At 44.0% G+C, this 144,179-nt stretch overlaps 1 long non-coding RNA gene across 1 annotated transcript; it reads right to left on the reverse strand.

Moving 5' to 3' along the window:
• Nucleotides 1-97,017: 97,017 nt before the first annotated feature.
• Nucleotides 97,018-98,100, reverse strand: LOC148315993 (uncharacterized). Its single transcript, XR_015840448.1, has 2 exons — nt 97,913-98,100; nt 97,018-97,379 (listed from the first exon to the last, which is right to left on the reverse strand). It is a non-coding gene; the product is annotated as an uncharacterized LOC148315993 (long non-coding RNA).
• Between the last annotated feature and the right edge of the window lie 46,079 nt (nt 98,101-144,179).

The raw sequence follows: 144,179 nt of genomic DNA on the forward strand, positions 1-144,179 counted from the left end.
AACTAACGTATAAAATATTGATAAATTTGCTCTGCCTGATGTGTGTGTAAAGTTTCACGAGTTGTCGTTCATATTTAGAACCTCATAATCAGCGTTGTTTTATTGCCGAACAGTGCAATGCCACTCCCACAACTTTTCACGAAAAAGGATGAATTTCGTATTGTGACATCCTCATGGCCGAAACAGTCATCCGAGCATATATGAGGGCGACCTTGTTGAGTTGCACGGAGAAAAACATCCAAGAAAATAACTTGTATTAGCTTTTACCAGTTGGTGGCGCTACTACTACGATGAAAAATAAGTTGGTAGATGTCTTCAGGGCTGAGGTATCCTCAAATGTGTACAACTTCGAGAAGATAGGATCATCTGAGTCATGTTGCCGGAGCTTTTGTTGCCACAAAGTACAATCGGATTTTTCAGCACCGTAATAGCCACGCCTTTTGCCAAAACGTCACAAAATTCGGCAGAGAGTAAGATCATTGTCTTGAGTCTTTTCTGACTAATTTTCAGTCGGATTCGTCAAAAGGGCACCGTGCAGTACGTGAAAATTAAAATAAAAACAAATTTTTGATTCCACTTGGCGGCGCTGTGTGTATAACAATATAATAACATTAAGATGTCTTCAGGTCGGGACGTTTTATTTACAGGTGAAGGTTTGGATTTTTAGGAGCATGTGCAGGGGCGTTATTAAGCATTCATTTATTTGTATTAGGTTCATTTTGTCTTCTTATTATTGATATTTCACTGATTCATTAAAAGCAGACAATTATGTTTTAGGTTAATTTTTTACCTGACATGTTTCGGCGAGTCTTTCGCCTTCTTCAGAGTGTCGCATGATGGTGTCTTGAGACCCGTCTTTATCAGCTGATGTTCCATGAGGGTGTGACTTACCTGTCAAAAAAATGAAAAATCAGAGCAGTAAAAGAACAAGCACAACATGAACATTACAAATCAGCAATCACTGACCACTGCAAAAGGGAAAACCACATCATGGACCGGGAGAAGGGCAGGGTCATCCGCACCGAAGAGAACAAACAACAGCGCTGGATCAGAGAGGCCATTGAGATCTGCAAGCGAGGCATAAAAACCATGAACAGAGACAAGGGAGCCTTCATCCTCTCTACCACCTGGAGCAGCATCTTGGCGGAGTGAACGGACAGCGGGGGGCGTGACTTGCCTTCATTCTTGTGACAGGTAAGTCACGCCCTCATGGAACATCAGCTGATAAAGACGGGCCACAAGACACCATCATGTGACACTCTGAAGAAGGCGAAAGACTTTCGTATTGTGACATCCTCAAGGCCTAAACACTCATCCGATCAAAAATAAGTTGGCAGCCGTCTTCAGGGCCTGAATATCCTCAAATGTGAAAAATTTCGAGAAGATGGATCATCTGAATCATTTTGCAGGAACTTTTGTTGCCACGGAGATTAATCAGACTCTGCGGCACCGTAATAGCCACGCCCTTCGAAGGAAAGTCACAAAAATAGGGATAGAGTAAGATCAATGTCTTGAGTCTTTTCTAGCCAATTTTCAATCGGATTCGTTAAAAGGGCACCGTGCAGTACGTCAAAATGTAAAAAATGATATTGATTGGCGCAAGGTGTATAACTGAATATAAACATATAGATGTCTTCAGGTACCGACTCTTTATGTACATGTGAAGTTTTGGATTTTTAGCAGCATGTGCAGGAGAGTTATTAAGCATTTTGTCCATTGCGGCGAAGGAAATCTTAAGTGAAAACTTCGAAGCCCCGCCCCCGTTCATATAGTATTTCGGAAACAAAAAATTTTAGCCCCAGTGTTTGTCCCAGGTCTTAAGATGCTACAGACAGAATTTTAAGGCAATCAGATGAAGCCTTTAGGATCAGGGTGCAAAAGAATGACCCCTGTAAACATGCAAAAAAGGGCAAAAGTCGGACTTTCAAAAATTCATAACTCACTTCCTGTTCATATTAGACGTTAAAATATCAAATTTTTCGCCATGCCCGATGAGACTGCCAAGTTTGGTGAATTTTTGTGCATGTTTCGGGGGTCAAAAATGCGATCGAACAATCGGAAAAATAATAATAATAATAATTTCTACAAAAACAATAGGGACTTCGCAGCGGTCGCTGCTCAGGCCCTAATAATAATAATAATAATAAAAGTAATAATATTTTCTACAAAAACAATAGGGACCTCGCAGCCGTCGCAGCTCGGGCCCTAATAACAATTTCTAGAAAAACAATAGGGACCTCGCAGCGGTCACTGCTCGGGCCCTAATAATAATAATAATAATAATTTCCACAAAAACAATGGGGACCTCGTAGCGGTCGCTGCTCGGGCCCTAATAATAATTTCTACAAAAACAATAGGGACCTCTCCGCGGTCGCTGCTCGGGCCCCAATAATAATTTCTACACAAAGTCCATTGTGGTGACCCGCCCCCTTTTAAGTAAATTCAAAATGGCCGACTTCCTGTAAAACCTAGCTCATTGCTCCAAGAGACTTTTTTGTAGGTCTTGGTCTTATACATACAGTGAACCCTCGCTACTTGGCGGTTCACCTTTCGCGGGTTCAGTGTTTCGCGGGTCTAAAAAATATTCGGGGGCATTGTAGTTTCGCCGAGCGGCACGACGGGGTGCTGGAGCGGTTAGACGGCCGGCGTGCGCCGAAGAAGAGCGTGGGCGAAGAGGAGAGTGGACGAAGAAGAGCACGTTCCCCCGGACACGATGGGTGGCGACGTTTCGCGCGGTTCGGACAGTACCAGAGCTCCGGCCGGCGTGCGAGGCAGTTAAGCCGTAGAGGAGCACCTTCCCCGGGCACGGGCGGTGCCAAGCGGCCCCTAAGTTTAACCGAATGGAAGCTCCGGAGGAGGAGGGCATGCTCGCGTCACAGTAAGCCGAAGAGGAGCACCTTCCCCGGGCACGGGCGGTTCCAAGCGGCCCCTAAGTTTAACCGAATGGAAGCTCCGGAGGAGGAGGGCATGCTCGCGTCACAGTAAGCCGAAGAGGAGCACCTTCCCCGGGCACGGGCGGTTCCAAGCGGCCCCTAAGTTTAACCGAATGGAAGCTCCGGAGGAGGAGGGCATGCTCGCGTCACAGTAAGCCGAAGAGGAGCACCTTCCCCGGGCACGGGCGGTGCCAAGCGGCCCCTAAGTTTAACCGAATGGAAGCTCCGGGGGAGGAGGGCGGGTGTGTGTCACAGTTAAGCCGAATTGGAGCACCTCTTCCGCCCGGGCACGAGCGGAGCGCGAAGCTGTCAGTTATGAATGTATAAAAGAATAAATAAATAAATAAATAAAGAATGCCACCTTTCATTTCACAGGGCACACCGGACGGCGTACCAGCAGGTAAAAGTCGGAGTAATTAAATAAATACAAAAAGAATGGCTGGGGAATAAAAAAATAATACGTTTTAATAATAATTTGTTTTTTTTGTTATAACATGAATTTCACTCTCTCTCTCCCCGTATATATATATATATATATATATATATATATATATATTTATTATATATATTGTATATTTTTTTAAGCATTTTTGAAGGTGCGCCGCTACTTCGCGGATTTTCAGTTTTCGCGGGTGGTCTCTGTCCCCATTAACCGCGATAACCGAGGATTCACTGTACTCCATAAAATTTACAAAAAGCGAGGTGAAACACTCAACCAGGGCTGCTTTTTTTAACATTTCTCGAGGGCCATGGCGAGCCATTTCAAAAAAGCTGCACAACTAACGTATAAAATATTGATAAATTTGCTCGGCCTGATGTGTGTGTAAAGTTTCACGAGTTGTCGTTCATATTTAGAACCTCATAATCAGCGTTGTTTTATTGCCGAACAGTGCAATGCCACTCCCACAACTTTACAAGAAAAAGGACGAATTTCGTATTGTGACATCCTCATGGCCGAAACAGTCATCCGAGCATATATGAGGGCGACCTTGTTGAGTTGCACGGAGAAAAACATCCAAGAAAATAACTTGTATTAGCTTTTACCAGTTGGTGGCGCTACTACTACGATGAAAAATAAGTTGGTAGATGTCTTCAGGGCTGAAGTATCCTCAAATGTGTACAACTTCGAGAAGATAGGATCATCTGAGTCATGTTGCCGGAGCTTTTATTGCCACAGAGTACAATCTGACTTTTCAGCACCGTAATAGCCACGCCTTTTGCCAAAACGTCACAAAATTCGGCAGAGAGTAAGATCATTGTCTTGAGTCTTTTCTGACTAATTTTCAGTCGGATTCGTCAAAAGGGCACCGTGCATAATGTGAAAATTTAAATAAAAACAAATTTTTGATTCCACTTGGCGGCGCTGTGTGTATAACAAAATAATAACATTAAGATGTCTTCAGGTCGGGACGTTTTATTTACAGGTGAAGGTTTGGATTTTTAGGAGCATGTGCAGGGGTGTTATTAAGCATTCGTTTATTTGTATTAGGTACATTTTGTCTTCTTATTATTGATATTTGACTGATTCATTAAAAGCAGACAATTATGTTTTAGGTTAATTTTTTACCTGACATGTTTCGGCGAGTCTTTCGCCTTCTTCAGAGTGTCGCATGATGGTGTCTTGAGACCCGTCTTTATCAGCTGATGTTCCATGAGGGTGTGACTTACCTGTCAAAAAAATGAAAAATCAGAGCAGTAAAAGAACAAGCACAACATGAACATTACAAATCAGCAATCACTGACCACTGCAAAAGGGAAAACCACATCATGGACCGGGAGAAGGGCAGGGTCATCCGCACCGAAGAGAACAAACAACAGCGCTGGATCAGAGAGGCCATTGAGATCTGCAAGCGAGGCATAAAAACCATGAACAGAGACAAGGGAGCCTTCATCCTCTCTACCACCTGGAGCAGCATCTTGGCGGAGTGAACGGACAGCGGGGGGCGTGACTTGCCTTCATTCTTGTGAATGGTAAGTCACGCCCTCATGGAACATCAGCTGATAAAGACGGGCCACAAGACACCATCATGTGACACTCTGAAGAAGGCGAAAGACTTTCGTATTGTGACATCCTCAAGGCTTAAACACTCATCCGAGCAAATATAAGGTAGATTTTGTTAACCTGCCCGGAGAAAAACATCAACGAAAATAATTTGTATTTGTTTTAACCAGTTGGTGGCGCTACCACTGCGATCAAAAATAAGTTGGCAGCCGTCTTCAGGGCCTGAATATCCTCAAATGTGAAAAATTTCAAGAAGATGGATCATCTGAATCATTTTGCAGGAACTTTTGTTGCCACGGAGAATAATCAGACTCTGCGGCACCGTAATAGCCACGCCCTTCGAAGGAAAGTCACAAAAATAGGGATAGAGTAAGATCAATGTCTTGAGTCTTTTCTAGCCAATTTTCAATCGGATTCGTTAAAAGGGCACCGTGCAGTACGTCAAAATGTAAAAAATGATATTGATTGGCGCAAGGTGTATAACTGAATATAAACATATAGATGTTTTCAGGTACCGACTCTTTATGTACATGTGAAGTTTTGGATTTTTAGCAGCATGTGCAAGAGAGTTATTAAGCATTTTGTCCATTGCGGCGAAGGAAATCTTAAGTGAAAACTTCGAAGCCCCGCCCCCGTCATATAGTATTTCGGAAACAAAAAATTTTAGCCCCAGTGTTTGTCCCAGGTCTTAAGATGCTACAGACAGAATTTTAAGGCAATCAGATGAAGCCTTTAGGATCAGGGTGCAAAAGAATGACCCCTGTAAACATGCAAAAAAGGGCAAAAGTCGGACTTTCAAAAATTCATAACTCACTTCCTATTCATATTAGACATTAAAATATCAAATTTTTCGCCATGCCCGATGAGACTGCCAAGTTTGGTGAATTTTTGTGCATGTTTCGGGGGTCAAAAATGCAATCGAACAATCGGGAAAATAATAATAATAATAATTTCTACAAAAACAATAGGGACTTCGCAGCGGTCGCTGCTCAGGCCCTAATAATAATAATAATAATAAGAGAAGATAAGATAAGATGTCCTTTATTAGTCCCACAATGGGGAAATTTGAAAGTAATAATATTTTCTACAAAAACAATAGGGACCTCGCAGCCGTCGCAGCTCGGGCCCTAATAACAATTTCTAGAAAAACAATAGGGACCTCGCAGCGGTCACTGCTCGGGCCCTAATAATAATAATAATAATAATTTCCACAAAAACAATGGGGACCTCGCCGCGGTCGCTGCTCGGGCCCCAATAATAATTTCTACACAAAGTCCATTGTGGTGACCCGCCCCCTTTTAAGAAATTCAAAATGGCCGACTTCCTGTAAAACCTAGCTCATTGCTCCAAGAGACTTTTTTGTAGGTCTTGGTCTTATACATACAGTGAACCCTCGCTACTTCGCGGTTCACCTTTCGCGGGTTCAGTGCTTCGCGGGTATAAAAAATATTCGGGGGCATTGTAGTTTCGCCGAGCGGCACGACGGGGCGCTGGAGCGGTTAGACGGCCGGCGTGCGCCGAAGAAGAGCGTGGGCGAAGAGGAGAGTGGACGAAGAAGAGCACGTTCCCCCGGACACGATCGGTGGCGACGTTTCGCGCGGTTCGGACCGTACCAGAGCTCCGGCCGGCGTGCGTGGCAGTTAAGCCGTAGAGGAGCACCTTCCCCGGGCACGGGCGGTGCCAAGCGGCCCCTAAGTTTAACCGAATGGAAGCTCCGGAGGAGGAGGGCATGCTCGCGTCACAGTAAGCCGAAGAGGAGCACCTTCCCCGGGCACGGGCGGTTCCAAGCGGCCCCTAAGTTTAACCGAATGGAAGCTCCGGAGGAGGAGGGCATGCTCGCGACACAGTAAGCCGAAGAGGAGCACCTTCCCCGGGCACGGGCGGTGCCAAGCGGCCCCTAAGTTTAACCGAATGGAAGCTCCGGGGGAGGAGGGTGGGCGTGTGTCACAGTTAAGCCGAATTGGAGCACCTCTTCCGCCCGGGCACGAGCGGAGCGCGAAGCTGTCAGTTATGAATGAATAAATGAATAAATAAATAAATAAATAAAGAATGGCACCTTTCATTTCACAGGGCACACCAGACGGCGTACCAGCAGGTAAAAGTCTGAGTAATTAAATAAATACAAAAAGAATGGCTGGGGAATAAAAAAAATAATACGTTTTAATAATAATTTGTTTTTTTTGTTATAACATGAATTTCACTCTCTCTCTCCCCGTATATATATATATATATATATATATATATATATATATATATATTGTATTTTTTTTTTAAGCATTTTTGAAGGTACGCCGCTACTTTGCGGATTTTCAGTTTTCGCGGGTGGTCTCGGTCCCTATTAACCGCGATAACCGAGGGTTCACTGTACTCCATAAAATTTACAAAAAGCGAGGTGAAACACTCAACCAGGGCTGCTCTGCATGTTGTGCTGGGCCACCTGGAACAACAGCGGAGCTATGCAAGGATGCTCTTTGTGGACTACAGCTCGGCATTCAACACGATCATCCCAGACATCCTCGTCGCCAAACTGGACACTCTCGGCCTCCCTGCCCTCACACGCATCTGGATTAAGGACTTTCTGACCAACAGACCCCAGACTGTGTTGCTCGGCCCCTACACGTCCTCCACCCTCATGCTGAGCACCGGTTCCCCCCAAGGATGCGTGCTGAGCCCTCTCCTGTACGCCCTCTACACCTACGACTGCAGCCCGGCCCACGGCAACAACACCATCGTCAAGTTTGCTGACGACACGACAGTGGTCGGTCTGATCTCGGAAGGTGACGAGACAGCCTACAGAGAGGAGGTAGGGAGACTGACAACTTGGTGAAAGGAGAACAGACTGCACCTTAACTCTGCTAAAACAAAGGAGATTGTCGTCGACTTCAGGAGGAACAAGACGCTGCCGCCCCCCCTCTGCATCGAAGGCGTGTGTGTGGAGAGGGTCCACACGTTCAAGTTCCTGGGAGTACAGATCTCCGATGACCTTTCTTGGAGTCACAACACCACAGCAGTGGTAAAGAAGGTCCGCCAACGTCTGCACTTCCTGAGAGTCCTCAGGAAATTCAACCTGGACAGGAAGCTGCTGCTGGCCTTCTACCACTCGTCCATCGAGAGCCTGCTGACGTACTGTGTCTCCACCTGGTACAGCGGCTGCACTGAGGCGGACAGAGTGAGGCTCCAGAGGACAGTCAAAACAGCGCAAAGGATTATTGGCTGCCCTCTCCCCTCGCTGTCGGACATCTACACCGCCCGGTGCCTCAGAAGGGCTCTCAACATCGTCAAAGACAATACCCACCCAAACTCACACCTGTTCGACCTGTTGCCCTCTGGCAGGCGCTACAGATGCATCAAATCAAGGACCAATAGACTGAGAAACAGTTTCTTTCCGAGAGCCATCTCCATACTGAACTCTCACACACACACGAGACCACCCTAACCTTGCAAAACAGCATTGTGATGTGTTTCTATATGCCCTATTTAGTACTGAATTCCATTGCACTGTCTTATTTATTTATCTAATTTATATATTGTCTGTATTATTGTTGTATTGCACTGGAGAGGGGAGCCCTCTAATCTCGTTGCACACTTGAGTACAATGACAATAAAGGGATTTCTATTTCTATTCTATTCTTTTTTTAACTTTTCTCGAGGGCCATGGCGAGCCATTTAAAAAAAGCTGCACAACTAACGTATAAAATATTGATAAATTTGCTCTGCCTGATGTGTGTGTAAAGTTTCACGAGTTGTCGTTAATATTTAGAACCTCATAATCAGCGTTGTTTTATTGCCGAACAGTGCAATGCCACTCCCACAACTTTTCACGAAAAAGGATGAATTTCGTATTGTGACATCCTCATGGCCGAAACAGTCATCCGAGCATATATGAGGGCGACCTTGTTGAGTTGCACGGAGAAAAACATCCAAGAAAATAACTTGTATTAGCTTTTACCAGTTGGTGGCGCTACTACTACGATGAAAAATAAGTTGGTAGATGTCTTCAGGGCTGAAGTATCCTCAAATGTGTACAACTTCGAGAAGATAGGATCATCTGAGTCATGTTGCCGGAGCTTTTGTTGCCACAAAGTACAATCGGATTTTTCAGCACCGTAATAGCCACGCCTTTTGCCAAAACGTCACAAAATTCGGCAGAGAGTAAGATCATTGTCTTGAGTCTTTTCTGACTAATTTTCAGTCGGATTCGTCAAAAGGGCACCGTGCAGTACGTGAAAATTAAAATAAAAACAAATTTTTGATTCCACTTGGCGGCGCTGTGTGTATAACAAAATAATAACATTAAGATGTCTTCAGGTCGGGACGTTTTATTTACAGGTGAAGGTTTGGATTTTTAGGAGCATGTGCAGGGGCGTTATTAAGCATTCATTTATTTGTATTAGGTTCATTTTGTCTTCTTATTATTGATATTTGACTGATTCATTAAAAGCAGACAATTATGTTTTAGGTTAATTTTTTACCTGACATGTTTCGGCGAGTCTTTCGCCTTCTTCAGAGTGTCGCATGATGGTGTCTTGAGACCCGTCTTTATCAGCTGATGTTCCATGAGGGTGTGACTTACCTGTCAAAAAAATGAAAAATCAGAGCAGTAAAAGAACAAGCACAACATGAACATTACAAATCAGCAATCACTGACCACTGCAAAAGGGAAAACCACATCATGGACCGGGAGAAGGGCAGGGTCATCCGCACCGAAGAGAACAAACAACAGCGCTGGATCAGAGAGGCCATTGAGATCTGCAAGCGAGGCATAAAAACCATGAACAGAGACAAGGGAGCCTTCATCCTCTCTACCACCTGGAGCAGCATCTTGGCGGAGTGAACGGACAGCGGGGGCGTGACTTGCCTTCATTCTTGTGACAGGTAAGTCACGCCCTCATGGAACATCAGCTGATAAAGACGGGCCACAAGACACCATCATGTGACACTCTGAAGAAGGCGAAAGACTTTCGTATTGTGACATCCTCAAGGCCTAAACACTCATCCGAGCAAATATAAGGTAGATTTTGTGAACCTGCCCGGAGAAAAACATCAACGAAAATAATTTGTATTTGTTTTAACCAGTTGGTGGCGCTACCACTGCGATCAAAAATAAGTTGGCAGCCGTCTTCAGGGCCTGAATATCCTCAAATGTGAAAAATTTCGAGAAGATGGATCATCTGAATCATTTTGCAGGAACTTTTGTTGCCACGGAGAATAATCAGACTCTGCGGCACCGCAATAGCCACGCCCTTCGAAGGAAAGTCACAAAAATAGGGATAGCGTAAGATCAATGTCTTGAGTCTTTTCTAGCCAATTTTCAATCGGATTCGTTAAAAGGGCACCGTGCAGTACGTCAAAATGTAAAAAATGATATTGATTGGCGCAAGGTGTATAACAGAATATAAACATATAGATGTCTTCAGGTACCGACTCTTTATGTACATGTGAAGTTTTGGATTTTTAGCAGCATGTGCATGAGAGTTATTAAGCATTTTGTCCATTGCGGCGAAGGAAATCTTAAGTGAAAACTTTGAAGCCCCGCCCCCGTCATATAGTATTTCGGAAACAAAAGATTTTAGCCCCAGTGTTTGTCCCAGGTCTTAAGATGCTACAGACAGAATTTTAAGGCAATCAGATGAAGCCTTTAGGATCAGGGTGCAAAAGAATGACCCCTGTAAACATGCAAAAAAGGGCAAAAGTCGGACTTTCAAAAATTCACAACTCACTTCCTGTTCATATTAGACGTTAAAATATCAAATTTTTCACCATGCCCGATGAGACTGCCAAGTTTGGTGAGTTTTTGTGCATGTTTCGAGGGTCAAAAATGCGATCGAACAATCGGAAAAATAATAATAATAATAATTTCAACAAAAACAATAGCGACTTCGCAGCGGTCGCTGCTCAGGCCCTAATAATAATAATAATAATAATAAAAAAAGTAATAATATTTTCTACAAAAACAATAGGGACCTCGCAGCCGTCGCAGCTCGGGCCCTAATAACAATTTTCTAGAAAAACGATAGGGACCTCGCAGCGGTCACTGCTCGGGCCCTAATAATAATAATAATAATAATAATTTCCACAAAAACAATGGGGACCTCGTAGCGGTCGCTGCTCGGGCCCTAATAATAATTTCTACATAAACAATAGGGACCTCGCCGCGGTCGCTGCTCGGGCCCCAATAATAATTTCTACACAAAGTCCATTGTGGTGACCCGCCCCCTTTTAAGTAAATTCAAAATGGCCGACTTCCTGTAAAACCTAGCTTATTGCTCCAAGAGACTTTTTTGTAGGTCTTGGTCTTATACATACAGTGAACCCTCGCTACTTCGCGGTTCACCTTTCGCGGGTTCAGTGCTTCGCGGGTATAAAAAATATTCGGGGGCATTGTAGTTTCGCCGAGCGGCACGACGGGCGCTGGAGCGGTTAGACGGCCGGCGTGCGCCGAAGAAGAGCGTGGGCGAAGAGGAGAGTGGACGAAGAAGAGGACGTTCCCCCGGACACGATCGGTGGCGACGTTTCGCGCGGTTCGGACCGTACCAGGGCTCCGGCCGGCGTGCGTGGCAGTTAAGCCGTAGAGGAGCACCGTCCCCGGGCACGGGCGGTGCCAAGCGGCCCCTAAGTTTAACCGAATGGAAGCTCTGGAGGAGGAGGGCATGCTCGCGTCACAGTAAGCCGAAGAGGAGCACCTTCCCCGGGCACGGGCGGTTCCAAGCGGCCCCTAAGTTTAACCAAATGGAAGCTCCGGAGGAGGAGGGCATGCTCGCGTCACAGTAAGCCGAAGAGGAGCACCTTCGCCGGGCACGGGCGGTTCCAAGCGGCCCCTAAGTTTAACCGAATGGAAGCTCCGGAGGAGGCGGGCATGCTCGCGTCACAGTAAGCCGAAGAGGAGCACCTTCCCCGGGCACGGGCGGTGCCAAGCGGCCCCTAAGTTTAACCGAATGGAAGCTCCGGGGGAGGAGGGCGGGCGTGTGTCACAGTTCAGCCGAATTGGAACACCTCTTCCGCCCGGGCACGAACGGAGCGCGAAGCTGTCAGTTATGAATGAATAAATGAATAAATAAATAAATAAATAAAGAATGCCACCTTTCATTTCACAGGGAACACCGGACGGCGTACCAGCAGGTAAAAGTCGGAGTAATTGTCACGATCGTGCCTTTGTGTTGCAGCCGAGTGGGCGTGGTCGACGGCGCGTTGCTCGGCAACGCGGCCACGAGCGGACGCGTTCGCGAGACGGCCCAGCTGCAACCCATCATGCCTTGATTACGGACTATTTAAGCCTCCGACACGCAAACCTGCTTGCTCTCGCCTTGTGCCTTGCTACAGTCTTTGCCAACTTTGCTCCGTGTATTTGTCGTGTATGTTGTTACCTTGTTTATTTCTACAGCTACGTTTCGGCTCGCTTTGTGTTTTTTCGATGATTGGATTTAACCTTACCCTTTGGAGGAAGGACATTCTTGTTTTCGGTTTTCTTGCATTGCAAGCTCCTTTTGTTACTCGTTTTGCTTTTCCTGGGGGAAGATTGTTCCCCCAGCGTTTCCCGTTCACGTCTCCCGACGTCTGTAAGTATAGACCCTCTATTATTATTGATAGCAACCCTCCTTGCCTATCGCCTGCCAATTGTTTTTTGCCGGCCACAATAAATATTGTTCCTACCGTATTTTCCCTTGTCTGCGCTTTAAGGATCCACCCACACCGCTTCCCAGCCCCGGCTGGGGAGCGATCCTCACAGAATAATCCGACCATGGATTCTGCAGACAAGGAGAAAATTTTTCATGCCTTGACCAGCCAAGGACGCCTAGTGGGCCAACAGGCGACCGAGCTCGCGACCCTGCGCGTCGCGGTCGGCCAACTGGTCCAGCAACTCATGAGCCTAGGGGCCCGACTGAGTACCCCAGTTCACCCTGCCTCGCCGGTTCCCAACCCGCCCCCAGGTTACCCGGTTAAGGAGCCTAACCTGGCTCATCCCGACCGCTACGGCGGAGAGCCTGGCCTTTGCGGCCCATTTATTCATCATTGTAGGCTGATTTTTGACCAGCAGCCCCGAACCTATGCGCTAGACAGCTCAAAAGTAGCATTTATGATGAGCCTCCTGACTGGTCAAGCGAGTGCATGGGCCATGGCCGTGAGCAACACGCGTCCCGAGATCAGCTCCTCGTTCCCCGCCTTTCTGAACGAGTTCCAGCGAGTGTTCCACCACCCGATCCGCGGGAAGGAGGCCGGAGCGGAATTACTGGACTGTATCCAGGGGGCACGGTCAGTTGCCGAGTACTCGATCACCTTCCGCACCCGAGCAGCGGAGAGTGGATTCGACGACTGCGCCCTGAGGTCCGTTTTCCGGAGGGGTCTGAACCCGGCCCTCAAGGACGAGCTGGCAGCCCGCGACGACGCCGAGACGCTGGAGGAGCTGATCACCCTGGCGATTCGTCTGGACAACCGCCTTCGAGAGCGTCGTCGAGAGCGAGGGGTGGAGCAGCGCCACGCCGAGCCGCCACGATTCCGGTTACCCGAACCTGCGCCCGCCGACGAGCCCATGCAGATGGGGGCCAGCCGCCTGGCGTCGCGGGAGCACCCTCGAGAGCAGGCGAGGGAGCAGCGCCGCTCGACCCATCCTCACACTCGGTCTCCCGGGTGGCCGCCCGTCGACGAGCCCAGGGGGGCGCCTCCGCGCCGTCCGGACCTACGAGAGAGGCAGCGCCGGCGCAGCACAGGGGCGTGCTTCTACTGCGGTCAACAGGGACACAGAGTAGCAGAGTGCGCGGAGATGGCCGACCGCCTAGAGTCATCCCCTCGTCGCCCCGCTCACTGCGAGTCCGCGGGGCGCACCTCCGCGGCTCCAGGTCCCCGGCAAGAACAGCCCGCCAGCGCGGCGGAGGGACAGGACAGTGCCGGGACCACCCTGAGACTTGAGATGGACGGAGAAATCACAGGGCTTAACGGGAGTGTTAAAGTTTGCGCGCTGATTGACTCCGGGGCCGATGACTGCTTTATAGACGCGGGTTTAGTGGCCCAACTCGGTTGTGAGGTCACCGAGCTCCACAAATCGGAGAAACTTTATGACCTCGATGGTCGCGTGCTGGCCGACATCCGACGGCTAACCGAACCTCTTACGCTGAAGTTGTCAGGCAACCACATCGAAAGGCGTTCGTTTTTTGTCATGCCCGCCAGGTCCGCCCCAGTCGTATTGGGAATCCCATGGCTAACCGCACACAACCCGGTCATCGACTGGAGCCGGCTCTCCCTCCAGAATTGGAGCCCTTTTTGCTACGCGCACTGCCTACGGTCAGCCGGAGAGGGCGTGCGGCCCCGGGCGGCCCCCGAGGTAGAAATCGAGCTTGAAAACGTGCCTAGCGTTTACCACGACCTCTGCGCCGTTTTTAGCAAAGAAAAAGCCAAATCACTTCCGCCGCACCGCCCATACGACTGCGCGATCGACCTAGTGCCCGACCCCGTCCTGCCGTCGGTACGGTTGTACAAGGTCTCGCAACCCGAGCAGGCGGCGATGAAGGATTACATAACGGAATCCCTCGCGGCGGGATTGATACGACCATCCACGTCTCCGGTAGGAGCCGGGCTCTTCTTTGTAGAAAAGAAAGATAAATCCCTCCGCCCCTGCGTCGATTACAAGGAACTAAACGCGATCACTGTTAAAAATCGCTACCCACTGCCCCTCCTGGACTCGGCCTTCGCTCCTCTGCAATCCGCGACAGTCTTTTCAAAATTAGACCTCCGCAGCGCGTACCACCTGGTCCGCATTAGAGAAGGGGATGAGTGGAAGACCGCGTTTAAAACCCCACTGGGACATTTTGAGTACCTGGTCATGCCCTTTGGGTTATCAAATGCACCCGCGGTGTTCCAAGCTCTCATTAATGACGTCCTCAGGGATATGCTCAATGTTTGTTGTTTTGTCTACCTGGACGATATCCTTATTTTCTCTCGGTCCCTAAAAGAACACCACCTCCACGTGCGATCCATTTTACAACGACTCCTAGAAAACAAATTATACGTTAAGGCAGAAAAATGTGAATTCCACAAAACCTCGGTTTCGTTCCTAGGATTCATAGTAGAAAACGGGCAATTAAAGGCCGACCCGGCCAAGACGCGCGCCGTCGTGGAGTGGCCGGTGCCCACTACACGCAAACAGCTGCAGAGATTCCTAGGGTTCGCGAATTTCTATCGCCGCTTCATCAAAGACTATAGCCGCCGGGCGCTGCCGCTCACTCGCCTCACCTCGACGAAGATTCGTTTCGCCTGGGACAGGGAAGCCGAGGGGGCGTTCGCGGATTTAAAAAAGGCATTCACAAACCCTCCCGTATTGCACCACCCTAACACCGATCTTCCTTTTGTTGTAGAGGTGGACGCCTCTGATTCGGGAGTGGGGGCCGTCCTGTCGCAGCGGTCCCCGGTCGACCAACGTCTGCACCCCTGCGCCTTTTTCTCTCGCTGCCTCTCCCCAGCGGAGGCCAACTACGATGTGGGCAACCGAGAACTCCTGGCCGTGATCCTGGCCCTGCAGGAATGGCGGCACTGGCTGGAGGGCACCCAGGAGCCATTCATCATTTTTACGGACCACAAGAACCTGTCATACATCCGCCACATGAAAAGACTGAACCCCCGGCTGGCGCGGTGGGCCTTGATCCTCAGCCGCTTCAATTATACCATGACTTACCGGCCGGGGGCACGCAACACCAAACCCGACGCACTGTCACGCATCCACGACGCCTGGGAAGACGAAGAGGGGCCGGCGAGCGTGGTGCCCAGTCATCGCTTGGTGGGGGGCCTGCAATGGGAGATCGAGCGGCGAATCCAAGAAGCCCAGGAGGAAAGTGGGGCGCCAACGGAGTGTCCTCCCGGGCGCCTGTTCGTGCCGACTCGAGACCGGGCGGAGGTGATCCAGTGGGGCCATGCCTCCAAGTTGGCCTGCCACCCGGGCATACGCCGCACCCTGGGCCTGATCGCCCAACGCTTTTGGTGGCCGTCGCTCAAAAGAGACGTGACGGCGTACATACAAGCCTGTCCACAATGCGCTGCCAGCAAGGCATCGCACCAGCCCCCGGCGGGCCTACTGCACCCGCTTCCCGTTCCGGCGCGCCCCTGGTCCAACATTTCACTGGACTTTGTCACTGGCCTGCCCGTTTCCCGCGGGCAAACGGTCGTCTTGACCATAGTGGACCGCTTCTCCAAGGCCGCCCATTTCGTTGCGCTACCCAAGCTCCCGACAGCCCTCGAAACAGCCAACCTGCTGGTCCAACACGTGGTTCGACTCCATGGCATCCCGGACGACTTGGTGTCCGACCGAGGCCCGCAGTTCGTCTCCCAGGTATGGAAGAAATTCTGCCAGTGCCTCGGGGCTACATCCAGTCTCTCCTCAGGCTACCACCCGCAGACCAACGGGCAATCGGAGCGCGCCAATCAGGACCTTGAGTCCGCGCTCCGCTGCGTCTGCATGGACCAGCCGGCCACCTGGGTCGATCATCTGCCATGGATCGAGTACGCTCACAATACTCTGATCTCCTCAGCCACAGGTCAATCACCATTCCAGACCGCCTACGGGTACCAACCTCCGCTGTTTCCGTCCCAACCCGGTTCTGAAGAGGTACCCTCGGTCCAGCAGCACCTAAAGCGAGCCCACCGGGCATGGAAAGAGGCTCGGGCCGCCCTGTCACGCACCACGCAGCGGAACCGGCGCATCGCTGACCGTCGCCGCCGTCCAGCCCCGGGCTACAAGATCGGCGACAAGGTATGGCTGTCCACACGAGACCTTAATCTGGCTGGATCATCCCGCAAGCTAGGGCCACGTTACGTGGGCCCGTTCGAAGTCGCAGCCATCATCAACCCGGTCTCGGTCCGCCTCAAATTACCCCCCACCATGAAGATACACCCCGTGTTCCACGTGTCTTTCATCAAGCCGGCCCCTACCTGCCCGCTGGTGCCGCCCGCCGCCCCGCCACCGCCTCCTAGGATCATTGACGGCGACCCAGTCTACACGGTAAAGGAGATCTTGGACTCCAGGCGCAGGGGAAGGGGGACTCAGTACCTGGTCGACTGGGAGGGCTATGGCCCAGAAGAACGGCAATGGATCCCTCGCTCCTGGATCATGTGTCCATCTCTACTACGAGATTACCACAACGCCCACCCAACGAAACCAGGTAGTACGCCAAGGGGCGTCCGTTAAGGGGGGGGTACTGTCACGATCGTGCCTTTGTGTTGCAGCCGAGTGGGCGTGGTCGACGGCGCGTTGCTCGGCAACGCGGCCACGAGCGGACGCGTTCGCGAGACGGCCCAGCTGCAACCCATCATGCCTTGATTACGGACTATTTAAGCCTCCGACACGCAAACCTGCGTGTCGGATTATTGACCTACTTGCTCTCGCCTTGTGCCTTGCTACAGTCTTTGCCAACTTTGCTCCGTGTATTTGTCGTGTATGTTGTTACCTTGTTTATTTCTACAGCTACGTTTCGGCTCGCTTTGTGTTTTTTCGATGATTGGATTTAACCTTACCCTTTGGAGGAAGGACATTCTTGTTTTCGGTTTTCTTGCATTGCAAGCTCCTTTTGTTACTCGTTTTGCTTTTCCTGGGGGAAGATTGTTCCCCCAGCGTTTTCCGTTCACGTCTCCCGACGTCTGTAAGTATAGACCCTCTATTATTATTGATAGCAACCCTCCTTGCCTATCGCCTGCCAATTGTTTTTTGCCGGCCACAATAAATATTGTTCCTACCAAATTTTCCCTTGTCTGCGCTTTAAGGATCCACCCACACCGCTTCCCAGCCCCGGCTGGGGAGCGATCCTCACAGTAATTAAATAAATACAAAAAGAATGGCTGGGGAATAAAAAAATAATACGTTTTAATAATAATTTGTTTTTTTTGTTATAACATGAATTTCACTCTCTCTCTCTCTCTCTCTCCCCGTATATATATATATACATATATATATATATATATGTACATATATATACATATATATATATATATATATACATATATATATATATATATATATATATATATATTTATTATATATATTGTATTTTCTTTTAAGCATTTTTGAAGGTGCGCCGCTACTTCGCGGATTTTCAGTTTCCGCGGGTGGTCTCGGTCCCCATTAACCGCGATAACCGAGGGTTCACTGTACTCCATAAAATTTACAAAAAGCGAGGTGAAACACTCAACCAGGGCTGCTTTTTTGAACATTTCTCGAGGGCCATGGCGAGCCATTTCAAAAAAGCTGCACAACTAACGTATAAAATTGCTCTGCCTGATGTGTGTGTCAAGTTTCACGAGTTGTCGTTCATATTTAGAACCTCATAATCAGCGTTGTTTTATTGCCAAAAAGTGCAATGCCACTCCCACAACTTTTCACGAAAAAGGATGAATTTCGTATTGTGACATCCTCATGGCCGAAACAGTCCTCCGAGCATATATGAGGGCGACCTTGTTGAGTTGCACGGAGAAAAACATCCAAGAAAATAACTTGTATTAGCTTTTACCAGTTGGTGGCGCTACTACTACGATGAAAAATAAGTTGGTAGATGTCTTCAGGGCTGAAGTATCCTCAAATGTGTACAACTTCGAGAAGATAGGATCATCTGAGTCATGTTGCCGGAGCTTTTGTTGCCACAAAGTACAATCGGACTTTTCAGCACCGTAATTGCCACGCCTTTTGCCAAAACGTCACAAAACTCGGCAGAGAGTAAGATCATTGTCTTGAGTCTTTTCTGACTAATTTTCAGTCGGATTCGTCAAAAGGGCACCGTGCAGTACGTGAAAATTAAAATAAAAACAAATTTTTGATTCCACTTGGCGGCGCTGTGTGTATAACAAAATAATAACATTAAGATGTCTTCAGGTCGGGACATTTTATTTACAGGTGAATGTTTGGATTTTTAGGAGCATGTGCAGGGGAGTTATTAAGCATTCATTTATTTGTATTAGGTTCATTTTGTCTTCTTATTATTGATATTTGACAGATTCATTAAAAGCAGACAATTATGTTTTCGGTAAAATTTTTTACCTGACATGTTTCGGCGAGTCTTTCGCCTTCTTCAGAGTGTCGCATGATGGTGTCTTGAGACCCGTCTTTATCAGCTGATGTTCCATGAGGGTGTGACTTACCTGTCAAAAAAATGAAAAATCAGAGCAGTAAAAGAACAAGCACAACATGAATATTACAAATCAGCAATCACTGACCACTGCAAAAGGGAAAACCACATCATGGACCGGGAGAAGGGCAGGGTCATCGGCACCGAAGAGAACAAACAACAGCGCTGGATCAGAGAGGCCATTGAGATCTGCAAGCGAGGCATAAAAACCATGAACAGAGACAAGGGAGCCTTCATCCTCTCTACCACCTGGAGCAGCATCTTGGCGGAGTTAACGGACAGCGGGGGGCGTGACTTGCCTTCATTCTTGTGACAGGTAAGTCACGCCCTCATGGAACATCAGCTGATAAAGACGGGTCACAAGACACCATCATGTGACACTCTGAAGAAGGCGAAAGACTTTCGTATTGTGACATCCTCAAGGCCTAAACACTCATCCGAGCAAATATAAGGTAGATTTTGTTAACCTGCCCGGAGAAAAACATCAACGAAAATAATTTGTATTTGTTTTAACCAGTTGGTGGCGCTACCACTGCGATCAAAAATAAGTTGGCAGCCGTCTTCAGGGCCTGAATATCTTCAAATGTGAAAAATTTCGAGAAGATGGATCATCTGAATCATTTTGCAGGAACTTTTGTTGCCACGGAGAATAATCAGACTCTGCGGCACCGTAATAGCCACGCCCTTCGAAGGAAAGTCACAAAAATAGGGATAGAGTAAGATCAATGTCTTGAGTCTTTTCTAGCCAATTTTCAATCGGATTCGTTAAAAGGGCACCGTGCAGTACGTCAAAATGTAAAAAATGATATTGATTGGCGCAAGGTGTATAACTGAATATAAACATATAGATGTCTTCAGGTACCGACTCTTTATGTACATGTGAAGTTTTGGATTTTTAGCAGCATGTGCAAGAGAGTTATTAAGCATTTTGTCCATTGCGGCGAAGGAAATCTTAAGTGAAAACTTCGAAGCCCCGCCCCCGTCATATAGTATTTCGGAAACAAAAAATTTTAGCCCCAGTGTTTGTCCCAGGTCTTAAGATGCTACAGACAGAATTTTAAGGCAATCAGATGAAGCCTTTAGGATCAGGGTGCAAAAGAATGACCCCTGTAAACATGCAAAAAAGGGCAAAATTCGGACTTTCAAAAATTCATAACTCACTTCCTGTTCATATTAGACGTTAAAATATCAAATTTTTCGCCATGCCCGATGAGACTGCCAAGTTTGGTGAATTTTTGTGCATGTTTCGGGGGTCAAAAATGCAATCGAACAATCGGAAAAATAATAATAATAATAATTTCTACAAAAACAATAGGGACTTCGCAGCGGTCGCTGCTCAGGCCCTAATAATAATAATAATAATAATAATAATAAAAGTAATAATATTTTCTACAAAAACAGTAGGGACCTCGCAGCCGTCGCAGCTTGGGCCCTAATAACAATTTCTAGAAAAACAATAGGGACCTCGCAGCGGTCACTGCTCGGGCCCTAATAATAATAATAATAAAAATAATAATAATTTCCACAAAAACAATGGGGACCTCGTAGCGGTCGCTGCTCGGGCCCTAATAATAATTTCTACATAAACAATAGGGACCTCGCCGCGGTCGCTGCTCGGGCCCCAATAATAATTTCTACACAAAGTCCATTGTGGTGACCCGCCCCTTTTAAGTAAATTCAAAATGGCCGACTTCCTGTAAAACCTAGCTCATTGCTCCAAGAGACTTTTTTGTAGGTCTTGGTCTTATACATACAGTGAACCCTCGCTACTTCGCGGTTCACCTTTCGCGGGTTCAGTGCTTCGCGGGTATAAAAAATATTCGGGGGCATTGTAGTTTCGCCGAGCGGCACGACGGGCGCTGGAGCGGTTAGACGGCCGGCGTGCGCCGAAGAAGAGCGTGGGCGAAGAGGAGAGTGGACGAAGAAGAGCACGTTCCCCCGGACACGATCGGTGGCGACGTTTCGCGCGGTTCGGACCGTACCAGAGCTCCGGCCGGCGTGCGTGGCAGTTAAGCCGTAGAGGAGCACCTTCCCCGGGCACGGGCGGTGCCAAGCGGCCCCTAAGTTTAACCGAATGGAAGCTCCGGAGGAGGAGGGCATGCTCGCGTCACAGTAAGCCAAAGAGGAGCACCTTCCCCGGGCACGGGCGGTTCCAAGCGGCCCCTAAGTTTAACCGAATGGAAGCTCCGGAGGAGGCGGGCATGCTCGCGTCACAGTAAGCCGAAGAGGAGCACCTTCCCCGGGCACGGGCGGTGCCAAGCGGCCCCTAAGTTTAACCGAATGGAAGCTCCGGGGCAGGAGGGCGGGCGTGTGTCACAGTAAAGCCGAATTGGAACACCTCTTCCGCCCGGGCACGAACGGAGCGCGAAGCTGTCAGTTATGAATGAATAAATGAATAAATAAATAAATAAATAAAGAATGCCACCTTTCATTTCACAGGGCACACCGGACGGCGTACCAGCAGGTAAAAGTCGGAGTAATTAAATAAATACAAAAAGAATGGCTGGGGAATAAAAAAATAATACGTTTTAATAATAATTTGGTTTTTTTGTTATAACATGAATTTCACTCTCTCTCTCTGTCTATATATACACATATATATATATATATATATATATATATATATATATATATATATTTATTATATATATTGTATTTTTTTTTAAGCATTTTTGAAGGTGCGCCGCTACTTCGCGGATTTTCAGTTTTCGCGGGTGGTTTCTGTCCCCATTAACCGCGATAACCGAGGGTTCACTGTACTCCATAAAATTTACAAAAAGCAAGGTGAAACACTCAACCAGGGCTGCTTTTTTTAACATTTCTCGAGGGCCATGGCGAGCCATTTCAAAAAAGCTGCACAACTAACGTATAAAATATTGATAAATTTGCTCTGCCTGATGTGTGTGTAAAGTTTCACGAGTTGTCGTTCATATTTAGAACCTCATAATCAGCGTTGTTTTATTGCCGAACAGTGCAATGCCACTCCCACAACTTTTCACGAAAAAGGATGAATTTCGTATTGTGACATCCTCATGGCCGAAACAGTCCTCCGAGCATATATGAGGGCGACCTTGTTGAGTTGCACGGAGAAAAACATCCAAGAAAATAACTTGTATTAGCTTTTACCAGTTGGTGGCGCTACTACTACGATGAAAAATAAGTTGGTAGATGTCTTCAGGGCTGAAGTATCCTCAAATGTGTACAACTTCGAGAAGATAGGATCATCTGAGTCATGTTGCCGGAGCTTTTGTTGCCACAGAGTACAATCTGACTTTTCAGCACCGTAATAGCCACGCCTTTTGCCAAAACGTCACAAAATTCGGCAGAGAGTAAGATCATTGTCTTGAGTCTTTTCTGACTAATTTTCAGTCGGATTCGTCAAAAGGGCACCGTGCAGTATGTGAAAATTAAAATAAAAACACATTTTTGATTCCACTTGGCGGCGCTGTGTGTATAACAAAATAATAACATTAAGATGTCTTCAGGTCGGGACGTTTTATTTACAGGTGAAGGTTTGGATTTTTAGGAGCATGTGCAGGGGCGTTATTAAGCATTCATTTATTTGTATTAGGTTCATTTTGTCTTCTTATTATTGATATTTGACAGATTCATTAAAAGCAGACAATTATGTTTTAGGTTAATTTTTTACCTGACATGTTTCGGCGAGTCTTTCGCCTTCTTCAGAGTGTCGCATGATGGTGTCTTGAGACCCGTCTTTATCAGCTGATGTTCCATGAGGGTGTGACTTACCTGTCAAAAAAATTAAAAATCAGAGCAGTAAAAGAACAAGCACAACATGAACATTACAAATCAGCAATCACTGACCACTGCAAAAGGGAAAACCACATCATGGACCGGGAGAAGGGCAGGGTCATCCGCACCGAAGAGAACAAACAACAGCGCTGGATCAGAGAGGCCATTGAGATCTGCAAGCGAGGCATAAAAACCATGAACAGAGACAAGGGAGCCTTCATCCTCTCTACCACCTGGAGCAGCATCTTGGCGGAGTGAACGGACAGCGGGGGGCGTGACTTGCCTTCATTCTTGTGACAGGTAAGTCACGCCCTCATGGAACATCAGCTGATAAAGACGGGCCACAAGACACCATCATGTGACACTCTGAAGAAGGCGAAAGACTTTCGTATTGTGACATCCTCAAGGCCTAAACACTCATCCGATCAAAAATAAGTTGGCAGCCGTCTTCAGGGCCTGAATATCCTCAAATGTGAAAAATTTCGAGAAGATGGATCATCTGAATCATTTTGCAGGAACTTTTGTTGCCACGGAGATTAATCAGACTCTGCGGCACCGTAATAGCCACGCCCTTCGAAGGAAAGTCACAAAAATAGGGATAGAGTAAGATCAATGTCTTGAGTCTTTTCTAGCCAATTTTCAATCGGATTCGTTAAAAGGGCACCGTGCAGTACGTCAAAATGTAAAAAATGATATTGATTGGCGCAAGGTGTATAACTGAATATAAACATATAGATGTCTTCAGGTACCGACTCTTTATGTACATGTGAAGTTTTGGATTTTTAGCAGCATGTGCAGGAGAGTTATTAAGCATTTTGTCCATTGCGGCGAAGGAAATCTTAAGTGAAAACTTCGAAGCCCCGCCGCCGTTCATATAGTATTTCGGAAACAAAAAATTTTAGCCCCAGTGTTTGTCCCAGGTCTTAAGATGCTACAGACAGAATTTTAAGGCAATCAGATGAAGCCTTTAGGATCAGGGTGCAAAAGAATGACCCCTGTAAACATGCAAAAAAGGGCAAAAGTCGGACTTTCAAAAATTCATAACTCACTTCCTGTTCATATTAGACGTTAAAATATCAAATTTTTCGCCATGCCCGATGAGACTGCCAAGTTTGGTGAATTTTTGTGCATGTTTCGGGGGTCAAAAATGCGATCGAACAATCGGAAAAATAATAATAATAATAATTTCTACAAAAACAATAGGGACTTCGCAGCGGTCGCTGCTCAGGCCCTAATAATAATAATAATAATAAAAGTAATAATATTTTCTACAAAAACAATAGGGACCTCGCAGCCGTCGCAGCTCGGGCCCTAATAACAATTTCTAGAAAAACAATAGGGACCTCGCAGCGGTCACTGCTCGGGCCCTAATAATAATAATAATAATAATTTCCACAAAAACAATGGGGACCTCGTAGCGGTCGCTGCTCGGGCCCTAATAATAATTTCTACAAAAACAATAGGGACCTCTCCGCGGTCGCTGCTCGGGCCCCAATAATAATTTCTACACAAAGTCCATTGTGGTGACCCGCCCCCTTTTAAGTAAATTCAAAATGGCCGACTTCCTGTAAAACCTAGCTCATTGCTCCAAGAGACTTTTTTGTAGGTCTTGGTCTTATACATACAGTGAACCCTCGCTACTTGGCGGTTCACCTTTCGCGGGTTCAGTGTTTCGCGGGTCTAAAAAATATTCGGGGGCATTGTAGTTTCGCCGAGCGGCACGACGGGGTGCTGGAGCGGTTAGACGGCCGGCGTGCGCCGAAGAAGAGCGTGGGCGAAGAGGAGAGTGGACGAAGAAGAGCACGTTCCCCCGGACACGATGGGTGGCGACGTTTCGCGCGGTTCGGACAGTACCAGAGCTCCGGCCGGCGTGCGTGGCAGTTAAGCCGTAGAGGAGCACCTTCCCCGGGCACGGGCGGTGCCAAGCGGCCCCTAAGTTTAACCGAATGGAAGCTCCGGAGGAGGAGGGCATGCTCGCGTCACAGTAAGCCGAAGAGGAGCACCTTCCCCGGGCACGGGCGGTTCCAAGCGGCCCCTAAGTTTAACCGAATGGAAGCTCCGGAGGAGGAGGGCATGCTCGCGTCACAGTAAGCCGAAGAGGAGCACCTTCCCCGGGCACGGGCGGTTCCAAGCGGCCCCTAAGTTTAACCGAATGGAAGCTCCGGAGGAGGAGGGCATGCTCGCGTCACAGTAAGCCGAAGAGGAGCACCTTCCCCGGGCACGGGCGGTGCCAAGCGGCCCCTAAGTTTAACCGAATGGAAGCTCCGGGGGAGGAGGGCGGGTGTGTGTCACAGTTAAGCCGAATTGGAGCACCTCTTCCGCCCGGGCACGAGCGGAGCGCGAAGCTGTCAGTTATGAATGTATAAAAGAATAAATAAATAAATACATAAAGAATGCCACCTTTCATTTCACAGGGCACACCGGACGGCGTACCAGCAGGTAAAAGTCGGAGTAATTAAATAAATACAAAAAGAATGGCTGGGGAATAAAAAAATAATACGTTTTAATAATAATTTGTTTTTTTTGTTATAACATGAATTTCACTCTCTCTCTCCCCGTATATATATATATATATATATATATATATATATATATTTATTATATATATTGTATATTTTTTTAAGCATTTTTGAAGGTGCGCCGCTACTTCGCGGATTTTCAGTTTTCGCGGGTGGTCTCTGTCCCCATTAACCGCGATAACCGAGGATTCACTGTACTCCATAAAATTTACAAAAAGCGAGGTGAAACACTCAACCAGGGCTGCTTTTTTTAACATTTCTCGAGGGCCATGGCGAGCCATTTCAAAAAAGCTGCACAACTAACGTATAAAATATTGATAAATTTGCTCGGCCTGATGTGTGTGTAAAGTTTCACGAGTTGTCGTTCATATTTAGAACCTCATAATCAGCGTTGTTTTATTGCCGAACAGTGCAATGCCACTCCCACAACTTTACAAGAAAAAGGACGAATTTCGTATTGTGACATCCTCATGGCCGAAACAGTCATCCGAGCATATATGAGGGCGACCTTGTTGAGTTGCACGGAGAAAAACATCCAAGAAAATAACTTGTATTAGCTTTTACCAGTTGGTGGCGCTACTACTACGATAAAAAATAAGTTGGTAGATGTCTTCAGGGCTGAAGTATCCTCAAATGTGTACAACTTCGAGAAGATAGGATCATCTGAGTCATGTTGCCGGAGCTTTTATTGCCACAGAGTACAATCTGACTTTTCAGCACCGTAATAGCCACGCCTTTTGCCAAAACGTCACAAAATTCGGCAGAGAGTAAGATCATTGTCTTGAGTCTTTTCTGACTAATTTTCAGTCGGATTCGTCAAAAGGGCACCGTGCATAATGTGAAAATTTAAATAAAAACAAATTTTTGATTCCACTTGGCGGCGCTGTGTGTATAACAAAATAATAACATTAAGATGTCTTCAGGTCGGGACGTTTTATTTACAGGTGAAGGTTTGGATTTTTAGGAGCATGTGCAGGGGAGTTATTAAGCATTCGTTTATTTGTATTAGGTTCATTTTGTCTTCTTATTATTGATATTTGACTGATTCATTAAAAGCAGACAATTATGTTTTAGGTTAATTTTTTACCTGACATGTTTCGGCGAGTCTTTCGCCTTCTTCAGAGTGTCGCATGATGGTGTCTTGAGACCCGTCTTTATCAGCTGATGTTCCATGAGGGTGTGACTTACCTGTCAAAAAAATGAAAAATCAGAGCAGTAAAAGAACAAGCACAACATGAACATTACAAATCAGCAATCACTGACCACTGCAAAAGGGAAAACCACATCATGGACCGGGAGAAGGGCAGGGTCATCCGCACCGAAGAGAACAAACAACAGCGCTGGATCAGAGAGGCCATTGAGATCTGCAAGCGAGGCATAAAAACCATGAACAGAGACAAGGGAGCCTTCATCCTCTCTACCACCTGGAGCAGCATCTTGGCGGAGTGAACGGACAGCGGGGGGCGTGACTTGCCTTCATTCTTGTGACAGGTAAGTCACGCCCTCATGGAACATCAGCTGATAAAGACGGGCCACAAGACACCATCATGTGACACTCTGAAGAAGGCGAAAGACTTTCGTATTGTGACATCCTCAAGGCCTAAACACTCATCCGATCAAAAATAAGTTGGCAGCCGTCTTCAGGGCCTGAATATCCTCAAATGTGAAAAATTTCGAGAAGATGGATCATCTGAATCATTTTGCAGGAACTTTTGTTGCCACGGAGATTAATCAGACTCTGCGGCACCGTAATAGCCACGCCCTTCGAAGGAAAGTCACAAAAATAGGGATAGAGTAAGATCAATGTCTTGAGTCTTTTCTAGCCAATTTTCAATCGGATTCGTTAAAAGGGCACCGTGCAGTACGTCAAAATGTAAAAAATGATATTGATTGGCGCAAGGTGTATAACTGAATATAAACATATAGATGTCTTCAGGTACCGACTCTTTATGTACATGTGAAGTTTTGGATTTTTAGCAGCATGTGCAGGAGAGTTATTAAGCATTTTGTCCATTGCGGCGAAGGAAATCTTAAGTGAAAACTTCGAAGCCCCGCCCCCGTTCATATAGTATTTCGGAAACAAAAAATTTTAGCCCCAGTGTTTGTCCCAGGTCTTAAGATGCTACAGACAGAATTTTAAGGCAATCAGATGAAGCCTTTAGGATCAGGGTGCAAAAGAATGACCCCTGTAAACATGCAAAAAAGGGCAAAAGTCGGACTTTCAAAAATTCATAACTCACTTCCTGTTCATATTAGACGTTAAAATATCAAATTTTTCGCCATGCCCGATGAGACTGCCAAGTTTGGTGAATTTTTGTGCATGTTTCGGGGGTCAAAAATGCGATCGAACAATCGGAAAAATAATAATAATAATAATTTCTACAAAAACAATAGGGACTTCGCAGCGGTCGCTGCTCAGGCCCTAATAATAATAATAATAATAAAAGTAATAATATTTTCTACAAAAACAATAGGGACCTCGCAGCCGTCGCAGCTCGGGCCCTAATAACAATTTCTAGAAAAACAATAGGGACCTCGCAGCGGTCACTGCTCGGGCCCTAATAATAATAATAATAATAATTTCCACAAAAACAATGGGGACCTCGTAGCGGTCGCTGCTCGGGCCCTAATAATAATTTCTACAAAAACAATAGGGACCTCTCCGCGGTCGCTGCTCGGGCCCCAATAATAATTTCTACACAAAGTCCATTGTGGTGACCCGCCCCCTTTTAAGTAAATTCAAAATGGCCGACTTCCTGTAAAACCTAGCTCATTGCTCCAAGAGACTTTTTTGTAGGTCTTGGTCTTATACATACAGTGAACCCTCGCTACTTGGCGGTTCACCTTTCGCGGGTTCAGTGTTTCGCGGGTCTAAAAAATATTCGGGGGCATTGTAGTTTCGCCGAGCGGCACGACGGGGTGCTGGAGCGGTTAGACGGCCGGCGTGCGCCGAAGAAGAGCGTGGGCGAAGAGGAGAGTGGACGAAGAAGAGCACGTTCCCCCGGACACGATGGGTGGCGACGTTTCGCGCGGTTCGGACAGTACCAGAGCTCCGGCCGGCGTGCGTGGCAGTTAAGCCGTAGAGGAGCACCTTCCCCGGGCACGGGCGGTGCCAAGCGGCCCCTAAGTTTAACCGAATGGAAGCTCCGGAGGAGGAGGGCATGCTCGCGTCACAGTAAGCCGAAGAGGAGCACCTTCCCCGGGCACGGGCGGTTCCAAGCGGCCCCTAAGTTTAACCGAATGGAAGCTCCGGAGGAGGAGGGCATGCTCGCGTCACAGTAAGCCGAAGAGGAGCACCTTCCCCGGGCACGGGCGGTTCCAAGCGGCCCCTAAGTTTAACCGAATGGAAGCTCCGGAGGAGGAGGGCATGCTCGCGTCACAGTAAGCCGAAGAGGAGCACCTTCCCCGGGCACGGGCGGTGCCAAGCGGCCCCTAAGTTTAACCGAATGGAAGCTCCGGGGGAGGAGGGCGGGCGTGTGTCACAGTAAAGCCGAATTGGAGCACCTCTTCCGCCCGGGCACGAGCGGAGCGCGAAGCTGTCAGTTATGAATGTATAAAAGAATAAATAAATAAATACATAAAGAATGCCACCTTTCATTTCACAGGGCACACCGGACGGCGTACCAGCAGGTAAAAGTCGGAGTAATTAAATAAATACAAAAAGAATGGCTGGGGAATAAAAAAATAATACGTTTTAATAATAATTTGTTTTTTTTGTTATAACATGAATTTCACTCTCTCTCTCCCCGTATATATATATATATATATATATATATATATATATTTATTATATATATTGTATATTTTTTTTAAGCATTTTTGAAGGTGCGCCGCTACTTCGCGGATTTTCAGTTTTCGCGGGTGGTCTCTGTCCCCATTAACCGCGATAACCGAGGATTCACTGTACTCCATAAAATTTACAAAAAGCGAGGTGAAACACTCAACCAGGGCTGCTTTTTTTAACATTTCTCGAGGGCCATGGCGAGCCATTTCAAAAAAGCTGCACAACTAACGTATAAAATATTGATAAATTTGCTCGGCCTGATGTGTGTGTAAAGTTTCACGAGTTGTCGTTCATATTTAGAACCTCATAATCAGCGTTGTTTTATTGCCGAACAGTGCAATGCCACTCCCACAACTTTACAAGAAAAAGGACGAATTTCGTATTGTGACATCCTCATGGCCGAAACAGTCATCCGAGCATATATGAGGGCGACCTTGTTGAGTTGCACGGAGAAAAACATCCAAGAAAATAACTTGTATTAGCTTTTACCAGTTGGTGGCGCTACTACTACGATAAAAAATAAGTTGGTAGATGTCTTCAGGGCTGAAGTATCCTCAAATGTGTACAACTTCGAGAAGATAGGATCATCTGAGTCATGTTGCCGGAGCTTTTATTGCCACAGAGTACAATCTGACTTTTCAGCACCGTAATAGCCACGCCTTTTGCCAAAACGTCACAAAATTCGGCAGAGAGTAAGATCATTGTCTTGAGTCTTTTCTGACTAATTTTCAGTCGGATTCGTCAAAAGGGCACCGTGCATAATGTGAAAATTTAAATAAAAACAAATTTTTGATTCCACTTGGCGGCGCTGTGTGTATAACAAAATAATAACATTAAGATGTCTTCAGGTCGGGACGTTTTATTTACAGGTGAAGGTTTGGATTTTTAGGAGCATGTGCAGGGGAGTTATTAAGCATTCGTTTATTTGTATTAGGTTCATTTTGTCTTCTTATTATTGATATTTGACTGATTCATTAAAAGCAGACAATTATGTTTTAGGTTAATTTTTTACCTGACATGTTTCGGCGAGTCTTTTGCCTTCTTCAGAGTGTCGCATGATGGTGTCTTGAGACCCGTCTTTATCAGCTGATGTTCCATGAGGGTGTGACTTACCTGTCAAAAAAATGAAAAATCAGAGCAGTAAAAGAACAAGCACAACATGAACATTACAAATCAGCAATCACTGACCACTGCAAAAGGGAAAACCACATCATGGACCGGGAGAAGGGCAGGGTCATCCGCACCGAAGAGAACAAACAACAGCGCTGGATCAGAGAGGCCATTGAGATCTGCAAGCGAGGCATAAAAACCATGAACAGAGACAAGGGAGCCTTCATCCTCTCTACCACCTGGAGCAGCATCTTGGCGGAGTGAACGGACAGCGGGGGGCGTGACTTGCCTTCATTCTTGTGAATGGTAAGTCACGCCCTCATGGAACATCAGCTGATAAAGACGGGCCACAAGACACCATCATGTGACACTCTGAAGAAGACGAAAGACTTTCGTATTGTGACATCCTCAAGGCTTAAACACTCATCCGAGCAAATTTAAGGTAGATTTTGTGAACCTGCCCGGAGAAAAACATCAACGAAAATAATTTGTATTTGTTTTAACCAGTTGGTGGCGCTACCACTGCGATCAAAAATAAGTTGGCAGCCGTCTTCAGGGCCTGAATATCCTCAAATGTGAAAAATTTCAAGAAGATGGATCATCTGAATCATTTTGCAGGAACTTTTGTTGCCACGGAGAATAATCAGACTCTGCGGCACCGTAATAGCCACGCCCTTCGAAGGAAAGTCACAAAAATAGGGATAGAGTAAGATCAATGTCTTGAGTCTTTTCTAGCCAATTTTCAATCGGATTCGTTAAAAGGGCACCGTGCAGTACGTCAAAATGTAAAAAATGATATTGATTGGCGCAAGGTGTATAACTGAATATAAACATATAGATGTTTTCAGGTACCGACTCTTTATGTACATGTGAAGTTTTGGATTTTTAGCAGCATGTGCAAGAGAGTTATTAAGCATTTTGTCCATTGCGGCGAAGGAAATCTTAAGTGAAAACTTCGAAGCCCCGCCCCCGTCATATAGTATTTCGGAAACAAAAAATTTTAGCCCCAGTGTTTGTCCCAGGTCTTAAGATGCTACAGACAGAATTTTAAGGCAATCAGATGAAGCCTTTAGGATCAGGGTGCAAAAGAATGACCCCAGTAAACATGCAAAAAAGGGCAAAAGTCGGACTTTCAAAAATTCATAACTCACTTCCTATTCATATTAGACATTAAAATATCAAATTTTTCGCCATGCCCGATGAGACTGCCAAGTTTGGTGAATTTTTGTGCATGTTTCGGGGGTCAAAAATGCAATCGAACAATCGGAAAAATAATAATAATAATAATTTCTACAAAAACAATAGGGACTTCGCAGCGGTCGCTGCTCAGGCCCTAATAATAATAATAATAATAAGAGAAGATAAGATAAGATGTCCTTTATTAGTCCCACAATGGGGAAATTTGAAAGTAATAATATTTTCTACAAAAACAATAGGGACCTCGCAGCCGTCGCAGCTCGGGCCCTAATAACAATTTCTAGAAAAACAATAGGGACCTCGCAGCGGTCACTGCTCGGGCCCTAATAATAATAATAATAATAATTTCCACAAAAACAATGGGGACCTCGTAGCGGTCGCTGCTCGGGCCCTAATAATAATTTCTACATAAACAATAGGGACCTCGCCGCGGTCGCTGCTCGGGCCCCAATAATAATTTCTACACAAAGTCCATTGTGGTGACCCGCCCCCTTTTAATAAATTCAAAATGGCCGACTTCCTGTAAAACCTAGCTCATTGCTCCAAGAGACTTTTTTGTAGGTCTTGGTCTTATACATACAGTGAACCCTCGCTACTTCGCGGTTCACCTTTCGCGGGTTCAGTGCTTCGCGGGTATAAAAAATATTCGGGGGCATTGTAGTTTCGCCGAGCGGCACGACGGGGCGCTGGAGCGGTTAGACGGCCGGCGTGCGCCGAAGAAGAGCGTGGGCGAAGAGGAGAGTGGACGAAGAAGAGCACGTTCCCCCGGACACGATCGGTGGCGACGTTTCGCGCGGTTCGGACCGTACCAGAGCTCCGGCCGGCGTGCGTGGCAGTTAAGCCGTAGAGGAGCACCTTCCCCGGGCACGGGCGGTGCCAAGCGGCCCCTAAGTTTAACCGAATGGAAGCTCCGGAGGAGGAGGGCATGCTCGCGTCACAGTAAGCCGAAGAGGAGCACCTTCCCCGGGCACGGGCGGTTCCAAGCGGCCCCTAAGTTTAACCGAATGGAAGCTCCGGAGGAGGAGGGCATGCTCGCGACACAGTAAGCCGAAGAGGAGCACCTTCCCCGGGCACGGGCGGTGCCAAGCGACCCCTAAGTTTAACCGAATGGAAGCTCCGGGGGAGGAGGGTGGGCGTGTGTCACAGTTAAGCCGAATTGGAGCACCTCTTCCGCCCGGGCACGAGCGGAGCGCGAAGCTGTCAGTTATGAATGAATAAATGAATAAATAAATAAATAAATAAAGAATGGCACCTTTCATTTCACAGGGCACACCAGACGGCGTACCAGCAGGTAAAAGTCTGAGTAATTAAATAAATACAAAAAGAATGGCTGGGGAATAAAAAAATAATACGTTTTAATAATAATTTGTTTTTTTTGTTATAACATGAATTTCACTATCTCTCTCCCCGTATATATATATATATATATATATATATATATATATATATATATTGTATTTTTTTTTTAAGCATTTTTGAAGGTGCGCCGCTACTTCGCGGATTTTCAGTTTTCGCGGGTGGTCTCGGTCCCCATTAACCGCGATAACCGAGGGTTCACTGTACTCCATAAAATTTACAAAAAGCGAGGTGAAACACTCAACCAGGGCTGCTCTGCATGTTGTGCTGGGCCACCTGGAACAACAGCGGAGCTATGCAAGGATGCTCTTTGTGGACTACAGCTCGGCATTCAACACGATCATCCCAGACATCCTCGTCGCCAAACTGGACACTCTCGGCCTCCCTGCCCTCACACGCATCTGGATTAAGGACTTTCTGACCAACAGACCCCAGACTGTGTTGCTAGGCCCCTACACGTCCTCCACCCTCATGCTGAGCACCGGTTCCCCCCAAGGATGCGTGCTGAGCCCTCTCCTGTACGCCCTCTACACCTACGACTGCAGCCCGGCCCACGGCAACAACACCATCGTCAAGTTTGCTGACGACACGACAGTGGTCGGTCTGATCTCGGAAGGTGACGAGACAGCCTACAGAGAGGAGGTAGGGAGACTGACAACTTGGTGCAAGGAGAACAGACTGCACCTTAACTCTGCTAAAACAAAGGAGATTGTCGTCGACTTCAGGAGGAACAAGACGCTGCCGCCCCCCCTCTGCATCGAAGGCGTGTGTGTGGAGAGGGTCCACACGTTCAAGTTCCTGGGAGTACAGATCTCCGATGACCTTTCTTGGAGTCACAACACCACAGCAGTGGTAAAGAAGGTCCGCCAACGTCTGCACTTCCTGAGAGTCCTCAGGAAATTCAACCTGGACAGGAAGCTGCTGCTGGCCTTCTACCACTCGTCCATCGAGAGCCTGCTGACGTACTGTGTCTCCACCTGGTACAGCGGCTGCACTGAGGCGGACAGAGTGAGGCTCCAGAGGACAGTCAAAACAGCGCAAAGGATTATTGGCTGCCCTCTCCCCTCGCTGTCGGACATCTACACCGCCCGGTGCCTCAGAAGGGCTCTCAACATCGTCAAAGACAATACCCACCCAAACTCACACCTGTTCGACCTGTTGCCCTCTGTCAGGCGCAACAGATGCATCAAATCAAGGACCAATAGACTGAGAAACAGTTTCTTTCCGAGAGCCATCTCCATACTGAACTCTCACACACACACGAGACCACCCTAACCTTGCAAAACAGCATTGTGATGTGTTTCTATATGCCCTATTTAGTACTGAATTCCATTGCACTGTCTTATTTATTTATCTAATTTATATATTGTCTGTATTATTGTTGTATTGCACTGGAGAGGGGAGCCCTCTAATCTCGTTGCACACTTGAGTACAATGACAATAAAGGGATTTCTATTTCTATTCTATTCTTTTTTTAACTTTTCTCGAGGGCCATGGCGAGCCATTTCAAAAAAGCTGCACAACTAACGTATAAAATATTGATAAATTTGCTCTGCCTGATGTGTGTGTAAAGTTTCACGAGTTGTCGTTCATATTTAGAACCTCATAATCAGCGTTGTTTTATTGCCGAACAGTGCAATGCCACTCCCACAACTTTTCACGAAAAAGGATGAATTTCGTATTGTGACATCCTCATGGCCGAAACAGTCATCCGAGCATATATGACCTTGTTGAGTTGCACGGAGAAAAACATCCAAGAAAATAACTTGTATTAGCTTTTACCAGTTGGTGGCGCTACTACTACGATGAAAAATAAGTTGGTAGATGTCTTCAGGGCTGAGGTATCCTCAAATGTGTACAACTTCGAGAAGATAGGATCATCTGAGTCATGTTGCCGGAGCTTTTGTTGCCACAAAGTACAATCGGATTTTTCAGCACCGTAATAGCCACGCCTTTTGCCAAAACGTCACAAAATTCGGCAGAGAGTAAGATCATTGTCTTGAGTCTTTTCTGACTAATTTTCAGTCGGATTCGTCAAAAGGGCACCGTGCAGTATGTGAAAATTAAAATAAAAACAAATTTTTGATTCCACTTGGCGGCGCTGTGTGTATAACAAAATAATAACATTAAGATGTCTTCAGGTCGGGACGTTTTATTTACAGGTGAAGGTTTGGATTTTTAGGAGCATGTGCAGGGGCGTTATTAAGCATTCATTTATTTGTATTAGGTTCATTTTGTCTTCTTATTATTGATATTTGACTGATTCATTAAAAGCAGACAATTATGTTTTAGGTTAATTTTTTACCTGACATGTTTCGGCGAGTCTTTCGCCTTCTTCAGAGTGTCGCATGATGGTGTCTTGAGACCCGTCTTTATCAGCTGATGTTCCATGAGGGTGTGACTTACCTGTCAAAAAAATGAAAAATCAGAGCAGTAAAAGAACAAGCACAACATGAACATTACAAATCAGCAATCACTGACCACTGCAAAAGGGAAAACCACATCATGGACCGGGAGAAGGGCAGGGTCATCCGCACCGAAGAGAACAAACAACAGCGCTGGATCAGAGAGGCCATTGAGATCTGCAAGCGAGGCATAAAAACCATGAACAGAGACAAGGGAGCCTTCATCCTCTCTACCACCTGGAGCAGCATCTTGGCGGAGTGAACGGACAGCGGGGGGCGTGACTTGCCTTCATTCTTGTGACAGGTAAGTCACGCCCTCATGGAACATCAGCTGATAAAGACGGGCCACAAGACACCATCATGTGACACTCTGAAGAAGGCGAAAGACTTTCGTATTGTGACATCCTCAAGGCCTAAACACTCATCCGATCAAAAATAAGTTGGCAGCCGTCTTCAGGGCCTGAATATCCTCAAATGTGAAAAATTTCGAGAAGATGGATCATCTGAATCATTTTGCAGGAACTTTTGTTGCCACGGAGATTAATCAGACTCTGCGGCACCGTAATAGCCACGCCCTTCGAAGGAAAGTCACAAAAATAGGGATAGAGTAAGATCAATGTCTTGAGTCTTTTCTAGCCAATTTTCAATCGGATTCGTTAAAAGGGCACCGTGCAGTACGTCAAAATGTAAAAAATGATATTGATTGGCGCAAGGTGTATAACTGAATATAAACATATAGATGTCTTCAGGTACCGACTCTTTATGTACATGTGAAGTTTTGGATTTTTAGCAGCATGTGCAGGAGAGTTATTAAGCATTTTGTCCATTGCGGCGAAGGAAATCTTAAGTGAAAACTTCGAAGCCCCGCCCCCGTTCATATAGTATTTCGGAAACAAAAAATTTTAGCCCCAGTGTTTGTCCCAGGTCTTAAGATGCTACAGACAGAATTTTAAGGCAATCAGATGAAGCCTTTAGGATCAGGGTGCAAAAGAATGACCCCTGTAAACATGCAAAAAAGGGCAAAAGTCGGACTTTCAAAAATTCATAACTCACTTCCTGTTCATATTAGACGTTAAAATATCAAATTTTTCGCCATGCCCGATGAGACTGCCAAGTTTGGTGAATTTTTGTGCATATTTCGGGGGTCAAAAATGCGATCGAACAATCGGAAAAATAATAATAATAATAATTTCTACAAAAACAATAGGGACTTCGCAGCGGTCGCTGCTCAGGCCCTAATAATAATAATAATAATAAAAGTAATAATATTTTCTACAAAAACAATAGGGACCTCGCAGCCGTCGCAGCTCGGGCCCTAATAACAATTTCTAGAAAAACAATAGGGACCTCGCAGGGGTCACTGCTCGGGCCCTAATAATAATAATAATAATAATTTCCACAAAAACAATGGGGACCTCGTAGCGGTCGCTGCTCGGGCCCTAATAATAATTTCTACAAAAACAATAGGGACCTCTCCGCGGTCGCTGCTCGGGCCCCAATAATAATTTCTACACAAAGTCCATTGTGGTGACCCGCCCCCTTTTAAGTAAATTCAAAATGGCCGGCTTCCTGTAAAACCTAGCTCATTGCTCCAAGAGACTTTTTTGTAGGTCTTGGTCTTATACATACAGTGAACCCTCGCTACTTGGCGGTTCACCTTTCGCGGGTCTAAAAAATATTCGGGGGCATTGTAGTTTCGCCGAGCGGCACGACGGGGTGCTGGAGCGGTTAGACGGCCGGCGTGCGCCGAAGAAGAGCGTGGGCGAAGAGGAGAGTGGACGAAGAAGAGCACGTTCCCCCGGACACGATGGGTGGCGACGTTTCGCGCGGTTCGGACAGTACCAGAGCTCCGGCCGGCGTGCGTGGCAGTTAAGCCGTAGAGGAGCACCTTCCCCGGGCACGGGCGGTGCCAAGCGGCCCCTAAGTTTAACCGAATGGAAGCTCCGGAGGAGGAGGGCATGCTCGCGTCACAGTAAGCCGAAGAGGAGCACCTTCCCCGGGCACGGGCGGTTCCAAGCGGCCCCTAAGTTTAACCGAATGGAAGCTCCGGAGGAGGAGGGCATGCTCGCGTCACAGTAAGCCGAAGAGGAGCACCTTCCCCGGGCACGGGCGGTTCCAAGCGGCCCCTAAGTTTAACCGAATGGAAGCTCCGGAGGAGGAGGGCATGCTCGCGTCACAGTAAGCCGAAGAGGAGCACCTTCCCCGGGCACGGGCGGTGCCAAGCGGCCCCTAAGTTTAACCGAATGGAAGCTCCGGGGGAGGAGGGCGGTTGTGTGTCACAGTTAAGCCGAATTGGAGCACCTCTTCCGCCCGGGCACGAGCGGAGCGCGAAGCTGTCAGTTATGAATGTATAAAAGAATAAATAAATAAATACATAAAGAATGCCACCTTTCATTTCACAGGGCACACCGGACGGCGTACCAGCAGGTAAAAGTCGGAGTAATTAAATAAATACAAAAAGAATGGCTGGGGAATAAAAAAATAATACGTTTTAATAATAATTTGTTTTTTTTGTTATAACATGAATTTCACTCTCTCTCTCCCCGTATATATATATATATATATATATATATATATATATTTATTATATATATTGTATATTTTTTTTAAGCATTTTTGAAGGTGCGCCGCTACTTCGCGGATTTTCAGTTTTCGCGGGTGGTCTCTGTCCCCATTAACCGCGATAACCGAGGATTCACTGTACTCCATAAAATTTACAAAAAGCGAGGTGAAACACTCAACCAGGGCTGCTTTTTTTAACATTTCTCGAGGGCCATGGCGAGCCATTTCAAAAAAGCTGCACAACTAACGTATAAAATATTGATAAATTTGCTCGGCCTGATGTGTGTGTAAAGTTTCACGAGTTGTCGTTCATATTTAGAACCTCATAATCAGCGTTGTTTTATTGCCGAACAGTGCAATGCCACTCCCACAACTTTACAAGAAAAAGGACGAATTTCGTATTGTGACATCCTCATGGCCGAAACAGTCATCCGAGCATATATGAGGGCGACCTTGTTGAGTTGCACGGAGAAAAACATCCAAGAAAATAACTTGTATTAGCTTTTACCAGTTGGTGGCGCTACTACTACGATAAAAAATAAGTTGGTAGATGTCTTCAGGGCTGAAGTATCCTCAAATGTGTACAACTTCGAGAAGATAGGATCATCTGAGTCATGTTGCCGGAGCTTTTATTGCCACAGAGTACAATCTGACTTTTCAGCACCGTAATAGCCACGCCTTTTGCCAAAACGTCACAAAATTCGGCAGAGAGTAAGATCATTGTCTTGAGTCTTTTCTGACTAATTTTCAGTCGGATTCGTCAAAAGGGCACCGTGCATAATGTGAAAATTTAAATAAAAACAAATTTTTGATTCCACTTGGCGGCGCTGTGTGTATAACAAAATAATAACATTAAGATGTCTTCAGGTCGGGACGTTTTATTTACAGGTGAAGGTTTGGATTTTTAGGAGCATGTGCAGGGGAGTTATTAAGCATTCGTTTATTTGTATTAGGTTCATTTTGTCTTCTTATTATTGATATTTGACTGATTCATTAAAAGCAGACAATTATGTTTTAGGTTAATTTTTTACCTGACATGTTTCGGCGAGTCTTTCGCCTTCTTCAGAGTGTCGCATGATGGTGTCTTGAGACCCGTCTTTATCAGCTGATGTTCCATGAGGGTGTGACTTACCTGTCAAAAAAATGAAAAATCAGAGCAGTAAAAGAACAAGCACAACATGAACATTACAAATCAGCAATCACTGACCGCTGCAAAAGGGAAAACCACATCATGGACCGGGAGAAGGGCAGGGTCATCCGCACCGAAGAGAACAAACAACAGCGCTGGATCAGAGAGGCCATTGAGATCTGCAAGCGAGGCATAAAAACCATGAACAGAGACAAGGTTGCCTTCATCCTCTCTACCACCTGGAGCAGCATCTTGGCGGAGTGAACGGACAGCGGGGGGCGTGACTTGCCTTCATTCTTGTGACAGGTAAGTCACGCCCTCATGGAACATCAGCTGATAAAGACGGGCCACAAGACACCATCATGTGACACTCTGAAGAAGGCGAAAGACTTTCGTATTGTGACATCCTCAAGGCCTAAACACTCATCCGAGCAAATATAAGGTAGATTTTGTGAACCTGCCCGGAGAAAAACATCAACGAAAATAATTTGTATTTGTTTTAACCAGTTGGTGGCGCTACCACTGCGATCAAAAATAAGTTGGCAGCCGTCTTCAGGGCCTGAATATCCTCAAATGTGAAAAATTTCGAGAAGATGGATCATCTGAATCATTTTGCAGGAACTTTTGTTGCCACGGAGAATAATCAGACTCTGCGGCACCGCAATAGCCACGCCCTTCGAAGGAAAGTCACAAAAATAGGGATAGCGTAAGATCAATGTCTTGAGTCTTTTCTAGCCAATTTTCAATCGGATTCGTTAAAAGGGCACCGTGCAGTACGTCAAAATGTAAAAAATGATATTGATTGGCGCAAGGTGTATAACAGAATATAAACATATAGATGTCTTCAGGTACCGACTCTTTATGTACATGTGAAGTTTTGGATTTTTAGAAGCATGTGCATGAGAGTTATTAAGCATTTTGTCCATTGCGGCGAAGGAAATCTTAAGTGAAAACTTTGAAGCCCCGCCCCCGTCATATAGTATTTCGGAAACAAAAGATTTTAGCCCCAGTGTTTGTCCCAGGTCTTAAGATGCTACAGACAGAATTTTAAGGCAATCAGATGAAGCCTTTAGGATCAGGGTGCAAAAGAATGACCCCTGTAAACATGCAAAAAAGGGCAAAAGTCGGACTTTCAAAAATTCATAACTCATTTCCTGTTCATATTAGACGTTAAAATATCAAATTTTTCACCATGCCCGATGAGACTGCCAAGTTTGGTGAGTTTTTGTGCATGTTTCGGGGGTCAAAAATGCGATCGAACAATCGGAAAAATAATAATAATAATAATTTCAACAAAAACAATAGCGACTTCGCAGCGGTCGCTGCTCAGGCCCTAATAATAATAATAATAATAATAATAAATGTAATAATATTTTCTATAAAAACAATAGGGACCTCGCAGCCGTCGCAGCTCGGGCCCTAATAACAATTTCTAGAAAAACGATAGGGACCTCGCAGCGGTCACTGCTCGGGCCCTAATAATAATAATAATAATAATTTCCACAAAAACAATGGGGACCTCGTAGCGGTCGCTGCTCGGGCCCTAATAATAATTTCTACATAAACAATAGGGACCTCGCCGCGGTCGCTGCTCGGGCCCCAATAATAATTTCTACACAAAGTCCATTGTGGTGACCCGCCCCCTTTTAAGTAAATTCAAAATGGCCGACTTCCTGTAAAACCTAGCTTATTGCTCCAAGAGACTTTTTTGTAGGTCTTGGTCTTATACATACAGTGAACCCTCGCTACTTCGCGGTTCACCTTTCGCGGGTTCAGTGCTTCGCGGGTATAAAAAATATTCGGGGGCATTGTAGTTTCGCCGAGCGGCACGACGGGCGCTGGAGCGGTTAGACGGCCGGCGTGCGCCGAAGAAGAGCGTGGGCGAAGAAGAGCACGTTCCCCCGGACACGATCGGTGGCGACGTTTCGCGCGGTTCGGACCGTACCAGGGCTCCGGCCGGCGTGCGTGGCAGTTAAGCCGTAGAGGAGCACCGTCCCCGGGCACGGGCGGTGCCAAGCGGCCCCTAAGTTTAACCGAATGGAAGCTCTGGAGGAGGAGGGCATGCTCGCGTCACAGTAAGCCGAAGAGGAACACCTTCCCCGGGCACGGGCGGTTCCAAGCGGCCCCTAAGTTTAACCAAATGGAAGCTCCGGAGGAGGAGGGCATGCTCGCGTCACAGTAAGCCGAAGAGGAGCACCTTCCCCGGGCACGGGCGGTGCCAAGCGGCCCCTAAGTTTAACCGAATGGAAGCTCCGGGGGAGGAGGGCGGGCGTGTGTCACAGTTAAGCCGAATTGGAACACCTCTTCCGCCCGGGCACGAACGGAGCGCGAAGCTGTCAGTTATGAATGAATAAATGAATAAATAAATAAATAAATAAAGAATGCCACCTTTCATTTCACAGGGAACACCGGACGGCGTACCAGCAGGTAAAAGTCGGAGTAATTAAATAAATACAAAAAGAATGGCTGGGGAATAAAAAAATAATACGTTTTAATAATAATTTGTTTTTTTTGTTATAACATGAATTTCACTCTCTCTCTCTCTCTCTCTCCCCGTATATATATATACATATACATATATACATATACATATATATATATACATATATATATATACATATATACACATATATATATATACATATATATATATACATATATATATATACATATATACATATACATATATACATATATATATATACATATATACATATACATATATACATATATATATATACATATATATATATACATATATATATATACATATATATATATATATATATATATATTTATTATATATATTGTATTTTCTTTTAAGCATTTTTGAAGGTGCGCCGCTACTTCGCGGATTTTCAGTTTCCGCGGGTGGTCTCGGTCCCCATTAACCGCGATAACTGAGGGTTCACTGTACTCCATAAAATTTACAAAAAGCGAGGTGAAACACTCAACCAGGGCTGCTTTTTTGAACATTTCTCGAGGGCCATGGCGAGCCATTTCAAAAAAGCTGCACAACTAACGTATAAAATATTGATAAATTTGCTCTGCCTGATGTGTGTCTCAAGTTTCACGAGTTGTCGTTCATATTTAGAACCTCATAATCAGCGTTGTTTTATTGCCAAAAAGTGCAATGCCACTCCCACAACTTTTCACGAAAAAGGATGAATTTCGTATTGTGACATCCTCATGGCCGAAACAGTCCTCCGAGCATATATGAGGGCGACCTTGTTGAGTTGCACGGAGAAAAACATCCAAGAAAATAACTTGTATTAGCTTTTACCAGTTGGTGGCGCTACTACTACGATGAAAAATAAGTTGGTAGATGTCTTCAGGGCTGAAGTATCCTCAAATGTGTACAACTTCGAGAAGATAGGATCATCTGAGTCATGTTGCCGGAGCTTTTGTTGCCACAAAGTACAATCGGACTTTTCAGCACCGTAATTGCCACGCCTTTTGCCAAAACGTCACAAAACTCGGCAGAGAGTAAGATCATTGTCTTGAGTCTTTTCTGACTAATTTTCAGTCGGATTCGTCAAAAGGGCACCGTGCAGTACGTGAAAATTAAAATAAAAACAAATTTTTGATTCCACTTGGCGGCGCTGTGTGTATAACAAAATAATAACATTAAGATGTCTTCAGGTCGGGACATTTTATTTACAGGTGAATGTTTGGATTTTTAGGAGCATGTGCAGGGGAGTTATTAAGCATTCATTTATTTGTATTAGGTTCATTTTGTCTTCTTATTATTGATATTTGACAGATTCATTAAAAGCAGACAATTATGTTTTCGGTAAAATTTTTTACCTGACATGTTTCGGCGAGTCTTTCGCCTTCTTCAGAGTGTCGCATGATGGTGTCTTGAGACCCGTCTTTATCAGCTGATGTTCCATGAGGGTGTGACTTACCTGTCAAAAAAATGAAAAATCAGAGCAGTAAAAGAACAAGCACAACATGAACATTACAAATCAGCAATCACTGACCACTGCAAAAGGGAAAACCACATCATGGACCGGGAGAAGGGCAGGGTCATCGGCACCGAAGAGAACAAACAACAGCGCTGGATCAGAGAGGCCATTGAGATCTGCAAGCGAGGCATAAAAACCATGAACAGAGACAAGGGAGCCTTCATCCTCTCAACCACCTGGAGCAGCATCTTGGCGGAGTTAACGGACAGCGGGGGGCGTGACTTGCCTTCATTCTTGTGACAGGTAAGTCACGCCCTCATGGAACATCAGCTGATAAAGACGGGCCACAAGACACCATCATGTGACACTCTGAAGAAGGCGAAAGACTTTCGTATTGTGACATCCTCAAGGCCTAAACACTCATCCGAGCAAATATAAGGTAGATTTTGTTAACCTGCCCGGAGAAAAACATCAACGAAAATAATTTGTATTTGTTTTAACCAGTTGGTGGCGCTACCACTGCGATCAAAAATAAGTTGGCAGCCGTCTTCAGGGCCTGAATATCCTCAAATGTGAAAAATTTCGAGAAGATGGATCATCTGAATCATTTTGCAGGAACTTTTGTTGCCACGGAGAATAATCAGACTCTGCGGCACCGTAATAGCCACGCCCTTCGAAGGAAAGTCACAAAAATAGGGATAGAGTAAGATCAATGTCTTGAGTCTTTTCTAGCCAATTTTCAATCGGATTCGTTAAAAGGGCACCGTGCAGTACGTCAAAATGTAAAAAATGATATTGATTGGCGCAAGGTGTATAACTGAATATAAACATATAGATGTCTTCAGGTACCGACTCTTTATGTACATGTGAAGTTTTGGATTTTTAGCAGCATGTGCAAGAGAGTTATTAAGCATTTTGTCCATTGCGGCGAAGGAAATCTTAAGTGAAAACTTCGAAGCCCCGCCCCCGTCATATAGTATTTCGGAAACAAAAAATTTTAGTCCCAGTGTTTGTCCCAGGTCTTAAGATGCTACAGACAGAATTTTAAGGCAATCAGATGAAGCCTTTAGGATCAGGGTGCAAAAGAATGACCCCTGTAAACATGCAAAAAAGGGCAAAAGTCGGACTTTCAAAAATTCATAACTCACTTCCTGTTCATATTAGACGTTAAAATATCAAATTTTTCGCCATGCCCGATGAGACTGCCAAATTTGGTGAATTTTTGTGCATGTTTCGGGGGACAAAAATGCAATCGAACAATCGGAAAAATAATAATAATAATAATTTCTACAAAAACAATAGGGACTTCGCAGCGGTCGCTGCTCAGGCCCTAATAATAATAATAATAATAATAATAATAAAAGTAATAATATTTTCTACAAAAACAGTAGGGACCTCGCAGCCGTCGCAGCTTGGGCCCTAATAACAATTTCTAGAAAAACAATAGGGACCTCGCAGCGGTCACTGCTCGGGCCCTAATAATAATAATAATAAAAATAATAATAATTTCCACAAAAACAATGGGGACCTCGTAGCGGTCGCTGCTCGGGCCCTAATAATAATTTCTACATAAACAATAGGGACCTCGCCGCGGTCGCTGCTCGGGCCCCAATAATAAGTTCTACACAAAGTCCATTGTGGTGACCCGCCCCTTTTAAGTAAATTCAAAATGGCCGACTTCCTGTAAAACCTAGCTCATTGCTCCAAGAGACTTTTTTGTAGGTCTTGGTCTTATACATACGGTGAACCCTCGCTACTTCCCGGTTCACCTTTCGCGGGTTCAGTGCTTCGCGGGTATAAAAAATATTCGGGGGCATTGTAGTTTCGCCGAGCGGCACGACGGGCGCTGGAGCGGTTAGACGGCCGGCGTGCGCCGAAGAAGAGCGTGGGCGAAGAGGAGAGTGGACGAAGAAGAGCACGTTCCCCCGGACACGATCGGTGGCGACGTTTCGCGCGGTTCGGACCGTACCAGAGCTCCGGCCGGCGTGCGTGGCAGTTAAGCCGTAGAGGAGCACCTTCCCCGGGCACGGGCGGTGCCAAGCGGCCCCTAAGTTTAACCGAATGGAAGCTCCGGAGGAGGAGGGCATGCTCGCGTCACAGTAAGCCAAAGAGGAGCACCTTCCCCGGGCACGGGCGGTTCCAAGCGGCCCCTAAGTTTAACCGAATGGAAGCTCCGGAGGAGGCGGGCATGCTCGCGTCACAGTAAGCCGAAGAGGAGCACCTTCCCCGGGCACGGGCGGTGCCAAGCGGCCCCTAAGTTTAACCGAATGGAAGCTCCGGGGCAGGAGGGCGGGCGTGTGTCACAGTAAAGCCGAATTGGAACACCTCTTCCGCCCGGGCACGAACGGAGCGCGAAGCTGTCAGTTATGAATGAATAAATGAATAAATAAATAAATAAATAAAGAATGCCAGCTTTCATTTCACAGGGCACACCGGACGGCGTACCAGCAGGTAAAAGTCGGAGTAATTAAATAAATACAAAAAGAATGGCTGGGGAATAAAAAAATAATACGTTTTAATAATAATTTGGTTTTTTTGTTATAACATGAATTTCACTCTCTCTCTCTGTCTATATATATATATATATATATATATATATATATATATATATATATATATATATATATATATATATATATATATATATATATATATATATATATATATATATATATATATATATATATTTATTATATATATTGTATTTTTTTTTAAGCATTTTTGAAGGTGCGCCGCTACTTCGCGGATTTTCAGTTTTCGCGGGTGGTCTCTGTCCCCATTAACCGCGATAACCGAGGGTTCACTGTACTCCATAAAATTTACAAAAAGCAAGGTGAAACACTCAACCAGGGCTGCTTTTTTTAACATTTCTCGAGGGCCATGGCGAGCCATTTCAAAAAAGCTGCACAACTAACGTATAAAATATTGATAAATTTGCTCTGCCTGATGTGTGTGTAAAGTTTCACGAGTTGTCGTTCATATTTAGAACCTCATAATCAGCGTTGTTTTATTGCCGAACAGTGCAATGCCACTCCCACAACTTTTCACGAAAAAGGATGAATTTCGTATTGTGACATCCTCATGGCCGAAACAGTCATCCGAGCATGTATGAGGGCGACCTTGTTGAGTTGCACGGAGAAAAACATCCAAGAAAATAACTTGTATTAGCTTTTACCAGTTGGTGGCGCTACTACTACGATGAAAAATAAGTTGGTAGATGTCTTCAGGGCTGAAGTATCCTCAAATGTGTACAACTTCGAGAAGATAGGATCATCTGAGTCATGTTGCCGGAGCTTTTGTTGCCACAAAGTACAATCGGATTTTTCAGCACCGTAATAGCCACGCCTTTTGCCAAAACGTCACAAAATTCGGCAGAGAGTAAGATCATTGTCTTGAGTCTTTTCTGACTAATTTTCAGTCGGATTCGTCAAAAGGGCACCGTGCAGTACGTGAAAATTAAAATAAAAACACATTTTTGATTCCACTTGGCGGCGCTGTGTGTATAACAAAATAATAACATTAAGATGTCTTCAGGTCGGGACGTTTTATTTACAGGTGAAGGTTTGGATTTTTAGGAGCATGTGCAGGGGCGTTATTAAGCATTCATTTATTTGTATTAGGTTCATTTTGTCTTCTTATTATTGATATTTGACTGATTCATTAAAAGCAGACAATTATGTTTTAGGTTAATTTTTTACCTGACATGTTTCGGCGAGTCTTTCGCCTTCTTCAGAGTGTCGCATGATGGTGTCTTGAGACCCGTCTTTATCAGCTGATGTTCCATGAGGGTGTGACTTACCTGTCAAAAAAATGAAAAATCAGAGCAGTAAAAGAACAAGCACAACATGAACATTACAAATCAGCAATCACTGACCACTGCAAAAGGGAAAACCACATCATGGACCGGGAGAAGGGCAGGGTCATCCGCACCGAAGAGAACAAACAACAGCGCTGGATCAGAGAGGCCATTGAGATCTGCAAGCGAGGCATAAAAACCATGAACAGAGACAAGGGAGCCTTCATCCTCTCTACCACCTGGAGCAGCATCTTGGCGGAGTGAACGGACAGCGGGGGGCGTGACTTGCCTTCATTCTTGTGACAGGTAAGTCACGCCCTCATGGAACATCAGCTGATAAAGACGGGCCCACAAGACACCATCATGTGACACTCTGAAGAAGGCGAAAGACTTTCGTATTGTGACATCCTCAAGGCCTAAACACTCATCCGATCAAAAATAAGTTGGCAGCCGTCTTCAGGGCCTGAATATCCTCAAATGTGAAAAATTTCGAGAAGATGGATCATCTGAATCATTTTGCAGGAACTTTTGTTGCCACGGAGAATAATCAGACTCTGCGGCACCGTAATAGCCACGCCCTTCGAAGGAAAGTCACAAAAATAGGGATAGAGTAAGATCAATGTCTTGAGTCTTTTCTAGCCAATTTTCAATCGGATTCGTTAAAAGGGCACCGTGCAGTACGTCAAAATGTAAAAAATGATATTGATTGGCGCAAGGTGTATAACTGAATATAAACATATAGATGTCTTCAGGTACCGACTCTTTATGTACATGTGAAGTTTTGGATTTTTAGCAGCATGTGCAGGAGAGTTATTAAGCATTTTGTCCATTGCGGCGAAGGAAATCTTAAGTGAAAACTTCGAAGCCCCGCCCCCGTTCATATAGTATTTCGGAAACAAAAAATTTTAGCCCCAGTGTTTGTCCCAGGTCTTAAGATGCTACAGACAGAATTTTAAGGCAATCAGATGAAGCCTTTAGGATCAGGGTGCAAAAGAATGACCCCTGTAAACATGCAAAAAAGGGCAAAAGTCGGACTTTCAAAAATTCATAACTCACTTCCTGTTCATATTAGACGTTAAAATATCAAATTTTTCGCCATGCCCGATGAGACTGCCAAGTTTGGTGAATTTTTGTGCATGTTTCGGGGGTCAAAAATGCGATCGAACAATCGGAAAAATAATGATAATAATAATTTCTACAAAAACAATAGGGACTTCGCAGCGGTCGCTGCTCAGGCCCTAATAATAATAATAATAATAAAAGTAATAATATTTTCTACAAAAACAATAGGGACCTCGCAGCCGTCGCAGCTCGGGCCCTAATAACAATTTCTAGAAAAACAATAGGGACCTCGCAGCGGTCACTGCTCGGCCCTAATAATAATAATAATAATAATTTCCACAAAAACAATGGGGACCTCGTAGCGGTCGCTGCTCGGGCCCTAATAATAATTTCTACAAAAACAATAGGGACCTCGCCGCGGTCGCTGCTCGGGCCCCAATAATAATTTCTACACAAAGTCCATTGTGGTGACCCGCCCCCTTTTAAGTAAATTCAAAATGGCCGACTTCCTGTAAAACCTAGCTCATTGCTCCAAGAGACTTTTTTGTAGGTCTTGGTCTTATACATACAGTGAACCCTCGCTACTTGGCGGTTCACCTTTCGCGGGTTCAGTGCTTCGCGGGTCTAAAAAATATTCGGGGGCATTGTAGTTTCGCCGAGCGGCACGACGGGGCGCTGGAGCGGTTAGACGGCCGGTGTGCGCCGAAGAAGAGCGTGGGCGAAGAGGAGAGTGGACGAAGAAGAGCACGTTCCCCCGGACACGATCGGTGGCGACGTTTCGCGCGGTTCGGACAGTACCAGAGCTCCGGCCGGCGTGCGTGGCAGTTAAGCCGTAGAGGAGAACCTTCCCCGGGCACGGGCGGTGCCAAGCGGCCCCTAAGTTTAACCGAATGGAAGCTCCGGAGGAGGAGGGCATGCTCGCGTCACAGTAAGCCGAAGAGGAGCACCTTCCCCGGGCACGGGCGGTTCCAAGCGGCCCCTAAGTTTAACCGAATGGAAGCTCCGGAGGAGGAGGGCATGCTCGCGTCACAGTAAGCCGAAGAGGAGCACCTTCCCCGGGCACGGGCGGTGCCAAGCGGCCCCTAAGTATAACCGAATGGAAGCTCCGGGGGAGGAGGGCGAGTGTGTGTCACAGTTAAGCCGAATTGAAGCACCTCTTCCGCCCGGGCACGAGCGGAGCGCGAAGCTGTCAGTTATGAATGTATAAAAGAATAAATAAATAAAGAATGCCACCTTTCATTTCACAGGGCACACCGGACGGCGTACCAGCAGGTAAAAGTCGGAGTAATTAAATAAATACAAAAAGAATGGCTGGGGAATAAAAAAATAATACGTTTTAATAATAATTTGGTTTTTTTGTTATAACATTAATTTCACTCTCTCTCTCTCTCTCTCTCTCCCCCCGTATATATATATATATATATATATATATATATATATATATATATATATATATATATATATATATATATATATATATATATATATATTTATTATATATATTGTATTTTCTTTTAAGCATTTTTGAAGGTGCGCCGCTACTCCGCGGATTTTCAGTTTCCGCGGGTGGTCTCGGTCCCCATTAACCGCGATAACCAAGGGTTCACTGTACTCCATAAAATTTACAAAAAGCGAGGTGAAACACTCAACCAGGGCTGCTTTTTTGAACATTTCTCGAGGGCCATGGCGAGCCATTTCAAAAAAGCTGCACAACTAACGTATAAAATATTTATAAATTTGCTCTGCCTGATGTGTGTGTCAAGTTTCACGAGTTGTCGTTCATATTTAGAACCTCATAATCAGCGTTGTTTTATTGCCAAACAGTGCAATGCCACTCCCACAACTTTTCACGAAAAAGGATGAATTTCGTATTGTGACATCCTCATGGCCGAAACAGTCCTCCGAGCATATATGAGGGCGACCTTGTTGAGTTGCACGGAGAAAAACATCCAAGAAAATAACTTGTATTAGCTTTTACCAGTTGGTGGCGCTACTACTACGATGAAAAATAAGTTGGTAGATGTCTTCAGGGCTGAAGTATCCTCAAATGTGTACAACTTCGAGAAGATAGGATCATCTGAGTCATGTTGCCGGAGCTTTTGTTGCCACAAAGTACAATCGGACTTTTCAGCACCGTAATAGCCACGCCTTTTGCCAAAACGTCACAAAACTCGGCAGAGAGTAAGATCATTGTCTTGAGTCTTTTCTGACTAATTTTCAGTCGGATTCGTCAAAAGGGCACGTTGCAGTACGTGAAAATTAAAATAAAAACAAATTTTTGATTCCACTTGGCGGCGCTGTGTGTATAACAAAATAATAACATTAAGATGTCTTCAGGTCGGGACATTTTATTTACAGGTGAAGGTTTGGATTTTTAGGAGCATGTGCAGGGGAGTTATTAAGCATTCATTTATTTGTATTAGGTTCATTTTGTCTTCTTATTATTGATATTTGACAGATTCATTAAAAGCAGACAATTATGTTTTCGGTAAATTTTTTACCTGACATGTTTCGGCGAGTCTTTCGCCTTCTTCAGAGTGTCGCATGATGGTGTCTTGAGACCCGTCTTTATCAGCTGATGTTCCATGAGGGTGTGACTTACCTGTCAAAAAAATGAAAAATCAGAGCAGTAAAAGAACAAGCACAACATGAACATTACAAATCAGCAATCACTGACCACTGCAAAAGGGAAAACCACATCATGGACCGGGAGAAGGGCAGGGTCATCCGCACAGAAGAGAACAAACAACAGCGCTGGATCAGAGAGGCCATTGAGATCTGCAAGCGAGGCATAAAAACCATGAACAGAGACAAGGTTGCCTTCATCCTCTCTACCACCTGGACCAGCATCTTGGCGGAGTTAACGGACAGCGGGGGGCGTGACTTGCCTTCATTCTTGTGACAGGTAAGTCACGCCCTCATGGAACATCAGCTGATAAAGACGGGCCACAAGACACCATCATGTGACACTCTGAAGAAGGCGAAAGACTTTCGTATTGTGACATCCTCAAGGCCTAAACACTCATCCGAGCAAATATAAGGTAGATTTTGTGAACCTGCCCGGAGAAAAACATCAACGAAAATAATTTGTATTTGTTTTAACCAGTTGGTGGCGCTACCACTGCGATCAAAAATAAGTTGGCAGCCGTCTTCAGGGCCTGAATATCCTCAAATGTGAAAAATTTCGAGAAGATGGATCATCTGAATCATTTTGCAGGAACTTTTGTTGCCACGGAGAATAATCAGACTCTGCGGCACCGCAATAGCCACGCCCTTCGAAGGAAAGTCACAAAAATAGGGATAGCGTAAGATCAATGTCTTGAGTCTTTTCTAGCCAATTTTCAATCGGATTCGTTAAAAGGGCACCGTGCAGTACGTCAAAATGTAAAAAATGATATTGATTGGCGCAAGGTGTATAACAGAATATAAACATATAGATGTCTTCAGGTACCGACTCTTTATGTACATGTGAAGTTTTGGATTTTTAGCAGCATGTGCATGAGAGTTATTAAGCATTTTGTCCATTGCGGCGAAGGAAATCTTAAGTGAAAACTTTGAAGCCCCGCCCCCGTCATATAGTATTTCGGAAACAAAAGATTTTAGCCCCAGTGTTTGTCCCAGGTCTTAAGATGCTACAGACAGAATTTTAAGGCAATCAGATGAAGCCTTTAGGATCAGGGTGCAAAAGAATGACCCCTGTAAACATGCAAAAAAGGGCAAAAGTCGGACTTTCAAAAATTCATAACTCACTTCCTGTTCATATTAGCCGTTAAAATATCAAATTTTTCACCATGCCCGATGAGACTGCCAAGTTTGGTGAGTTTTTGTGCATGTTTCGGGGGTCAAAAATGCGATCGAACAATCGGAAAAATAATAATAATAATAATTTCAACAAAAACAATAGCGACTTCGCAGCGGTCGCTGCTCAGGCCCTAATAATAATAATAATAATAATAATAAAAGTAATAATATTTTCTACAAAAACAATAGGGACCTCGCAGCCGTCGCAGCTCGGGCCCTAATAACAATTTCTAGAAAAACGATAGGGACCTCGCAGCGGTCACTGCTCGGGCCCTAATAATAATAATAATAATAATTTCCACAAAAACAATGGGGACCTCGTAGCGGTCGCTGCTCGGGCCCTAATAATAATTTCTACATAAACAATAGGGACCTCGCCGCGGTCGCTGCTCGGGCCCCAATAATAATTTCTACACAAAGTCCATTGTGGTGACCCGCCCCCTTTTAAGTAAATTCAAAATGGCCGACTTCCTGTAAAACCTAGCTTATTGCTCCAAGAGACTTTTTTGTAGGTCTTGGTCTTATACATACAGTGAACCCTCGCTACTTCGCGGTTCACCTTTCGCGGGTTCAGTGCTTCGCGGGTATAAAAAATATTCGGGGGCATTGTAGTTTCGCCGAGCGGCACGACGGGCGCTGGAGCGGTTAGACGGCCGGCGTGCGCCGAAGAAGAGCGTGGGCGAAGAGGAGAGTGGACGAAGAAGAGCACGTTCCCCCGGACACGATCGGTGGCGACGTTTCGCGCGGTTCGGACCGTACCAGGGCTCCGGCCGGCGTGCGTGGCAGTTAAGCCGTAGAGGAGCACCGTCCCCGGGCACGGGCGGTGCCAAGCGGCCCCTAAGTTTAACCGAATGGAAGCTCTGGAGGAGGAGGGCATGCTCGCGTCACAGTAAGCCGAAGAGGAGCACCTTCCCCGGGCACGGGCGGTTCCAAGCGGCCCCTAAGTTTAACCAAATGGAAGCTCCGGAGGAGGAGGGCATGCTCGCGTCACAGTAAGCCGAAGAGGAGCACCTTCGCCGGGCACGGGCGGTTCCAAGCGGCCCCTAAGTTTAACCGAATGGAAGCTCCGGAGGAGGCGGGCATGCTCGCGTCACAGTAAGCCGAAGAGGAGCACCTTCCCCGGGCACGGGCGGTGCCAAGCGGCCCCTAAGTTTAACCGAATGGAAGCTCCGGGGGAGGAGGGCGGGCGTGTGTCACAGTTAAGCCGAATTGGAACACCTCTTCCGCCCGGGCACGAACGGAGCGCGAAGCTGTCAGTTATGAATGAATAAATGAATAAATAAATAAATAAATAAAGAATGCCACCTTTCATTTCACAGGGAACACCGGACGGCGTACCAGCAGGTAAAAGTCGGAGTAATTAAATAAATACAAAAAGAATGGCTGGGGAATAAAAAAATAATACGTTTTAATAATAATTTGTTTTTTTTGTTATAACATGAATTTCACTCTCTCTCTCTCTCTCTCTCCCCGTATATATATATATATATACATATATATATATATACATATATATATATATACATATATATATATATACATATATATATATACATATATATATATATACATATATATATATATACATATATATATATACACATATATATATATACATATATATATATACACATATATATATACACATATATATATATACATATATATATATACATATATATATATACATATATATATATACATATATATATACATATATATATATATACATATATATATATACATATATATATATACATATATATATATACATATATATATATACATATATATATACATACATATATATACATATATATATACATATATATATATACATATATATATATATATATATATATACATATATATACATATATATACATATATATATACATATATATATATACATATATATATATACATATATATACATATATATATACATACATATATATATACATATATATATATACATATATATACATATATATACATATATATACATATATATATACATACATATATATATACATATACATATATATATATATATATATATATATATATATATATATATATATATATATTTATTATATATATTGTATTTTCTTTTAAGCATTTTTGAAGGTGCGCCGCTACTTCGCGGATTTTCAGTTTCCGCGGGTGGTCTCGGTCCCCATTAACCGCGATAACTGAGGGTTCACTGTACTCCATAAAATTTACAAAAAGCGAGGTGAAACACTCAACCAGGGCTGCTTTTTTGAACATTTCTCGAGGGCCATGGCGAGCCATTTCAAAAAAGCTGCACAACTAACGTATAAAATATTGATAAATTTGCTCTGCCTGATGTGTGTCTCAAGTTTCACGAGTTGTCGTTCATATTTAGAACCTCATAATCAGCGTTGTTTTATTGCCAAAAAGTGCAATGCCACTCCCACAACTTTTCACGAAAAAGGATGAATTTCGTATTGTGACATCCTCATGGCCGAAACAGTCCTCCGAGCATATATGAGGGCGACCTTGTTGAGTTGCACGGAGAAAAACATCCAAGAAAATAACTTGTATTAGCTTTTACCAGTTGGTGGCGCTACTACTACGATGAAAAATAAGTTGGTAGATGTCTTCAGGGCTGAAGTATCCTCAAATGTGTACAACTTCGAGAAGATAGGATCATCTGAGTCATGTTGCCGGAGCTTTTGTTGCCACAAAGTACAATCGGACTTTTCAGCACCGTAATTGCCACGCCTTTTGCCAAAACGTCACAAAACTCGGCAGAGAGTAAGATCATTGTCTTGAGTCTTTTCTGACTAATTTTCAGTCGGATTCGTCAAAAGGGCACCGTGCAGTACGTGAAAATTAAAATAAAAACAAATTTTTGATTCCACTTGGCGGCGCTGTGTGTATAACAAAATAATAACATTAAGATGTCTTCAGGTCGGGACGTTTTATTTACAGGTGAATGTTTGGATTTTTAGGAGCATGTGCAGGGGAGTTATTAAGCATTCATTTATTTGTATTAGGTTCATTTTGTCTTCTTATTATTGATATTTGACAGATTCATTAAAAGCAGACAATTATGTTTTCGGTAAAATTTTTTACCTGACATGTTTCGGCGAGTCTTTCGCCTTCTTCAGAGTGTCGCATGATGGTGTCTTGAGACCCGTCTTTATCAGCTGATGTTCCATGAGGGTGTGACTTACCTGTCAAAAAAATGAAAAATCAGAGCAGTAAAAGAACAAGCACAACATGAACATTACAAATCAGCAATCACTGACCACTGCAAAAGGGAAAACCACATCATGGACCGGGAGAAGGGCAGGGTCATCGGCACCGAAGAGAACAAACAACAGCGCTGGATCAGAGAGGCCATTGAGATCTGCAAGCGAGGCATAAAAACCATGAACAGAGACAAGGGAGCCTTCATCCTCTCTACCACCTGGAGCAGCATCTTGGCGGAGTTAACGGACAGCGGGGGGCGTGACTTGCCTTCATTCTTGTGACAGGTAAGTCACGGCCTCATGGAACATCAGCTGATAAAGACGGGCCACAAGACACCATCATGTGACACTCTGAAGAAGGCGAAAGACTTTCGTATTGTGACATCCTCAAGGCCTAAACACTCATCCGAGCAAATATAAGGTAGATTTTGTTAACCTGCCCGGAGAAAAACATCAACGAAAATAATTTGTATTTGTTTTAACCAGTTGGTGGCGCTTACCACTGCGATCAAAAATAAGTTGGCAGCCGTCTTCAGGGCCTGAATATCCTCAAATGTGAAAAATTTCGAGAAGATGGATCATCTGAATCATTTTGCAGGAACTTTTGTTGCCACGGAGAATAATCAGACTCTGCGGCACCGTAATAGCCACGCCCTTCGAAGGAAAGTCACAAAAATAGGGATAGAGTAAGATCAATGTCTTGAGTCTTTTCTAGCCAATTTTCAATCGGATTCGTTAAAAGGGCACCGTGCAGTACGTCAAAATGTAAAAAATGATATTGATTGGCGCAAGGTGTATAACTGAATATAAACATATAGATGTCTTCAGGTACCGACTCTTTATGTACATGTGAAGTTTTGGATTTTTAGCAGCATGTGCAAGAGAGTTATTAAGCATTTTGTCCATTGCGGCGAAGGAAATCTTAAGTGAAAACTTCGAAGCCCCGCCCACGTCATAAAGTATTTCGGAAACAAAAAATTTTAGTCCCAGTGTTTGTCCCAGGTCTTAAGATGCTACAGACAGAATTTTAAGGCAATCAGATGAAGCCTTTAGGATCAGGGTGCAAAAGAATGACCCCTGTAAACATGCAAAAAAGGGCAAAAGTCGGACTTTCAAAAATTCATAACTCACTTCCTGTTCATATTAGACGTTAAAATATCAAATTTTTCGCCATGCCCGATGAGACTGCCAAATTTGGTGAATTTTTGTGCATGTTTCGGGGGACAAAAATGCAATCGAACAATCGGAAAAATAATAATAATAATAATTTCTACAAAAACAATAGGGACTTCGCAGCGGTCGCTGCTCAGGCCCTAATAATAATAATAATAATAATAATAATAATAATAAAAGTAATAATATTTTCTACAAAAACAGTAGGGACCTCGCAGCCGTCGCAGCTTGGGCCCTAATAACAATTTCTAGAAAAACAATAGGGACCTCGCAGCGGTCACTGCTCGGGCCCTAATAATAATAATAATAAAAATAATAATAATTTCCACAAAAACAATGGGGACCTCGTAGCGGTCGCTGCTCGGGCCCTAATAATAATTTCTACATAAACAATAGGGACCTCGCCGCGGTCGCTGCTCGGGCCCCAATAATAATTTCTACACAAAGTCCATTGTGGTGACCCGCCCCTTTTAAGTAAATTCAAAATGGCCGACTTCCTGTAAAACCTAGCTCATTGCTCCAAGAGACTTTTTTGTAGGTCTTGGTCTTATACATACGGTGAACCCTCGCTACTTCGCGGTTCACCTTTCGCGGGTTCAGTGCTTCGCGGGTATAAAAAATATTCGGGGGCATTGTAGTTTCGCCGAGCGGCACGACGGGCGCTGGAGCGGTTAGACGGCCGGCGTGCGCCGAAGAAGAGCGTGGGCGAAGAGGAGAGTGGACGAAGAAGAGCACGTTCCCCCGGACACGATCGGTGGCGACGTTTCGCGCGGTTCGGACCGTACCAGAGCTCCGGCCGGCGTGCGTGGCAGTTAAGCCGTAGAGGAGCACCTTCCCCGGGCACGGGCGGTGCCAAGCGGCCCCAAAGTTTAACCGAATGGAAGCTCCGGAGGAGGAGGGCATGCTCGCGTCACAGTAAGCCAAAGAGGAGCACCTTCCCCGGGCACGGGCGGTTCCAAGCGGCCCCTAAGTTTAACCGAATGGAAGCTCCGGAGGAGGCGGGCATGCTCGCGTCACAGTAAGCCGAAGAGGAGCACCTTCCCCGGGCACGGGCGGTGCCAAGCGGCCCCTAAGTTTAACCGAATGGAAGCTCCGGGGCAGGAGGGCGGGCGTGTGTCACAGTAAAGCCGAATTGGAACACCTCTTCCGCCCGGGCACGAACGGAGCGCGAAGCTGTCAGTTATGAATGAATAAATGAATAAATAAATAAATAAATAAAGAATGCCACCTTTCATTTCACAGGGCACACCGGACGGCGTACCAGCAGGTAAAAGTCGGAGTAATTAAATAAATACAAAAAGAATGGCTGGGGAATAAAAAAATAATACGTTTTAATAATAATTTGTTTTTTTTGTTATAACATGAATTTCACTCTCTCTCTCTGTCTATATATATATATATATATATATATATATATATATATATATATATATTTATTATATATATTGTATTTTTTTTTAAGCATTTTTGAAGGTGCGCCGCTACTTCGCGGATTTTCAGTTTTCGCGGGTGGTCTCTGTCCCCATTAACCGCGATAACCGAGGGTTCACTGTACTCCATAAAATTTACAAAAAGCAAGGTGAAACACTCAACCAGGGCTGCTTTTTTTAACATTTCTCGAGGGCCATGGCGAGCCATTTCAAAAAAGCTGCACAACTAACGTATAAAATATTGATAAATTTGCTCTGCCTGATGTGTGTGTAAAGTTTCACGAGTTGTCGTTCATATTTAGAACCTCATAATCAGCGTTGTTTTATTGCCGAACAGTGCAATGCCACTCCCACAACTTTTCACGAAAAAGGATGAATTTCGTATTGTGACATCCTCATGGCCGAAACAGTCATCCGAGCATATATGAGGGCGACCTTGTTGAGTTGCACGGAGAAAAACATCCAAGAAAATAACTTGTATTAGCTTTTACCAGTTGGTGGCGCTACTACTACGATGAAAAATAAGTTGGTAGATGTCTTCAGGGCTGAAGTATCCTCAAATGTGTACAACTTCGAGAAGATAGGATCATCTGAGTCATGTTGCCGGAGCTTTTGTTGCCACAAAGTACAATCGGATTTTCAGCACCGTAATAGCCACGCCTTTTGCCAAAACGTCACAAAATTCGGCAGAGAGTAAGATCATTGTCTTGAGTCTTTTCTGACTAATTTTCAGTCGGATTCGTCAAAAGGGCACCGTGCAGTACGTGAAAATTAAAATAAAAACACATTTTTGATTCCACTTGGCGGCGCTGTGTGTATAACAAAATAATAACATTAAGATGTCTTCAGGTCGGGACGTTTTATTTACAGGTGAAGGTTTGGATTTTTAGGAGCATGTGCAGGGGCGTTATTAAGCATTCATTTATTTGTATTAGGTTCATTTTGTCTTCTTATTATTGATATTTGACTGATTCATTAAAAGCAGACAATTATGTTTTAGGTTAATTTTTTACCTGACATGTTTCGGCGAGTCTTTCGCCTTCTTCAGAGTGTCGCATGATGGTGTCTTGAGACCCGTCTTTATCAGCTGATGTTCCATGAGGGTGTGACTTACCTGTCAAAAAAATGAAAAATCAGAGCAGGAAAAGAACAAGCACAACATGAACATTACAAATCAGCAATCACTGACCACTGCAAAAGGGAAAACCACATCATGGACCGGGAGAAGGGCAGGGTCATCCGCACCGAAGAGAACAAACAACAGCGCTGGATCAGAGAGGCCATTGAGATCTGCAAGCGAGGCATAAAAACCATGAACAGAGACAAGGGAGCCTTCATCCTCTCTACCACCTGGAGCAGCATCTTGGCGGAGTGAACGGACAGCGGGGGGCGTGACTTGCCTTCATTCTTGTGACAGGTAAGTCACGCCCTCATGGAACATCAGCTGATAAAGACGGGCCCACAAGACACCATCATGTGACACTCTGAAGAAGGCGAAAGACTTTCGTATTGTGACATCCTCAAGGCCTAAACACTCATCCGATCAAAAATAAGTTGGCAGCCGTCTTCAGGGCCTGAATATCCTCAAATGTGAAAAATTTCGAGAAGATGGATCATCTGAATCATTTTGCAGGAACTTTTGTTGCCACGGAGAATAATCAGACTCTGCGGCACCGTAATAGCCACGCCCTTCGAAGGAAAGTCACAAAAATAGGGATAGAGTAAGATCAATGTCTTGAGTCTTTTCTAGCCAATTTTCAATCGGATTCGTTAAAAGGGCACCGTGCAGTACGTCAAAATGTAAAAAATGATATTGATTGGCGCAAGGTGTATAACTGAATATAAACATATAGATGTCTTCAGGTACCGACTCTTTATGTACATGTGAAGTTTTGGATTTTTAGCAGCATGTGCAGGAGAGTTATTAAGCATTTTGTCCATTGCGGCGAAGGAAATCTTAAGTGAAAACTTCGAAGCCCCGCCCCCGTTCATATAGTATTTCGGAAACAAAAAATTTTAGCCCCAGTGTTTGTCCCAGGTCTTAAGATGCTACAGACAGAATTTTAAGGCAATCAGATGAAGCCTTTAGGATCAGGGTGCAAAAGAATGACCCCTGTAAACATGCAAAAAAGGGCAAAAGTCGGACTTTCAAAAATTCATAACTCACTTCCTGTTCATATTAGACGTTAAAATATCAAATTTTTCGCCATGCCCGATGAGACTGCCAAGTTTGGTGAATTTTTGTGCATGTTTCGGGGGTCAAAAATGCGATCGAACAATCGGAAAAATAATGATAATAATAATTTCTACAAAAACAATAGGGACTTCGCAGCGGTCGCTGCTCAGGCCCTAATAATAATAATAATAATAAAAGTAATAATATTTTCTACAAAAACAATAGGGACCTCGCAGCCGTCGCAGCTCGGGCCCTAATAACAATTTCTAGAAAAACAATAGGGACCTCGCAGCGGTCACTGCTCGGGCCCTAATAATAATAATAATAATAATTTCCACAAAAACAATGGGGACCTCGTAGCGGTCGCTGCTCGGGCCCTAATAATAATTTCTACAAAAACAATAGGGACCTCGCCGCGGTCGCTGCTCGGGCCCCAATAATAATTTCTACACAAAGTCCATTGTGGTGACCCGCCCCCTTTTAAGTAAATTCAAAATGGCCGACTTCCTGTAAAACCTAGCTCATTGCTCCAAGAGACTTTTTTGTAGGTCTTGGTCTTATACATACAGTGAACCCTCGCTACTTGGCGGTTCACCTTTCGCGGGTTCAGTGCTTCGCGGGTCTAAAAAATATTCGGGGGCATTGTAGTTTCGCCGAGCGGCACGACGGGGCGCTGGAGCGGTTAGACGGCCGGTGTGCGCCGAAGAAGAGCGTGGGCGAAGAGGAGAGTGGACGAAGAAGAGCACGTTCCCCCGGACACGATCGGTGGCGACGTTTCGCGCGGTTCGGACAGTACCAGAGCTCCGGCCGGCGTGCGTGGCAGTTAAGCCGTAGAGGAGAACCTTCCCCGGGCACGGGCGGTGCCAAGCGGCCCCTAAGTTTAACCGAATGGAAGCTCCGGAGGAGGAGGGCATGCTCGCGTCACAGTAAGCCGAAGAGGAGCACCTTCCCCGGGCACGGGCGGTTCCAAGCGGCCCCTAAGTTTAACCGAATGGAAGCTCCGGAGGAGGAGGGCATGCTCGCGTCACAGTAAGCCGAAGAGGAGCACCTTCCCCGGGCACGGGCGGTGCCAAGCGGCCCCTAAGTTTAACCGAATGGAAGCTCCGGGGGAGGAGGGCGAGTGTGTGTCACAGTTAAGCCGAATTGGAGCACCTCTTCCGCCCGGGCACGAGCGGAGCGCGAAGCTGTCAGTTATGAATGTATAAAAGAATAAATAAATAAAGAATGCCACCTTTCATTTCACAGGGCACACCGGACGGCGTACCAGCAGGTAAAAGTCGGAGTAATTAAATAAATACAAAAAGAATGGCTGGGGAATAAAAAAATAATACGTTTTAATAATAATTTGGTTTTTTTGTTATAACATGAATTTCACTCTCTCTCTCCCCGTATATATGTGTATATATATATATATATATATATATATATATATATATATATATATATATATATATATATATATTTCTATATTTATTATATATATTGTATATTTTTTTAAGCATTTTTGAAGGTGCGCCGCTACTTCGCGGATTTTCAGTTTTCGCGGGTGGTCTCTGTCCCCATTAACCGCGATAACCGAGGGTTCACTGTACTCCATAAAATTTACAAAAAGCGAGGTGAAACACTCAACCAGGGCTGCTTTTTTTAACATTTCTCGAGGGCCATGGCGAGCCATTTCAAAAAAGCTGCACAACTAACGTATAAAATATTGATAAATTTGCTCGGCCTGATGTGTGTGTAAAGTTTCACGAGTTGTCGTTCATATTTAGAACCTCATAATCAGCGTTGTTTTATTGCCGAACAGTGCAATGCCACTCTCACAACTTTACACGAAAAAGGACGAATTTCGTATTGTGACATCCTCATGGCCGAAACAGTCATCCGAGCATATATGAGGGCGACCTTGTTGAGTTGCACGGAGAAAAACATCCAAGAAAATAACTTGTATTAGCTTTTACCAGTTGGTGGCGGTACTACTACGATGAAAAATAAGTTGGTAGATGTCTTCAGGGCTGAAGTATCCTCAAATGTGTACGACTTCGAGAAGATAGGATCATCTGAGTCATGTTGCCGGAGCTTTTGTTGCCACAGAGTACAATCTGACTTTTCAGCACCGTAATAGCCACGCCTTTTGCCAAAACGTCACAAAATTCGGCAGAGAGTAAGATCATTGTCTTGAGTCTTTTCTGACTAATTTTCAGTCGGATTTGTCAAAAGGGCACCGTGCAGGATGTGAAAATTAAAATAAAAACACATTTTTGATTCCACTTGGCGGCGCTGTGTGTATAACAAAATAATAACATTAAGATGTCTTCAGGTCGGGACGTTTTATTTACAGGTGAAGGTTTGGATTTTTAGGAGCATGTGCAGGGGAGTTATTAAGCATTCATTTATTTGTATTAGGTTCATTTTGTCTTCTTATTATTGATATTTGACTGATTCATTAAAAGCAGACAATTATGTTTTAGGTTAATTTTTTACCTGACATGTTTCGGCGAGTCTTTCGCCTTCTTCAGAGTGTCGCATGATGGTGTCTTGAGACCCGTCTTTATCAGCTGATGTTCCATGAGGGTGTGACTTACCTGTCAAAAAAATGAAAAATCAGAGCAGGAAAAGAACAAGCACAACATGAACATTACAAATCAGCAATCACTGACCACTGCAAAAGGGAAAACCACATCATGGACCGGGAGAAGGGCAGGGTCATCCGCACCGAAGAGAACAAACAACAGCGCTGGATCAGAGAGGCCATTGAGATCTGCAAGCGAGGCATAAAAACCATGAACAGAGACAAGGGAGCCTTCATCCTCTCTACCACCTGGAGCAGCATCTTGGCGGAGTGAACGGACAGCGGGGGGCGTGACTTGCCTTCATTCTTGTGACAGGTAAGTCACGCCCTCATGGAACATCAGCTGATAAAGACGGGCCACAAGACACCATCATGTGACACTCTGAAGAAGGCGAAAGACTTTCGTATTGTGACATGCTCAAGGCCTAAACACTCATCCGAGCAAATATAAGGTAGATTTTGTTAACCTGCCCGGAGAAAAACATCAACGAAAATAATTTGTATTTGTTTTAACCAGTTGGTGGCGCTACCACTGCGATCAAAAATAAGTTGGCAGCCGTCTTCAGGGCCTGAATATCCTCAAATGTGAAAAATTTTGAGAAGATGGATCATCTGAATCATTTTGCAGGAACTTTTGTTGCCACGGAGAATAATCAGACTCTGCGGCACCGCAATAGCCACGCCCTTCGAAGGAAAGTCACAAAAATAGGGATAGAGTAAGATCAATGTCTTGAGTCTTTTCTAGCCAATTTTCAATCGGATTCGTTAAAAGGGCACCGTGCAGTACGTCAAAATGTAAAAAATTATATTGATTGGCGCAAGGTGTATAACAGAATATAAACATATAGATGTCTTCAGGTACCGACTCTTTATGTACATGTGAAGTTTTGGATTTTTAGCAGCATGTGCAGGAGAGTTATTAAGCATTTTGTCCACTGCGGCGAAGGAAATCTTAAGTGAAAACTTTGAAGCCCCGCCCCCGTCATATAGTATTTCGGAAACAAAAGATTTTAGCCCCAGTGTTTGTCCCAGGTCTTAAGATGCTACAGACAGAATTTTAAGGCAATCAGATGAAGCCTTTAGGATCAGGGTGCAAAAGAATGACCCCTGTAAACATGCAAAAAAGGGCAAAAGTCGGACTTTCAAAAATTCATAACTCACTTCCTGTTCATATTAGACGTTTAAAATATCAAATTTCTCGCTATGCCCGATGAGACTGCCAAGTTTGGTGAGTTTTTGTGCATGTTTCGGGGGTCAAAAATGCGATCGTACAATCGGAAATATAATAATAATAATAATTTCTACAAAAACAACAGGGACTTCGCAGCGGTCGCTGCTCAGGCCCTAATAATAATAATAATAATAATAATAATAATAAAAGTAATAATATTTTCTACAAAAACAATAGGGACCTCGCAGCCGTCGCAGCTCGGGCCCTAATAACAATTTCTAGAAAAACAATAGGGACCTCGCAGCGGTCACTGCTCGGGCCCTAATAATAATAATAATAATAATAATTTCCACAAAAACAATGGGGACCTCGTAGCGGTCGCTGCTCGGGCCCTAATAATAATTTCTACATAAACAATAGGAACCTCGCCGCGGTCGCTGCTCGGGCCCCAATAATAATTTCTACACAAAGTCCATTGTGGTGACCCGCCCCTTTTAAGTAAATTCAAAATGGCCGACTTCCTGTAAAACCTAGCTCATTGCTCCAAGAGACTTTTTTGTAGGTCTTGGTCTTATACATACAGTGAACCCTCGCTACTTCGCGGTTCACCTTTCGCGGGTTCAGTGCTTCGCGGGTATAAAAAATATTCGGGGGCATTGTAGTTTCGCCGAGCGGCACGACGGGGCGCTGGAGCGGTTAGACGGCCGGCGTGCGCCGAAGAAGAGCGTGGGCGAAGAGGAGAGTGGACGAAGAAGAGCACGTTCTCCCGGACACGATCGGTGGCGACGTTTCGCGCGGTTCGGACCGTACCAGGGCTCCGGCCGGCGTGCGTGGCAGTTAAGCCGTAGAGGAGCACCGTCCCCGGGCACGGGCGGTGCCAAGCGGCCCCTAAGTTTAACCGAATGGAAGCTCCGGAGGAGGAGGGCATGCTCGCGTCACAGTAAGCCGAAGAGGAGCACCTTCCCCGGGCACGGGCGGTTCCAAGCGGCCCCTAAGTTTAACCAAATGGAAGCTCCGGAGGAGGAGGGCATGCTCGCGTCACAGTAAGCCGAAGAGGAGCACCTTCCCCGGGCACGGGCGGTTCCAAGCGGCCCCTAAGTTTAACCGAATGGAAGCTCCGGAGGAGGCGGGCATGCTCACGTCACAGTAAGCCGAAGAGGAGCACCTTCCCCGGGCACGGGCGGTGCCAAGCGGCCCCTAAGTTTAACCGAATGGAAGCTCCGGGGGAGGAGGGCGGGCGTGTGTCACAGTTAAGCCGAATTGGAACACCTCTTCCGCCCGGGCACGAACGGAGCGCGAAGCTGTCAGTTATGAATGAATAAATGAATAAATAAATAAATAATTAAAGAATGCCACCTTTCATTTCACAGGGAACACCGGACGGCGTACCAGCAGGTAAAAGTCGGAGTAATTAAATAAATACAAAAAGAATGGCTGGGGAATAAAAAAATTATACGTTTTAATAAAAATTTGTTTTTTTTGTTATAACATGAATTTCACTCTCTCTCTCTCTCTCTCTCTCCCCGTATATATATATATATATATATATATATATATATATATTTATTATATATATTGTATTTTCTTTTAAGCATTTTTGAAGGTGCGCCGCTACTTCGCGGATTTTCAGTTTCCGCGGGTGGTCTCGGTCCCCATTAACCGCGATAACCGAGGGTTCACTGTACTCCATAAAATTTACAAAAAGCGAGGTGAAACACTCAACCAGGGCTGCTTTTTTGAATATTTCTCGAGGGCCATGGCGAGCCATTTAAAAAAAGCTGCACAACTAACGTATAAAATATTGATAAATTTGCTCTGCCTCATGTGTGTGTCAAGTTTCACGAGTTGTCGTTCATATTTAGAACCTCATAATCAGCGTTGTTCTATTGCCAAACAGTGCAATGCCACTCCCACAACTTTTCACGAAAAAGGATGAATTTCGTATTGTGACATCCTCATGGCCGAAACAGTCCTCCGAGCATATATGAGGGCGACCTTGTTGAGTTGCACGGAGAAAAACATCCAAGAAAATAACTTGTATTAGCTTTTACCAGTTGGTGGCGCTACTACTACGATGAAAAATAAGTTGGTAGATGTCTTCAGGGCTGAAGTATCCTCAAATGTGTACAACTTCGAGAAGATAGGATCATCTGAGTCATGTTGGCGGAGCTTTTGTTGCCACAAAGTACAATCGGACTTTTCAGCACCGTAATAGCCACGCCTTTTGCCAAAACGTCACAAAACTCGGCAGAGAGTAAGATCATTGTCTTGAGTCTTTTCTGACTAATTTTCAGTCGGATTCGTCAAAAGGGCACGGTGCAGTACGTGAAAATTAAAATAAAAACAAATTTTTGATTCCACTTGGCGGCGCTGTGTTTATAACAAAATAATAACATTAAGATGTCTTCAGGTCGGGACATTTTATTTACAGGTGAAGGTTTGGATTTTTAGGAGCATGTGCAGGGGAGTTATTAAGCATTCATTTATTTGTATTAGGTTCATTTTGTCTTCTTATGATTGATATTTGACAGATTCATTAAAAGCAGACAATTATGTTTTCGGTAAATTTTTTACCTGACATGTTTCGGCGAGTCTTTCGCCTTCTTCAGAGTGTCGCATGATGGTGTCTTGAGACCCGTCTTTATCAGCTGATGTTCCATGAGGGTGTGACTTACCTGTCAAAAAAATGAAAAATCAGAGCAGTAAAAGAACAAGCACAACATGAACATTACAAATCAGCAATCACTGACCACTGCAAAAGGGAAAACCACATCATGGACCGGGAGAAGGGCAGGGTCATCCGCACAGAAGAGAACAAACAACAGCGCTGGATCAGAGAGGCCATTGAGATCTGCAAGCGAGGCATAAAAACCATGAACAGAGACAAGGGAGCCTTCATCCTCTCTACCACCTGGACCAGCATCTTGGCGGAGTTAACGGACAGCGGGGGGCGTGACTTGCCTTCATTCTTGTGACAGGTAAGTCACGCCCTCATGGAACATCAGCTGATAAAGACGGGCCACAAGACACCATCATGTGACACTCTGAAGAAGGCGAAAGACTTTCGTATTGTGACATCCTCAAGGCTGAAACACTCATCCGAGCAAATATAAGGTAGATTTTGTTCACCTGCCCGGAGAAAAACATCAACGAAAATAATTTGTATTTGTTTTAACCAGTTGGTGGCGCTACCACTGCGATCAAAAATAAGTTGGCAGCCGTCTTCAGGGCCTGAATATCCTCAAATGTGAAAAATTTCGAGAAGATGGATCATCTGAATCATTTTGCAGGAACTTTTGTTGCCACGGAGAATAATCAGACTCTGCGGCACCGTAATAGCCACGCCCTTCGAAGGAAAGTCACAAAAATAGGGATAGAGTAAGATCAATGTCTTGAGTCTTTTCTAGCCAATTTTCAATCGGATTCGTTAAAAGGGCACCGTGCAGTTCGTCAAAATGTAAAAAATGATATTGATTGGCGCAAGGTGTATAACTGAATATAAACATATAGATGTCTTCAGGTACCGACTCTTTATGTACATGTGAAGTTTTGGATTTTTAGCAGCATGTGCAAGAGAGTTATTAAGCATTTTGTCCATTGCGGCGAAGGAAATCTTAAGTGAAAACTTCGAAGCCCCGCCCCCGTCATATAGTATTTCGGAAACAAAAAGTTTTAGCCCCAGTGTTTGTCCCAGGTCTTAAGATGCTACAGACAGAATTTTAAGGCAATCAGATGAAGCCTTTAGGATCAGGGTGCAAAAGAATGACCCCTGTAAACATGCAAAAAAGGGCAAAAGTCGGACTTTCAAAAATTCATAACTCACTTCCTGTTCATATTAGACGTTAAAATATAAAATTTTTCGCCATGCCCGATGAGACTGCCAAGTTTGGTGAATTTTTGTGCATGTTTCGGGGGTCAAAAATGCAATCGAACAATCGGAAAAATAATAATAATAATAAATTCTACAAAAACAATAGGGACTTCGCAGCGGTCGCTGCTCAGGCCCTAATAATAATAATAATAATAATAAAAGTAATAATATTTTCTACAAAAACAATAGGGACCTCGCAGCCGTCGCAGCTTGGGCCCTAATAACAATTTCTAGAAAAACAATAGGGACCTCGCAGCGGTCACTGCTCGGGCCCTAATAATAATAATAATAAAAATAATAATAATTTCTACAAAAACAATGGGGACCTCGTAGCGGTCGCTGCTCGGGCCCTAATAATAATTTCTACAAAAACAATAGGGACCTCGCCGCGGTCGCTGCTCGGGCCCCAATAATAATTTCTACACAAAGTCCATTGTGGTGACCCGCCCCCTTTTAAGTAAATTCAAAATGGCCGACTTCCTGTAAAACCTAGCTCATTGCTCCAAGAGACTTTTTTGTAGGTCTTGGTCTTATACATACAGTGAACCCTCGCTACTTGGCGGTTCACCTTTCGCGGGTTCAGTGTTTCGCGGGTCTAAAAAATATTCGGGGGCATTGTAGTTTCGCCGAGCGGCACGACGGGGTGCTGGAGCGGTTAGACGGCCGGCGTGCGCCGAAGAAGAGCGTGGGCGAAGAGGAGAGTGGACGAAGAAGAGCACGTTCCCCCGGACACGATCGGTGGCGACGTTTCGCGCGGTTCGGACAGTACCAGAGCTCCGGCCGGCGTGCGTGGCAGTTAAGCCGTAGAGGAGCACCTTCCCCGGGCACGGGCGGTGCCAAGCGGCCCCTAAGTTTAACCGAATGGAAGCTCCGGAGGAGGAGGGCATGCTCGCGTCACAGTAAGCCGAAGAGGAGCACCTTCCCCGGGCACGGGCGGTTCCAAGCGGCCCCTAAGTTTAACCGAATGGAAGCTCCAGAGGAGGAGGGCATGCTCGCGTCACAGTAAGCCGAAGAGGAGCACCTTCCCCGGGCACGGGCGGTGCCAAGCGGCCCCTAAGTTTAACCGAATGGAAGCTCCGGGGGAGGAGGGCGGGTGTGTGTCACAGTTAAGCCGAATTGGAGCACCTCTTCCGCCCGGGCACGAGCGGAGCGCGAAGCTGTCAGTTATGAATGTATAAAAGAATAAATAAATAAAGAATGCCACCTTTCATTTCACAGGGCACACCGGACGGCGTACCAGCAGGTAAAAGTCGGAGTAATTAAATAAATACAAAAAGAATGGCTGGGGAATAAAAAAATAATACGTTTTAATAATAATTTGGTTTTTTTGTTATAACATGAATTTCACTCTCTCTCTCCCCGTATATATGTATATATATCTATATATCTATATATATATATATATATATATATATATATATATATATATATATTTCTATATTTATTATATATATTGTAAATTTTTTTTAAGCATTTTTGAAGGTGCGCCGCTACTTCGCGGATTTTCAGTTTTCGCGGGTGGTCTCTGTCCCCATTAACCGCGATAACCGAGGGTTCACTGTACTCCATAAAATTTACAAAAAGCGAGGTGAAACACTCAACCAGGGCTGCTTTTTTTAACATTTCTCGAGGGCCATGGCGAGCCATTTCAAAAAAGCTGCACAACTAACGTATAAAATATTGATAAATTTGCTCGGCCTGATGTGTGTGTAAAGTTTCACGAGTTGTCGTTCATATTTAGAACCTCATAATCAGCGTTGTTTTATTGCCGAACAGTGCAATGCCACTCCCACAACTTTACACGAAAAAGGACGAATTTCGTATTGTGACATCCTCATGGCCGAAACAGTCATCCGAGCATATATGAGGGCGACCTTGTTGAGTTGCACGGAGAAAAACATCCAAGAAAATAACTTGTATTAGCTTTTACCAGTTGGTGGCGGTACTACTACGATGAAAAATAAGTTGGTAGATGTCTTCAGGGCTGAAGTATCCTCAAATGTGTACGACTTCGAGAAGATAGGATCATCTGAGTCATGTTGCCGGAGCTTTTGTTGCCACAGAGTACAATCTGACTTTTCAGCACCGTAATAGCCACGCCTTTTGCCAAAACGTCACAAAATTCGGCAGAGAGTAAGATCATTGTCTTGAGTCTTTTCTGACTAATTTTCAGTCGGATTTGTCAAAAGGGCACCGTGCAGGATGTGAAAATTAAAATAAAAACACATTTTTGATTCCACTTGGCGGCGCTGTGTGTATAACAAAATAATAACATTAAGATGTCTTCAGGTCGGGACGTTTTATTTACAGGTGAAGGTTTGGATTTTTAGGAGCATGTGCAGGGGAGTTATTAAGCATTCATTTATTTGTATTAGGTTCATTTTGTCTTCTTATTATTGATATTTGACTGATTCATTAAAAGCAGACAATTATGTTTTAGGTTAATTTTTTACCTGACATGTTTCGGCGAGTCTTTCGCCTTCTTCAGAGTGTCGCATGATGGTGTCTTGAGACCCGTCTTTATCAGCTGATGTTCCATGAGGGTGTGACTTACCTGTCAAAAAAATGAAAAATCAGAGCAGGAAAAGAACAAGCACAACATGAACATTACAAATCAGCAATCACTGACCACTGCAAAAGGGAAAACCACATCATGGACCGGGAGAAGGGCAGGGTCATCCGCACCGAAGAGAACAAACAACAGCGCTGGATCAGAGAGGCCATTGAGATCTGCAAGCGAGGCATAAAAACCATGAACAGAGACAAGGGAGCCTTCATCCTCTCTACCACCTAGAGCAGCATCTTGGCGGAGTGAACGGACAGCGGGGGGTGTGACTTGCCTTCATTCTTGTGACAGGTAAGTCACGCCCTCATGGAACATCAGCTGATAAAGACGGGTCACAAGACACCATCATGTGACACTCTGAAGAAGGTGAAAGACTTTCGTATTGTGACATCCTCAAGGCCTAAACACTCATCCGAGCAAATATAAGGTAGATTTTGTGAACCTGCCCGGAGAAAAACATCAACGAAAATAATTTGTATTTGTTTTAACCAGTTGGTGGCGCTACCACTGCGATCAAAAATAAGTTGGCAGCCGTCTTCAGGGCCTGAATATCCTCAAATGTGAAAAATTTCGAGAAGATGGATCATCTGAATCATTTTGCAGGAACTTTTGTTGCCACGGAGAATAATCAGACTCTGCGGCACCGCAATAGCCACGCCCTTCGAAGGAAAGTCACAAAAATAGGGATAGAGTAAGATCAATGTCTTGAGTCTTTTCTAGCCAATTTTCAATCGGATTCGTTAAAAGGGCACCGTGCAGTACGTCAAAATGCAAAAAATTATATTGATTGGCGCAAGGTGTATAACAGAATATAAACATATAGATGTCTTCAGGTACCGACTCTTTATGTACATGTGAAGTTTTGGATTTTTAGCAGCATGTGCAGGAGAGTTATTAAGCATTTTGTCCACTGCGGCGAAGGAAATCTTAAGTGAAAACTTTGAAGCCCCGCCCCCGTCATATAGTATTTCGGAAACAAAAGATTTTAGCCCCAGTGTTTGTCCCAGGTCTTAAGATGCTACAGACAGAATTTTAAGGCAATCAGATGAAGCCTTTAGGATCAGGGTGCAAAAGAATGACCCCTGTAAACATGCAAAAAAGGGCAAAAGTCGGACTTTCAAAAATTCATAACTCACTTCCTGTTCATATTAGACGTTTAAAATATCAAATTTCTCGCTATGCCCGATGAGACTGCCAAGTTTGGTGAGTTTTTGTGCATGTTTCGGGGGTCAAAAATGCGATCGTACAATCGGAAAAATAATAATAATAATAATTTCTACAAAAACAACAGGGACTTCGCAGCGGTCGCTGCTCAGGCCCTAATAATAATAATAATAATAATAAAAGTAATAATATTTTCTAGAAAAACAATAGGGACCTCGCAGCCGTCGCAGCTCGGGCCCTAATAACAATTTCTAGAAAAACAATAGGGACCTCGCAGCGGTCACTGCTCGGGCCCTAATAATAATAATAATAATAATTTCCACAAAAACAATGGGGACCTCGTAGCGGTCGCTGCTCGGGCCCTAATAATAATTTCTACATAAACAATAGGAACCTCGCCGCGGTCGCTGCTCGGGCCCCAATAATAATTTCTACACAAAGTCCATTGTGGTGACCCGCCCCTTTTAAGTAAATTCAAAATGGCCGACTTCCTGTAAAACCTAGCTCATTGCTCCAAGAGACTTTTTTGTAGGTCTTGGTCTTATACATACAGTGAACCCTCGCTACTTCGCGGTTCACCTTTCGCGGGTTCAGTGCTTCGCGGGTATAAAAAATATTCGGGGGCATTGTAGTTTCGCCGAGCGGCACGACGGGGCGCTGGAGCGGTTAGACGGCCGGCGTGCGCCGAAGAAGAGCGTGGGCGAAGAGGAGAGTGGACGAAGAAGAGCACGTTCCCCCGGACACGATCGGTGGCGACGTTTCGCGCGGTTCGGACCGTACCAGGGCTCCGGCCGGCGTGCGTGGCAGTTAAGCCGTAGAGGAGCACCGTCCCCGGGCACGGGCGGTGCCAAGCGGCCCCTAAGTTTAACCGAATGGAAGCTCCGGAGGAGGAGGGCATGCTCGCGTCACAGTAAGCCGAAGAGGAGCACCTTCCCCGGGCACGGGCGGTTCCAAGCGGCCCCTAAGTTTAACCAAATGGAAGCTCCGGAGGAGGAGGGCATGCTCGCGTCACAGTAAGCCGAAGAGGAGCACCTTTGCCGAGCACGGGCGGTTCCAAGCGGCCCCTAAGTTTAACCGAATGGAAGCTCCGGAGGAGGCGGGCATGCTCGCGTCACAGTAAGCCGAAGAGGAGCACCTTCCCCGGGCACGGGCGGTGCCAAGCGGCCCCTAAGTTTAACCGAATGGAAGCTCCGGGGGAGGAGGGCGGGCGTGTGTCACAGTTAAGCCGAATTGGAACACCTCTTCCGCCCGGGCACGAACGGAGCGCGAAGCTGTCAGTTATGAATGAATAAATGAATAAATAAATAAATAATTAAAGAATGCCACCTTTCATTTCACAGGGAACACCGGACGGCGTACCAGCAGGTAAAAGTCGGAGTAATTAAATAAATACAAAAAGAATGGCTGGGGAATAAAAAAATAATACGTTTTAATAATAATTTGTTTTTTTTGTTATAACATGAATTTCACTCTCTCTCTCTCTCTCTCTCTCTCTCCCCGTATATATATATATATATATATATATATATATATATTTATTATATATATTGTATTTTCTTTTAAGCATTTTTGAAGGTGCGCCGCTACTTCGCGCATTTTCAGTTTCCGCGGGTGGTCTCGGTCCCCATTAACCGCGATAACCGAGGGTTCACTGTACTCCATAAAATTTACAAAAAGCGAGGTGAAACACTCAACCAGGGCTGCTTTTTTGAATATTTCTCGAGGGCCATGGCGAGCCATTTCAAAAAAGCTGCACAACTAACGTATAAAATATTGATAAATTTGCTCTGCCTGATGTGTGTGTCAAGTTTCACGAGTTGTCGTTCATATTTAGAACCTCATAATCAGCGTTGTTTTATTGCCAAACAGTGCAATGCCACTCCCACAACTTTTCACGAAAAAGGATGAATTTCGTATTGTGACATCCTCATGGCCGAAACAGTCCTCCGAGCATATATGAGGGCGACCTTGTTGAGTTGCACGGAGAAAAACATCCAAGAAAATAACTTGTATTAGCTTTTACCAGTTGGTGGCGCTACTACTACGATGAAAAATAAGTTGGTAGATGTCTTCAGGGCTGAAGTATCCTCAAATGTGTACAACTTCGAGAAGATAGGATCATCTGAGTCATGTTGGCGGAGCTTTTGTTGCCACAAAGTACAATCGGACTTTTCAGCACCGTAATAGCCACGCCTTTTGCCAAAACGTCACAAAACTCGGCAGAGAGTAAGATCATTGTCTTGAGTCTTTTCTGACTAATTTTCAGTCGGATTCGTCAAAAGGGCACGGTGCAGTACGTGAAAATTAAAATAAAAACAAATTTTTGATTCCACTTGGCGGCGCTGTGTGTATAACAAAATAATAACATTAAGATGTCTTCAGGTCGGGACATTTTATTTACAGGTGAAGGTTTGGATTTTTAGGAGCATGTGCAGGGGAGTTATTAAGCATTCATTTATTTGTATTAGGTTCATTTTGTCTTCTTATGATTGATATTTGACAGATTCATTAAAAGCAGACAATTATGTTTTCGGTAAATTTTTTACCTGACATGTTTCGGCGAGTCTTTCGCCTTCTTCAGAGTGTCGCATGATGGTGTCTTGAGACCCGTCTTTATCAGCTGATGTTCCATGAGGGTGTGACTTACCTGTCAAAAAAATGAAAAATCAGAGCAGTAAAAGAACAAGCACAACATGAACATTACAAATCAGCAATCACTGACCACTGCAAAAAGGAAAACCACATCATGGACCGGGAGAAGGGCAGGGTCATCCGCACAGAAGAGAACAAACAACAGCGCTGGATCAGAGAGGCCATTGAGATCTGCAAGCGAGGCATAAAAACCATGAACAGAGACAAGGGAGCCTTCATCCTCTCTACCACCTGGACCAGCATCTTGGCGGAGTTAACGGACAGCGGGGGGCGTGACTTGCCTTCATTCTTGTGACAGGTAAGTCACGCCCTCATGGAACATCAGCTGATAAAGACGGGCCACAAGACACCATCATGTGACACTCTGAAGAAGGCGAAAGACTTTCGTATTGTGACATCCTCAAGGCTGAAACACTCATCCGAGCAAATATAAGGTAGATTTTGTTCACCTGCCCGGAGAAAAACATCAACGAAAATAATTTGTATTTGTTTTAACCAGTTGGTGGCGCTACCACTGCGATCAAAAATAAGTTGGCAGCCGTCTTCAGGGCCTGAATATCCTCAAATGTGAAAAATTTCGAGAAGATGGATCATCTGAATCATTTTGCAGGAACTTTTGTTGCCACGGAGAATAATCAGACTCTGCGGCACCGTAATAGCCACGCCCTTCGAAGGAAAGTCACAAAAATAGGGATAGAGTAAGATCAATGTCTTGAGTCTTTTCTAGCCAATTTTCAATCGGATTCGTTAAAAGGGCACCGTGCAGTTCGTCAAAATGTAAAAAATGATATTGATTGGCGCAAGGTGTATAACTGAATATAAACATATAGATGTCTTCAGGTACCGACTCTTTATGTACATGTGAAGTTTTGGATTTTTAGCAGCATGTGCAAGAGAGTTATTAAGCATTTTGTCCATTGCGGCGAAGGAAATCTTAAGTGAAAACTTCGAAGCCCCGCCCCCGTCATATAGTATTTCGGAAACAAAAAGTTTTAGCCCCAGTGTTTGTCCCAGGTCTTAAGATGCTACAGACAGAATTTTAAGGCAATCAGATGAAGCCTTTAGGATCAGGGTGCAAAAGAATGACCCCTGTAAACATGCAAAAAAGGGCAAAAGTCGGACTTTCAAAAATTCATAACTCACTTCCTGTTCATATTAGACGTTAAAATATAAAATTTTTCGCCATGCCCGATGAGACTGCCAAGTTTGGTGAATTTTTGTGCATGTTTCAGGGGGTCAAAAATGCAATCGAACAATCGGAAAAATAATAATAATAATAATTTCTACAAAAACAATAGGGACTTCGCAGCGGTCGCTGCTCAGGCCCTAATAATAATAATAATAATAATAATAAAAGTAATAATATTTTCTACAAAAACAATAGGGACCTCGCAGCCGTCGCAGCTTGGGCCCTAATAACAATTTCTAGAAAAACAATAGGGACCTCGCAGCGGTCACTGCTCGGGCCCTAATAATAATAATAATAAAAATAATAATAATTTCTACAAAAACAATGGGGACCTCGTAGCGGTCGCTGCTCGGGCCCTAATAATAATTTCTACAAAAACAATAGGGACCTCGCCGCGGTCGCTGCTCGGGCCCCAATAATAATTTCTACACAAAGTCCATTGTGGTGACCCGCCCCCTTTTAAGTAAATTCAAAATGGCCGACTTCCTGTAAAACCTAGCTCATTGCTCCAAGAGACTTTTTTGTAGGTCTTGGTCTTATACATACAGTGAACCCTCGCTACTTGGCGGTTCACCTTTCGCGGGTTCAGTGTTTCGCGGGTCTAAAAAATATTCGGGGGCATTGTAGTTTCGCCGAGCGGCACGACGGGGTGCTGGAGCGGTTAGACGGCCGGCGTGCGCCGAAGAAGAGCGTGGGCGAAGAGGAGAGTGGACGAAGAAGAGCACGTTCCCCCGGACACGATCGGTGGCGACGTTTCGCGCGGTTCGGACAGTACCAGAGCTCCGGCCGGCGTGCGTGGCAGTTAAGCCGTAGAGGAGCACCTTCCCCGGGCACGGGCGGTGCCAAGCGGCCCCTAAGTTTAACCGAATGGAAGCTCCGGAGGAGGAGGGCATGCTCGCGTCACAGTAAGCCGAAGAGGAGCACCTTCCCCGGGCACGGGCGGTTCCAAGCGGCCCCTAAGTTTAACCGAATGGAAGCTCCAGAGGAGGAGGGCATGCTCGCGTCACAGTAAGCCGAAGAGGAGCACCTTCCCCGGGCACGGGCGGTGCCAAGCGGCCCCTAAGTTTAACCGAATGGAAGCTCCGGGGGAGGAGGGCGGGTGTGTGTCACAGTTAAGCCGAATTGGAGCACCTCTTCCGCCCGGGCACGAGCGGAGCGCGAAGCTGTCAGTTATGAATGTATAAAAGAATAAATAAATAAAGAATGCCACCTTTCATTTCACAGGGCACACCGGACGGCGTACCAGCAGGTAAAAGTCGGAGTAATTAAATAAATACAAAAAGAATGGCTGGGGAATAAAAAAATAATACGTTTTAATAATAATTTGGTTTTTTTGTTATAACATGAATTTCACTCTCTCTCTCCCCGTATATATGTATATATATATATATATATATATATATATATATATATATATATATATATATATATTTCTATATTTATTATATATATTGTATATTTTTTTAAGCATTTTTGAAGGTGCGCCGCTACTTCGCGGATTTTCAGTTTTCGCGGGTGGTCTCTGTCCCCATTAACCGCGATAACCGAGGGTTCACTGTACTCCATAAAATTTACAAAAAGCGAGGTGAAACACTCAACCAGGGCTGCTTTTTTTAACATTTCTCGAGGGCCATGGCGAGCCATTTCAAAAAAGCTGCACAACTAACGTATAAAATATTGATAAATTTGCTCGGCCTGATGTGTGTGTAAAGTTTCACGAGTTGTCGTTCATATTTAGAACCTCATAATCAGCGTTGTTTTATTGCCGAACAGTGCAATGCCACTCCCACAACTTTACACGAAAAAGGACGAATTTCGTATTGTGACATCCTCATGGCCGAAACAGTCATCCGAGCATATATGAGGGCGACCTTGTTGAGTTGCACGGAGAAAAACATCCAAGAAAATAACTTGTATTAGCTTTTACCAGTTGGTGGCGGTACTACTACGATGAAAAATAAGTTGGTAGATGTCTTCAGGGCTGAAGTATCCTCAAATGTGTACGACTTCGAGAAGATAGGATCATCTGAGTCATGTTGCCGGAGCTTTTGTTGCCACAGAGTACAATCTGACTTTTCAGCACCGTAATAGCCACGCCTTTTGCCAAAACGTCACAAAATTCGGCAGAGAGTAAGATCATTGTCTTGAGTCTTTTCTGACTAATTTTCAGTCGGATTTGTCAAAAGGGCACCGTGCAGGATGTGAAAATTAAAATAAAAACACATTTTTGATTCCACTTGGCGGCGCTGTGTGTATAACAAAATAATAACATTAAGATGTCTTCAGGTCGGGACGTTTTATTTACAGGTGAAGGTTTGGATTTTTAGGAGCATGTGCAGGGGAGTTATTAAGCATTCATTTATTTGTATTAGGTTCATTTTGTCTTCTTATTATTGATATTTGACTGATTCATTAAAAGCAGAAAATTATGTTTTAGGTTAATTTTTTACCTGACATGTTTCGGCGAGTCTTTCGCCTTCTTCAGAGTGTCGCATGATGGTGTCTTGAGACCCGTCTTTATCAGCTGATGTTCCATGAGGGTGTGACTTACCTGTCAAAAAAATGAAAAATCAGAGCAGGAAAAGAACAAGCACAACATGAACATTACAAATCAGCAATCACTGACCACTGCAAAAGGGAAAACCACATCATGGACCGGGAGAAGGGCAGGGTCATCCGCACCGAAGAGAACAAACAACAGCGCTGGATCAGAGAGGCCATTGAGATCTGCAAGCGAGGCATAAAAACCATGAACAGAGACAAGGGAGCCTTCATCCTCTCTACCACCTAGAGCAGCATCTTGGCGGAGTGAACGGACAGCGGGGGGTGTGACTTGCCTTCATTCTTGTGACAGGTAAGTCACGCCCTCATGGAACATCAGCTGATAAAGACGGGTCACAAGACACCATCATGTGACACTCTGAAGAAGGTGAAAGACTTTCGTATTGTGACATCCTCAAGGCCTAAACACTCATCCGAGCAAATATAAGGTAGATTTTGTGAACCTGCCCGGAGAAAAACATCAACGAAAATAATTTGTATTTGTTTTAACCAGTTGGTGGCGCTACCACTGCGATCAAAAATAAGTTGGCAGCCGTCTTCAGGGCCTGAATATCCTCAAATGTGAAAAATTTTGAGAAGATGGATCATCTGAATCATTTTGCAGGAACTTTTGTTGCCACGGAGAATAATCAGACTCTGCGGCACCGCAATAGCCACGCCCTTCGAAGGAAAGTCACAAAAATAGGGATAGAGTAAGATCAATGTCTTGAGTCTTTTCTAGCCAATTTTCAATCGGATTCGTTAAAAGGGCACCGTGCAGTACGTCAAAATGTAAAAAATTATATTGATTGGCGCAAGGTGTATAACAGAATATAAACATATAGATGTCTTCAGGTACCGACTCTTTATGTACATGTGAAGTTTTGGATTTTTAGCAGCATGTGCAGGAGAGTTATTAAGCATTTTGTCCACTGCGGCGAAGGAAATCTTAAGTGAAAACTTTGAAGCCCCGCCCCCGTCATATAGTATTTCGGAAACAAAAGATTTTAGCCCCAGTGTTTGTCCCAGGTCTTAAGATGCTACAGACAGAATTTTAAGGCAATCAGATGAAGCCTTTAGGATCAGGGTGCAAAAGAATGACCCCTGTAAACATGCAAAAAAGGGCAAAAGTCGGACTTTCAAAAATTCATAACTCACTTCCTGTTCATATTAGACGTTTAAAATATCAAATTTCTCGCTATGCCCGATGAGACTGCCAAGTTTGGTGAGTTTTTGTGCATGTTTCGGGGGTCAAAAATGCGATCGTACAATCGGAAAAATAATAATAATAATAATTTCTACAAAAACAACAGGGACTTCGCAGCGGTCGCTGCTCAGGCCCTAATAATAATAATAATAATAATAAAAGTAATAATATTTTCTAGAAAAACAATAGGGACCTCGCAGCCGTCGCAGCTCGGGCCCTAATAACAATTTCTAGAAAAACAATAGGGACCTCGCAGCGGTCACTGCTCGGGCCCTAATAATAATAATAATAATAATTTCCACAAAAACAATGGGGACCTCGTAGCGGTCGCTGCTCGGGCCCTAATAATAATTTCTACATAAACAATAGGAACCTCGCCGCGGTCGCTGCTCGGGCCCCAATAATAATTTCTACACAAAGTCCATTGTGGTGACCCGCCCCTTTTAAGTAAATTCAAAATGGCCGACTTCCTGTAAAACCTAGCTCATTGCTCCAAGAGACTTTTTTGTAGGTCTTGGTCTTATACATACAGTGAACCCTCGCTACTTCGCGGTTCACCTTTCGCGGGTTCAGTGCTTCGCGGGTATAAAAAATATTCGGGGGCATTGTAGTTTCGCCGAGCGGCACGACGGGGCGCTGGAGCGGTTAGACGGCCGGCGTGCGCCGAAGAAGAGCGTGGGCGAAGAGGAGAGTGGACGAAGAAGAGCACGTTCCCCCGGTCACGATCGGTGGCGACGTTTCGCGCGGTTCGGACCGTACCAGGGCTCCGGCCGGCGTGCGTGGCAGTTAAGCCGTAGAGGAGCACCGTCCCCGGCCACGGGCGGTTCCAAGCGGCCCCTAAGTTTAACCGAATGGAAGCTCCGGAGGAGGAGGGCATGCTCGCGTCACAGTAAGCCGAAGAGGAGCACCTTCCCCGGGCACGGGCGGTTCCAAGCGGCCCCTAAGTTTAACCAAATGGAAGCTCCGGAGGAGGAGGGCATGCTCGCGTCACAGTAAGCCGAAGAGGAGCACCTTTGCCGGGCACGGGCGGTTCCAAGCGGCCCCTAAGTTTAACCGAATGGAAGCTCCGGAGGAGGCGGGCATGCTCGCGTCACAGTAAGCCGAAGAGGAGCACCTTCCCCGGGCACGGGCGGTGCCAAGCGGCCCCTAAGTTTAACCGAATGGAAGCTCCGGGGGAGGAGGGCGGGCGTGTGTCACAGTTAAGCCGAATTGGAACACCTCTTCCGCCCGGGCACGAACGGAGCGCGAAGCTGTCAGTTATGAATGAATAAATGAATAAATAAATAAATAATTAAAGAATGCCACCTTTCATTTCACAGGGAACACCGGACGGCGTACCAGCAGGTAAAAGTCGGAGTAATTAAATAAATACAAAAAGAATGGCTGGGGAATAAAAAAATAATACGTTTTAATAATAATTTGTTTTTTTTGTTATAACATGAATTTCACTCTCTCTCTCTCTCTCTCTCTCTCTCCCCGTATATATATATATATATATATATATATATATATATATATTTATTATATATATTGTATTTTCTTTTAAGCATTTTTGAAGGTGCGCCGCTACTTCGCGGATTTTCAGTTTCCGCGGGTGGTCTCGGTCCCCATTAACCGCGATAACCGAGGGTTCACTGTACTCCATAAAATTTACAAAAAGCGAGGTGAAACACTCAACCAGGGCTGCTTTTTTGAATATTTCTCGAGGGCCATGGCGAGCCATTTCAAAAAAGCTGCACAACTAACGTATAAAATATTGATAAATTTGCTCTGCCTGATGTGTGTGTCAAGTTTCACGAGTTGTCGTTCATATTTAGAACCTCATAATCAGCGTTGTTTTATTGCCAAACAGTGCAATGCCACTCCCACAACTTTTCACGAAAAAGGATGAATTTCGTATTGTGACATCCTCATGGCCGAAACAGTCCTCCGAGCATATATGAGGGCGACCTTGTTGAGTTGCACGGAGAAAAACATCCAAGAAAATAACTTGTATTAGCTTTTACCAGTTGGTGGCGCTACTACTACGATGAAAAATAAGTTGGTAGATGTCTTCAGGGCTGAAGTATCCTCAAATGTGTACAACTTCGAGAAGATAGGATCATCTGAGTCATGTTGGCGGAGCTTTTGTTGCCACAAAGTACAATCGGACTTTTCAGCACCGTAATAGCCACGCCTTTTGCCAAAACGTCACAAAACTCGGCAGAGAGTAAGATCATTGTCTTGAGTCTTTTCTGACTAATTTTCAGTCGGATTCGTCAAAAGGGCACGGTGCAGTACGTGAAAATTAAAATAAAAACAAATTTTTGATTCCACTTGGCGGCGCTGTGTGTATAACAAAATAATAACATTAAGATGTCTTCAGGTCGGGACATTTTATTTACAGGTGAAGGTTTGGATTTTTAGGAGCATGTGCAGGGGAGTTATTAAGCATTCATTTATTTGTATTAGGTTCATTTTGTCTTCTTATGATTGATATTTGACAGATTCATTAAAAGCAGACAATTATGTTTTCGGTAAATTTTTTACCTGACATGTTTCGGCGAGTCTTTCGCCTTCTTCAGAGTGTCGCATGATGGTGTCTTGAGACCCGTCTTTATCAGCTGATGTTCCATGAGGGTGTGACTTACCTGTCAAAAAAATGAAAAATCAGAGCAGTAAAAGAACAAGCACAACATGAACATTACAAATCAGCAATCACTGACCACTGCAAAAGGGAAAACCACATCATGGACCGGGAGAAGGGCAGGGTCATCCGCACAGAAGAGAACAAACAACAGCGCTGGATCAGAGAGGCCATTGAGATCTGCAAGCGAGGCATAAAAACCATGAACAGAGACAAGGGAGCCTTCATCCTCTCTACCACCTGGACCAGCATCTTGGCGGAGTTAACGGACAGCGGGGGGCGTGACTTGCCTTCATTCTTGTGACAGGTAAGTCACGCCCTCATGGAACATCAGCTGATAAAGACGGGCCACAAGACACCATCATGTGACACTCTGAAGAAGGCGAAAGACTTTCGTATTGTGACATCCTCAAGGCTGAAACACTCATCCGAGCAAATATAAGGTAGATTTTGTTAACCTGCCCGGAGAAAAACATCAACGAAAATAATTTGTATTTGTTTTAACCAGTTGGTGGCGCTACCACTGCGATCAAAAATAAGTTGGCAGCCGTCTTCAGGGCCTGAATATCCTCAAATGTGAAAAATTTCGAGAAGATGGATCATCTGAATCATTTTGCAGGAACTTTTGTTGCCACGGAGAATAATCAGACTCTGCGGCACCGTAATAGCCACGCCCTTCGAAGGAAAGTCACAAAAATAGGGATAGAGTAAGATCAATGTCTTGAGTCTTTTCTAGCCAATTTTCAATCGGATTCGTTAAAAGGGCACCGTGCAGTTCGTCAAAATGTAAAAAATGATATTGATTGGCGCAAGGTGTATAACTGAATATAAACATATAGATGTCTTCAGGTACCGACTCTTTATGTACATGTGAAGTTTTGGATTTTTAGCAGCATGTGCAAGAGAGTTATTAAGCATTTTGTCCATTGCGGCGAAGGAAATCTTAAGTGAAAACTTCGAAGCCCCGCCCCCGTCATATAGTATTTCGGAAACAAAAAGTTTTAGCCCCAGTGTTTGTCCCAGGTCTTAAGATGCTACAGACAGAATTTTAAGGCAATCAGATGAAGCCTTTAGGATCAGGGTGCAAAAGAATGACCCCTGTAAACATGCAAAAAAGGGCAAAAGTCGGACTTTCAAAAATTCATAACTCACTTCCTGTTCATATTAGACGTTAAAATATAAAATTTTTCGCCATGCCCGATGAGACTGCCAAGTTTGGTGAATTTTTGTGCATGTTTCGGGGGTCAAAAATGCAATCGAACAATCGGAAAAATAATAATAATAATAATTTCTACAAAAACAATAGGGACTTCGCAGCGGTCGCTGCTCAGGCCCTAATAATAATAATAATAATAATAAAAGTAATAATATTTTCTACAAAAACAATAGGGACCTCGCAGCCGTCGCAGCTTGGGCCCTAATAACAATTTCTAGAAAAACAATAGGGACCTCGCAGCGATCACTGCTCGGGCCCTAATAATAATAATAATAAAAATATTAATAATTTCTACAAAAACAATGGGGACCTCGTAGCGGTCGCTGCTCGGGCCCTAATAATAATTTCTACAAAAACAATAGGGACCTCGCCGCGGTCGCTGCTCGGGCCCCAATAATAATTTCTACACAAAGTCCATTGTGGTGACCCGCCCCCTTTTAAGTAAATTCAAAATGGCCGACTTCCTGTAAAACCTAGCTCATTGCTCCAAGAGACTTTTTTGTAGGTCTTGGTCTTATACATACAGTGAACCCTCGCTACTTGGCGGTTCACCTTTCGCGGGTTCAGTGTTTCGCGGGTCTAAAAAATATTCAGGGGCATTGTAGTTTCGCCGAGCGGCACGACGGGGTGCTGGAGCGGTTAGACGGCCGGCGTGCGCCGAAGAAGAGCGTGGGCGAAGAGGAGAGTGGACGAAGAAGAGCACGTTCCCCCGGACACGATCGGTGGCGACGTTTCGCGCGGTTCGGACAGTACCAGAGCTCCGGCCGGCGTGCGTGGCAGTTAAGCCGTAGAGGAGCACCTTCCCCGGGCACGGGCGGTGCCAAGCGGCCCCTAAGTTTAACCGAATGGAAGCTCCGGAGGAGGAGGGCATGCTCGCGTCACAGTAAGCCGAAGAGGAGCACCTTCCCCGGGCACGGGCGGTTCCAAGCGGCCCCTAAGTTTAACCGAATGGAAGCTCCAGAGGAGGAGGGCATGCTCGCGTCACAGTAAGCCGAAGAGGAGCACCTTCCCCGGGCACGGGCGGTGCCAAGCGGCCCCTAAGTTTAACCGAATGGAAGCTCCGGGGGAGGAGGGCGGGTGTGTGTCACAGTTAAGCCGAATTGGAGCACCTCTTCCGCCCGGGCACGAGCGGAGCGCGAAGCTGTCAGTTATGAATGTATAAAAGAATAAATAAATAAAGAATGCCACCTTTCATTTCACAGGGCACACCGGACGGCGTACCAGCAGGTAAAAGTCGGAGTAATTAAATAAATACAAAAAGAATGGCTGGGGAATAAAAAAATAATACGTTTTAATAATAATTTGGTTTTTTTGTTATAACATGAATTTCACTCTCTCTCTCCCCGTATATATGTATATATATCTATATATCTATATATATATATATATATATATATATATATATATATATTTCTATATTTATTATATATATTGTATATTTTTTTAAGCATTTTTGAAGGTGCGCCGCTACTTCGCGGATTTTCAGTTTTCGCGGGTGGTCTCTGTCCCCATTAACCGCGATAACCGAGGGTTCACTGTACTCCATAAAATTTACAAAAAGCGAGGTGAAACACTCAACCAGGGCTGCTTTTTTTAACATTTCTCGAGGGCCATGGCGAGCCATTTCAAAAAAGCTGCACAACTAACGTATAAAATATTGATAAATTTGCTCGGCCTGATGTGTGTGTAAAGTTTCACGAGTTGTCGTTCATATTTAGAACCTCATAATCAGCGTTGTTTTATTGCCGAACAGTGCAATGCCACTCCCACAACTTTACACGAAAAAGGACGAATTTCGTATTGTGACATCCTCATGGCCGAAACAGTCATCCGAGCATATATGAGGGCGACCTTGTTGAGTTGCACGGAGAAAAACATCCAAGAAAATAACTTGTATTAGCTTTTACCAGTTGGTGGCGGTACTACTACGATGAAAAATAAGTTGGTAGATGTCTTCAGGGCTGAAGTATCCTCAAATGTGTACGACTTCGAGAAGATAGGATCATCTGAGTCATGTTGCCGGAGCTTTTGTTGCCACAGAGTACAATCTGACTTTTCAGCACCGTAATAGCCACGCCTTTTGCCAAAACGTCACAAAATTCGGCAGAGAGTAAGATCATTGTCTTGAGTCTTTTCTGACTAATTTTCAGTCGGATTTGTCAAAAGGGCACCGTGCAGGATGTGAAAATTAAAATAAAAACACATTTTTGATTCCACTTGGCGGCGCTGTGTGTATAACAAAATAATAACATTAAGATGTCTTCAGGTCGGGACGTTTTATTTACAGGTGAAGGTTTGGATTTTTAGGAGCATGTGCAGGGGAGTTATTAAGCATTCATTTATTTGTATTAGGTTCATTTTGTCTTCTTATTATTGATATTTGACTGATTCATTAAAAGCAGAAAATTATGTTTTAGGTTAATTTTTTACCTGACATGTTTCGGCGAGTCTTTCGCCTTCTTCAGAGTGTCGCATGATGGTGTCTTGAGACCCGTCTTTATCAGCTGATGTTCCATGAGGGTGTGACTTACCTGTCAAAAAAATGAAAAATCAGAGCAGGAAAAGAACAAGCACAACATGAACATTACAAATCAGCAATCACTGACCACTGCAAAAGGGAAAACCACATCATGGACCGGGAGAAGGGCAGGGTCATCCGCACCGAAGAGAACAAACAACAGCGCTGGATCAGAGAGGCCATTGAGATCTGCAAGCGAGGCATAAAAACCATGAACAGAGACAAGGGAGCCTTCATCCTCTCTACCACCTAGAGCAGCATCTTGGCGGAGTGAACGGACAGCGGGGGGTGTGACTTGCCTTCATTCTTGTGACAGGTAAGTCACGCCCTCATGGAACATCAGCTGATAAAGACGGGTCACAAGACACCATCATGTGACACTCTGAAGAAGGTGAAAGACTTTCGTATTGTGACATCCTCAAGGCCTAAACACTCATCCGAGCAAATATAAGGTAGATTTTGTGAACCTGCCCGGAGAAAAACATCAACGAAAATAATTTGTATTTGTTTTAACCAGTTGGTGGCGCTACCACTGCGATCAAAAATAAGTTGGCAGCCGTCTTCAGGGCCTGAATATCCTCAAATGTGAAAAATTTTGAGAAGATGGATCATCTGAATCATTTTGCAGGAACTTTTGTTGCCACGGAGAATAATCAGACTCTGCGGCACCGCAATAGCCACGCCCTTCGAAGGAAAGTCACAAAAATAGGGATAGAGTAAGATCAATGTCTTGAGTCTTTTCTAGCCAATTTTCAATCGGATTCGTTAAAAGGGCACCGTGCAGTACGTCAAAATGTAAAAAATTATATTGATTGGCGCAAGGTGTATAACAGAATATAAACATATAGATGTCTTCAGGTACCGACTCTTTATGTACATGTGAAGTTTTGGATTTTTAGCAGCATGTGCAGGAGAGTTATTAAGCATTTTGTCCACTGCGGCGAAGGAAATCTTAAGTGAAAACTTTGAAGCCCCGCCCCCGTCATATAGTATTTCGGAAACAAAAGATTTTAGCCCCAGTGTTTGTCCCAGGTCTTAAGATGCTACAGACAGAATTTTAAGGCAATCAGATGAAGCCTTTAGGATCAGGGTGCAAAAGAATGACCCCTGTAAACATGCAAAAAAGGGCAAAAGTCGGACTTTCAAAAATTCATAACTCACTTCCTGTTCATATTAGACGTTTAAAATATCAAATTTCTCGCTACGCCCGATGAGACTGCCAAGTTTGGTGAGTTTTTGTGCATGTTTCGGGGGTCAAAAATGCGATCGTACAATCGGAAAAATAATAATAATAATAATTTCTACAAAAACAACAGGGACTTCGCAGCGGTCGCTGCTCAGGCCCTAATAATAATAATAATAATAATAAAAGTAATAATATTTTCTAGAAAAACAATAGGGACCTCGCAGCCGTCGCAGCTCGGGCCCTAATAACAATTTCTAGAAAAACAATAGGGACCTCGCAGCGGTCACTGCTCGGGCCCTAATAATAATAATAATAATAATTTCCACAAAAACAATGGGGACCTCGTAGCGGTCGCTGCTCGGGCCCTAATAATAATTTCTACATAAACAATAGGAACCTCGCCGCGGTCGCTGCTCGGGCCCCAATAATAATTTCTACACAAAGTCCATTGTGGTGACCCGCCCCTTTTAAGTAAATTCAAAATGGCCGACTTCCTGTAAAACCTAGCTCATTGCTCCAAGAGACTTTTTTGTAGGTCTTGGTCTTATACATACAGTGAACCCTCGCTACTTCGCGGTTCACCTTTCGCGGGTTCAGTGCTTCGCGGGTCTAAAAAATATTCGGGGGCATTGTAGTTTCGCCGAGCGGCACGACGGGGCGCTGGAGCGGTTAGACGGCCGGCGTGCGCCGAAGAAGAGCGTGGGCGAAGAGGAGAGTGGACGAAGAAGAGCACGTTCTCCCGGACACGATCGGTGGCGACGTTTCGCGCGGTTCGGACCGTACCAGAGCTCCGGCCGGCGTGCGTGGCAGTTAAGCCGTAGAGGAGCACCTTCCCCGGGCACGGGCGGTGCCAAGCGGCCCCTAAGTTTAACCGAATGGAAGCTCCGGAGGAGGCGGGCATGCTCGCGTCACAGTAAGCCGAAGAGGAGCACCTTTCCCGGGCACGGGCGGTGCCAAGCGGCCCCTAAGTTTAACCGAATGGAAGCTCCGGGGGAGGAGGGCGGGCGTGTGTCACAGTTAAGCCGAATTGGAACACCTCTTCCGCCCGGGCACGAACGGAGCGCGAAGCTGTCAGTTATGAATGAATAAATGAATAAATAAATAAATAATTAAAGAATGCCACCTTTCATTTCACAGGGAACACCGGACGGCGTACCAGCAGGTAAAAGTCGGAGTAATTAAATAAATACAAAAAGAATGGCTGGGGAATAAAAAAATAATACGTTTTAATAATAATTTGTTTTTTTTGTTATAACATGAATTTCACTCTCTCTCTCTCTCTCTCTCTCTCTCCCCGTATATATATATATATATATATATATATATATATATATATATATATATATATATATATATATATATATATATATATATATATATATATATATATATATATTTATTATATATATTGTATTTTCTTTTAAGCATTTTTGAAGGTGCGCCGCTACTTCGCGGATTTTCAGTTTCCGCGGGTGGTCTCGGTCCCCATTAACCGCGATAACCGAGGGTTCACTGTACTCCATAAAATTTACAAAAAGCGAGGTGAAACACTCAACCAGGGCTGCTTTTTTGAATATTTCTCGAGGGCCATGGCGAGCCATTTCAAAAAAGCTGCACAACTAACGTATAAAATATTGATAAATTTGCTCTGCCTGATGTGTGTGTCAAGTTTCACGAGTTGTCGTTCATATTTAGAACCTCATAATCAGCGTTGTTTTATTGCCAAACAGTGCAATGCCACTCCCACAACTTTTCACGAAAAAGGATGAATTTCGTATTGTGACATCCTCATGGCCGAAACAGTCCTCCGAGCATATATGAGGGCGACCTTGTTGAGTTGCACGGAGAAAAACATCCAAGAAAATAACTTGTATTAGCTTTTACCAGTTGGTGGCGCTACTACTACGATGAAAAATAAGTTGGTAGATGTCTTCAGGGCTGAAGTATCCTCAAATGTGTACAACTTCGAGAAGATAGGATCATCTGAGTCATGTTGGCGGAGCTTTTGTTGCCACAAAGTACAATCGGACTTTTCAGCACCGTAATAGCCACGCCTTTTGCCAAAACGTCACAAAACTCGGCAGAGAGTAAGATCATTGTCTTGAGTCTTTTCTGACTAATTTTCAGTCGGATTCGTCAAAAGGGCACGGTGCAGTACGTGAAAATTAAAATAAAAACAAATTTTTGATTCCACTTGGCGGCGCTGTGTGTATAACAAAATAATAACATTAAGATGTCTTCAGGTCGGGACATTTTATTTACAGGTGAAGGTTTGGATTTTTAGGAGCATGTGCAGGGGAGTTATTAAGCATTCATTTATTTGTATTAGGTTCATTTTGTCTTCTTATTATTGATATTTGACAGATTCATTAAAAGCAGACAATTATGTTTTCGGTAAATTTTTTACCTGACATGTTTCGGCGAGTCTTTCGCCTTCTTCAGAGTGTCGCATGATGGTGTCTTGAGACCCGTCTTTATCAGCTGATGTTCCATGAGGGTGTGACTTACCTGTCAAAAAAATGAAAAATCAGAGCAGTAAAAGAACAAGCACAACATGAACATTACAAATCAGCAATCACTGACCACTGCAAAAGGGAAAACCACATCATGGACCGGGAGAAGGGCAGGGTCATCCGCACAGAAGAGAACAAACAACAGCGCTGGATCAGAGAGGCCATTGAGATCTGCAAGCGAGGCATAAAAACCATGAACAGAGACAAGGTTGCCTTCATCCTCTCTACCACCTGGACCAGCATCTTGGCGGAGTTAACGGACAGCGGGGGGCGTGACTTGCCTTCATTCTTGTGACAGGTAAGTCACGCCCTCATGGAACATCAGCTGATAAAGACGGGCCACAAGTCACCATCATGTGACACTCTGAAGAAGGCGAAAGACTTTCGTATTGTGACATCCTCAAGTCCTAAACACTCATCCGAGCAAATATAAGGTAGATTTTGTTAACCTGCCCGGAGAAAAACATCAACGAAAATAATTTGTATTTGTTTTAACCAGTTGGTGGCGCTACCACTGCGATCAAAAATAAGTTGGCAGCCGTCTTCAGGGCCTGAATATCCTCAAATGTGAAAAATTTCAAGAAGATGGATCATCTGAATCATTTTGCAGGAACTTTTGTTGCCACGGAGAATAATCAGACTCTGCGGCACCGTAATAGCCACGCCCTTCGAAGGAAAGTCACAAAAATAGGGATAGAGTAAGATCAATGTCTTGAGTTTTTTCTAGCCAATTTTCAATCGGATTCGTTAAAAGGGCACCGTGCAGTACGTCAAAATGTAAAAAATGATATTGATTGGCGCAAGGTGTATAACTGAATATAAACATATAGATGTTTTCAGGTACCGACTCTTTATGTACATGTGAAGTTTTGGATTTTTAGCAGCATGTGCAGAGAGTTATTAAGCATTTTGTCCATTGCGGCGAAGGAAATCTTAAGTGAAAACTTCGAAGCCCCGCCCCCGTCATATAGTATTTCGGAAACAAAAAATTTTAGCCCCAGTGTTGGTCCCAGGTCTTAAGATGCTACAGACAGAATTTTAAGGCAATCAGATGAAGCCTTTAGGATCAGGGTGCAAAAGAATGACCCCTGTAAACATGCAAAAAAGGGCAAAAGTCGGACTTTCAAAAATTCATAACTCACTTCCTATTCATATTAGACATTAAAATATCAAATTTTTCGCCATGCCCGATGAGACTGCCAAGTTTGGTGAATTTTTGTGCATGTTTCGGGGGTCAAAAATGCAATCGAACAATCGGAAAAATAATAATAATAATAATTTCTACAAAAACAATAGGGACTTCGCAGCGGTCGCTGCTCAGGCCCTAATAATAATAATAATAATAAGAGAAGATAAGATAAGATGTCCTTTATTAGTCCCACAATGGGGAAATTTGAAAGTAATAATATTTTCTACAAAAACAATAGGGACCTCGCAGCCGTCGCAGCTCGGGCCCTAATAACAATTTCTAGAAAAACAATAGGGACCTCGCAGCGGTCACTGCTCGGGCCCTAATAATAATTTCCACAAAAACAATGGGGACCTCGTAGCGGTCGCTGCTCGGGCCCTAATAATAATTTCTACATAAACAATAGGGACCTCGCCGCGGTCGCTGCTCGGGCCCCAATAATAATTTCTACACAAAGTCCATTGTGGTGACCCGCCCCTTTTAAGTAAATTCAAAATGGCCGACTTCCTGTAAAACCTAGCTCATTGCTCCAAGAGACTTTTTTGTAGGTCTTGGTCTTATACATACAGTGAACCCTCGCTACTTCGCGGTTCACCTTTCGCGGGTTCAGTGCTTCGCGGGTATAAAAAATATTCGGGGGCATTGTAGTTTCGCCGAGCGGCACGACGGGCGCTGGAGCGGTTAGACGGCCGGCGTGCGCCGAAGAAGAGCGTGGGCGAAGAGGAGAGTGGACGAAGAAGAGCACGTTCCCCGGACACGATCGGTGGCGACGTTTCGCGCGGTTCGGACCGTACCAAGGCTCCGGCCGGCGTGCGTGGCAGTTAAGCCGTAGAGGAGCACCGTCCCCGGGCACGGGCGGTGCCAAGCGGCCCCTAAGTTTAACCGAATGGAAGCTCCGGAGGAGGAGGGCATGCTCGCGTCACAGTAAGCCGAAGAGGAGCACCTTCCCCGGGCACGGGCGGTTCCAAGCGGCCCCTAAGTTTAACCAAATGGAAGCTCCGGAGGAGGAGGGCATGCTCGCGTCACAGTAAGCCGAAGAGGAGCACCTTTGCCGGGCACGGGCGGTTCCAAGCGGCCCCTAAGTTTAACCGAATGGAAGCTCCGGAGGAGGCGGGCATGCTCGCGTCACAGTAAGCCGAAGAGGAGCACCTTCCCCGGGCACGGGCGGTGCCAAGCGGCCCCTAAGTTTAACCGAATGGAAGCTCCGGGGGAGGAGGGCGGGCGTGTGTCACAGTTAAGCCGAATTGGAACACCTCTTCCGCCCGGACACGAACGGAGCGCGAAGCTGTCAGTTATGAATGAATAAATGAATAAATAAATAAATAATTAAAGAATGCCACCTTTCATTTCACAGGGAACACCGGACGGCGTACCAGCAGGTAAAAGTCGGAGTAATTAAATAAATACAAAAAGAATGGCTGGGGAATAAAAAAATAATACGTTTTAATAATAATTTGGTTTTTTTGTTATAACATGAATTTCACTCTCTCTCTCTCTCTCTCTCCCCGTATATATATATATATATATATATATATATATATATTTATTATATATATTGTATTTTCTTTTAAGCATTTTTGAAGGTGCGCCGCTACTTCGCGGATTTTCAGTTTCCGCGGGTGGTCTCGGTCCCCATTAACCGCGATAACCGAGGGTTCACTGTACTCCATAAAATTTACAAAAAGCGAGGTGAAACACTCAACCAGGGCTGCTTTTTTGAACATTTCTCGAGGGCCATGGCGAGCCATTTCAAAAAAGCTGCACAACTAACGTATAAAATATTGATAAATTTGCTCTGCCTGATGTGTGTGTAAAGTTTCACGAGTTGTCGTTCATATTTAGAACCTCATAATCAGCGTTGTTTAATTGCCGAACAGTGCAATGCCACTCCCACAACTTTTCACGAAAAAGGACGAATTTCGTATTGTGACATCCTCATGGCCGAAACAGTCATCCGAGCATATATGAGGGCGACCTTGGTGAGTTGCACAGAGAAAAACATCCAAGAAAATAACTTGTATTAGCTTTTACCAGTTGGTGGCGCTACTACTACGATGAAAAATAAGTTGGTAGATGTCTTCAGGGCTGAAGTATCCTCAAATGTGTACAACTTCGAGAAGATAGGATCATCTGAGTCATGTTGCAGGAGCTTTTGTTGCCACAAAGTACAATCGGACTTTTCAGCACCGTAATAGCCACGCCTTTTGCCAAAACGTCACAAAATTCGGCAGAGAGTAAGATCATTGTCTTGAGTCTTTTCTGACTAATTTTCAGTCGGATTCGTTAAAAGGGCACCGTGCAGTACGTGAAAATTAAAATAAAAACACATTTTTGATTCCACTTGGCGGCGCTGTGTGTATAACAAAATAATAACATTAAGATGTCTTCAGGTCGGGACGTTTTATTTACAGGTGAAGGTTTGGATTTTTAGGAGCATGTGCAGGGGAGTTATTAAGCATTCATTTATTTGTATTAGGTTCATTTTGTCTTCTTATTATTGATATTTGACTGATTCATTAAAAGCAGACAATTATGTTTTAGGTTAATTTTTTACCTGACATGTTTCGGCGAGTCTTTCGCCTTCTTCAGAGTGTCGCATGATGGTGTCTTGAGACCCGTCCGTCTTTATCAGCTGATGTTCCATGAGGGTGTGACTTACCTGTCAAAAAAATGAAAAATCAGAGCAGTAAAAGAACAAGCACAACATGAACATTACAAATCAGCAATCACTGACCACTGCAAAAGGGAAAACCACATCATGGACCGGGAGAAGGGCAGGGTCATCCGCACCGAAGAGAACAAACAACAGCGCTGGATCAGAGAGGCCATTGAGATCTGCAAGCGAGGCATAAAAACCATGAACAGAGACAAGGGAGCCTTCATCCTCTCTACCACCTGGAGCAGCATCTTGGCGGAGTGAACGGACAGCGGGGGGTGTGACTTGCCTTCATTCTTGTGACAGGTAAGTCACGCCCTCATGGAACATCAGCTGATAAAGACAGGTCACAAGACACCATCATGTGACACTCTGAAGAAGGCGAAAGACTTTCGTATTGTGACATGCTCAAGGCCTAAACACTCATCCGAGCAAATATAAGGTAGATTTTGTTAACCTGCCCGGAGAAAAACATCAATGAAAATAATTTGTATTTGTTTTAACCAGTTGGTGGCGCTACCACTGCGATCAAAAATAAGTTGGCAGCCGTCTTCAGGGCCTGAATATCCTCAAATGTGAAAAATTTCGAGAAGATGGATCATCTGAATCATTTTGCAGGAACTTTTGTTGCCACGGAGAATAATCAGACTCTGCGGCACCGTAATAGCCACGCCCTTCGAAGGAAAGTCACAAAAATAGGGATAGAGTAAGATCAATGTCTTGAGTCTTTTCTAGCCAATTTTCAATCGGATTCGTTAAAAGGGCACCGTGCAGTACGTCAAAATGTAAAAAATGATATTGATTGGCGCAAGGTGTATAACAGAATATAAACATATAGATGTCTTCAGGTACCGACTCTTTATGTACATGTGAAGTTTTGGATTTTTAGCAGCATGTGCAGGAGAGTTATTAAGCATTTTGTCCATTGCGGCGAAGGAAATCTTAAGTGAAAACTTTGAAGCCCCGCCCCCGTCATATCGTATTTCGGAAACAAAAGATTTTAGCCCCAGTGTTTGTCCCAGGTCTTAAGATGCTACAGACAGAATTTTAAGGCAATCAGATGAAGCCTTTAGGATCAGGGTGCAAAAGAATGACCCCTGTAAACATGCAAAAAAGGGCAAAAGTCGGACTTTCAAAAATTCATAACTCACTTCCTGTTCATATTAGACGTTAAAATATCAAATTTCTCGCCATGCCCGATGAGACTGCCAAGTTTGGTGAGTTTTTGTGCATGTTTCGGGGGTCAAAAATGCGATCGAACAATCGGAAAAATAATAATAATAATAATTTCTACAAAAACAACAGGGACTTCGCAGCGGTCGCTGCTCAGGCCCTAATAATAATAATAATAATAATAATAAAAGTAATAATATTTTCTACAAAAACAATAGGGACCTCGCAGCCGTCGCAGCTCGGGCCCTAATAACAATTTCTAGAAAAACAATAGGGACCTCGCAGCGGTCACTGCTCGGGCCCTAATAATAATAATAATAATAATTTCCACAAAAACAATGGGGACCTCGTAGCGGTCGCTGCTCGGGCCCTAATAATAATTTCTACAAAAAAAATAGGGACCTCGCCGCGGTCGCTGCTCGGGCCCCAATAATAATTTCTACACAAAGTCCATTGTGGTGACCCGCCCCCTTTTAAGTACATTCAAAATGGCCGACTTCCTGTAAAACCTGGCTCATTGCTCCAAGAGACTTTTTTGTAGGTCTTGGTCTTATACATACAGTGAACCCTCGCTACTTGGCGGTTCACCTTTCGCGGGTTCAGTGCTTCGCGGGTCTAAAAAATATTCGGGGGCATTGTAGTTTCGCCGAGCGGCACGACGGGGCGCTGGAGCGGTTAGACAGCCGGCGTGCGCCAAAGAAGAGCGTGGGGGAAGAGGAGAGTGGACGAAGAAGAGCACGTTCCCCCGGACACGATCGGTGGCGACGTTTCGCGCGGTTCGGACAGTACCAGAGGTCCGGCCGGCGTGCGTGGCAGTTAAGCCGTAGAGGAGCACCTTCCCCGGGCACGGGCGGTGCCAAGCGGCCCCTAAGTTTAACCGAATGGAAGCTCCGGAGGAGGAGGGCATGCTCGCGTCACAGTAAGCCGAAGAGGAGCACCTTCCCCGGGCACGGGCGGTTCCAAGCGGCCCCTAAGTTTAACCGAATGGAAGCTCCGGAGGAGGAGGGCATGCTCGCGTCACAGTAAGCCGAAGAGGAGCACCTTCCCCGGCCACGGGCGGTTCCAAGCGGCCCCTAAGTTTAACCGAATGGAAGCTCCGGAGGAGGAGGGCATGCTCGCGTCACAGTAAGCCGAAGAGGAGCACCTTCCCCGGGCACGGGCGGTGCCAAGCGGCCCCTAAGTTTAACCGAATGGAAGCTCCGGGGGAGGAGGGTGGGCGTGTGTCACAGTTAAGCCGAATTGGAGCACCTCTTCCGCCCGGGCACGAGCGGAGCGCGAAGCTGTCAGTTATGAATGAATAAATGAATAAATAAATAAATAAATAAAGAATGGCACCTTTCATTTCACAGGGCACACCAGACGGCGTACCAGCAGGTAAAAGTCTGAGTAATTAAATAAATACAAAAAGAATGGCTGGGGAATAAAAAAATAATACGTTTTAATAATAATTTGGTTTTTTTGTTATAACATGAATTTCACTCTCTCTCTCTCTCCCCGTATATATATATATATATATATATATATATATATATATATATATATTAATATATTTATATATTTATTATATATATTGTATTTTTTTTTAAGCATTTTTGAAGGTGCGCCGCTACTTCGCGGATTTTCAGTTTTCGCGGGTGGTCTCGTTCCCCATTAACCGCGATAACCGAGGGTTCACTGTACTCCATAAAATTTACAAAAAGCGAGGTGAAACACTCAACCAGGGCTGCTTTTTTTAACATTTCTCGAGGGCCATGGCGAGCCATTTCAAAAAAGCTGCACAACTAACGTATAAAATATTGATAAATTTGCGCTGCCTGATGTGTGTGTAAAGTTTCACGAGTGTTCGTTCATATTTAGAACCTCATAATCAGCGTTGTTTTATTGCCGAACAGTGCAATGCCACTCCCACAACTTTTCACGAAAAAGGATGAATTTCGTATTGTGACATCCTCATGGCCGAAACAGTCATCCGAGCATATATGAGGGCGACCTTGTTGAGTTGCACGGAGAAAAACATCCAAAAAAATAACTTGTATTAGCTTTTACCAGTTGGTGGCGCTACTACTACGATGAAAAATAAGTTGGTGGATGTCTTCAGGGCTGAAGTATCCTCAAATGTGTACAACTTCGAGAAGATAGTATCATCTGAGTAATGTTGCCGGAGCTTTTGTTGCCACAGAGTACAATCGGACTTTTCAGCACCGTAATAGCCACGCCTTTTGCCAAAACGTCACAAAATTCGGCAGAGAGTAAGTGAGTCTTTTCTGACTAATTTTCAGTCGGATTCGTCAAAAGGGCACCGTGCAGTACGTGAAAATTAAAATAAAAACAAATTTTTGATTCCACTTGGCGGCACTGTGTGTATAACAAAATAATAACATTAAGATGTCTTCAGGTCGGGACGTTTTATTTACAGGTGAAGGTTTGGATTTTTAGGAGCATGTGCAGGGGAGTTATTAAGCATTCATTTATTTGTATTAGGTTCATTTTGTCTTCTTATTATTGATATTTGACTGATTCATTAAAAGCAGACAATTATGTTTTAGGTTAATTTTTTGCCTGACATGTTTCGGCGAGTCTTTCGCCTTCTTCAGAGTGTCGCATGATGGTGTCTTGAGACCCGTCTTTATCAGCTGATGTTCCATGAGGGTGTGACTTACCTGTCAAAAAAATTAAAAAATCAGAGCAGTAAAAGAACAAGCACAACATGAACATTACAAATCAGCAATCACTGACCACTGCAAAAGGGAAAAGCACATCATGGACTGGGAGAAGGGCAGGGTCATCCGCACCGGAGAGAACAAACTACAGCGCTGGATCAAAGAAGCAATTGAGATCTGCAAGCGAGGCATAAAAACCATGAACAGAGACAAGGGAGACTTCATCCTCTCTACCACCTGGAGCAGCATCTTGGCGGAGTGAACGGACAGCGGGGGGCGTGACTTGCCTTCATTCTTGTGACAGGTAAGGCACGCCTTCATGGAACATCAGCTGATAAAGACTGGTCACAAGACACCATCACAGGGTTCGAAGTTAACTTTAAAAACTGCTTCCCCATAGGGCAAGTGCCACTAAAATTTGCCTTGCCCGAGTGGCCAAATTACTTGCCCAACTTGGGCAAGTGACAATTTTTTTTCTCTTGCCCTGAGTGACTTTTTGTATGACAAAGTGTCTAATTACAAATTGCATGAATTTTTTGTTCGGACAGTTCCCGCCTAGAAAGAATTAAAAATACGTTACAATCATAAGTGTTGCTTATATAAAAATGTATCATGTATTAACACATTAATTAGGTGTCTGCTGACCCAGGATTATGTTATTAAGATAAGATAAGATAAGATGTCCTTTATTAGTCCCACAATGGGGAAATTTGAGGTGTTACAGCAGCAAAGATATAGAGAAAAGGCTCAATAGTGAGCCACGCTGCTGTAAACAGGCAGCCACTCGCGCGGCGCCGGAACCGGTTGTTATGTAACCCCCGATTACTTAAAGATAGTGTTAGTTTGATATTTAATAAATTGGACCAGACTCTAGATTCTCGAAGGCTACAATAGTGATAATTGATAGGTGTGTGAATGAAATAGCTGGAGGCAGAAATGAGCAACAACAATAACTGTATTAACATGGAAAACAAAACAATTATTTACAAATTCACAGCCGGCATCATATACATAAAATAAATCACAAATCCCAAAAATTAGAAATAATAATCCCAAAGTCCTACTGAGCTCAGTAATATTTTGTTTAAGTCAGTCAATGTTCTTTCCGGTAGTCTTGGGGAAAAAAGTCTTGTCGTGGTGGTAATTAGGTGTGTTACCACGTGATGTTCACAAAGAAGTTGGTGAAGACTGTGGTTCCTTTATCGCAGATGTGGTTCTGGGCTCAGGCTCGCCATCTCCATCAAAGGAGAATCCATTCAGTTTCGGATCTTGGTTTAATGCCAAGACAAAAAACCCAGCCTGCATAACAATAATGAAATTATTGTATGCAGCTAATAAGTCTATTATCAGTTTCCAGTATCATCAGTCGCTATAGCTCTATAGTTTTCAATTATCATAAATACTGTATCTAAATATCACATTTATAACAGTTATTAATTTACATGCATGTTTTCCAAATTGTCATTGTAACACATGAAATGAACTCATGAGCTAACAATAAACACATTTCTCAATATGTCCAATTTCTCAATAACCATGTTTTATGGTTTACATATCAATCACTTCAATAAAGAAATAATTGTATAACAAACATAACTGAGTCAATTCAACATTTCACTTTTAACACATATTACATCAAAATGAGCAGTTATACATTTGTTTGTCAACATAAACCTTGCTTTAGAAAGACCTTAAAACAAGTAAAATCAACTCTTTCACTGTAAACAAGCAGTACATTTCCACTCGCGATTAGCATTAGCTTAACGTTAGCTTAGCGTTAGCCTCACATAAACGTTTTTACGACAGTCCATAGCAAGTGCATGGCGACTCACCAATACGACGTTCAAGTACGAACACGGTCGAATTGTCACAGACCCTCAGTTCTCACTGGTATCCACACTTGAGATAAAACATTTCCCAATTAACATTTTATTATTGGTCACATTTATATCAACTTCAATAAGTATTTCACTCACCGAACGGCACATTAGCATTAGATATTGTCACGCAACCTTTCAGTAGGGTGTCCAGGCGTAAAAGAACGATATACACAGCTAATCTCGAGATAGCATCTCGAGAAGGCGGGACAACTTGACTTTGACGAATCAGAAAGTCATAATCAGATGAATGACACTCCAAACAGGAAATCAAGTAGACGAGAGATATACACTTCCTCTTAACACAATAAATGTTTTTTCAAAATAAAATGGTGTTTTCTCTACTGGGTTACATTATGTTATGTTATATATCAAAGAGAATGTGGAATGACACTGAACGATGGAAGGTGGAAGCATGTGGAAAGATCGTGAATGACATTGAATGATTTGGAATGACACTGAAAGATTTTGAATAATACTGAATGACACTGAATGAAGTAAAACTCTCTGGGAACGGGCCAATTCAAGATAGCTGCCGCACTGTGGGGGAGGCTTTGGTACCAAATTTGGAAAGAGACCCAAACGGTTGGGTCCATTTTATATCAGTGTGGGGGTGAAACGTTGGTCTTGGCGGAGCTGTCTGAATATTGGAGAAGTGAGAAGACAAAGTAAAACAGAACAATTAAAATCACTCTTCAAATACATATTGTTTGGTAAGCAGAGCATGATTTACAGCTCACCATTTTATTGCATGCACCAAGCATGTTATACATTTTTCTGTCCACGGGATGGCGTAGTCAAGAAAAATGAAGCATCTCGAAGCCCATTCGTGTGTGAAGTATTTCCCTGCAGGGCTTGGCTGCTTTATGGGGCTTCATTTTGCCATCACTAGTTTTAGATAGTTTTAATTTTTGAAAGAGCATTTTCATTTTACAGTGAACCCTCGCTACTTCGCGGTTCACCTTTCGCGGGTTCAGTGCTTCGCGGGTCTAAAAAATATTCGGGGGCATTGTAGTTTCGCCGAGCGGCACGACGGGGCGCTGGAGCTGTTAGACGGCCGGCATGCGCCGAAGAAGAGCGTGGGCGAAGAGGAGAGTGGACGAAGAAGAGCACGTTCCCCCGGGCACGATTTGGGGCGACGTTTCGCGCGGTTCGGACCGTACCAGAGCTCCGGCCAGCGTGCGTACTTGAATAAATCCCCCTCATAATACCATAATTTATGACACCACGGGTGGACAAACAATATACAGAAAAGCACTTAGACAGCACTGACCGAGTGTTGGACGATATAGCTTCTCTTGAAAGGTCCGTGTTGAAAATGGCCTCGCAAGTGAATCTTCAATTTCTAAAGATAAAGATGTCTTTTAATTGTCCCATAACGGGGACATTTGCAGTGTTACAGCAGCAAAGATATACATCACACAGTGGCACCGACGTAATGTAGCCGTTAATGTATAACATTGGCAGCAGGCATTCATAAAAAGCATGCAAATATACACAGTATATACGTATATACACAGATCCCCATGTATATACACACTTACAGCCCACAACATATACAAGTGTAAGGAAACACTCCTAATGCCTGTCTATGGTTCAGAGGGGAAATAAATAAAAACGCTGCAATGATAAAAAAAAATACTGAATGATTGAAAATACTGCAATGATAAAAATACTGCAAGAATAAAAGTACTGTACCCAGCCAACATGTCCAACTGGGCCCCAAATGGGGTAAATGCGGGATTCCTGGGTACCAAGTGGGAATGGGCTAGAAGTGGGCAATGGTACAGGGTTCCATGTGGGCGCCATCTGGGATTGGTGGGCATGGGCTTAAACTGGGCAAATGTTGTGGGTGCAATACGGGTTGTGTATGGGCTAAGTGGGCATGGGTTAGAACTGGTAAAGATAAAGATAAAGATGTCCTTTATTAGTCCCACAATGGGGAAATTTGAGGTGTTACAGCAGCAAAGATATAGCTCACACAGAGTCGGCGGCGTAATGTAGCCGTTAATGTATAACATTAGCAGCAGACATTCATAAAAAGCATGCAAATATACACAGTATAAACGTATCTAAGTGTAAGGAAACACTCCTAATGTCTGTCCATTATACAGAGGGGAAAATGCTGTAATGATAAAAACTACTGAATCTACTACTGAAACCATTTATAGGTCCTATTTGGGTTATGTGTGGGCTAAGTGGGCATGGGTTAGAACTGGTCAACCATGTGAGGGTCTCATATGGGCTGTATATGGGCCAAGTGGGCATGGGTTAGAGCTGGTCAACCATGTCTGGGTCCTATTTGGGTTATGTGTGGGCTAAGTGGGCATGGGTTAGAAGTGGTCACCATTTATCGGTCCTGTTTGGGTTATGTGTGGGATAAGTGGGCATAGGTTAGAGCTGGTCAACCATGTCTGGGTCCTGTATGGGTTATAGATGAGCTAAGCGGGCATGGGTTTGAAAATTTGTTCTGTAGCCTTTTTGATATTTAATGCATGCTATGCTAATAGTAACCACCCGAAGACTATTCTCAGTAGAACTATTCAATGGATGCCAAAACGATAGAGACATGGCCATGGAGCCTATGCTGCGAGATTGTGAAAGGACTAAAATAAGTGTAGGATTTTTGAGGACCAGAAGTCAGCTTTTATTAGGTTTGACATTGATTTAACTTATGGAACAATGCAAATTATGGTCGGGTTGTTGTTGGACTTTTTCCGCTTTTGACTAAGGGACGGGTGTTTTTATTTTCTGGGACTCTTTAGAACAAGCGGCACGGTGGCGGACTGGTTAGCAAGTCCGCATCACAGTACAGAAGTGCAAGGTTCTCCCTGTGCCTGCTAGGGTTTTCGCCGGTTTCCTCCCACTTTCCAAAAACATTCATGATAGGTTGATTGGTCACTGGTCCAAGGTCTGAGTGTGAGAGCGGATGGTTGCTTGTCTCTGTGTGCCCTGCGATTGACTGGCAACCAGTTCAGGGTGTACCCTGTCGACTGCCCGAAGACAGCTGGGATAGGCTCCAGCACTCCCGGGGACCCTTGTGAGGACAAGAAGCAGTACAGAGGATTGATTGATTTATTAAAATTAAAATTAAATTCATGTATTTATCTATGCTAAATTTAACAAGGCTGGACGTTATATTTTGTGAATTTACATGTACCCCCAACTGTGACTTAATAACCCTTAAGGGACAAGATAACATTTTATAATATTCCAGACAGCTAAGATTGTCATCTATGAACTATTTGACAAGGCAGGTCCAGCATTGTCAGCCACATCCAACAGTCAACACAGTTACTTTTTTTTTAATAAACAAAATCAACATTATTAATTAATGTTATTTTATTAATTCTGTATGCTGTGAAAGATCTTTATTCAAAGTATATTTGAAGTTATTTCTACCTTATTACTTGATTTTTGTAGATTCAAGTTGGAGTTGTCAAAATTACAGATTCTTTTGAAGGCAGCATATTCAAACTGTGAGAAAAGGAGCGAATGCAAGCTACGCGGTCTTTGAGGTGCGGCAGAAGAGCTGAAAGCACGGTGAGTCCCGAACGATAATTGAATTAATTAATTAATCTTGGGTAAATGTCTGGCTCTCATTTTTTAGACTTACTTTACAATGTGTTTTGTAATTTTTCAAGGTTGCCTGTGTTGGAAAACTGCTTGGTGCGTTAGCTAAAACACAGTATGCTAAAATGATAAGTGACGAGAACACAGAGGGTATATCAACAACGTACGTACTCGAATTATTTTGGGGAAAACTTAAGTACATTATAATCACCCTTTTAATAATACTGATAAGCGTTGTGTGTTTTATTTATTTTTATGAGGACCTTTACAACGAGCTACATATTGTTAGCATTGGGCCTACGACGCTAAACACAGTGTCCCTCGATCTCTCTCCAAAATTCTCCAAAAGACTTAAGCTTTCACTCAAATTAATACAATCTACTCCACTAGCTCATTTAAGGCTTTTTTGTGATGTGTTTGATTTGGGTAAGTAAAGCAAAACATATTAACTGTTGAATGTTGCCTGTTATTTAAATAATAGAAATTCAAGATGAAAGTTGAACAGATATTGAAATGCTAGATTGGCTCATTCAGAATCATGCCACAATGTGCTTTGTATGTTTTGTGTGTGGGTTTATCAAGCTCTAATTCAATGCAGTGTCCAAAACGAGCGCGCATAATTGTTGGATGAATGTTGGTTAATAGAGTCACATAATAGTTAAAATTCCAACAGTTGAACAGATGTTGAAATGCTAGATTGGCTCATTCAGAATCATGCCACAATGTGCTTTGTATGTTTTGTGTGTAGGCTTATCAAGCTCTAATTCAATGCAGTGTTGAGCTGCATTTGAGAGGAACTACGTAAGTAACTAATGTGGAAAAATTGTGACTTCTTTGTGTACTTTTATTTTGAATATTCAAATTTTGTGGGTAAAGGTTAGAGAAAATAAGTTAAAAATGACAGCTGTACAGGTATTTAAGTTTTTGGTTTGTAAAATACCCGAATGTGGGTTTCAGCAGGTGAGGCAATGATTGGACAGAGCAAAAGCTATGCTCCAAAATAGAAGTGATTACACCTTCACTAGACTAACTTGCAGCTAATTACATAATTATAAAATTAACACTTTAACCTGGCTTCCCCATCACAGATGTATTCTTTTAAATGCAAAGCTTTTTGTTCTAGCTTTTGTTGTTAAATGACATTCATGCCCAAGTGTCTATGCATCCATTGCAGGGATGTTTTCTCAAGTGACGAGTCTGAAGCCTGTGATGACGAAGTACCATCTACACCTCCCCATGGATTGTCACAGAGAAAAAGCTTCCTAACCAAGAGAGGCGCTGCAGAAGGTCCTTGAGTACGTCCAACGTGTTGAGTCTGTGAGTCTACTGCAGGATCTAATGCAGGTATGAAAATGATGAAATTTTAATGTATTATCTTCAAAATTATAAATAATTATTTAATTTCTTGAAATATAAAATTAGGTACCCTAAACCCAAGTAGGAACCCCAGTCCCAGTACATTCCTGATTCTGGAGCTACAGAGATCAAACCATCCTACTGTATCACTAAATAGCCCCACCTCTAAAACCCTGATTCGGAAGGCCGAGTTGAAAGACTTCAGAGTTCAAGATGGTCAACTGCAACTATGATAAGCCGAATGTGTTCACCCCAAGTCGGAAACTGAGAAAAAGACTCAATTTTCACATGATTTCAGTCCCTTCTATATTTAAAAGAATGTATTGGGGCTCTAAAAATGTGAAATATTTTTACAAGTATTTCTTTTACTACTCATAGGCAGTTTCATAATATTAGTACAATTTGGCATCGTGTATTGTTTTTTGGTTCCATTCAAAATGCACAAGACGTATAGACATATTTTGTTTGTGGATCGCTGCAGCATCACACGAGCGCACAGAGACAAACGTGGCAGCAACTTAAAACAATTAAAATATCGAATCGAAATCGAGAACTGAAAATCAAAAATCGAATCGGGGCTTGAGTGAATCGTTACCTCCCTAATCATAATCATTTTGGTAGAATCTTGGGCTCTTGCCCTTTGAGTGTATATGGCGTTACCGAAGCTGTTCACTTAATCGACAATTCCTTTCCTGTGACGTTTATCATACCCAGTTTAACTGCCAAAATATTTTTAAGTGTGTGATGATTATCTGGATCGAGTGACACCCATGTTATAATGGTTGCAGGTATTGGTGGATTGGACGATAGTGTCAGAACAATGATGGCGTTCATCATGACAAATCCTCTGTCTCTGAAGTACAATCTCTTTGGACATCGTAGCAAGAACAAGCGCCGAGACCTGCCTTTTTCTGATGTTCTATACGGTAATATATATATATTTTCTTTTTTTTTTTAAGGGATTGTGGTGTGAAGACATTTCAGCATGTCCCATAAGGTTTCACAATCATTAAATAGCTTTACTAAGTTGGCTTCTTGTCTTTTTTGTTTTAGGAGCACTGAAAAGGAATGGAGCCACAAAGGACATCAACGAGAAGGACACAGGCAACCCTGTCCAAGTGGTTCATGGGAGCTTGTGATCAAGGTGGGAATAGGGCAGTTCGAGCTCGGAGATCTCAAGGCAACTGTCAGGTTTAAAACGTCCTGACGCCATTTTTAGACTGAAGGTGGCATAAATCCAGACCAAACCAGTTAGAGTTTTGTTTTTGACCATTCGCGAATGGGAGAGGAAGTCAGGAGGTGAAGCAGGCGTCTTGCCAGTTCAATCTCGCGCACTCTCTCTCACTCTCTACCACCCGTTCGGTCTTTTATCAGCAACCTAAGCAGACAATGGAGGTCTGTCTGAAATTCTAGCAGGCAGGCAGGAAGCAATCAACCACAGTAGTCAGTCAGGAATTCGAAACTAAAGTGTGTGCGTGTGTTCCAGTTGTGCGCGTGTGTGCTAAAGCAATAATGTGAGTGTCTGTGTGTGTGTGCGCAATTATAACTGATACAAATAGTGTATAAAAACATGATTAGAAATACACAAACTATTTACATATCCTCATCCCATCTCACATTCCCCCGTTTGTGGGTTTAAATCATGTCCTTACGGCTTTAAGACAGATCATCATAATGAAATCATACAACAGTGTGGTCATCCGTGGAGGGGCGAAAACCCTCAGTAGGGACAAAATTCCCCTCCTCTCTTCCGGCGTGGAACGAGATTCTCATGGTATGTTGGTCACTTGGGAATAAAACATAAAAAAACTTCAATATACCTAGTGAAAAATAACAAAACTGTCTCCACGCAGAGCTTGTCTCCACGCAGAGCTTGTCTCTGCGGCGACTTGATGGAGGCCCTTGCCTCGTTGTAGGAGGGGACAGCCGTCTTTACCTCCCGGATCTTCGTGTGTGGTGTATGTGTGTGCATGTGTGGGGGCAGGGGCAAAAGGGTCCATGTGTTATTTAGGTTTCAGTGTCCAGTTCGAGTTTGTCATTGTCCAGTTCGAATTCGTCATTCTCAACATCAATCAGGTTGTAATGGTACATTTGGGCAACAAACATGCAGTTAATAATCATCTTTGTCATAAGAATAATGCAACATGAACAGACTACACATAACAAAAATGAAAACCATAATTATCCCGATATATTGTCTTTCAAATTCTTCGTAGTGGTCATAACATCAATAATTGTTTCATTTTATTAAAAATGTAAATGCAGTAATGTTCTCCAATCAAGGCTAAAATTCTTTATGTACGTCATTAATTTCCAAACAATATCTAATCTTTTTGTTCTGTGGCTTCAACATTCGTATCTGTGGCTGGTTGTGCGGTTCCGATGTGCGTGTGGTCCGATATTGTGACTCAGGTGGGCTCCTGTTCGAGGGATTCGCGTTGCTCGGCCTTTAGCTGGAAACCGGAGAAGCTTGTACTGCAACTGGTGGATCCAGCTGCCACGCCCCGCGACCTTTGCTGCCGTCGGGGTCACTGCAATCATCTGGCGAGGGCCATCTCAGCATTCACTTGTCCCAACGAAGTCGTTTCAGCACCTTGAAGAAGAGTTGGTCTCCCACACGGACGTGATTTCTCTGTGGATCAGAACACACTGGCCAGTAATTGCGTCTTTTTTTTTTTTTTTCTTTTTGGTCAAAACATGTTTCCCATGTGGACTGGGACTGATGTGCCAGTCGCTGGTGGTTCTGATGAACCTGAGAGTCGATAGGGGATAGTGTCCTAACTTCGGCTGGCACTATCCTCATTGCTGTGATTGAAACACAGTCTGGTCATTATCTCCTTTTTTTCCCTCATATTCTTGATAAGTCTGCCCTTAACAGTCCCATTAGTGCGTTCCACAAGTCCTGCAGACTGTATGCACAATGACGCTTTGAGTCAATTTTGCAACAACTGTCCCACTTGTTACAACATCATTCACAAAATGCATAATTTTCACTTCAAATCACTTCTTGAAATTCCAAATGTCAGGATAATTTGTGTTAGGTTGAAGATGTATTTTATCCCATATTTTACTCTATTAGTATTGCAAAAGAATTGTTCCACAGCGTGACCCATGTTTGACCATATGGATGAGAAGACTTCACAGAGAAGCGGATGCCTGAAGACTGGATCAACGTCTGCAACATCAAAGGAGGTGTGCTGAGACACACCTCTGAAACAAAAGGACTGAGACTTTAGTACCAGAGCACTAAAAGGGCATATCTGCCTTTTCAATCAGTGGATGACTGCCATTGATGTCTGTCTTTCCTCTTGTGTCTGAGATGTTTACATGTTCCTGCTGGTGCTCCCCCCTTCATCCCTTAGTGCAAATACATTGTATTGTTAGGGACTTCCCTAATAAAATAGAGGGCTCGGCGGAGTGTGCTCCAGAACGAATTTGGAGATGTAACTGAGCACACCTCTGTTCGTTCTCCTCGCGAGTAAAAGATCAACTCTTGTCTTCCTTCCATTCATTTAGCCTATGTTCAGTGAATGCTTAGGTGATTGAACCTGACAATTTGATTACACAACACTTTTTCCAACTGTTTTAGCATCAACATATGTTGTCGGAAACAACTTAATCCATTTTGAAAACATATGAATTACAACCAAACAATATTGCATCTCAAACAAATAACACTGTCTAAAAAAAAGTTTTTTGTTGAAAAGTCTGTATGTGGGAACAATTTCATATCATACTACCCCTCTCTTGACACATGGTTATGCTCGTGTGTCACTCTTATTACTTTTCCAATCAATGAATTAGGCAGCCAGGATTTGCCATCTGCCAATTTGCTGATCCTGTCCTCAGCAATGTTTGCACCTTTGTTCTCCCAATTTGTGCGTTCAATTACTGGTACCTTTTTCCCTGGCGTGGGATCAAATTGTCAAGTTGATTTTCTGCGTGTGTGTGCGTGTGGGGGTGTGTTCATTTTCCCTTTTAGCTGCGCTGTGTCGATATAAAGGCGAGGCAGTTTCCAATTGTAATTGTGTCATTTTCTGTTAAGTGAATTTTGCGTTCACAAATAACTATTTTAGACGTGCTTTATGCACAACTTTTCTTTTCCTGTTGTGGTTTTTAAAGCCCAATGTCGACAGAACGCATGAACATTTATCTTGACTGTCAGTCCACATTGTAACCATACAACTCATACAAGATGGGAAACCCCAAATTTTAATTAGCTCACACCCGCCTACGCTCTTCCTGCTTATCCTAACAATCTCTTATCCGTTGGTATCACAATGTTAGTACTCCCATCGCATAAAAGTCAGTTTGATTTCAGGCTGCGACCTTGGTTCTCAAACACTTTTACTTCTTATCAGTCTGGAATGCGCACCTGGTCTGTGTTACAAGTCTGAGTTCCTCCAGTCGGGAGGAAGGTCAAGTCGCGGTTTGGTGATAATTTGGACGGCTCCACAGTCGTGTGGCGCCTCCTAGATGATGCGGGGAAAAAATGACGCTGGGCTGAAATGCACCGCAACTTATCAGTATAATGTGTCCCTGTGACAATTAGGCCGGCGTGCAATGTGAATGTGGTGGGAAAAGAATGTAATTTTTTGATTCCTTAAAGCAGCAGTGAAAGCTCTTAATCACACTCTAAGTGGTTCTCTGCCACGAAATCCAAATTGTTGTGACTAAATATGCAAATGAATTCATTTTGCCCTGGTTCCTGCAGTAACCCAGGCTAATGAAGTCATTTTTTGCAGTCACTGTTTTGCTCAAATGGCTTATAATAATTTGGTAGTGCGTTAAGATGCTTTGTCGATACAATCTTGTAGTGTATCTTCACAAGTTCCAACATACACAACCCATTCCATGGCCATGACGATACTGTTTTAAAGATTACCAAGGCTTGTTGGACCTTTCTCTGCCACATAAATTACAGCCCTGAGAGGCACTGGGCCTCAACTTTATCTATGAAGGGTCAGGGATTTAATGGGGGTCACCGAGGCGTCCCAAGGAAAGTTTTTACAGAAAAGTGGTCTGGCAATATCTTTTCTCTTTCTTATCACTGACAATGCGCCCCTTTAAAGTTTTGACGTTTGTTTGAATTCGCCCGTGCTTATTAATTCTATTGAAGTCCAATTTTGTCAGTGTATCACGGCCTAATGAGTAAAACGCATGTTGATGTAGAACTCCTTCTACACACACTTTTATGTTTGACTTTTTACGTCACGTGATCCTCCATTGCTACCACAACTCGTCCTGAAAAGTTAATGTTTTGTAACAAGACTTACTGCTTCCTCCTTTCTTTCTTTTCTTTTTCCTTCCTTCTGCCCAACACGTTCATGCTTTCTGTGCATAATTTAGAATTTTCTTTTCCATTTTACAAGTTGGCCAATTTAAATTAGGTTGTTTTATTTGAAAAGCCTGTAATTCCTTTTTTTCCCCCTTTTCACCTAATCACAAATTTCTTATCACAAAAATGAACATGTTAATTCTATTTTATTTCCTATTTTTCCAATCTTGTGACTCATTTCACTTCAACCAGTTCTACCTTAAAGTGGACAAGTACACATCAATGTTTTTTGTAGTTTCTATTTTCTTCTCTGCTTTAATGAAAATTATAGCCCTTCTAGCCAAATTTTTCCTGTGTCATTTCTATCTCTGCATTTCATTCCATTTCTGGCCTACCTTAATACTAAAACAAAAATGCTCTTTCAAAAATTAAAACTATCTAAAACTAGTGATGGCAAAATGAAGCCCCATAAAGCAGCCAAGCCCTGCAGGGAAATACTTCACACACGAATGGGCTTCGAGATGCTTCATTTTTCTTGACTACGCCATCCCATGGACAGAAAAATGTATAACATGCTTGGTGCATGCAATAAAATGGTGAGCTGTAAATCATGCTCTGCCCACCAAACAATATGTATTTGAAGAGTGATTTTAATTGTTCTGTTTTACTTTGTCTTCTAACTTCTCCAATATTCAGACAGCTCCGCCGAGACCAACGTTTCACCCCCACACTGATATAAAATGGACCCAACCGTTTGGGTCTCTTTCCAAATTTGGTACCAAAGCCTCCCCCACAGTGCGGCAGCTATCTTGAATTGGCCCGTTCCCAGAAAGTTTTACTTCATTCAGTGTCATTCAGTATTATTCAAAATCTTTCAGTGTCATTCCAAATCATTCAATGTCATTCACAATCTTTCCACATCCTTCCACCTTCCATCGTTCAGTGTCATTCCACATTCTCTTTCATATATAACATAACATAACAATAACATAATCCTGGGTCAGCAGACACCTAATTAATGTGTTAATACATGATACATTTTTCTATAAGCAACCCTTATGATTGTAACGTATTTTTAATTCTTTCTAGGCGGGAACTGTCCGAATAAAAAATTCATGCAATTTGTAATTAGACACTTTGTCATACAAAAAGTCACTCAGGGCAAGAGAAAAAAAATTGTCACTTGCCCAAGTTGGGCAAGTAATTTGGCCACTCGGGCAAGGCAAATTTTAGTGGCACTTGCCCTATGGGCAAGCAGTTTTTAAAGTTAACTTCGAACCCTGTGATGGTGTCTTGTGACCTGTCTTTATCAGCTGATGTTCCATGAAGGCGTGCCTTACCTGTCACAAGAATGAAGGCAAGTCACGCCCCCCGCTGTCCATTCACTCCGCCAAGACGCTGCTCCAGGTGGTAGAGAGGATGAAGGCTCCCTTGTCTCTGTTCATGGTTTTTATGCCTCGCTTGCAGATCTCAATGGCCTCTCTGATCCAGCGCTGTAGTTTGTTCTCTTCTGTGCGGATGACCCTGCCCTTCTCCCGGTCCATGATGTGGTTTTCCCTTTTGCAGTGGTCAGTGATTGCTGATTTGTAATGTTCATGTTGTGCTTGTTCTTTTACTGCTCTGATTTTTTAATTTTTTTGACAGGTAAGTCACACCCTCATGGAACATCAGCTGATAAAGACTGGTCTCAAGACACCATCATGCGACACTCTGAAGAAGGCGAAAGACTCGCCGAAACATGTCAGGTAAAAAATTAACCTAAAACATAAATGTCTGCTTTTAATGAATCAGTCAAATATCAATAATAAGAAGACAAAATGAACCTAATACAAATAAATGAATGCTTAATAACTCCCCTGCACATGCTCCTAAAAATCCAAACCTTCACCTGTAAATAAAACGTCCCGACCTGAAGACATCTTAATGTTATTATTTTGTTTTACACACAGCGCCGCCAAGTGGAATCAAAAATTTGTTTTTATTTTAATTTTCACGTACTGCACGGTGCCCTTCTGATGAATCCGACTGAAAATTAGTCAGAAAAGACTCAAGACAATGATCTTACTCTCTGCCGAATTTTGTGACGTTTTGGCAAAAGGCGTGGCTATTACGGTGCTGAAAAGTCCGATTGTACTTTGTGACAACAAAAGCTCCGGCAACATGACTCAGATGATCCTATCTTCTCGAAGTTGTACACATTTGAGGATACTTCAGCCCTGAAGACTTCTACCAACTTATTTTTCATCGTAGTAGTAGCGCCACCAACTGGTAAAAGCTAATACAAGTTATTTTCTTGGATGTTTTTCTCCGTGCAACTCAACAAGGTCGCCCTCATATATGCTCGGATTACTGTTTCGGCCATGAGGATGTCACAATACGAAATTCGTCCTTTTTCGTGAAAGGTTGTGGGAGTGGCATTGCACTGTTCGGCAATAAAACAACGCTGATTATGAGGTTGTAAATATGAACGACAACTCGTGAAACTTTACACACACATCAGGCCGAGCAAATTTATCAATATTTTATACATTAGTTGTGCAGCTTTTTTGAAATGGCTCGCCATGGCCCTCAAGAAATGTTCAAAAAAGCAGCCCTGGTTGAGTGTTTCACCTCGCCTTTTGTAAATTTTATGGAGTACAGTGAACCCTCGGTTATCGCGGTTAATGGGGACCGAGACCACCCGCGAAAACTGAAAATCCGCGAAGTAGCGGCACACCTTCAAAAATGCTTAAAAAAAAATACAATATATATAATAAATATATAAATATATATATATATATATATATATATATATATATATATATATATATATATATATACGGGGAGAGAGAGAGTGAAATTCATGTTATAACAAAAAAACCAAATTATTATTAAAACATATTATTTTTTAATTCCCCAGCCATTCTTTTTGTATTTATTTAATTACTCCGACTTTTACCTGCTGGTACGCCGTCCGGTGTGCCCTGTGAAATGAAAGGTGGCATTCTTTATTTATTTATTCATTTATTCATTCATAACTGACAGCCTCGCGCTCCGCTCGTGCCCGGGCGGAAGAGGTGCTCCAATTCGGCTTAACTGTGACACACGCCCGCCCTCCTCCCCCGGAGCTTCCATTCGGTTAAACTTAGGGGCCGCTTGGCACCGCCCGTGCCCGGGGAAGGTGCTCCTCTTCGGCTTACTGTGACGCGAGCATGCCCTCCTCCTCCGGAGCTTCCATTCGGTTAAACTTAGGGGCCGCTTGGAACCGCCCGTGCCCGTGGAAGGTGCTCCTCTTCGGCTTACTGTGACGCGAGCATGCCCTCCTCCTCCGGAGCTTCCATTCGGTTAAACTCAGGGGCCGCTTGGAACCGCCCGTGCCCGGGGAAGGTGCTCCTCTACGGCTTAACTGCCACGCACACCGGCCGGAGCTCTGGTACGGTCCGAACCGCGCGAAACGTCGCCACCGATCGTGTCCGGGGGAACGTGCTCTTCTTCGTCCACTCTCCTCTTCGCCCACGCTCTTCTTCGGCGCACGCCGGCCGTCTAACCGCTCCAGCGCCCCGTCGTGCCGCTCGGCGAAACTACAATGCCCCCGAATATTTTTTAGACCCGCGAAGCACTGAACCCGCGAAAGGTGAACCTCGAAGTAGCGAGGGTTCACTGTATGTATAAGACCAAGACCTACAAAAAAGTCTCTTGGAGCAATGAGCTAGGTTTTACAGGAAGTCGGCCATTTTGAATTTACTTAAAAGGGGGCGGGTCTCCACAATGGACTTTGTGTAGAAATTATTATTGGGGCCCGAGCAGCGACCGCGGCGAGGTCCCAATTGTTTTTGTAGAAAATATTATTACTTTTATTATTATTATTATTATTATTATTATTATTAGGGCCTGAGCAGCGACCGCTAAGAAGTCCCTATTGTTTTTGTAGAAATTATTATTATTATTATTTTTCCGATTGTTCGATCGCATTTTTGACCCCCGAAACATGCACAAAAACTCACCAAACTTGGCAGTCTCATCGGGCATGGCGAAAAATTTGATATTTTTTAACGTCTAATATGAACAGGAAGTGAGTTATGAATTTTTGAAAGTCCGACTTTTGCCCTTTTTTGCATGTTTACAGGGGTCATTCTTTTGCACCCTGATCCTAAAGGCTTCATCTGATTGCCTTAAAGTTCTGTCTGTAGCATCTGAAGACCTGGGACAAACACTGGGGCTAAAATTTTTTGTTTCCGAAATACTATATGACGGGGGCGGGGCATCAAAGTTTTCACTTAAGATTTCTTTCGCCGCAATGGACAAAATGCTTAATAACTCTCCTGCACATGCTGCTAAAAATCCAAAACTTCACATGTACATAAAGAGTCTGTACCTGAAGACATCTATATGTTTATATTCAGTTATACACCTTGCGCCAATCAATATCATTTTTTACATTTTGACGTACTGCACGGTGCCCTTTTAACGAATCTGATTGAAAATTGGCTAGAAAAGACTCAAGACATTGATCTTACTCTATCCCTATTTTTGTGACTTTCCTTCGAAGGGCGTGGCTATTACGGTGCCGCAGAGTCTGATTATTCTCCGTGGCAACAAAAGTTCCTGCAAAATGATTCAGATGATCCATCTTCTCGAAATTTTTCACATTTGAGGATATTCAGGCCCTGAAGACGGCTGCCAACTTATTTTTGATCGCAGTGGTAGCGCCACCAACTGGTTAAAACAAATACAAATTATTTTCGTTGATGTTTTTCTCCGGGCATGTTAACAAAATCTACCTTATATTTGCTCGGATGAGTGTTTAGGCCTTGAGCATGTCACAATACGAAAGTCTTTCGCCTTCTTCAGAGTGTCACATGATGGTGTCTTGTGACCCGTCTTTATCAGCTGATGTTCCATGAGGGCGTGACTTACCTGTCACAAGAATGAAGGCAAGTCACGCCCCCCGCTGTCCGTTCACTCCGCCAAGATGCTGGTCCAGGTGGTAGAGAGGATGAAGGCTCCCTTGTCTCTGTTCATGGTTTTTATGCCTCGCTTGCAGATCTCAATGGCCTCTCTGATCCAGCGCTGTTGTTTGTTCTCTTCTGTGCGGATGACCCTGCCCTTCTCCCGGTCCATGATGTGGTTTTCCCTTTTGCAGTGGTCAGTGATTGCTGATTTGTAATGTTCATGTTGTGCTTGTTCTTTTACTGCTCTGATTTTTTTCATTTTTTTGACAGGTAAGTCACACCCTCATGGAACATCAGCTCAAGACACCATCATGCGACACTCTGAAGAAGGCGAAAGACTCGCCGAAACATGTCAGGTAAAAAATTAACCTAAAACATAATTGTCTGCTTTTAATGAATCAGTCAAATATCAATAATAAGAAGACAAAATGAACCTAATACAAATAAATGAATGCTTAATAACTCCCCTGCACATGCTCCTAAAAATCCAAACCTTCACCTGTAAATAAAACGTCCCGACCTGAAGACATCTTAATGTTATTATTTTGTTATACACACAGTGCCGCCAAGTGGAATCAAAAATTTTTTTTAATTTTAATTTTCACGTACTGCACGGTGCCCTTTTGACGAATCCGACTGAAAATGAGTCAGAAAAGATTCAAGACAATGATCTTACTCTCTGCCGAATTTTGTGACGTTTTGGCAAAAGGCGTGGCTATTAAGGTGCTGAAAAGTCCGATTGTACTCTGTGGCAACAAAAGCTCCGGCAACATGACTCAGATGATCCTATCTTCTCGAAGTTGTACACATTTGAGGATACTTCAGCCCTGAAGACATCTACCAACTTATTTTACATCGTAGTAGTAGCGCCACCAACTGGTAAAAGCTAATACAAGTTATTTTCTTGGATGTTTTTCTCCGTGCAACTCAACAAGGTCGCCCTCATATATGCTCGGATGACTGTTTCGGCCATGAGGATGTCACAATACGAAATTCGTCCTTTTTCGTGAAAGGTTGTGGGAGTGGCATTGCACTGTTCGGCAATAAAACAACGCTGATTATGAGGTTGTAAATATGAACGACAACTCGTGAAACTTTACACACACATCAGGCCGAGCAAATTTATAAATATATATATATATATATATATATATATATATATATATATATGGGGAGAGAGAGAGTGAAATTCATGTTACAACAAAAAAAACAAATTATTATTAAAACATATTATTTTTTAATTCCCCAGCCATTCTTTTTGTATTTATTTAATTACTCCGACTTTTACCTGCTGGTACGCCGTCCGGTGTGCCCTGTGAAATGAAAGGTGGCATTCTTTATTTATTTATTCATTTATTCATTCATAACTGACAGCCTCGCGCTCCGCTCGTGCCCGGGCGGAAGAGGTGCTCCAATTCGGCTTAACTGTGACACACGCCCGCCCTCCTCCCCCGGAACTTCCATTCGGTTAAACTTAGGGGCCGCTTGGCACCGCCCGTGCCCGGGGAAGGTGCTCCTCTTCGGCTTACTGTGACGCGAGCATGCCCTCCTCCTCCGGAGCTTCCATTCAGTTAAACTTAGGGGCCGCTTGAAACCGCCCGTGCCCGGGGAAGGTGCTCCTCTTCGGCTTACTGTGACGCGAGCATCCCCTCCTCCTCCGGAGCTTCCATTCGGTTAAACTTAGGGGCCGCTTGGAACCGCCCGTGCCCGTGGAAGGTGCTCCTCTTCGGCTTACTGTGACGCGAGCATGCCCTCCTCCTCCGGAGCTTCCATTCGGTTAAACTTAGGGGCCGCTTGGCACCGCCCGTGCCCGGGGAAGGTGTTCCTCTACGGCTTAATTGCCACGCACGCCGGCCGGAGCTCTGGTACGGTTCAAACCGCGCGAAACGTCGCCACCGATCGTGTCCGGGGGAACGTGCTCTTCTTCGTCCACTCTCCTCTTCGCCCACGCTCTTCTTCGGCGCACGCCGGCCGTCTAACTGCTCTAGCGCCCCGTCGTGCCGCTCGGCGAAACTACAATGCCCCCGAATATTTTTTAGACCCGCGAAGCACTGAACCCGCGAAAGGTGAACCGCGAAGTAGCGAGGGTTCACTGTATGTATAAGACCAAGACCTACAAAAAAGTCTCTTGGAGCAATGAGCTAGGTTTTACAGGAAGTCGGCCATTTTTAATTTACTTAAAAGGGGGCGGGTCACCACAATGGACTTTGTGTAGAAATTATTATTGGGGCCCGAGCAGCGACGGCGGCGAGGTCCCTATTGTTTTTGAAGAAATTATTATTAGGGCCCGAGCAGCGACCGCTACGAGGTCCCCATTGTTTTTGTGGAAATTATTATTATTTTTATTATTATTATTAGGGCCCGAGCAGTGACCGCTGCGAGGTCCCTATTGTTTTTCTAGAAATTGTTATTAGGGCCCGAGCTGCGACGGCTGCGAGGTCCCTATTGTTTTTGTAGAAAATATTATTACTTTTATTATTAATAATATTATTATTATTATTATTATTAGGGCCTGAGCAGCGACCGCTGCGAAGTCCCTATTGTTTTTGTAGAAATTATTATTATTATTATTTTTCCGATTGTTCGATCGCATTTTTGACCCCCGAAACATGCACAAAAACTCACCAAACTTGGCAGTCTCATCGGGCATGGCGAAAAATTTGATATTTTAACGTCTAATATGAACAGGAAGTGAGTTATGAATTTTTGAAAGTCCGACTTTTGCCCTTTTTTGCATGTTTACAGGGGTCATTCTTTTGCACCCTGATCCTAAAGGCTTCATCTGATTGCCTTAAAATTCTGTCTGTAGCATCTGAAGACCTGGGACAAACACTGGGGCTAAAATTTTTTGTTTCCGAAATACTATATGACAGGGGCGGGGCTTTAAAGTTTTCACTTAAGATTTCTTTCGCCGCAATGGACAAAATGCTTAATAACTCTCCTGCACATGCTGCTAAAAATCCAAAACTTCACATGTACATAAAGAGTCTGTACCTGAAGACATCTATATGTTTATATTCAGTTATACACCTTGCGCCAATCAATATCATTTTTTACATTTTGACGTACTGCACGGTGCCCTTTTAACGAATCTGATTGAAAATTGGCTAGAAAAGACTCAAGACATTGATCTTACTCTATCCCTATTTTTGTGACTTTCCTTCGAAGGGCGTGGCTATTACGGTGCCGCAGAGTCTGATTATTCTCCGTGGCAACAAAAGTTCCTGCAAAATGATTCAGATGATCCATCTTCTCGAAATTTTTCACATTTGAGGATATTCAGGCCCTGAAGACGGCTGCCAACTTATTTTTGATCGCAGTGGTAGCGCCACCAACTGGTTAAAACAAATACAAATTATTTTCGTTGATGTTTTTCTCCGGGCAGGTTAACAAAATCTACCTTATATTTGCTCGGATGAGTGTTTAGGCCTTGAGCATGTCACAATACAAAAGTCTTTCGCCTTCTTCAGAGTGTCACATGATGGTGTCTTGTGACCCGTCTTTATCAGCTGATGTTCCATGAGGGCGTGACTTACCTGTCACAAGAATGAAGGCAAGTCACGCCCCCCGCTGTCCGTTCACTCCGCCAAGATGCTGGTCCAGGTGGTAGAGAGGATGAAGGCTCCCTTGTCTCTGTTCATGGTTTTTATGCCTCGCTTGCAGATCTCAATGGCCTCTCTGATCCAGCGCTGTTGTTTGTTCTCTTCTGTGCGGATGACCCTGCCCTTCTCCCGGTCCATGATGTGGTTTTCCCTTTTGCAGTGGTCAGTGATTGCTGATTTGTAATGTTCATGTTGTGCTTGTTCTTTTACTGCTCTGATTTTTTTCATTTTTTTGACAGGTAAGCCACACCCTCATGGAACATCAGCTCAAGACACCATCATGCGACACTCTGAAGAAGGCGAAAGACTCGCCGAAACATGTCAGGTAAAAAATTAACCTAAAACATAATTGTCTGCTTTTAATGAATCAGTCAAATATCAATAATAAGAAGACAAAATGAACCTAATACAAATAAATGAATGCTTAATAACTCCCCTGCACATGCTCCTAAAAATCCAAACCTTCACCTGTAAATAAAACGTCCCGACCTGAAGACATCTTAATGTTATTATTTTGTTATACACACAGTGCCGCCAAGTGGAATCAAAAAATTTTTTTTATTTTAATTTTCACGTACTGCACGGTGCCCTTTTGACGAATCCGACTGAAAATTAGTCAGAAAAGACTCTAGACAATGATCTTACTCTCTGCCGAATTTTGTGACGTTTTGGCAAAAGGCGTGGCTATTACGGTGCTGAAAAGTCCGATTGTACTCTGTGGCAACAAAAGCTCCAGCAACATGACTCAGATGATCCTATCTTCTCGAAGTTGCACACATTTGAGAATACTTAAGCCCTGAAGACATCTACCAACTTATTTTTCATCGTAGTAGTAGCGCCACCAACTGCTAATAGCTAATACAAGTTATTTTCTTGGATGTTTTTCTCCGTGCAACTCAACAAGGTCGCCCTCATATATGCTCGGATGACTGTTTCGGGCCATAAGGATGTCATATTACGAAATTTGTCCTTTTTCATGAAAAGTTGTGGGAGTGGCATTGCACTGTTCGGCAATAAAACTACGCTGATTATGAGGTTCTAAATATGAACAACAACTCGTGAAACTTTACACACACATCAGGCCGAGCAAATTTATCAATATTTTATACGTTAGTTGTGCAGCTTTTTTGAAATGGCTCACCATGGCCCTCGAGAAATGTTCAAAAAAGCAGCCCTGGTTGAGTGTTTCACCTCGCTTTTTGTAAATTTTATGGAGTACAGTGAACCCTCGGTTATCGCGGTTAATGGGTACCGAGACCATCCGCGAAAACTGAAAATCCGCGAAGTAGCGGCGCACCTTCAAAAATGCTTTAAAAAAATATACAATATATATAATAAATATATAAATATATATATATATATATATATATATATATATATATATATATATATATATATATACGGGGGGAGAGAGAGAGAGAGAGAGTGAAATTCATGTTATAACAAAAAAAACAAATTATTATTAAAACTTATTATTTTTTTATTCCCCAACCATTCTTTTTGTATTTATTTAATTACTCCGACTTTTACCTGCTGGTACGCCGTCCGGTGTGCCCTGTGAAATGAAAGGTGGCATTCTTTATTTATTTATTCATTTATTCATTCATAACTGACAGCCTCGCGCTCCGCTCGTGCCCGGGCAGAAGAGGTGCTCCAATTCGGCTTAACTGTGACACACGCCCGCCCTCCTCCCCCGGAGCTTCCATTCGGTTAAACTTAGGGGCCGCTTGGCACCGCCCGTGCCCGGGGAAGGTGCTCCTCTTCGGCTTACTGTGACGCGAGCATGCCCTCCTCCTCCGGAGCTTCCATTCGGTTAAACTTAGGGGCCGCTTGGAACCGCCCGTGCCCGGGGAAGGTGCTCCTCTTCGGCTTACTGTGACGCGAGCATGCCCTCCTCCTCCGGAGCTTCCATTCGGTTAAACTCAGGGGCCGCTTGGAACCGCCCGTGCCCGGGGAAGGTGCTCCTCTACGGCTTAACTGCCACGCACGCCGGCCGGTGCTCTGGTACGGTCCGAACCGCGCAAAACGTCGCCACCGATCGTGTCCGGGGGAACGTGCTCTTCTTCGTCCACTCTCCTCTTCGCCCACGCTCTTCTTCGGCGCCCGCCGGCCGTCTAACCGCTCCAGCGCCCCGTCGTGCCGCTCGGCGAAACTACAATGCCCCCGAATATTTTTTAGACCCGCGAAGCACTGAACCCGCGAAAGGTGAACCTCGAAGTAGCGAGGGTTCACTGTATGTATAAGACCAAGACCTACAAAAAAGTCTCTTGGAGCAATGAGCTAGGTTTTACAGGAAGTCGGCCATTTTGAATTTACTTAAAAGGGGGCGGGTCTCCACAATGGACTTTGTGTAGAAATTATTATTGGGGCCCGAGCAGCGACCGCGGCGAGGTCCCTATTGTTTTTGTAGTAATTATTATTACTTTTATTATTATTATTATTATTATTATTAGGGCCTGAGCAGCGACCGCTGCGAAGTCCCTATAGTTTTTGTAGAAATTATTATTATTATTATTTTTCCGATTGTTCGATCGCATTTTTGACCCCCGAAACATGCACAAAAACTCACCAAACTTGGCAGTCTCATCGGGCATGGCGAAAAATTTGATATTTTTTAACGTCTAATATGAACAGGAAGTGAGTTATGAATTTTTGAAAGTCCGACTTTTGCCCTTTTTTGCATGTTTACAGGGGTCATTCTTTTGCACCCTGATCCTAAAGGCTTCATCTGATTGCCTTAAAGTTCTGTCTGGAGTATCTTAAGACCTGGGACAAACACTGGGGCTAAAATTTTTTGTTTCCGAAATACTATATGACGGGGGCGGGGCTTCAAAGTTTTCACTTAAGATTTCCTTCGCCGCAATGGACAAAATGCTTAATAACTCTCCTGCACGTGCTGCTAAAAATCCAAAACTTCACATGTACATAAAGAGTCGGTACCTGAAGACATCTATATGTTTATATTCAGTTATACACCTTGCGCCAATCAATATAAATTTTTACATTTTGACGTACTGCACGGTGCCCTTTTAACGAATCCGATTGAAAATTGGCTAGAAAAGACTCAAGACATTGATCTTACTCTATCCCTATTTTTATGACTTTCCTTCAAAGGGCGTGGCTATTACGGTGCCGCAGAGTCTGATTATTCTCCGTGGCAACAAAAGTTCCTGCAAAATGATTCAGATGATCCATCTTCTGGAAATCTTTCACATTTGAGGATATTCAGGCCCTGAAGACGGCTGCCAACTTATTTTTGATCGCAGTGGTAGCGCCACCAACTGGTTAAAACAAATACAAATTATTTTCGTTGATGTTTTTCTCCGGGCAGGTTAACAAAATCTACCTTATATTTGCTCGGATGAGTGTTTAGGCCTTGAGCATGTCACAATACGAAAGTCTTTCGCCTTCTTCAGAGTGTCACATGATGGTGTCTTGTGACCCGTCTTTATCAGCTGATGTTCCATGAGGGCGTGACTTACCTGTCACAAGAATGAAGGCAAGTCACGCCCCCCGCTGTCCGTTCACTCCGCCAAGATGCTGGTCCAGGTGGTAGAGAGGATGAAGGCTCCCTTGTCTCTGTTCATGGTTTTTATGCCTCGCTTGCAGATCTCAATGGCCTCTCTGATCCAGCGCTGTTGTTTGTTCTCTTCTGTGCGGATGACCCTGCCCTTCTCCCGGTCCATGATGTGGTTTTCCCTTTTGCAGTGGTCAGTGATTGCTGATTTGTAATGTTCATGTTGTGCTTGTTCTTTTACTGCTCTGATTTTTTCATTTTTTTGACAGGTAAGTCACACCCTCATGGAACATCAGCTCAAGACACCATCATGCGACACTCTGAAGAAGGCGAAAGACTCGCCGAAACATGTCAGGTAAAAAATTAACCTAAAACATAATTGTCTGCTTTTAATGAATCAGTCAAATATCAATAATAAGAAGACAAAATGAACCTAATACAAATAAATGAATGCTTAATAACTCCCCTGCACATGCTCCTAAAAATCCAAACCTTCACCTGTAAATAAAACGTCCCGACCTGAAGACATCTTAATGTTATTATTTTGTTATACACACAGTGCCGTCAAGTGGAATCAAAAATTTTTTTTAATTTTAATTTTCACGTACTGCACGGTGCCCTTTTGACGAATCCGACTGAAAATGAGTCAGAAAAGATTCAAGACAATGATCTTACTCTCTGCCGAATTTTGTGACGTTTTGGCAAAAGGCGTGGCTATTAAGGTGCTGAAAAGTCCAATTGTACTCTGTGGCAACAAAAGCTCCGGCAACATGACTCAGATGATCCTATCTTCTCGAAGTTGTACACATTTGAGGATACTTCAGCCCTGAAGACATCTACCAACTTATTTTACATCGTAGTAGTAGCGCCACCAACTGGTAAAAGCTAATACAAGTTATTTTCTTGGATGTTTTTCTCCGTGCAACTCAACAAGGTCGCCCTCATATATGCTCGGATGACTGTTTCGGCCATGAGGATGTCACAATACGAAATTCGTGATTTTTCGTGAAAAGTTGTGGGAGTGGCATTGCACTGTTCGGCAATAAAACAAAGCTGATTATGAGGTTCTAAATATGAACGACAACTCGTAAAACTTTACACACACATCAGGCCGAGCAAATTTATCAATATTTTATACATTAGTTGTGCAGCTTTTTTGAAATGGCTCGCCATGGCCCTCGAGAAATGTTAAAAAAAAGCAGCCCTGATTGAGTGTTTCACCTCGCTTTTTGTAAATTTTATGGAGTACAGTGAACCCTCGGTTATCGCGGTTAATGGGGACCGAGACCACCCGCGAAAACTGAAAATCCGCGAAGTAGCGGCGCACCTTCAAAAATGCTTAAAAAAAATATACAATATATATAATAAATATATATATATATATATATATATATATATATATATATATATATATACGGGGAGAGAGAGAGTGAAATTCATTTTTTAACAAAAAAACCAAATTATTATTAAAACGTATTATTTTTTTATTCCCCAGCCATTCTTTTTGTATTTATTTAATTACTCCGACTTTTACCTGCTGGTACGCCGTCCGGTGTGCCCTGTGAAATGAAAGGTGGCATTCTTTATTTATTTATTCATTTATTCATTCATAACTGACAGCCTCGCGCTCCGCTCGTGCCCGGGCGGAAGAGGTGCTCCAATTCGGCTTAACTGTGACACACGCCCGCCCTCCTCCCCCGGAACTTCCATTCGGTTAAACTTAGGGGCCGCTTGGCACCGCCCGTGCCCGGGGAAGGTGCTCCTCTTCGGCTTACTGTGACGCGAGCATGCCCTCCTCCTCCGGAGCTTCCATTCAGTTAAACTTAGGGGCCGCTTGGAACCGCCCGTGCCCGGGGAAGGTGCTCCTCTTCGGCTTACTGTGACGCGAGCATGCCCTCCTCCTCCGGAGCTTCCATTCGGTTAAACTTAGGGGCCGCTTGGAACCGCCCGTGCCCGGGGAAGGTGCTCCTCTACGGCTTAACTGCCACGCACGCCGGCCGGAGCTCTGGTACGGTCCGAACCGCGCGAAACGTCGCCACCGATCGTGTCCGGGAGAACGTGCTCTTCTTCGTCCACTCTCCTCTTCGCCCACGCTCTTCTTCGGCGCACGCCGGCCGTCTAACCGCTCCAGCGCCCCGTCGTGCCGCTCGGCGAAACTACAATGCCCCCAAATATTTTTTAGACCCGCGAAGCACTGAACCCGCGAAAGGTGAACCGCGAAGTAGCGAGGGTTCACTGTATGTATAAGACCAAGACCTACAAAAAAGTCTCTTGGAGCAATGAGCTAGGTTTTACAGGAAGTCGGCCATTTTGAATTTACTTAAAAGGGGGCGGGTCACCACAATGGACTTTGTGTAGAAATTATTATTGGGGCCCGAGCAGCGACGGCGGCGAGGTCCCTATTGTTTTTGTAGAAATTATTATTAGGGCCTGAGCAGCGACCGCTACGAGGTCCCCATTGTTTTTGTGGAAATTATTATTATTTTTATTATTATTATTATTAGGGCCCGAGCAGTGACCGCTGCGAGGTCCCTATTGTTTTTCTAGAAATTGTTATTAGGGCCCGAGCTGCGACGGCTGCGAGGTCCCTATTGTTTTTGTAGAAAATATTATTACTTTTATTATTATTAATATTATTATTATTATTATTAGGGCCTGAGCAGCGACCGCTGCGAAGTCCCTATTGTTTTTGTAGAAATTATTATTATTATTATTTTTCCGATTGTTCGATCGCATTTTTGACCCCCGAAACATGCACAAAAACTCACAAAACTTGGCAGTCTCATCGGGAATGGCGAAAAATTTGATATTTTAACGTCTAATATGAACAGGAAGTGAGTTATGAATTTTTGAAAGTCCGACTTTTGCCCTTTTTTGCATGTTTACAGGGGTCATTCTTTTGCACCCTGATCCTAAAGGCTTCATCTGATTGCCTTAAAATTCTGTCTGTAGCATCTGAAGACCTGGGACAAACACTGGGGCTAAAATTTTTTGTTTCCGAAATACTATATGACGGGGCCGGGGCTTCAAAGTTTTCACTTAAGATTTCCTTCGCCGCAATGGACAAAATGCTTAATAACTCTCCTGCACATGCTGCTAAAAATCCAAAACTTCACATGTACATAAAAAGTCTGTACCTGAAGACATCTATATGTTTATATTCAGTTATACACCTTGCGCCAATCAATATCATTTTTTACATTTTGACGTACTGCACGGTGCCCTTTTAACGAATCTGATTGAAAATTGGCTAGAAAAGACTCAAGACATTGATCTTACTCTATCCCTATTTTTGTGACTTTCCTTCGAAGGGCGTGGCTATTACGGTGCCGCAGAGTCTGATTATTCTCCGTGGCAACAAAAGTTCCTGCAAAATGATTCAGATGATCCATCTTCTCGAAATTTTTCACATTTGAGGATATTCAGGCCCTGAAGACGGCTGCCAACTTATTTTTGATCGCAGTGGTAGCGCCACCAACTGGTTAAAACAAATACAAATTATTTTCGTTGATGTTTTTCTCCGGGCAGGTTAACAAAATCTACCTTATATTTGCTCGGATGAGTGTTTAGGCCTTGAGCATGTCACAATACAAAAGTCTTTCGCCTTCTTCAGAGTGTCACATGATGGTGTCTTGTGACCCGTCTTTATCAGCTGATGTTCCATGAGGGCGTGACTTACCTGTCACAAGAATGAAGGCAAGTCACGCCCCCCGCTGTCCGTTCACTCCGCCAAGATGCTGGTCCAGGTGGTGGAGAGGATGAAGGCTCCCTTGTCTCTGTTCATGGTTTTTATGCCTCGCTTGCAGATCTCAATGGCCTCTCTGATCCAGCGCTGTTGTTTGTTCTCTTCTGTGCGGATGACCCTGCCCTTCTCCCGGTCCATGATGTGGTTTTCCCTTTTGCAGTGGTCAGTGATTGCTGATTTGTAATGTTCATGTTGTGCTTGTTCTTTTACTGCTCTGATTTTTTTAATTTTTTTGACAGGTAAGCCACACCCTCATGGAACATCAGCTCAAGACACCATCATGCGACACTCTGAAGAAGGCGAAAGACTCGCCGAAACATGTCAGGTAAAAAATTATCCTAAAACATAATTGTCTGCTTTTAATGAATCAGTCAAATATCAATAATAAGAAGACAAAATGAACCTAATACAAATAAATGAATGCTTAATAACTCCCCTGCACATGCTCCTAAAAATCCAAACCTTCACCTGTAAATAAAACGTCCCGACCTGAAGACATCTTAATGTTATTATTTTGTTATACACACAGTGCCGCCAAGTGGAATCAAAAATTTGTTTTTATTTAAATTTTCACGTACTGCACGGTGCCCTTTTGACGAATCCGACTGAAAATTAGTCAGAAAAGACTCAAGACAATGATCTTACTCTCTGCCGAATTTTGTGACGTTTTGGCAAAAGGCGTGGCTATTAAGGTGCTGAAAAGTCCGATTGTACTTTGTGGCAACAAAAGCTCCGGCAACATGACTCAGATGATCCTATCTTCTCGAAGTTGTACACATTTGAGGATACTTCAGCCCTGAAGACATCTACCAACTTATTTTACATCGTAGTAGTAGCGCCACCAACTGGTAAAAGCTAATACAAGTTATTTTCTTGGATGTTTTTCTCCGTGCAACTCAACAAGGTTGCCCTCATATATGCTCGGATGACTGTTTCGGCCATGAGGATGTCACAATACGAAATTCGTGATTTTTCGTGAAAAGTTGTGGGAGTGGCATTGCACTGTTCGGCAATAAAACAAAGCTGATTATGAGGTTCTAAATATGAACGACAACTCGTAAAACTTTACACACACATCAGGCCGAGCAAATTTATCAATATTTTATAAGTTAGTTGTGCAGCTTTTTTGAAATGGCTCGCCATGGCCCTCGAGAAATGTTAAAAAAAAGCAGCTCTGGTTGAGTGTTTCACCTCGCTTTTTGTAAATTTTATGGAGTACAGTGAACCCTCGGTTATCGCGGTTAATGGGGACCGAGACCACCCGCGAAAACTGAAAATCCGCGAAGTAGCGGCGCACCTTCAAAAATGCAAAAAAAAAAAAATACAATATATATAATAAATATATAAATATATATATATATATATATATATATATATATATATATATATATATATACGGGGGGAGAGAGAGTGAAATTCATGTTATAACAAAAAAACCAAATTATTATTAAAACGTATTATTTTTTTATTCCCCAGCCATTCTTTTTGTATTTATTTAATTACTCCGACTTTTACCTGCTGGTACGCCGTCCGGTGTGCCCTGTGAAATGAAAGGTGGCATTCTTTATTTATTTATTCATTTATTCATTCATAACTGACAGCCTCGCGCTCCGCTCGTGCCCGGGCGGAAGAGGTGCTCCAATTCGGCTTAACTGTGACACACGCCCGCCCTCCTCCCCCGGAACTTCCATTCGGTTAAACTTAGGGGCCGCTTGGCACCGCCCGTGCCCGGGGAAGGTGCTCCTCTTCGGCTTACTGTGACGCGAGCATGCCCTCCTCCTCCGGAGCTTCCATTCAGTTAAACTTAGGGGCCGCTTGGAACCGCCCGTGCCCGGGGAAGGTGCTCCTCTTCGGCTTACTGTGACGCGAGCATGCCCTCCTCCTCCGGAGCTTCCATTCGGTTAACCTTAGGGGCCGCTTGGAACCGCCCGTGCCCGGGGAAGGTGCTCCTCTTCGGCTTACTGTGACGCGAGCATGCCCTCCTCCTCCGGAGCTTCCATTCGGTTAAACTTAGGGGCCGCTTGGCACCGCCCGTGCCCGGGGAAGGTGCTCCTCTACGGCTTAACTGCCACGCACGCCGGCCGGAGCTCTGGTACGGTCCGAACCGCGCGAAACGTCGCCACCGATCGTGTCCGGGAGAACGTGCTCTTCTTCGTCCACTCTCCTCTTCGCCCACGCTCTTCTTCGGCGCACGCCGGCCGTCTAACCGCTCCAGCGCCCCGTCGTGCCGCTCGGCGAAACTACAATGCCCCCGAATATTTTTTAGACCCGCGAAGCACTGAACCCGCGAAAGGTGAACCGCGAAGTAGCGAGGGTTCACTGTATGTATAAGACCAAGACCTACAAAAAAGTCTCTTGGAGCAATGAGCTAGGTTTTACAGGAAGTCGGCCATTTTGAATTTACTTAAAAGGGGGCGGGTCACCACAATGGACTTTGTGTAGAAATTATTATTGGGGCCCGAGCAGCGACGGCGGCGAGGTCCCTATTGTTTTTGTAGAAATTATTATTAGGGCCTGAGCAGCGACCGCTACGAGGTCCCCATTGTTTTTGTGGAAATTATTATTATTTTTATTATTATTATTATTAGGGCCCGAGCAGTGACCGCTGCGAGGTCCCTATTGTTTTTCTAGAAATTGTTATTAGGGCCCGAGCTGCGACGGCTGCGAGGTCCCTATTGTTTTTGTAGAAAATATTATTACTTTTATTATTATTAATATTATTATTATTATTATTAGGGCCTGAGCAGCGACCGCTGCGAAGTCCCTATTGTTTTTGTAGAAATTATTATTATTATTATTATTTTTCCGATTGTTCGATCGCATTTTTGACCCCCGAAACATGCACAAAAACTCACCAAACTTGGCAGTCTCATCGGGCATGGCGAAAAATTTGATATTTTAACGTCTAATATGAACAGGAAGTGAGTTATGAATTTTTGAAAGTCCGACTTTTGCCCTTTTTTGCATGTTTACAGGGGTCATTCTTTTGCACCCTGATCCTCAAGGCTTCATCTGATTGCCTTAAAATTCTGTCTGTAGCATCTGAAGACCTGGGACAAACACTGGGGCTAAAATTTTTTGTTTCCGAAATACTATATGACGGGGGCGGGGCTTCAAAGTTTTCACTTAAGATTTCCTTCGCCGCAATGGACAAAATGCTTAATAACTCTCCTGCACATGCTGCTAAAAATCCAAAACTTCACATGTACATAAAAAGTCTGTACCTGAAGACATCTATATGTTTATATTCAGTTATACACCTTGCGCCAATCAATATCATTTTTTACATTTTGACGTACTGCACGGTGCCCTTTTAACGAATCTGATTGAAAATTGGCTAGAAAAGACTCAAGACATTGATCTTACTCTATCCCTATTTTTGTGACTTTCCTTCGAAGGGCGTGGCTATTACGGTGCCGCAGAGTCTGATTATTCTCCGTGGCAACAAAAGTTCCTGCAAAATGATTCAGATGATCCATCTTCTCGAAATTTTTCACATTTGAGGATATTCAGGCCCTGAAGACGGCTGCCAACTTATTTTTGATCGCAGTGGTAGCGCCACCAACTGGTTAAAACAAATACAAATTATTTTCGTTGATGTTTTTCTCCGGGCAGGTGAACAAAATCTACCTTATATTTGCTCGGATGAGTGTTTAGGCCTTGAGCATGTCACAATACGAAAGTCTTTCGCCTTCTTCAGAGTGTCACATGATGCTGTCTTGTGACCCGTCTTTATCAGCTGATGTTCCATGAGGGCGTGACTTACCTGTCACAAGAATGAAGGCAAGTCACGCCCCCCGCTGTCCGTTCACTCCGCCAAGATGCTGGTCCAGGTGGTAGAGAGGATGAAGGCTCCCTTGTCTCTGTTCATGGTTTTTATGCCTCGCTTGCAGATCTCAATGGCCTCTCTGATCCAGCGCTGTTGTTTGTTCTCTTCTGCGCGGATGACCCTGCCCTTCTCCCGGTCCATGATGTGGTTTTCCCTTTTGCAGTGGTCAGTGATTGCTGATTTGTAATGTTCATGTTGTGCTTGTTCTTTTACTGCTCTGATTTTTTTCATTTTTTTTGACAGGTAAGTCACACCCTCATGGAACATCAGCTGATAAAGACGGGTCTCAAGACACCATCATGCGACACTCTGAAGAAGGCGAAAGACTCGCCGAAACATGTCAGGTAAAAAATTAACCTAAAACATAATTGTCTGCTTTTAATGAATCAGTCAAATATCAATAATAAGAAGACAAAATGAACCTAATACAAATAAATGAATGCTTAATAACTCCCCTGCACATGCTCCTAAAAATCCAAACCTTCACCTGTAAATAAAACGTCCCGACCTGAAGACATCTTAATGTTATTATTTTGTTATACACACAGTGCCGCCAAGTGGAATCAAAAATTTTTTTTTATTTTAATTTTCACGTACTGCACGGTGCCCTTTTGACGAATCCGACTGAAAATTAGTCAGAAAAGACTCAAGACAATGATCTTACTCTCTGCCGAATTTTGTGACGTTTTGGCAAAAGGCGTGGCTATTAAGGTGCTGAAAAGTCCGATTGTACTCTGTGGCAACAAAAGCTCCGGCAACATGACTCAGATGATCCTATCTTCTCGAAGTTGTACACTTTTGAGGATACTTCAGCCCTGAAGACATCTACTAACTTATTTTACATCGTAGTAGTAGCGCCACCAACTGGTAAAAGCTAATACAAGTTATTTTCTTGGATGTTTTTCTCCGTGCAACTCAACAAGGTCGCCCTCATATATGCTCGGATGACTGTTTCGGCCATGAGGATGTCACAATACGAAATTAGTCCTTTTTCGTGAAAAGTTGTGGGAGTGGCATTGCACTGTTCGGCAATAAAACAACGCTGATTATGAGGTTCTAAATATGAACGACAACTCGTGAAACTTTACACACACATCAGGCCGAGCAAATTTATCAATATTTTATACGTTAGTTGTGCAGCTTTTTTGAAATGGCTCGCCATGGCCCTCGAGAAATGTTAAAAAAAAGCAGCTCTGGTTGAGTGTTTCACCTCGCTTTTTGTAAATTTTATGGAGTACAGTGAACCCTCGGTTATCGCGGTTAATGGGGACCGAGACCACCCGCGAAAACTGAAAATCCGCGAAGTAGCGGCGCACCTTCAAAAATGCTTAAAAAAAATATACAATATATATAATAAATATATAATATATATATATATATATATATATATATATATATATATACGGGGGGAGAGAGAGAGAGAGAGTGAAATTCATGTTATAACAAAAAAACCAAATTATTATTAAAACGTATTATTTTTTTATTCCCCAGCCATTCTTTTTGTATTTATTTAATTACTCCGACTTTTACCTGCTGGTACGCCGTCCGGTGTGCCCTGTGAAATGAAAGGTGGCATTCTTTATTTATTTATTCATTTATTCATTCATAACTGACAGCCTCGCGCTCCGCTCGTGCCCGGGCAGAAGAGGTGCTCCAATTCGGCTTAACTGTGACACACGCCCGCCCTCCTCCCCCGGAGCTTCCATTCGGTTAAACTTAGGGGCCGCTTGGCACCGCCGTGCCCGGGGAAGGTGCTCCTCTTCGGCTTACTGTGACGCGAGCATGCCCTCCTCCTCCGGAGCTTCCATTCGGTTAAACTTAGGGGCCGCTTGGAACCGCCCGTGCCCGGGGAAGGTGCTTCTCTTCGGCTTACTGTGACGCGAGCATGCCCTCCTCCTCCGGAGCTTCCATTCGGTTAAACTTAGGGGCCGCTTGGAACCGCCCGTGCCCGGGGAAGGTGCTCCTCTTCGGCTTACTGTGACGCGAACATGCCCTCCTCCTCCGGAGCTTCCATTCGGTTAAACTTAGGGGCCGCTTGGCACCGCCCGTGCCCGGGGAAGGTGCTCCTCTACGGCTTAACTGCCACGCACGCCGGCCGGAGCTCTGGTACGGTCCGAACCGCGCGAAACGTCGCCACCGATCGTGTCCGGGGGAACGTGCTCTTCTTCGTCCACTCTCCTCTTCGCCCACGCTCTTCTTCGGCGCACGCCGGCCGTCTAACCGCTCCAGCGCCCCGTCGTGCCGCTTGCCGAAACTACAATGCCCCCGAATATTTTTTAGACCCGCGAAGCACTGAACCCGCGAAAGGTGAACCGCGAAGTAGCGAGGGTTCACTGTATGTATAAGACCAAGACCTACAAAAAAGTCTCTTGGAGCAATGAGCTAGGTTTTACAGGAAGTCGGCCATTTTGAATTTACTTAAAAGGGGGCGGGTCACCACAATGGACTTTGTGTAGAAATTATTATTGGGGCCCGAGCAGCGACCGCGGCGAGGTCCCTATTGTTTTTGTCGAAAATATTATTACTTTTATTATTATTATTATTATTATTATTATTAGGGCCTGAGCAGCGACCGCTGCGAAGTCCCTATTGTTTTTGTAGAAATTAGTATTATTATTATTTTTCCGATTGTTCGATCGCATTTTTGACCCCCGAAACATGCACAAAAACTCACCAAACTTGGCAGTCTCATCGGGCATGGCGAAAAATTTTATATTTTTTAACGTCTAATATGAACAGGAAGTGAGTTATGAATTTTTGAAAGTCCGACTTTTGCCCTTTTTTGCATGTTTACAGGGGTCATTCTTTTGCACCCTGATCCTAAAGGCTTCATCTGATTGCCTTAAAGTTCTGTCTGGAGCATCTTAAGACCTGGGACAAACACTGGGGCTAAAATTTTTTGTTTCCGAAATACTATATGACGGGGGCGGGGCTTCAAAGTTTTCACTTAAGATTTCCTTCGCCGCAATGGACAAAATGCTTAATAACTCTCCTGCACATGCTGCTAAAAATCCAAAACTTCACATGTACATAAAGAGTCGGTACCTGAAGACATCTATATGTTTATATTCAGTTATACACCTTGCGCCAATCAATATCAATTTTTACATTTTGACGTACTGCTCGGTGCCCTTTTAACGAATCCGATTGAAAATTGGCTAGAAAAGACTCAAGACATTGATCTTACTCTATCCCTATTTTTACGACTTTCCTTCAAAGGGCGTGGCTATTACGGTGCCGCAGAGTCTGATTATTCTCCGTGGCAACAAAAGTTCCTGCAAAATGATTCAGATGATCCATCTTCTGGAAATCTTTCACATTTGAGGATATTCAGGCCCTGAAGACGGCTGCCAACTTATTTTTGATCGCAGTGGTAGTGCTACCAACTGGTTAAAACAAATACAAATTATTTTCGTTGATGTTTTTCTCCGGGCAGGTGAACAAAATCTACCTTATATTTGCTCGGATGAGTGTTTAGGCCTTGAGCATGTCACAATACGAAAGTCTTTCGCCTTCTTCAGAGTGTCACATGATGCTGTCTTGTGACCCGTCTTTATCAGCTGATGTTCCATGAGGGCGTGACTTACCTGTCACAAGAATGAAGGCAAGTCACGCCCCCCGCTGTCCGTTCACTCCGCCAAGATGCTGGTCCAGGTGGTAGAGAGGATGAAGGCTCCCTTGTCTCTGTTCATGGTTTTTATGCCTCGCTTGCAGATCTCAATGGCCTCTCTGATCCAGCGCTGTTGTTTGTTCTCTTCTGTGCGGATGACCCTGCCCTTCTCCCGGTCCATGATGTGGTTTTCCCTTTTGCAGTGGTCAGTGATTGCTGATTTGTAATGTTCATGTTGTGCTTGTTCTTTTACTGCTCTGATTTTTTCATTGTTTTGACAGGTAAGTCACACCCTCATGGAACATCAGCTCAAGACACCATCATGCGACACTCTGAAGAAGGCGAAAGACTCGCCGAAACATGTCAGGTAAAAAATTAACCTAAAACATAATTGTCTGCTTTTAATGAATCAGTCAAATATCAATAATAAGAAGACAAAATGAACCTAATACAAATAAATGAATGCTTAATAACTCCCCTGCACATGCTCCTAAAAATCCAAACCTTCACCTGTAAATAAAACGTCCCGACCTGAAGACATCTTAATGTTATTATTTTGTTATACACACAGTGCCGCCAAGTGGAATCAAAAATTTTTTTTAATTTTAATTTTCACGTACTGCACGGTGCCCTTTTGACGAATCCGACTGAAAATGAGTCAGAAAAGATTCAAGACAATGATCTTACTCTCTGCCGAATTTTGTGACGTTTTGGCAAAAGGCGTGGCTATTAAGGTGCTGAAAAGTCCGATTGTACTCTGTGGCAACAAAAGCTCCGGCAACATGACTCAGATGATCCTATCTTCTCGAAGTTGTACACATTTGAGGATACTTCAGCCCTGAAGACATCTACCAACTTATTTTACATCGTAGTAGTAGCGCCACCAACTGGTAAAAGCTAATACAAGTTATTTTCTTGGATGTTTTTCTCCGTGCAACTCAACAAGGTCGCCCTCATATATGCTCGGATGACTGTTTCGGCCATGAGGATGTCACAATACGAAATTCGTCCTTTTTCGTGAAAGGTTGTGGGAGTGGCATTGCACTGTTCGGCAATAAAACAACGCTGATTATGAGGTTGTAAATATGAACGACAACTCGTGAAACTTTACACACACATCAGGCCGAGCAAATTTATAAATATATATATATATATATATATATATATATATATATATATATATATATATATGGGGAGAGAGAGAGTGAAATTCATGTTACAACAAAAAAAACAAATTATTATTAAAACATATTATTTTTTAATTCCCCAGCCATTCTTTTTGTATTTATTTAATTACTCCGACTTTTACCTGCTGGTACGCCGTCCGGTGTGCCCTGTGAAATGAAAGGTGGCATTCTTTATTTATTTATTCATTTATTCATTCATAACTGACAGCCTCGCGCTCCGCTCGTGCCCGGGCGGAAGAGGTGCTCCAATTCGGCTTAACTGTGACACACGCCCGCCCTCCTCCCCCGGAACTTCCATTCGGTTAAACTTAGGGGCCGCTTGGCACCGCCCGTGCCCGGGGAAGGTGCTCCTCTTCGGCTTACTGTGACGCGAGCATGCCCTCCTCCTCCGGAGCTTCCATTCAGTTAAACTTAGGGGCCGCTTGAAACCGCCCGTGCCCGGGGAAGGTGCTCCTCTTCGGCTTACTGTGACGCGAGCATCCCCTCCTCCTCCGGAGCTTCCATTCGGTTAAACTTAGGGGCCGCTTGGAACCGCCCGTGCCCGTGGAAGGTGCTCCTCTTCGGCTTACTGTGACGCGAGCATGCCCTCCTCCTCCGGAGCTTCCATTCGGTTAAACTTAGGGGCCGCTTGGCACCGCCCGTGCCCGGGGAAGGTGTTCCTCTACGGCTTAACTGCCACGCACGCCGGCCGGAGCTCTGGTACGGTTCAAACCGCGCGAAACGTCGCCACCGATCGTGTCCGGGGGAACGTGCTCTTCTTCGTCCACTCTCCTCTTCGCCCACGCTCTTCTTCGGCGCACGCCGGCCGTCTAACTGCTCTAGCGCCCCGTCGTGCCGCTCGGCGAAACTACAATGCCCCCGAATATTTTTTAGACCCGCGAAGCACTGAACCCGCGAAAGGTGAACCGCGAAGTAGCGAGGGTTCACTGTATGTATAAGACCAAGACCTACAAAAAAGTCTCTTGGAGCAATGAGCTAGGTTTTACAGGAAGTCGGCCATTTTTAATTTACTTAAAAGGGGGCGGGTCACCACAATGGACTTTGTGTAGAAATTATTATTGGGGCCCGAGCAGCGACGGCGGCGAGGTCCCTATTGTTTTTGAAGAAATTATTATTAGGGCCCGAGCAGCGACCGCTACGAGGTCCCCATTGTTTTTGTGGAAATTATTATTATTTTTATTATTATTATTAGGGCCCGAGCAGTGACCGCTGCGAGGTCCCTATTGTTTTTCTAGAAATTGTTATTAGGGCCCGAGCTGCGACGGCTGCGAGGTCCCTATTGTTTTTGTAGAAAATATTATTACTTTTATTATTAATAATATTATTATTATTATTATTATTAGGGCCTGAGCAGCGACCGCTGCGAAGTCCCTATTGTTTTTGTAGAAATTATTATTATTATTATTTTTCCGATTGTTCGATCGCATTTTTGACCCCCGAAACATGCACAAAAACTCACCAAACTTGGCAGTCTCATCGGGCATGGCGAAAAATTTGATATTTTAACGTCTAATATGAACAGGAAGTGAGTTATGAATTTTTGAAAGTCCGACTTTTGCCCTTTTTTGCATGTTTACAGGGGTCATTCTTTTGCACCCTGATCCTAAAGGCTTCATCTGATTGCCTTAAAATTCTGTCTGTAGCATCTGAAGACCTGGGACAAACACTGGGGCTAAAATTTTTTGTTTCCGAAATACTATATGACAGGGGCGGGGCTTTAAAGTTTTCACTTAAGATTTCTTTCGCCGCAATGGACAAAATGCTTAATAACTCTCCTGCACATGCTGCTAAAAATCCAAAACTTCACATGTACATAAAGAGTCTGTACCTGAAGACATCTATATGTTTATATTCAGTTATACACCTTGCGCCAATCAATATCATTTTTTACATTTTGACGTACTGCACGGTGCCCTTTTAACGAATCTGATTGAAAATTGGCTAGAAAAGACTCAAGACATTGATCTTACTCTATCCCTATTTTTGTGACTTTCCTTCGAAGGGCGTGGCTATTACGGTGCCGCAGAGTCTGATTATTCTCCGTGGCAACAAAAGTTCCTGCAAAATGATTCAGATGATCCATCTTCTCGAAATTTTTCACATTTGAGGATATTCAGGCCCTGAAGACGGCTGCCAACTTATTTTTGATCGCAGTGGTAGCGCCACCAACTGGTTAAAACAAATACAAATTATTTTCGTTGATGTTTTTCTCCGGGCAGGTTAACAAAATCTACCTTATATTTGCTCGGATGAGTGTTTAGGCCTTGAGCATGTCACAATACAAAAGTCTTTCGCCTTCTTCAGAGTGTCACATGATGGTGTCTTGTGACCCGTCTTTATCAGCTGATGTTCCATGAGGGCGTGACTTACCTGTCACAAGAATGAAGGCAAGTCACGCCCCCCGCTGTCCGTTCACTCCGCCAAGATGCTGGTCCAGGTGGTAGAGAGGATGAAGGCTCCCTTGTCTCTGTTCATGGTTTTTATGCCTCGCTTGCAGATCTCAATGGCCTCTCTGATCCAGCGCTGTTGTTTGTTCTCTTCTGTGCGGATGACCCTGCCCTTCTCCCGGTCCATGATGTGGTTTTCCCTTTTGCAGTGGTCAGTGATTGCTGATTTGTAATGTTCATGTTGTGCTTGTTCTTTTACTGCTCTGATTTTTTTCATTTTTTTGACAGGTAAGCCACACCCTCATGGAACATCAGCTCAAGACACCATCATGCGACACTCTGAAGAAGGCGAAAGACTCGCCGAAACATGTCAGGTAAAAAATTAACCTAAAACATAATTGTCTGCTTTTAATGAATCAGTCAAATATCAATAATAAGAAGACAAAATGAACCTAATACAAATAAATGAATGCTTAATAACTCCCCTGCACATGCTCCTAAAAATCCAAACCTTCACCTGTAAATAAAACGTCCCGACCTGAAGACATCTTAATGTTATTATTTTGTTATACACACAGTGCCGCCAAGTGGAATCAAAAAATTTTTTTTATTTTAATTTTCACGTACTGCACGGTGCCCTTTTGACGAATCCGACTGAAAATTAGTCAGAAAAGACTCTAGACAATGATCTTACTCTCTGCCGAATTTTGTGACGTTTTGGCAAAAGGCGTGGCTATTACGGTGCTGAAAAGTCCGATTGTACTCTGTGGCAACAAAAGCTCCAGCAACATGACTCAGATGATCCTATCTTCTCGAAGTTGCACACATTTGAGGATACTTAAGCCCTGAAGACATCTACCAACTTATTTTTCATCGTAGTAGTAGCGCCACCAACTGCTAATAGCTAATACAAGTTATTTTCTTGGATGTTTTTCTCCGTGCAACTCAACAAGGTCGCCCTCATATATGCTCGGATGACTGTTTCGGGCCATAAGGATGTCATAATACGAAATTTGTCCTTTTTCATGAAAAGTTGTGGGAGTGGCATTGCACTGTTCGGCAATAAAACTACGCTGATTATGAGGTTCTAAATATGAACAACAACTCGTGAAACTTTACACACACATCAGGCCGAGCAAATTTATCAATATTTTATACGTTAGTTGTGCAGCTTTTTTGAAATGGCTCACCATGGCCCTCGAGAAATGTTCAAAAAAGCAGCCCTGGTTGAGTGTTTCACCTCGCTTTTTGTAAATTTTATGGAGTACAGTGAACCCTCGGTTATCGCGGTTAATGGGGACCGAGACCATCCGCGAAAACTGAAAATCCGCGAAGTAGCGGCGCACCTTCAAAAATGCTTTAAAAAAATATACAATATATATAATAAATATATAAATATATATATATATATATATATATATATATAAATATATATATATATATATATATATACGGGGGGAGAGAGAGAGAGAGAGAGTGAAATTCATGTTATAACAAAAAAAACAAATTATTATTAAAACTTATTATTTTTTTATTCCCCAACCATTCTTTTTGTATTTATTTAATTACTCCGACTTTTACCTGCTGGTACGCCGTCCGGTGTGCCCTGTGAAATGAAAGGTGGCATTCTTTATTTATTTATTCATTTATTCATTCATAACTGACAGCCTCGCGCTCCGCTCGTGCCCGGGCAGAAGAGGTGCTCCAATTCGGCTTAACTGTGACACACGCCCGCCCTCCTCCCCCGGAGCTTCCATTCGGTTAAACTTAGGGGCCGCTTGGCACCGCCCGTGCCCGGGGAAGGTGCTCCTCTTCGGCTTACTGTGACGCGAGCATGCCCTCCTCCTCCGGAGCTTCCATTCGGTTAAACTTAGGGGCCGCTTGGAACCGCCCGTGCCCGGGGAAGGTGCTCCTCTTCGGCTTACTGTGACGCGAGCATGCCCTCCTCCTCCGGAGCTTCCATTCGGTTAAACTCAGGGGCCGCTTGGAACCGCCCGTGCCCGGGGAAGGTGCTCCTCTACGGCTTAACTGCCACGCACGCCGGCCGGTGCTCTGGTACGGTCCGAACCGCGCAAAACGTCGCCACCGATCGTGTCCGAGGGAACGTGCTCTTCTTCGTCCACTCTCCTCTTCGCCCACGCTCTTCTTCGGCGCCCGCCGGCCGTCTAACCGCTCCAGCGCCCCGTCGTGCCGCTCGGCGAAACTACAATGCCCCCGAATATTTTTTAGACCCGCGAAGCACTGAACCCGCGAAAGGTGAACCTCGAAGTAGCGAGGGTTCACTGTATGTATAAGACCAAGACCTACAAAAAAGTCTCTTGGAGCAATGAGCTAGGTTTTACAGGAAGTCGGCCATTTTGAATTTACTTAAAAGGGGGCGGGTCTCCACAATGGACTTTGTGTAGAAATTATTATTGGGGCCCGAGCCGCGACCGCGGCGAGGTCCCTATTGTTTTTGTAGTAATTATTATTACTTTTATTATTATTATTATTATTATTATTAGGGCCTGAGCAGCGACCGCTGCGAAGTCCCTATAGTTTTTGTAGAAATTATTATTATTATTATTTTTCCGATTGTTCGATCGCATTTTTGACCCCCGAAACATGCACAAAAACTCACCAAACTTGGCAGTCTCATCGGGCATGGCGAAAAATTTGATATTTTTTAACGTCTAATATGAACAGGAAGTGAGTTATGAATTTTTGAAAGTCCGACTTTTGCCCTTTTTTGCATGTTTACAGGGGTCATTCTTTTGCACCCTGATCCTAAAGGCTTCATCTGATTGCCTTAAAGTTCTGTCTGGAGCATCTTAAGACCTGGGACAAACACTGGGGCTAAAATTTTTTGTTTCCGAAATACTATATGACGGGGGCGGGGCTTCAAAGTTTTCACTTAAGATTTCCTTCGCCGCAATGGACAAAATGCTTAATAACTCTCCTGCACGTGCTGCTAAAAATCCAAAACTTCACATGTACATAAAGAGTCGGTACCTGAAGACATCTATATGTTTATATTCAGTTATACACCTTGCGCCAATCAATATAAATTTTTACATTTTGACGTACTGCACGGTGCCCTTTTAACGAATCCGATTGAAAATTGGCTAGAAAAGACTCAAGACATTGATCTTACTCTATCCCTATTTTTATGACTTTCCTTCAAAGGGCGTGGCTATTACGGTGCCGCAGAGTCTGATTATTCTCCGTGGCAACAAAAGTTCCTGCAAAATGATTCAGATGATCCATCTTCTGGAAATCTTTCACATTTGAGGATATTCAGGCCCTGAAGACGGCTGCCAACTTATTTTTGATCGCAGTGGTAGCGCCACCAACTGGTTAAAACAAATACAAATTATTTTCGTTGATGTTTTTCTCCGGGCAGGTTAACAAAATCTACCTTATATTTGCTCGGATGAGTGTTTAGGCCTTGAGCATGTCACAATACGAAAGTCTTTCGCCTTCTTCAGAGTGTCACATGATGGTGTCTTGTGACCCGTCTTTATCAGCTGATGTTCCATGAGGGCGTGACTTACCTGTCACAAGAATGAAGGCAAGTCACGCCCCCCGCTGTCCGTTCACTCCGCCAAGATGCTGGTCCAGGTGGTAGAGAGGATGAAGGCTCCCTTGTCTCTGTTCATGGTTTTTATGCCTCGCTTGCAGATCTCAATGGCCTCTCTGATCCAGCGCTGTTGTTTGTTCTCTTCTGTGCGGATGACCCTGCCCTTCTCCCGGTCCATGATGTGGTTTTCCCTTTTGCAGTGGTCAGTGATTGCTGATTTGTAATGTTCATGTTGTGCTTGTTCTTTTACTGCTCTGATTTTTTCATTTTTTTGACAGGTAAGTCACACCCTCATGGAACATCAGCTCAAGACACCATCATGCGACACTCTGAAGAAGGCGAAAGACTCGCCGAAACATGTCAGGTAAAAAATTAACCTAAAACATAATTGTCTGCTTTTAATGAATCAGTCAAATATCAATAATAAGAAGACAAAATGAACCTAATACAAATAAATGAATGCTTAATAACTCCCCTGCACATGCTCCTAAAAATCCAAACCTTCACCTGTAAATAAAATGTCCCGACCTGAAGACATCTTAATGTTATTATTTTGTTATACACACAGTGCCGCCAAGTGGAATAAAAAATTTGTTTTTATTTTAATTTTCACGTACTGCACGGTGCCCTTTTGACGAATCCGACTGAAAATTAGTCAGAAAAGACTCAAGACAATGATCTTACTCTCTGCCGAATTTTGTGACGTTTTGGCAAAAGGCGTGGCTATTAAGGTGCTGAAAAGTCCAATTGTACTCTGTGGCAACAAAAGCTCCGGCAACATGACTCAGATGATCCTATCTTCTCGAAGTTGTACACATTTGAGGATACTTCAGCCCTGAAGACATCTACCAACTTATTTTACATCGTAGTAGTAGCGCCACCAACTGGTAAAAGCTAATACAAGTTATTTTCTTGGATGTTTTTCTCCGTGCAACTCAACAAGGTCGCCCTCATATATGCTCGGATGACTGTTTCGGCCATGAGGATGTCACAATACGAAATTCGTGATTTTTCGTGAAAAGTTGTGGGAGTGGCATTGCACTGTTCGGCAATAAAACAAAGCTGATTATGAGGTTCTAAATATGAACGACAACTCGTAAAACTTTACACACACATCAGGCCGAGCAAATTTATCAATATTTTATACGTTAGTTGTGCAGCTTTTTTGAAATGGCTCGCCATGGCCCTCGAGAAATGTTAAAAAAAAGCAGCCCTGATTGAGTGTTTCACCTCGCTTTTTGTAAATTTTATGGAGTACAGTGAACCCTCGGTTATCGCGGTTAATGGGGACCGAGACCACCCGCGAAAACTGAAAATCCGCGAAGTAGCGGCGCACCTTCAAAAATGCTTAAAAAAAATATACAATATATATAATAAATATATATATATATATATATATATATATATATATATATATATATATATATACGGGGAGAGAGAGAGTGAAATTCATTTTTTAACAAAAAAACCAAATTATTATTAAAACGTATTATTTTTTTATTCCCCAGCCATTCTTTTTGTATTTATTTAATTACTCCGACTTTTACCTGCTGGTACGCCGTCCGGTGTGCCCTGTGAAATGAAAGGTGGCATTCTTTATTTATTTATTCATTTATTCATTCATAACTGACAGCCTCGCGCTCCGCTCGTGCCCGGGCGGAAGAGGTGCTCCAATTCGGCTTAACTGTGACACACGCCCGCCCTCCTCCCCCGGAACTTCCATTCGGTTAAACTTAGGGGCCGCTTGGCACCGCCCGTGCCCGGGGAAGGTGCTCCTCTTCGGCTTACTGTGACGCGAGCATGCCCTCCTCCTCCGGAGCTTCCATTCAGTTAAACTTAGGGGCCGCTTGGAACCGCCCGTGCCCGGGGAAGGTGCTCCTCTTCGGCTTACTGTGACGCGAGCATGCCCTCCTCCTCCGGAGCTTCCATTCGGTTAACCTTAGGGGCCGCTTGGAACCGCCCGTGCCCGGGGAAGGTGCTCCTCTTCGGCTTACTGTGACGCGAGCATGCCCTCCTCCTCCGGAGCTTCCATTCGGTTAAACTTAGGGGCCGCTTGGCACCGCCCGTGCCCGGGGAAGGTGCTCCTCTACGGCTTAACTGCCACGCACGCCGGCCGGAGCTCTGGTACGGTCCGAACCGCGCGAAACGTCGCCACCGATCGTGTCCGGGAGAACGTGCTCTTCTTCGTCCACTCTCCTCTTCGCCCACGCTCTTCTTCGGCGCACGCCGGCCGTCTAACCGCTCCAGCGCCCCGTCGTGCCGCTCGGCGAAACTACAATGCCCCCGAATATTTTTTAGACCCGCGAAGCACTGAACCCGCGAAAGGTGAACCGCGAAGTAGCGAGGGTTCACTGTATGTATAAGACCAAGACCTACAAAAAAGTCTCTTGGAGCAATGAGCTAGGTTTTACAGGAAGTCGGCCATTTTGAATTTACTTAAAAGGGGGCGGGTCACCACAATGGACTTTGTGTAGAAATTATTATTGGGGCCCGAGCAGCGACGGCGGCGAGGTCCCTATTGTTTTTGTAGAAATTATTATTAGGGCCTGAGCAGCGACCGCTACGAGGTCCCCATTGTTTTTGTGGAAATTATTATTATTTTTATTATTATTATTATTAGGGCCCGAGCAGTGACCGCTGCGAGGTCCCTATTGTTTTTCTAGAAATTGTTATTAGGGCCCGAGCTGCGACGGCTGCGAGGTCCCTATTGTTTTTGTAGAAAATATTATTACTTTTATTATTATTAATATTATTATTATTATTATTAGGGCCTGAGCAGCGACCGCTGCGAAGTCCCTATTGTTTTTGTAGAAATTATTATTATTATTATTTTTCCGATTGTTCGATCGCATTTTTGACCCCCGAAACATGCACAAAAACTCACAAAACTTGGCAGTCTCATCGGGAATGGCGAAAAATTTGATATTTTAACGTCTAATATGAACTGGAAGTGAGTTATGAATTTTTGAAAGTCCGACTTTTGCCCTTTTTTGCATGTTTACAGGGGTCATTCTTTTGCACCCTGATCCTAAAGGCTTCATCTGATTGCCTTAAAATTCTGTCTGTAGCATCTGAAGACCTGGGACAAACACTGGGGCTAAAATTTTTTGTTTCCGAAATACTATATGACGGGGCCGGGGCTTCAAAGTTTTCACTTAAGATTTCCTTCGCCGCAATGGACAAAATGCTTAATAACTCTCCTGCACATGCTGCTAAAAATCCAAAACTTCACATGTACATAAAAAGTCTGTACCTGAAGACATCTATATGTTTATATTCAGTTATACACCTTGCGCCAATCAATATCATTTTTTACATTTTGACGTACTGCACGGTGCCCTTTTAACGAATCTGATTGAAAATTGGCTAGAAAAGACTCAAGACATTGATCTTACTCTATCCCTATTTTTGTGACTTTCCTTCGAAGGGCGTGGCTATTACGGTGCCGCAGAGTCTGATTATTCTCCGTGGCAACAAAAGTTCCTGCAAAATGATTCAGATGATCCATCTTCTCGAAATTTTTCACATTTGAGGATATTCAGGCCCTGAAGACGGCTGCCAACTTATTTTTGATCGCAGTGGTAGCGCCACCAACTGGTTAAAACAAATACAAATTATTTTCGTTGATGTTTTTCTCCGGGCAGGTTAACAAAATCTACCTTATATTTGCTCGGATGAGTGTTTAGGCCTTGAGCATGTCACAATACAAAAGTCTTTCGCCTTCTTCAGAGTGTCACATGATGGTGTCTTGTGACCCGTCTTTATCAGCTGATGTTCCATGAGGGCGTGACTTACCTGTCACAAGAATGAAGGCAAGTCACGCCCCCCGCTGTCCGTTCACTCCGCCAAGATGCTGGTCCAGGTGGTGGAGAGGATGAAGGCTCCCTTGTCTCTGTTCATGGTTTTTATGCCTCGCTTGCAGATCTCAATGGCCTCTCTGATCCAGCGCTGTTGTTTGTTCTCTTCTGTGCGGATGACCCTGCCCTTCTCCCGGTCCATGATGTGGTTTTCCCTTTTGCAGTGGTCAGTGATTGCTGATTTGTAATGTTCATGTTGTGCTTGTTCTTTTACTGCTCTGATTTTTTTCATTTTTTTGACAGGTAAGCCACACCCTCATGGAACATCAGCTCAAGACACCATCATGCGACACTCTGAAGAAGGCGAAAGACTCGCCGAAACATGTCAGGTAAAAAATTATCCTAAAACATAATTGTCTGCTTTTAATGAATCAGTCAAATATCAATAATAAGAAGACAAAATGAACCTGATACAAATAAATGAATGCTTAATAACTCCCCTGCACATGCTCCTAAAAATCCAAACCTTCACCTGTAAATAAAACGTCCCGACCTGAAGACATCTTAATGTTATTATTTTGTTATACACACAGTGCCGCCAAGTGGAATCAAAAATTTGTTTTTATTTAAATTTTCACGTACTGCACGGTGCCCTTTTGACGAATCCGACTGAAAATTAGTCAGAAAAGACTCAAGACAATGATCTTACTCTCTGCCGAATTTTGTGACGTTTTGGCAAAAGGCGTGGCTATTAAGGTGCTGAAAAGTCCGATTGTACTTTGTGGCAACAAAAGCTCCGGCAACATGACTCAGATGATCCTATCTTCTCGAAGTTGTACACATTTGAGGATACTTCAGCCCTGAAGACATCTACCAACTTATTTTACATCGTAGTAGTAGCGCCACCAACTGGTAAAAGCTAATACAAGTTATTTTCTTGGATGTTTTTCTCCGTGCAACTCAACAAGGTTGCCCTCATATATGCTCGGATGACTGTTTCGGCCATGAGGATGTCACAATACGAAATTCGTGATTTTTCGTGAAAAGTTGTGGGAGTGGCATTGCACTGTTCGGCAATAAAACAAAGCTGATTATGAGGTTCTAAAAGCTGATTATGAGGTTCTAAATATGAACGACAACTCGTAAAACTTTACACACACATCAGGCCGAGCAAATTTATCAATATTTTATAAGTTAGTTGTGCAGCTTTTTTGAAATGGCTCGCCATGGCCCTCGAGAAATGTTAAAAAAAAGCAGCTCTGGTTGAGTGTTTCACCTCGCTTTTTGTAAATTTTATGGAGTACAGTGAACCCTCGGTTATCGCGGTTAATGGGGACCGAGACCACCCGCGAAAACTGAAAATCCGCGAAGTAGCGGCGCACCTTCAAAAATGCAAAAAAAAAAAAATACAATATATATAATAAATATATAAATATATATATATATATATATATATATATATATATATATATATATATATACGGGGGGAGAGAGAGTGAAATTCATGTTATAACAAAAAAACCAAATTATTATTAAAACGTATTATTTTTTTATTCCCCAGCCATTCTTTTTGTATTTATTTAATTACTCCGACTTTTACCTGCTGGTACGCCGTCCGGTGTGCCCTGTGAAATGAAAGGTGGCATTCTTTATTTATTTATTCATTTATTCATTCATAACTGACAGCCTCGCGCTCCGCTCGTGCCCGGGCGGAAGAGGTGCTCCAATTCGGCTTAACTGTGACACACGCCCGCCCTCCTCCCCCGGAACTTCCATTCGGTTAAACTTAGGGGCCGCTTGGCACCGCCCGTGCCCGGGGAAGGTGCTCCTCTTCGGCTTACTGTGACGCGA

This window comes from Idiotropiscis lumnitzeri, unplaced genomic scaffold (assembly GCF_059441095.1).
Source record: "Idiotropiscis lumnitzeri isolate Australia: NSW breed Sydney's pygmy pipehorse unplaced genomic scaffold, RoL_Ilum_1.0 HiC_scaffold_26, whole genome shotgun sequence".
NCBI lineage: Eukaryota > Metazoa > Chordata > Actinopteri > Syngnathiformes > Syngnathidae > Idiotropiscis > Idiotropiscis lumnitzeri.